Below are 144,179 nucleotides of genomic sequence, written 5' to 3'. Positions count from 1 at the left end.
TTTCTCACTGTAGGACTGAAATGTTCTTTACGGAGAGCCCGAGTCCCTCCTGCTGGCCCTTCACCCCGTTTCTACGTGCTGTCTACTCAGACTAGATGGAAAAGACGCTCATCCCACCTGCCTTGAACACCTGCTCAGCATCTGCTCCACTCTCCCAGCATCCCCCAGATCCTGTTCGTTGCCCGTCCCCTGCCACTGAAGGTCCCAGCACTGACCTAGAAGCCAGGAGCCAATGCTTGCACCAGCCAGCAACGCCAGGGCTCCGAACGCCGCCCAGCCGCGCCGCCCTGTGCACCAGCGCCCTGCCCAAGAGACTGTGGGGGAGGAGGGCAGAGGAGCATCTGGGGACCCTGCCTCCGCCTGCCAGCCGCTCTTCACCCCGAGGCACCACCCCGGGACCAGGCAGCCGCCGACTCGCAGCGGTAGTTTGCCCCACTGCACCTGCCCGCCTCCCCCGGCCCCATCATCCTGGGGTGGGTAGGGGGCAGAGGTCTGATCACTGGCGCCTCGGAGCCCACTCAAGCCCCCAAATGGGAAACAGCAAAAGCAGGTCTGGGATAAATAGTGAGACAGCCTCTCACCATCAGTCATTTAAGGCGGACCTGGGAAGGTCTGGGGAAAAAGAATCTGGAGGATGTAGGAAGATTGTCCCTTCACTGCCCCCACCCCGTCATTCCCCGATGGCCCAGTCTGGCCTACTGGGTTGCTGCTGGGCCTCGGGCCTCCGCAGTGGGTCTCCTGGCTCTGCTCTGAAGATCCAGGATCCTGGACTCTCCTCTGCATACTGAGCCTCCATGGGGGCTTGGCCATCCAGCATCAGGCTCTGGGGAAATAGCTGTCCGTCACTCACCAAGGAGAGAAATCACCACCGACCACAAGAAGTCCCCACTCTCTAACTCCAGCCGGGCCCTCATTGCCACTTGTGAGCCTTTTTTCATCTTGGGGACTCCATGTGTGTTCCCATAGATGCCCCTCGGGCCTCCCTGCTCTCCTGGAGCCCCTAGCCCCACCCACCTTTCTCTCACACAGCCAGTAAGTGTCAGAGCAGAGACCTGAGCCCAGATCGGGCCAACTCCAACGCCCGCACTCTTCACCACCCCCTTGGAAGTGGTGACATGGTGGCATGGAAGACATCCACTGAATCCCTGAACATCCCTCCTCAGATCCTAAGATCCCATCCTTCCTCATTCCCTCCTATCTTGGAGGAAAAACTGCCCCTCCCCTACGAACCATGCATTCATTCACCCAGTAAATAGTATTCAGCCCAAGTGGACAGTGCACGGTGGGGGATACTGTAAGTTCAAGGTAAATTAACATGGACCTCCACAAGCACCGCCTCAAAGAACCTACCTGTGAGTCCTGAAGATAAGTCATTAAACAAAGCAGCACAGGTTCAGTGACAGAAGAGAAGTTCAGTTTAACTAACATTGGAATTCCAAAGGAGAGCTTACTTCTTGTTGGGGAGATCTAGAAAGGCTTCCTGGAAGAGGCAGCCTCTGAGACAGGTCCTCATAGATGAATAGGGTTTGAACTGACATATATGGTCATTGGGTGTTCCAGGAAAGAGGTGTTGAGGAGGCAAAGGAATGGGAGTAAGAAAGCATAGAGTGGGGTAGGTCAGACATTTGCCTAAAATTCATGTGCCATGAAGAAGAGTAATGGAAAGTAAGATCTCGGCAAAAACACTGGACCAGCAGTTCAAAGCTAAGTCTACAGCCTACTATATGAACTTGGTAACTCATCAGCCCTCCAAATTTCAACTTTCTCCTTTACGAAATAAGACTGATAACCCCTGCTGCCCATTGAGTAGTCTCCCCCATCTAGCTTTGTCTCCATTCCTTCTCCACGCCAGAGCAATCTTTCTAAAATGCAAATATTAGCAAGTTAACACCGTCTTTAGAGTATCTAATGATCTTTGTAGCCTTCAGGGTAAATCCAAATCTCCCTTGCATAGCTCACAGCATCCTCTGTGATCTCGCCCCTCCTCGCCTCTTCATCCTCACCTGGCAGCACTAACTCCTCCACGGAGTAACTCAGGGTGATACTAACACACATGCCTGTCCTCAGCATCCTCTCACTCTCACCACGGAGGCGTGGCACCTGCTGTCCCCTTCCCCGCAGGCTGACTCCTATGACCTTGCAAGATTCAGCTTAAGTGTCATTTTTCCAGGAAGCTTTCTTCAACCCAGGTAGCACCTATTGTGACCCTCTATTATGCTCATTTACTTCTCTCTCTCTCTCCTTCCTCTCTGGTCTAGGCATCCCAGAGTCTAGCTCAAGGCCTAGAACAAAGTGGGAATTCAGTTAATGCACACTGAATAAAAGGAAGGAAGGAAGGAAGGAAGGAGGGGAGGGAGGGAGGGAGGAAGAAAACAGATTATGTGGCTGAAAGGGTTTTATAAAGTACAACACAAATATTAAGTATAATAAATAATGTATTAATAAGAAATACATATAAACTATGGGTCCTTTCTTTAATGAACTTACAATCCAGTAAAGTAGAAAGAGTCCCTTAAAGTTGAAGTAAGTCCCGTCTCCCCTGCAGACCACCTTCCCCTGTCAACACAGCCTGGTCTAGAGAGAATTTCAGAGCGTGCTCAGCCTTTCTTCCTGTCTCAGTATCAACGGAGCCTGGCTTGAAGTTCAGCCTCTGAACAGACTGGCCTCACCTTGGGAGCTGCCCCACCTCAACACTCACCTGTCCAAGGCCATGTGGTAACCTGCAAAAATGGTCTTTAATGGTACAGGACTTCTTCGTCCTTTTTTTGAGGAGGAGTTCATGTAATAATGATTCGCTAAGTGCTGCCTACAGGCAAAGTACCTGGCTAGGCATATGGGGGACAAGAGTGGGAAATAAAAGCCACACCTGGGGAAAATCAAACCAGGAGGTTGACCACATGGGTCCCCTCTAGAGCCCCCTCTCCTCTGCACCAGAGCTGCCAGAGGAGATTCCTTCCAAGAGCCTAGAATTCCAAGGGTGGGGTCAGGGGTGGGAGTAGAAAGAAAGAGAGGGCAGAGCAGGGTATGGCCTTACCATATGGGTCCGTGGCACCAATGCAAAACCTCAAGGTCTGCTAGGTAACGTTCTGCTCCTGTTCTTGGATCAGCATTGATTAAATAGCCCGGCCAGCTTGGTTAGAAGGTGAGGGCTCCCTAGCTCACACATGGCTTCTCCCTTCACCGTCCTCCCCACACACACACACACACACCAGAGAGACAATGAACTCTGCTCAGAAACCATGAATAGATCCCTTGTCGCAGGAAAGGGAGTCAAGGGCTAGCCTGGGCTGGGCAGCCCCAGCCCCTCCCATCAGCTAACTGGAAGCTTAGAAGCCGAGAAAAAGGTTAGGAGGAGGAGGGGAAGCCAGCTACTGTTGCTTAGCAACAAGATCCCTTGTGCCAAAAAGTGTGCCCCATACATGCTGGCACAATCCCCCCACTTCCTGCTGACAGGGCTGTATTCAAGAGACTGATATTAGCATTTGTTCAAATGTTTGAGTCCTCTGGACGGTAACTCAGTTCTGTGTGGGTTGGCTTTTCCAGCAGTCTGGGGCTATCACCATGTTGAAATTGGGATGTTGATGAGGGATCTTTGTGACCTGTCTCCTCAGGGCTGCACCACTCACTCCAATGCCAGGGAAATGGGGCCTCCCCACCCCACTGCCCTGGGGACCATTTCCTATAGGAGACCTCAGTGCTATGTTGCTTCAAAGCACAAGGTGGCCCAGCTGAGCCCAGGATGGGCTGAACACACCTGGGAGCCATATCTCTTTAGTCAAGGAGGAAGAAGAGGTCCCAAGGAAGGGAAAGACTGGTGTGGCTCTCCTTCCTCCAAATGCCTCTCATAGATCCCTCAGATGAGACAGTTAGGAACAGGGGCTTTAGAGTCAGGCCTTCATCCAACCCCAGTTCTGCCACTTCCCTTACTCAGCCTTACCTGTAAAGTTATGATAATATTACCTACCTCATAGGGTTTATGCTAGAATTAAATGAGCTATTGAATATAAAATTCTTAGCTTTATAGCTAGTATCTAGCACAGACTCTATTCAGTAAATATTAGCTGCTATTATTATTAACGATTACTGTTGAACCTCACTCACAATGAAGGGACAGAGGTCAGCTATGAGTCATAGAAGCAGGAGGAGAACATGGTGGCTGGAGCTGAGAAGCTCTTGGCTAAGTGCTGAGGTCTCCTAGGACAATACTCTTCAGCCTACAAATCTGTATACTTACGGTGTGTCATGAACTAGCCTGGGCATGGGGAATGAATAAGTCACAGGCTAGGAGCTTGCAGGCTGGGAGGAGAGACAGGAACAGATATAAAGAACTGTTGTTTTTTGTTCTGTAAAAAGTGAAATAACAGAAGCTTGAACACAGAGGTATAGGAGAATAAAGGAATAGCTGACTCTTTTGCTCAGAGGACCCAGAGAAGCCTTCACAATGGAGGAGACATTTGAGCTCAGTTTTGAGAAATGAGAAGGCAATCACATAGAAGGGCATTTCAAATATAGTGCAGAGATGTCAGTGAAAATGGGCAAAGTCCCCCCCAAATTGTCTCCTCCATAGCAATGAGAAAACTGCAAAAAATTTGTCAGAATTAACTTTTTTAGAACTCTGGAAATTAACCAAAGGCTTATAACAATATGGGAAGAGTTTATTAGAGAAAAATGACAGACCACAGCTAACATCATACTCAATTGTGTAAAGCTATAAACTTTTCCTTGAAGATAAGGAACAAGGCAAGGATGCCCACTATTGCCACTTTTATTCAACATAATATTGGAAGTCAAGTCAAGTCAAACTGGGCAAGCAAAAAAAAAATTAAAGGCATCCAACTTGGAAAGGAAGAAGTAAAAACTGTCATTATTTGAAGATGACATGATATTATATCTAGAAAGCTCTAAAGGTTCCATCAAAAAGCTGTTAAAATAAATGAATTCAGTAAAGTTTCAGGATATAAAATCAATAAACAAAAATCTGTTGTGTTTCCATAGACTAATAGCTATCAGAAAGAGAAATTAGGAAAATGATCCCATTTACAATTGCATCAAAAAGAATAAAATGCCTAGGAATAAATTTAACCAAGGAGGTGAAAGACCTGTACACTGAAAACCATAAGACATTGATACAAGAAATTGTAGAAGACACAAATAAATGGAAAGATATTTTGTGCTCATGGATAGGAAGAATTAACATTGTTAAAATGTCCATACGACCCAAAGCAATCTACAGAGTCAACACAATCCCTATCAAAATTCCAATGGTATTTTTCACAGAAATAGAGCAAACAATCCTAAAATTTGTACAGAACTACAAAAGACTCTCAAATAATCAAAGCAATCTTCATAAAGAAGAACGAAACTGGATTTCAAACTATATTACAAAGCTATAGTAATCAAAACAGTATAGCACTGGCATAAAAACAGACACATAGATCAGTGGAACAGAACAGAGAGCCCAGCAATAAACCCATGGTTGATTCATTTGTGACAAAGGAGGCAAGAATATACAATGAGGAAGGGTAGTCTCTTCAATAAATAGTGTTGGGAAAACTGAACAGCTACATGTAAAAGAATGAAATCAGACCTTTATCTTACACCATACAGGAAAATCAACTCAAAATTTATTATAGACTTATATTTAAGACATGATACTGTAAAACTCCTAGAAGAAAACACAGGGAGTGAGCTCCTTGACACTGGTCTTGGCAATGATTTTTTGGATTTGACACCAAAAGTAAAGGCAACAAAAGCAAAAATAAACAAGTGGGACTACAGAAAATTAAAAGGCTCTGCACAGCAAAAGAAACCATCAATAAAATGAAAAGGCAACATGTAGAATGGGAGAAAAATTTGAAAATCATATATTTAATAGGAGGTTAATGTGGAAAATATACAAGAACTCACACAACTCAATGGCCAAGAAAAAAAAAACCCAATTTTAAAGTGGGAAGAGGATCTGAATAGGCATTTTTCCAAAGAAGACATATAGATGGCCAACAGGTACATGAAAATGTGTTCCACATCACTAATCATCAGGGAAATACAAATCAAAACCACAATAAGATATTACCTCACACCTGTTAGAATGGCAGGCATCAAAAAGACAAGAGATAACAAGTGTTGGTGAGGATGTGGAGAAAATGGAACACTTGTGCACTGTTGGTAGAAATGCAAATTGGTGCAGCCATATGGAAAACGGTATGGAGGTTTCTCAAAAAATTGAAAAGAGAACTACCGTATGATCCAGCAGTCCTGCTTTTGGTTATATACCCAAAGGAAATGAAAACAGGATATGGAAGACATGTCTGCACTCCCATGTTCATTGCAGCATTAGTCACAGTAGCCAAGATGTGGAGAAACCTGTGTCCATCAATGGATGAATGGATACTGAAGATGTGGTCTATATATACAATGGAATATTACTCAGCCATGAGAAAGAAGGAAATCCTGACATTTGCAACAACAGGAATGGACCTTGAGGGCATTACGCTAAGTGACATAAGCCAGACAGAGAAAGACAAACACTGCATGGTATCGCTTACATGTGGGATCTAAATAAAAAGTCAAACTCACAGAAACAGAGTAGAAAAGTGATTCCAGTCTCGGGGTGGGAGAAATAGGGAGAGTTTAGTAAAAGTGTACAAAATTTCTGTTATACGATGAATAAGGTCTGAGCATCTTATTCCTCTTATAATTAATGTAAGTTATATCATGGATGACTATAGTTTATAACGATGTAATATATAACTGAAATTGGCTGAGACAATAGAACTTAAATGTTCTCACCAAAAATGAAAAGGTAAATATATGAGGTGATAGATGTATTAATGAACTAGACGGAAGATACAGATAGCAAATCATGAGGTACATTTTAAATATCTTACAATTTTATTGGACAATTATACCTTAATAAGACATTTTTTAAAAGAGTGATTCTAGATTAAACTGAGGTTAGCCTCTTCCTGGCTGTTGTCTCTGCCTGGCTGTCCAAGAAGTCTCTCTTCTTTATCTCTCTGCTACTTCTTCCATCCAAGATGAGCCATTCTGGGTTGCCCTGGCCATTTCCCTGGTTTGGACAGAATATCCACCTCTAGAGTGAGGTAGCAGGAGCCTAGGGTTTGAAATTTAAGGAGGCACTCACTAGCAAATGGACTGTCAGCCCTTGATTACCTTAAGAGTGATGCCTTCTTAAATCATGTGCCCTAGTGTGCCTTATCAGAAACCAGCTGAAGCAGAACCCCTCTGTGTTCTTCCCCTGGTAATTCAGATGCAGTCTCACATTAGTCCTGTCCCTGCTCCCTGGCCTCCTCCCCACTGATACTCCCTGACTCCCTAGTACTGCCTCTACGGATGAGCCTCGACTCCTGAGCCTTGAGACCCTTGCTTTCTCTCCTTCTTCAGCCACTACTCTCAAAAACAAGGGCCATTTGCAACTGCCCTTCAGCTGTGCTCTGACACCTCCAGACAGATAACACTGTGATCTTTCTCCTCCACCCAAATGGAAAGACACACGTGCAATTTATACAGAATTCTCAGACCTATAAAATTCTCTTTTTCTTTAACATCTTTATTGGAGTATAATTGCTTTACAATGGTGTGTTAGTTTCTGCTTTATAACAAAGTGAATCAGTTATACATATACATATGTTCCCATATCTCTTCTCTCTTGCATCTCCCTCCCTCCCACCCTCCTTATCCCCCCCCCCCACCAGGTGGTCACAAAGCACCGAGCTAATCTCCCTGTGCTATGCGGCTGCTTCCCACTAGCTATTTATTTTACGTTTGGTAGTGTATATATGTCCATGCTACTCTCTTACTTTGTCACAGCTTATCCTTTCCCCTCCCCATATCCTCAAATCCCTTCTCTAGTAGTTCCATGTCTTTATTCCCGTCTTACCCCTAGGTTCTTCATGACCTTTTTTTTTTTCTTAGATTCCATATATATGTGTTAGTATATGGTATTTGTTTTTCTCTTTCTGACTTACTTCACTCTGTATGACAGACTCTAGGTCCATCCATCTCATTACAAATATCTCAATTTCGTTTCTTTTTATGGCTGAGTAATATTCCATTGTATATATGTGCCACATCTTCTTTATCCATTCATCTGATGATGGACACTTAGGTTGCTTCCATGTCCTGGCTATTGTAAATAGAGCTGCAATGAACATTGCGGTACATGACTCTTTTTGAATTATGGTTTTCTCAAGGTATATGCCCAGTAGTGGGATTGCTGGGTCGTATGGTAGTTCTATTTTTAGGTTTTTAAGGAACCTCCATACTGTTCTCTATAGTGGCTGTATCAATTTACATTCCCACCAACAGTGCAAGAGGGTTCCCTTTTCTCCACACCCTCTCTAGCATTTATTGTTTCTAGAGTTTTTGATGATGGCCATTCTGATTGGTGTGAGGTGATACCTCATTGTAGTTTTGATCTGCATTTCTCTAATGATTAATGATGCTGAGCATACTTTCATGTGTTTCTTGTTAATCTGTATATCTTCTTTGGAGAAATGTCTATTTAGGTCTTCTGCCCATTTTTGGATTGGGTTTTCTGTTTCTTTGTTATTGAGCTGCATGAGCTGCTTGTAAATCTTGGAGCTTAATCCTTTCTCAGTTGCTTCATTTGAAATATTTTCTCCCATTCTGAGGGTTGTCTTTTGGTCTTGTGTATGGTTTCCTTTGCTGTGCAAAAGCTTTTAAGTTTCAGTAGGTCCCATTTGTTTATTTTTGTTTTTATTTCCATTTCTCTAGGAGGTGGATCAAAAAGGATCTTGCTGTGATTAATGTCATAGAGTGTTCTGCCTATGTTTTCCTCTAAGAGTTTTATAGTGTTTGGCCTTACATTTAGGTCTTTAATCTATTTTGAGTTTATTTTTGTGTATGGTGTTAGGGAGTGTTCTAATTTCATACTTTTACATGTAGTTGTCCAGTTTTCCCATCACCACTTATTGAAGAGGCTGTCTTTTCTCCACTGTATATTCTTGCCTCCTTTATCAAAGATAAGGTGACCCTATGTGTATGGGTTTATCTCTGGGCTTTCTATCCTGTTCCATTGATCTATCTTTCTGTTTTTGTGCCAGTACAATACTGTCTTGATTACTGTAGCTTTGTAGTGTAGTCTGAAGTCAGGGAGCCTGATTCCTCCAGCTCCATTTTTCGTTCTCAAGATTGCTTTGGCTATTTGGGGTCTTTTGTGTTTCCATACAAATTGTGAAATTTTTTGTTCTAGTTCTGTGAAAAATGCCAGTGGTAGTTTGATAGGGGTTGCATTGCCCACTCTCACCACTATTATTCAATATAGTTTTGGAAGTTTTAGCCACAGCAATCAGAGAAGAAAAAGAAATAAAAGGAATCCAAATCGGAAAAGAAGAAGTAAATCTGTAACTGTTTGCAGATGACATGATACTCTACATAGAGAATCCTAAAGATGCTACCAGAAAACTACTAGAGCTAATCAATGAATCTGGTAAAGTAGCAGGATACAAAATTAATGCACAGAAATCTCTGGCATTCCTATGCACTAATGATGAAAAATTTGAAAGTGAAATTAAGAAAACACTCCCATTTACCATTGCAACAAAAAGAATAAAATAAAGGAATAAACTAAAATAAAATAAAATCTAGGAATAAACCTACCTAAGGAGACAAAAGACCTGTATGCAGAAAATTATGACACTGATGAAAGAAATTAAAGATGATACAAACAGATGGAGAGATATACCATGTTCTTGGATTGGACGAATCAACATTGTGAAAATGACTCTATAAAGTTCTTTTAAAGAGACCACTGAATCTACCATCTCTCCTATCAGAGGAGAAAACTGATGCTCTGAAAGGTGAACAAGCCACAGCATATTGGAGGCCATCCAAGCCCAAGTCTCCTGACACCTGATCCAGGGTCTTCCCCACTCCCATACATGCCCCACAAGCCACTTTTTCACTAAGCAGGCAGGCTTAGAGAGAAGAAATTCCGCCTGTGGACCACAGCTCCGGCCAGTGCCTATGGAGTTCCATCGTGATCATGATCTCCCCTTCGTGTCTGCCAGTGAATGACAGCTTCAATCCTTGTTTGTGGATTTAAGCCTGCCCGTGATCCTCTCTGACTGCCTCCCATACGGTTTTCAGACTTGCTTAAACAGCCTCCATAATCACTCTCTCTTTATCCTCTGGAGAGGGAAATGTTAGTGCTCCAGGTGGAAAGCATGCATGATGTAAGATGCAGTCTAGAGATTCTGGAACACTCTGTACATCCCCCTGAGTGCCATCCTACTCCCTTCTTTGGCTTTGTCTACCAACAATACATCCCCCATCTTCATCCAGTCTATCTGTAGCATGTATGCACGGTACCCCTGGATCCCCTCAAACAGCCGCCACCTCCTTCAAGTTCAGTTTGGGTCATCCCACTGAGGTTAGTTCAAGCCACAGACCCTCTAGTGCCATCCCACAGCCTAATGAGGCCCAGGCACATACCCTTTCCATCCAGCCCTCTGGAGAGTGGTTTTCTCAATGAAGAAATGAATGACTCCTAAGTCTAATAAGAGGGAAGCTTTAATGAGTGAAAATTGGGAAAACGCTAGATCCAGTTACCTTATTCCAGACCATTACTGCATATCGATAAGCAGTGAAGAAACCCCAAGTGTCTGTTGCCATATTGCTTGCTTTGGATACAAAGAAATGGATAAAAGTGTATTTAGAAGGAAAAGAAATCTCTGTGCTCTCATATGGTAATCAGCTGCTTACTCATTAGCATACTGTCTCTGAGCACTCTCTTCTGTCTTGTTATTCTGACTGAAGTCTAGAATGGGGATGCCCAAGGAAGTGTGGAGGGCAGCCCCTCAGAAGGGTCCTAAAGGGCCTGGAGGTGACACCTACTCAGTCTTCTCCCCTCACTGCCCCCTTCCCTCTCCAGCAAGACCCCACAGGCAAGAAGTTTGAATTTTTCTTGGCAAGTAGAAATCTGGAATATCTTGGGCTCATCTTTGCCTGCTCCCAACTCCTCACCTTCCATCAGTCATTCAAACTGGTCATCTCTCAAATCTACCCCTCTCCCAGACCCACAGCCCCCTGCATGACCAGCCACCAGGATCTTCCCCAGAATGACTGTAACAGCCACCCAGTTGATCTCCTGCCTCCAGTCTATTCCATTCTAATCAGTCTGTACCTTTACTTCTTTTCAGCCTATCCAGATGCTCAGGTATCAATATGGAAGGATAAACTAAATGAAAATGGACCCTTCTTTTTTCTACCATGCTGCCAAAGTAACATCTCCTAGAGCAAGTCTAAATAGATGAAAAACCTTCCATGGCTCCCCAAGCTCCCATGATAAAAGCATTCATTCATTTACTCATTCATTAATTCAGCAAGTGTTTGTTGGTCCTACCAAGTGCCAGGCACTGTTCTAGATTCTGGAGTTACATTAATGAATGAGTCAGGCAGAGCCCCTGCCCTCAAGGAATTTATAGTCTAGCTCCGTCAAGCCAACAATTAGAGTGCAGTCTCTGATGGGGAAGAACAGGGTGTGGTGGGAGCACCTAACTTGCACCCTGGGTGTCCTTAGCATGGCACGGAGGGTTCTTTCCAAGTTTACCCAAAGTACTTTTCTAGCCTCATCTTTTTCCTCCCCTTAAGCCAATCACTAGTCCTTCTTAGACTAAACCACAGTACCTGTGTTCATGCGGTCCCCTATTCCTGAAATACCCTTCCCCCTTTTACTAATTATTTTAGTCCATCAGTCAGCCAATGTATATTTATTGAGAATGTTCTATGTGCCAGGCACTGTGCAAACACCAAAGATGCAATGCTGAGCAAAACCAGACACGATCCCTGCCTGGCTGGAGTTTGCCGGTTAGTGGGAGGAGACCCACATGAATCAAAGGACCACAGAAAGTGCACAGTTACAGCTCTGAAGAAGTGCTATGAGAGGTACAAGGTGCTAATGAGAGCATGTAACAGACGTATTACTGAGTCTGAAGACTCAGCAAAGACTTCTCCAAGGAAGGGGCGATTGGGCTGGGATCTGGGGGTGGCGAGAGGGCTCCAAGCAAAGGCAACAGGCAAATTCCCTGTGGCAGGAGAGAGTGAGGTGCCCTCAAGGAACTGAAAGAAGCCAGAGTGGGTGAGTGAAGAGAAGAGATGAGCAGAGGCTGGAGCGATGGGTAGGCCAGATTAGGCAGAGCCTTTAGAGCCAAGGTAAAGATCGGTCCTTATCCCCAGAGCAATGGCAATCATTTTTAAAAAGCAGCCCAGGGACATGATCAGCTTGCCACCATCCTTTAAGACCCAAGTCAGATGTCCCAACACCCCAGACAGTCCCCACCCTGGATCACCCCTCTAGCAGCCCATGCACCACGCGCACATGTGACATGTGAGGGTTGCTCAGTGGCAAGTCCTCAACATCAGGGACCCTGTCCTCTTCATCTTTGTCCTCACAGCTGCACACGTGTCTAGCACATGGTAAGTACTCAGTAAAGACTTGTTGCGGCAATCAACCAATTAACATGTGTAGTTGCCAATTTTATTTCCTCCCCTCTACCGTCCTGCCCAGCCAGGAAGGTTCTACCCTACTGCCTTAGTTCAGACTCCTATGATCCCTCACCTAAGCAATCTCCCTGCCTCCCTTCTTTCCCCCTCACAATCCATCCTCCAAGTGGCTACCAGGTTTCCTTCCTAAACAAAGGTCAGACCAGCCCACTCTGCTCCTTGCATAAGCCTTCACTGATTCCCCATTGCCTGCAGGATCAAATTCAAATTCTTTAGGCTAACTATTCAATGCACTTCATGATCTAATCTCAGACTAATCTTTCGGGCCTCATGTTTCATTGCATCCTTCCTTCCCTGGACCCTATATTCCAACTACAATCAAAATCCTAGAATACTGCTTAAGCAGACCTCCACTCCCACCCCCATGTCTCTGCTTAGGCTGTGCTTCCCTCATGTTTTCATAATTGGAAAACTGCTGGTGCTTTAAGATATAGCTCAACTGCTAACCTATCACAAAGCTTCTCCTCTCATCCCCCAAATCCAAAATGAATGGCTTCTTTTTTTGTATAAATATAGTTATTCCTAGCACCAGGCCCAGTAAACAACACATCACAGTCCCATTCTGTCCCTGCTCTGCACTCTCCCTCATCAGCCACTAAGGCAGCCCTGAAGAGTGGGAAGGACAGGAAAGCAGCTCTCTCTCCCCATGTGGGATCCTGCATTCCTAGGAGGAAAGAGAAACAAAGCCACCCTTGTTCAAATCTTCAGACAAAAAAAAAATGACCCAACCCATATTCTAGGAAATGATTTCGAAGTCTACAAAGAACCATCCATTGTTTCTGAACGATTTCTCAAGCTCAGAAATAAAATACCAAGTTTGTAATTTACACACTATAAATAAAAGTGACACCCCCAAATTGCTCATTTTGTTTAGCAAAGACTTCTTTTTCACTTTGTTTAAAAGCCATTTACTTTGGGAGCTGTTCAAATTTATATCTGAAGACCGAAACTAAACCTAAATGCTCAGCTGAATATGGACTGTGAGGAGAATTCCCCACATGGTGAGTCAGTGCTGTCACTATTGGACACAAAGGGCATTTTTCATCTGCTTTAATTAAGACACAAAGGAGTAGCAAAAAATATCAATTATGTGGTTGATTAAAAGTACTTTCCTAAACATCTGCTCCAGGTCAGCAATAACTAACACTTTAAATCAATGTTTAATGACTGACATGACTGTAAAATCTCGTGCAGAGAAAATAAGTCACTCTCTCCATGTGCAACTTTCTTTGATACCCACTTTGGCACCCACTGGTCTTTTCTTCTCCAAGACTGGCTTTCATCAATTATCCAAAGCCCATCAATGGCTGACTGCATGCAATGGGGGTGGGGCGCTGAGCAAAGTTCTCTGCTCTCTTAGAATTCATAGTCCAACGCAGACACGCACATGCAGAACAGAGTCAACAAAATGGCCCCAGTAATATGTCATATTGTACATCTGCAAAATCAGATTTTTCTTTGTTTTTACATCATCGTGTGTGGAGACAGCTCCTTTGAAGTTTATTTTGTTTACATGACCACCCTGGGAGGTAAGTTAAGAAGGGACTTCTATCTCCATTTTTTTTGTTGTTATATTTTTAAGTAATTTTTATTGGAGTATAGTTGATTTACAACGTTGTGTTAGTTTCTACTATACAGCAAAGTGAATCAGCTATCTGTATACACATATCCCCCCCTTCTTTGGTTTTCCTTCCCATTTAGGTCACCGCAGAGCATCGAGTAGAGTTCCCTGCACTATACAGTATGTTCTCATTAATTATCTATTTTATACATAGTGTCAATAATGTATATATGTCAATCCCAATCTCCCAATTCATCTCCCCCTACTTTCCCCCTTGGTATCCATATCTTTGTTCTCTATGTCTGTGTCTCTATTTCTGCTTTGCTAATAAGATCATCTATACCATTTTTCTAGATTCCTCATATATGCGTTAATATACGATATTTGTTTTTCTTTTTCTGACTTACTTCACTCTGTATGACAGTCTCTAGGTTCATCCACGTCTCTACAAATGACCCAATTTCGTTCCTTTTTATGGCTGAGTAATATTCCATTGTATATATGTGACACATCTTCTTTAGACATTCATCTGTCGATGGACACTTAGGTTGCTTCCATGTCCTGGCTATTGTAAATAGTGCTGCAGTGAACTTGTGGTACATGACTCTTTTTGAATTATGATTTTCTCAGGGTATATGCCCAGTAGTGGGATTGCTGGGTCATAGGGTAATTCTATTTTTAGTTTTTTAAGGAACCTCCATACTGTTCTCCATAGTATCTGCATCAATTTACATTCCCACCAACAGTGCAAGAGGGTTCCCTTTTCTCCACACCCTCTCCAGCATTTATTGTTTGTAGATTTTTTTGATTATGGCCATTCTGACCATTTCAAGGTCACGCTGGTGGGCCAAGTGACGGGGGCAATAGGTAAGCCAGAATCTTATGACTTTAGATCCAGAGCTCTCTCCCCCATCTCCAGGGCTGCCTCCCACAGACCTGGAAAGACCACAGAGAGACTGACAACATCAGTGCCCTTGGAGTAAGAGGCAGGTCTAGGGCTGGTGTTTAGGTGGGGGAGACAGGAAGAGGCTTGAAGAACTTGGCCAGCTTGGACAGGCAGGGTGGAAGCAGCTGACAAATCCAGTTGAAGGGGATTTTCAGAAACTTTTTAAATTATGGAAGAGAACGGACTTGCTTTGTGGCAAGATGAGGAAAGAGGCAGATGAAAATGCAGGGCCTTGACTTTGACTGTGGTTCCCGCATACTTTTAAAAGATACATCCAGGGTAGGAAATTCTAAACGCCAGTTCATCTTCCCTCTCTTTTCCTGCAAAGTTCTTAGGGCTTAGGAGCGAAGTTCTTAGGGCTTGGAGCTGCATCAGGGATGCCTGGGATCAACAACGAGCTCTGCCAGTCTCATCTCTGATCTCTGCCAGTTCATGAGCCAGAGTTATGAAGCAGCTGTCCCACTAACTTGGCTAATTAAATTAGAGCCCACTGAATGCTTTATTGACCTCAAGCTCACTCCAGTGAGCAGGCCCACTTGGAAGGTGAGGATGTTCATGGCTGTTGGTTAACAGATTAAATAGAATGGTCACAGACAATAAAGAGTGATGGGAAAAGTCACCTCACTGTAAACAAAGCACCTAAAATGCAGCAGCTATAGTGTGACCTGTAGGTGATTTACCTGATGTTATGGGTTGAATTGTACAACCCCCCCCCCGCAAATAAAAATACTTCAAATGTTGAAATCCTAACCCCAGTGCCTCAGACCGTGACCTTATTTGGAGACAGTGTCTTTATACAGGTAACCAAGTTAAAATAAGGTCATTAGGATGGGCCCTGATCCAATATGACTGGTGTCCGTAAAAGTGGGGGAATCTTGGACAGAGGGAAGACCATATGAGAGACATGGAGAGAAGATGGCCAAGGAGAGAGACCTGGAACAGATCTTTCCCTCAAAGCCCTCAGAAGGCAGCAATGCTGCCAACACCTTGATTTTAGATTTCTTGCCTCCAGAACTATGAGATGATACATTTCTGTTATTTAAGCCACCAAATTTCTGGTGCTTTGTTATAGCAGCCCTCACCAACTAATATATCTGGGGACATATGAGAGGCAGAAAGACCTCTGGGTGAGAAGGAAGCTGCATGAGAACAATGAAAAGAGCATCAGCTCTGGAATCAAACAAACTCGTGTTGGAACCCTGACTTTGTATTACCCACTGTGTGTCCTTGGGCATGACACTTAACCTCTCTGTGCCTTGATTCCTCATCTGTAAAATCAGGACAGTAGTATCTTTCTCAAAGGAGTGTTCTTACGATTAAATGTGAAAACGTAGTCTTTGGCCTCTACAGATCTAGGTCGCACATGGCCCCTCAGCAACTAGGTGCAGTCACCAGCATAAATTCTGACCAGCTAACAACAAAGATGATAATGGACGTGAGTCACTTGTATAAAATAACTACAAAGTGGACAAGAGCCTGATATCACCACACCCTCTACGGGATTCTGTGAACATTATGATGAATGCTTCCCTTCTCTGTTTTTTCTGCCCCACTATATTTATCACACACTTGCTCTTTCTCCCTCTCTCTCTGACTGGAGACTTCAGATTTATGCTCAGAAGTCCCTCTCCTTCTCTTCTCCTGCCAGACTTGGGCCAGAGGAGAGAGTTCATTGAGCAGCCCCCAGGGCCTGCCTCTCACCACTTCACTCTTGAGCTCACTCCTGCAGACAGCCAATAGATTTTGAGAAAAAGAATGCATTTTGATTTGCCTTTTCGGTTGCCTGGTTTTAGAAAAAATAAAAAGCTTGTTACTTAAACCCTTCCACCTCCACCCCAAAATAATAATCATCATAACAAAATCAAATGGAAAACAACTTCCAGTAACAATAAGGTCATATATTAGTAAAGCCCTATTTGTCCAGATTTCTTGGGAGATTGGCTGTTTTGGTTAACTGCCCATTCTATTTAAAAGTTATCCTGGAGAGGGCAGACAGCAGAAACAAGAAGAACTACAATCCTGCAGCCTGTGGAATAAAAACCACATTCACAGAAAGATAGACAAGATGAAAAGGCAGAGGGCTATGTACCAGATGAAGGGACAAGATAAACCCTCAAAAAACAACTAAATGAAGTGGAGATAGGCAACCTTCCAGAAAAAGAATTCAGAATAATGATAATGAAGATGATCCAGGACCTCGGAAAAAGAATGGAGGCAAAGATCGAGAAGATGCAAGAAATGTTTAACAAAGACCTAGAAGAATTAAAGAACAAACAAACAGAGATAAACAATACAATAACTGAAATGAAAATTACACTAGAAGGAATCAATAGCAGAATAACTGAGGCAAAAGAACGGATAAGTGACCTGGAAGACAGAATGGTGGAATTCACTGCTGCTGAACAGAATAAAGAAAAAAGAATGAAAAGAAATGTAGACAGCCTAAGAGACCTCTGGGACAACATTAAACACAACAACATTCGCATTATAGGGGTCCCAGAAGGAGAAGAGAGAGAGAAAGGACCAGAGAAAATATTTGAAGAGATTATAGTCAAAAACTTCCCTAACATGGGAAAGGAAATAGCCACCCAAGTACAGGAAGCACAGAGAGTCCCATACAGGATAAACCCAAGGAGAAACATGCCAAGACGCATAGTAATCAAATTGGCAAAAATTAAAGACAAAGAAAAATTATTAAAAGCAGCAAGGGAAAAACAACAAATAACATACAAGGGAACTCCCATAAGGTTAACAGCTGATTGCTCAGCAGAAACTCTACAAGCCAGAAGGAGTGGCATGATATACTTAAAGTGATGAAAGGGAAGAACCTACAACCAAGATTACTCTACCCGCCAAGGATCTCATTCAGATTTGATGGAGAAATCAAAAGCTTTACAGACAAGCAAAAGCTAAGAGAATTCAGCACCACCAAACCAGCTCTACAACAAATGCTAAAGAAACTTCTCTAAGTGGGAAACACAAGAGAAGAAAAGGACCAACAAAAACAAACCCAAAACAATTAAGAAAATAGTCATAGGAACATACATATTGATAATTACCTTAAATGTAAATGGATTAAATGCTCCACCCAAAAGACACAGGCTTGCTGAATGTATACAAAAACAAGACCCATATATATGCTGTCTACAAGAGACCCACTTCAGACCTAGGGACACATGCAGACTGAAAGTGAGGGGATGGAAAGATATTCCATGCAAAGGGAAATCAAAAGAAAGCTGGAGTAGCAATACTCATATCAGATAAAATAGACTTTAAAATAAAGAATGTTACAGGAGACAAGGAAGGACGGTACATAATGATCAGGGGATCAATCCAAGAAGAAAATATAACAATTATAAATATATATGCACTCAACATAGGAGCACCTCAATACATAAGGCAACTGCTAACAGCTATAAAAGAGGAAATCGACAGTAACACAATAATAGTGGGGAATTTAACACCTCACTTACACCAATGAACAGATCATCTAAAATGAAAATAAATAAGGAAACAGAAGCTTTAAATGACACAATAGACCAGATAGATTTAATTGATATTTATAGGACATTCCATGCAAAAATAGCAGATTACACTTTCTTCTCAAGTGCGCATGGAACATTCTCCAGGATAGATCACATCTTGGGTCACAAATCAAGCCTCAGTAAAGTCAAGAAAATTGAAATCATATCAAGCATCTTTTCTGACCACAATGCTATGAAATTAGAAATCAATTGCAGGGAAAAAAACGTAAAAACACAAACACATCGAGGCTAAACAATACGCTACTAAATAACCAAGAGATCACTGAAGAAATCAAAGAGGAAATCAAAAAATACCTAGAGAAAAATGACAATGAAAACATGATGATCCAAAACCTATGGGATGCAGCAAAAGCAGTTCTAAGAGGGATGTTTATAGCTATACAAGCCTACCTCAAGAAACAAGAAAAATCTCAAATAACCAATCCAACCTTACACCTGAAGGAACTAGAGAAAGAAAAACAAACAAAACCCAAAGTTAGCAGAAGAAAAGAAATCATAAAGATCAGAGCAGAAATAAATGAAATAGAAACAAAGAAAACAATAGCAAAGATTAATAAAACTAAAAGCTGGTTCTTTGAGAAAATAAACAAAATTGACAAACCATTAGCCAGACTCATCAAGAAAAAGAGGGAGAGGACACAAATCAATAAAATTAGAAGTGAAAAAGGAGAAGTTACAACAGACACCGCAGAAATACAAAGCATCCTAAGAGACTACTACAAAAAACTCTATGCCAATAAAATGGACAAGCTGGAAGAAATGGACAAATTCTTAGAAAGGTATAACCTTCCAATACTGAACCAGGAAGAAATAGAAAATATGAACAGACCAATCACAAGGAATGAAATTGAAACTGTGATTAAAAATCTTCCAACAAACAAAAGTCCAGGACCAGATGGCTTCACAGGTGAATTCTATCAAACATTTAGAGAAGAGCTAACACCCATCCTTCTCAAACTCTTCCAAAAAATTGTGGAGGAAGGAACACTCCCAAACTTATTTATGAGGCCACCATCACCCTGATACCAAAACCAGACAAAGATACTACAAAAAAAGAAAATTACAGACCAGTATCACTGATGAATATAAATGCAAAAATCCTCAACAAAATACTAGCAAACAGAATCCAACAACACATTAAAAGGATCATACACCATGATCAAGTGGGATTTATCCCAGGGATGCAAGGATTCTTCAATATACACAAATCAATCAATGTGATACACCATATTAACAAATTGAAGAATAAAAATCATATGATTATCTCAATAGATACAGAGAAAGCTTTTGACAAAATTCAACACCCATTTATGAAAAAACTCTCCAGAAAGTGGGCATAGAGGGAACCTACCTCAAAATAATAAAGGCCATATACAACAAACCCACAGAAAACATCATTCTCAATGGTGAAAAAGTGAAAGCATTTCCTCTAAGATCAGGAAGAAGACAGGATGTCCACTCTCACCACTATTATTCAACATAGTTCTGGAAGTTTTAGCCACAGCAATCAGAGAAGAAAAAGAAATACAAGGAATACAAATTGGAAAAGAAAAAGTAAAACTGTCACTGTTTGCAGATGACATGATACTCTACATAGAGAATCCTAAAGATGCTACCAGAAAACTACTAGAGCTAATCAATGAATTCGGTAAAGTTGCAGGATACAAAATTAATGCACAGAAATCTCTTGCATTCCTATACACTAATGATGAAAAATCTGAAAGATAAATTACGGAAACACTCCCATTTACCATTGCAACAAAAAGAATAAAATACCTAGGAATAAACCTACCTAGGGAGACAAAAGACCTGTATGCAGAAAACTATGACACTGATGAAAGAAATTAAAGATGATACCAACAGATGGAGAGATATACCATGTACTTGGATTGGAAGAATCAATATTGTGAAAATGACTATACTACCCAAAGCAATCTACAGATTCAATGCAATCCCTATCAAATTACCAATGGCATTTTTTGTGGAGCTAGAACAAAAAATCTTAAAATTTGTATGGAGACACAAAAGACCCCGAATAGCCAAAGCAGTCTTGAGGAAAGAAAACGGAGCTGGAGGAATCAGACTCCCTGACTTCAGACTATACTACAAAGCTACAGTAGTCAAGACAATATGGTACTGGCACAAAAACAGAAACATAGATCAATGGAACAAGATAGAAAGCCCAGAGATAAACCCACGCACCTATGGTCAACTAATCAATGACAAAGGAGGCAAGCATATACAATGGAGAAAAGACAGTCTCTTCAATAAGTGGTGCTGGGAAAACTGGATAGCTACATGTAAAAGAATGAAATTAGAACACTCCCTAACACAATACACAAAAATAAACTCAAAATGGATTCGAGACCTAAATGTAAGACCAGACACTAAAAAACCGTTAGAGGAAAACATAGGAAGATCACTCTTTGACATAAATCACAGAAAGATCTTTTTTGATCCACCTCCGAGAGTAATGAAAATAAAAACAAAAATAAACAAATGGGACTTAATGAAACTTCAAAGCTTTTGCACAGCAAAGGAAACCATAAACAAGACAAAAAGACAGCCCTCAGAATGGGAGAAAATATTTGCAAACGAATTAACAAAGGATTAATATCCAAAATATATAAGCAACTCATGCAGCTCAATATTAAAAAAACAAACAACCTAATCAAAACATGGGCAGAACACCTCAATAGATGTTTCTCCAAAGAAGACATACAGATGACCAAGAAGCACATGAAAAGCTTCTCAACATCACTAATTATTAGAGAAATGCAAATCAAAACTACAATGAGGTATCACCTCACACCAGTTAGAATGGGCATCATCAGAAAATCTACAAACAACAAATGCTGGAGAGGGTGTGGAGAAAAGGGAACCCTGTTGCACTGTTGGTGGGAATGTAAATTGATACAGCCACTATGGAGAACAGTATGGAGGTTCCTTAAAAAACTAAAAATAGAACTACCATACAACCCAGCAATTCCACTACTGGGCATATACCCAGAGAAAATCATAATTCAAAAAGACACATGCACCCCAATGTTCATTGCAGCACTATTTGCAATAGCCAGGTCATGGAAGCAACCTAAATGCCCGTCGAGAGACGAATGGATAAAGGAGATGTGGTACACATATACAGTGGAATATTACCCAGCCATAAAAAGGAAAGAAAATGGGTCATTTGTTGAGACGTGGTTGGATCTAGAGTCTGTCATACAGAGTGAAGTAAGTCAGAAAGAGAAAAACAAATATCGTATATTAATGCATATATGTGGAACGTAGAAAAGTGGTACACATTAACCAGTTTGCAGGGCAGAAATAGAGACACAGATGTAGAGAACAAACGTGTGGACACCAAGCAGGGAAAGCGGCGGGGGGTGGGTGTGTGTGTGATGAATTGGGTGATTGGGATTGACATGTATACACGGATGTGTATAAAATTGATGACTAATAAGAACCTGCTGTATAAAAAAATAAATAAAATTAAATTTAAAAAATAATAAAAAAATAAGTTATCCTGTCACAGCTGAAGACCAACTTCCAGAGAATTAGAATGTAAATCAAATATGCTAAATTCCAAGTGCACTGGGATGGTTGGCTCTTTCCTGTTTCAGAAGCCTTGCAGAATTTGGCAGTGTTTTAGGGACACTGTCAGGCCTTCAGTTAGTGCTGAAGAGTCCTGATAACAAGAACTGTATCTCCAGGTGGTATAAATTCTAAGCAAACAGGCTTTTATACATGTACAAAAATACAAATATCCACGCACAGCCAAGGGAAGAAGCTCTCCTGGGACCAAAATCAAACATTTCCAATGTTAGAGATCTCATGGGCTCCTTACAAGGACACTCCAGCTCACGCCACAAAGATGCCCCACTTCTCTCTTCATTTGGGCCACATTGTCACACATTGTGTGGGGCTGAATTCAAACCAATCCATAATTATTGATTAAGTTTACTCTGTCCAAGAAAAGCATTCGACACCATTCCTACCCTCAAAAAGCTGCAATTTAGTTAGAGAACCACGTACATAATTAAACTCTAAATTGAGTGCACTGAGCTTGAAGCACTAGACACTAGAGTTAACATGTTAACACAGATCATTCCTCTGTGCCAGGCCCTATGCTATGTGTTTTACATAAATTATGTCACAGAACTAAGTAAATGTGGACTTGGATATGAATCCCAGGTCTGTGTGACTCCACAGCCCACGCTGGCTCTTCACCCCCCAACCCTGCCTCCTCTGCCCTTCCTCTTATCCAAGTCTCGGTCGACCAGCTGGCTGCCACAAAGATCCTCCAAACAATCAGAGCTCTTCCTTCCCTTCCCTTTTCATCCCCACATACTCACCCATAGCTCCTACTACTCGTTTCCCAGAAAAGCAAAACAAAAAAGCAGAGAACCAAGATTAGGGGCTTCTCAGGAGCCCCTTTCTTATACTCTGAAGCAAACTCCAAGGGGAAATACACTTCAGTGCAAATCAAAAAAGGTTTTTACTGTTTTTGCTTCATGGAAGAATAACATTACTTTCTTAATGAGACCGTGACTTTATAAAAAATTAGTTGTCATATAGGTCTGCTTCTCCTCTAAATGAGCTACCCTTTGCTTCTTACTGATTTGCGGGCAGAAATTAACAAAAAACAAAACCAGAAAGATTTCATTGAGCTCTCAGGGAATCCCAAGTTCAATTCTCATAGGTTAATAAAGTGAATGCTAAACAAGCAGGCACTTGGAGTAAAGAGAAACAGAAAATTAGAAATAATACTCCACGTGCATGCACCATGGCACCACCCAGCCAGATGGAAGAGGTGGCTGATATTTTTTTTTAATAAATAAGGGGTTGACACAGGGATATAGGGGATTTCAGCTTTCCATAAGTCTGTTAGAGGTCCCACTCTGCTAAAAACCAGAATGTCCCATGAGTTTTTTAATTGCCTTGCTAATAATCGCTTTTCAGAAAGCCAAAGAAGCAAAGAGGGGAACTTTTTATCCAAAACATCAGTTAGAGAATGACTGCAAATTTCACAACAGGCGAGGAAGAAATGATTTGGCCTAGGCACAGGCCCTGGCTTTAGGAAAGCATATTTCAAAGAGCACCAAAAAATGCCAGAAATAATCTCACGGCCACAGACTCTAAAAGAAAGACATCATCTAGCACTTATATGTGGAATCTAAAAATATAATAAAATCAACTTATTTACAAAACAGAAACAAACTCACAGACATAGAAAACAAACATACGGTTACCAAAGAGGAAAAGGGAAGGGGAGGGATTAAATTAGGAGTATGGGATTAATAGATACACACCACTATATGTAAAACAGATAAACAACAGGGATTTACTGTATAGCACAGGGAACTAAATTAAATATCTTATAATAACCCATAATGGAAAAGAATCTGAAGCTGTACACCTGAAACAAACACAATATTGTATATCAACTAGAGCTTAATAAATAAAATAAAAATAAAAAGACATCATACTATACGGGCTTCCCTGGTGCCGTAGTGGTTGACAGTTCGCCTGCTGATGCAGGGGACACGGGTTCGTGCCCCGGTCCGGGAAGATCCCACATGCCGCAGAGCGGCTGGACCCGTGAGCCATGGCTGCTGAGCCTGCGCGTCCGGAGCCTGTGCTCCGCAACGGGAGAGGCCACAACAGTGAGAGGCCCGCGTACCGCAAAAAAAAAAAAGACATCATACTATAAATGAAAGAGGAGGGGTGTATTTAAAAACTGAAAATCTGACTATATAATAAATATGACAACACAATTAAAAAAACAGGAGTGTGGCTGCAAATGAAAACAAGTGATGGGTTCAACAAAAACAGGCCCTTCATAAGCAAAAATATAAGAATGGCCTGGACATGAAAAAATAGTGTCAGGAAGATCAAAGCCCAGAATATGATGAAGTTTATGAAAAACATGATCTCAAGGAATTTAGGGGCACAGGGAAAGAGGATGGTCAGTGAAAGAAAAGGAACAAAAAGGATTTGGCTATACTCGAAGTTGACAATGTGATGTTAAAAAAAATGACACAAAGAGAACTGAACAACTCAAACACTATTTTGCTTCCCTGTTCCTATCAAGGAGAATTATCTTCCACCCGGAAAGGCTGGAACAAACATTTGAGAGGAAAATGAAAGCTAAGATAGGTGAAAAGATAGAAAAAGAAAACCTGGATTTTAAATGAGTTCACAGTTCTACACTCAGGGGAATTATATCTCACGGGACTTAGAAACTTCAGATGTAATCACAAATCCAAGTTACATAGTCCTTGAGATGAGCAAGTGTCCCAGTTTTCAAAAAGGGGGCAAAAGACCTACTGCTACTTCAGACCAATGCGATTAAAGTTAATATTACAAAAGAAAAGATTACTAAATTGATAGAGGGTGAACAAGAAGTCCTAATTTTTTAGTTTTGAATAATAATAATGTAGATATGGATATGGCAAACAAACTAGAGTATGCATTTAGGAACAGAACTTAGTACGGAAAGTAAGTGAAATTTGTAACAAAGTTAATCTGACATACTTAATGCTATGCATAATTTTTATCATGCTGCATGGTAATCAAGCATAAATGGAGCCCTTCATGCACATGAAAATAATTAATATTCTTTTGAGGCAGCATTTCTAAAGTCAGAGAGTGGGGTTGGGAAACAGAAGCCAGCCAGCAGCTGCTCCACTCCCGACACCACTCCACCCAGACACCCCTTAGGGAAGGCGGTTGCTCTGCCTTAAACCAAGGCAGTCCCAGACTCCAGCCAACACCCAATAGCTGGCGCTGGGTCGCCATGTCTACTGGGATTCTCTGTGAGAGGAACCCAGGAGAATCTGATTCTAAGGGGGCAGGAGATATCCTTTCTGATGAAACCATCAGTAAGAGGAATCCTTTCCTGGGCAACTTTTTTTTTTTTAAAGAAGATGTTGGGGGTAGTAGTTTAGTAATTTATTTATTTTTGCTGTGTTGGGTCTTCGTTTCTGTGTGAGGGCTTTCTCTAGTTGCAGCGAGCGGGGGCCACTCTTCATCGCGGTGCGCGGGCCTCTGACTATCGCAGCCTCTCTTGTTGCGGAGCACAGGCTCCAGACGCACAGGCTCAGTAGTTGTGGCTCACGGACCTAGTTGCTCTGCGGCATGTGGGATCCCCCCAGACCAGGGCTCGAACCCGTGTCCCCTGCATTGGCAGGCAGATTCTCAACCACTGCGCCACCAGGGAAGCCCCCTGGGCAACTGATGAACACCCAGAAACCATGGGATTGGGTTAGCTGGAGCAAGTGGCTGAGCAGAGGGAAGGAGGATGCAAAGGGGAAGTGGTAGTGAGTCAGCTGTCAACTGCATTTAAGATGTTTGTTATTTGATACCCAGTGTTCAGGGGATGGGAGTGGAGTGGATACAGGCTGAGCCTGAGTGGGGAACTGAGGTTGGGGAAAAAGGGAGGGAGGCGGGCAGCTAGAGGACAACTCCTGCCGGCAGAGGAGAGGGGGGATGACAGGAGCTGAAAGAGAGATGGAAAAAGAGAAAGCTTCGCAAGAAACAACATTCACACTTTTCACAGGAATGAGCCCTGGGTTTAAAATGATATGCTGTCTGGCATTTGCTTCAACAATTCAGTGTGTGTTTGCAGGAGCAATGGGGTGGGGGTGACCGGGGGGCACAGATGAAACAAGATTGGCTGTATGACCACAATTGCTGAAGATGGGTGGTGGGTACCTAGGGGTTCACCACGCTATTTTCTCTTCTTTTATACATTTCCTTTTTTTTTTTTTCTAAGCTACTAGTTTCCCATCTGACTCAGAGTAAAAAAAAACCAAAATCCTTCTAATGGCCTACACAATCTTGCCCCCTCCTCTCCTGTTATATCTCTCACCACCTTTCCTCCTCCTCTCTCCCTCATTCTCTGCTATTCCTTCACCAGACACACTCCTCCCACCTTAGCGCTTTGCAAGGGCTGGTCTCTCTGCTCAGAGTTGTCTGCACCCAGACATCCACATGGCTTACCCACTGTCTCGAGGAGGTGTCCTCTGACCATCCCATTCAGAATGTCAGCTCACTCCCCTTTCCTCCAGCCCTGGAATTCCAGAGGAGTTCAGATTTATCACCCTATGTTTATTTTTTCCATACACTTAAAATCTTCAGACATACTATCTAATTTACTTACTTCATGTTTATTATCTGTCTTTAGCACCAGAATTTAAATCACCAGAGAAAAATAATTTTTGTGGGTTTTTTTTTGGGGGGGGGTGTTGAGTGACTGGAACAATGCCTGGCACTCAGTAAATGTAAGTAGAATAAACGTAGGAAGTTTTAGAACCACTTACAAAGCTGAGACAAGGCAGGGAGAAGGTGTCTTCGGCCCTGGTACTAGTGCCTACTTCAACAGCAGGAGTAGCTAAGACCCATCCACTCCCGCCTCGCTCTCTCGCACTACGCAAGAAATCTGGGGCACCCGATTGCTGAGGAGTGCAGAACTTATACATAGCTCCTCAGAATCATTGCCCTCCTCCCCAGACTTGAGGCAGAGATTTCATAACATGGTTTTGAGACATCTAAGCCTAGCTCCAGTTATGTCACGTGACATCACAAACTTCTCAACCAAACTCCTCATGACAAGGAGAGGAATATCTGTCTAAACCGTATAATTGAAAAACTTCTCAAAATTGGGGCTTTGTAACTTTCAGGAAACTTTAGGCTTTAGCTAAATGCCTATTTTTAGGAGGAAGTTATCACAAAACCAATGTTCAAAATCAGTTCCATGATTAGGAAGAACGTGGGCATCAAAACCCAATTTAAAAAGGCTACTTTGTGCCAAGACTTTTTATATGGGAGGCAATTTCCAAAAGCCTTATTCCTTCCTGAATTTACAGCTACCTCCTTCACTAAGAAGTCACTCCTATACATGCCTTCATTTCTCCGTGGCACAAACTAGCTGTGGAGCTTGGGCAAACTACTCCTTTGGGCCAGTTTTCTGATAACAAAAACACCCCCAGAGGATGTGTGTGTACCTCTCAGAACTTTCAGAAGATAGACATAATCTTCGGAAATCAAATAAACAACAGAATGAAACCCCACAAAAGGCTGGGAGGCGTTGCCTTAAGTGATAGCATGAGTATTGGCAGGCATGGGAAGAGGATTATCCGTATCCTTTTTAACAATGTTATTAATCAAAGAAAATACTGTTTGATCTATTCACAAGTGATTGTTCAGTGATATGTCACCGTTTATAATATAGATGCATGCAGAGCCTGGATGACCCTCCTGGGCTGATCAAGGCCAGAATGTAAGCCCAGGGTAAAATGGACAGGCTCCCTGCTTCCATTTCCACAGACTAGGCCTAGATGCCTTGTGCTGCTCCCAGGCCTGAGGAAAGATGCCATCTGGAGGATCCCCATTTCAGAGAGAAATCCAGTGCAAAACTGACCACGAATGGGTCTCCAACAATTCAGGATCCATAATGTAACAGCAGCCACTATTAAGTCACCTAAGGGATTTAGGTTCTTTTTAACAAAAACTCTCCTTTTTACTAATATCTTGGGGACCCTTTCTGGAATTTCATTTCCCAGTCATTTGTATAGTTCTGGGTGTAATTTGGGAAGAGGTTTCTTTCCGTTGGCCTACAGATCCACTGAATGAGTCAAGCCTCGTAAGTTTCCCTTACTCACATAATCCGCACGCTCTTTCTAGAGGAAGCAGGCTCCCCTCCTGGTCCATCTCAGGTTCCCTATCTGAATAGGTACCTTCAAGGTCCCTGTAAGAGCTGCCAGACCCAACTCCCATGTTGCTAAGCCAGATGGCTCGTCCCTAACCAGAACGAATATCCACTTAACCACCAGCTGTCAATTGCCTTGGCCAGGGAAGAGGATGGAGTCTGCCCACTCTGTGTGCCATGACATACACACTATTCATCAGAGGAAGGAGTCCCGAGGGATGGGGTCTACAGGGCCTCAGAAGAACTATGATGCAGTTTTCTGTGCTAATGGGGGAAGGAAGGGAAGGAGAGAGGAGTGTGCTTTCCAGTTACAAGAGATCCCACCCCCCAATTGCTCTACCTGTCAAGCAACAGGAATAGCTTCTATGAACAAAAGAAATACGCTATGTGTGCAACAGTCCTGCAAGGCATTTAGTTCAGTTCTGTTCTTAGTTCCCCATCCCCTCAATTGCTGAAAAAAGAATGCTAGCTGAAATGGTGTGGATTTTCCAAAACAGGTATTTTCTTCACCTGTGCAAATAGTCCCTTCCCCCTCTCAAGAAAGACAACTACTTTGTTCTCAAAAAACTAAAGTTGGTTCAGGCAAGTCTTTTTTCTGTGCGTTCTCATAGTAGGATATGCTGAGTATAGACAGAGAGGTTGTCACTAACCACAGCTGAGTTCTCTTATAAAAAGAAACCAATCTTCTTTCTAATTCTTTCTTCTATGACCCCTAAATTGGTAAAAGAAAAACTAAGCAACCAGAATGTAGGGGCTGAGCTCAAACTAAGAACAAGAAGGTGAAGGCAGAATGTGTGCCAGGGATCAGGGGTTGAAGCCTAAGGAAGCAGGCTCACTGTACTGAAAACATCCTCCAGACAGCATCTCCTCCAAGGCACACAAAGATCGATCGCACTCTTTACCTCTTTTCACAAGCGGAATTCCACATTTCAGGGTGAAGAGAGACAATCCAGAGTCCTACTGAGAATAATTTTAATAGAATATAAACCTCCAATGGCTGCAAAGAATTAAAAACACAGAAAGTTGAGCTGAAGGATTACCCACATCCACCAAATAAAAGATTAGGCTACCAAACCCAGAGTTAGCATCTCATGGCACATACATACCAAAGGAACACTGAAATTTTAAAGCTCTGCCATTTGATAAGGTACAGAAACAGTGGAATTTGAGAAGACAAAAAAAAAAAAAAACAACCAATAAAATAGAATTTAGTCCGGGAATTCCCTGGCAGTCCAGTGGTTAGGACTCCTTGCTTTCACTGCTGAGGGCCCGGGGTTCAATCCCTGGTAGGAGAACTAAGATCCTGCAAGCCACGTGGCTCAGCCAGAAAAAATATATAATTTAGTAGAAATAGCAAAAAGTGCCAAAACTTTATACTGAAAGAAATGTTAAATTATCAGATAGTGTCATGAAGAAAGACGGTAAGTCATTGAGTCCTCTGTGAGGATCATAAATGTTGATAAAAAAGAATGGCATGAAAGATAGGAAAACTTGATGGTCTCTTTTGTCGAAGTTCCCATGTTATTAAAGACACTCACCCTTAACTCTGAAAAGCATTATTTATTGGAAAGAAATATTGAAGGAAGTCTTCTTAATTCCTGCAAGACCAATTTATGGTTCCCTTGCCCTCCAAAATATATCTCCCATCTCTCACAAATTCTTTATCCTGACTCTTGGAATGACCTGGATTCCTTGATCCAAGGCCAGGGCTTATATTTTCAATGGACACAGTTCCCAGAGGGCCCTGGAAGCAACATGAAACAATGTCACCCTACAGTTTCTTATTAAGGGAGGGTGGCTAAAAAGTCAACAAATTGAGGTGCTTCATTTGACATCTGATCCTAACAACCAGTTCTTCAACAAAGCCTCATACAGGCCAGGAGGTAAGGCGTTCTTAGGTGAAATCAAACTTCCATGATATATCAGTTCACCAAAACCAACGGGTGATTCCAAGAAGTCTTTAAAGACTAATTACGCCAAGAAAGGAATCCACCTGCTCAAGAAATGGCTTTCTCAGGAAGATGGAGCTATTTAATCTTGGCAAGGGCAGCTGCTCTTCTTTCTGTGTTCTGGAACAAGGCACGAATTAAAGCTTTTACTTCACTGGAAGAGAACGCAGCTGCCAAGGGCCCTTTTCCATCTGCCCACCTGCAAAATGAAAAACACAATTTCTATTTCCTATTAAGTATAAGCCAGATTTTTAAATTGCGTATTTGATCCCAAGAGTGTATTTGTTTAAAATGGAAATAAAACAAATTCTGGCATTCTTCCCCTTCTTTACGAATCTACCAGTCAGTATCTTTGACATCTTCTACTTCTTGGCTGCATTTTGGTAACAGCATAGACAGACAAAGAGACCAAGTTAGGAAGATAAAACTGTTCTCCCTCATTCTATACTCACTAAGCCCGTTTGAACTTGACAATTATGACCACATCCTCACATGGTTATACAGAGTAATGGGATCTGTAACTACTTTAAAAAGTGAGCCACAGGCAACACATTTTAACTGACAAAGGATAAGTATAAAAAATACATATGAAATCACAAACAACCCCGTAGAATAAAGGGTAAAAAATATGAATAGCTCAGAGCTACAGAGAACAAACCAGTGGTTACCAGTGGGGAGACGGAAGCGGGGAGGGGGAATTTAGAGGTAGGGGACTAAGAGGTACAAACTATTGTGTATAAAATAAGCCTCAAGGCTATATTGTACAACAGGAAATATAGCCAATAACAACTATAAAGAGAGTATAACCTTGAAAAATTGTGAATCACTATATTGTATACCTGTAACTTAATAATATTGTGCATCAACTATACTTCAAAAAGAAAAACACACAGAGTCCCAATATAAAAAAAATGTAAACAGGCATTTTACAATAGAAGAAAAATGATCACTAAAAAGATGCTCAATGTCATTAGAATTTAGGGAAATACAAATTAAAATGACAACGAGCTACCATTTCATAGCAACTAGACTAGCAAAAATTTTAAAGTCTGATAATACCAAATACTGGTGAAAATGTGAAGCAACAGGATAAACCATGAAATGTGCATCTATAAAATAAATAAGTCACAGGCAGGGATGTAACATACACATGAGGAATATAGTCAATAATATTGTAACAAGTTTGGTGATGGATGGTAACTGATCTTACTGCTGTGATCTTTTCATAATGTATAAAAATATCAAATCACTATGTTGTACACCTGAAACGAATATAATATTGTATGTTAATTATAACTCAGTTTTTTAAAAAACTATGAAATATTTATATAATGGAATATGATACAGCAGTGAAAATGAACTGCAGCTACAGATACCTTCACGAAAGAATTTTCTGAACAAAAGAAGCAAGTTATAGAAGACTCCATTTAGGGATATGTGCAAATGTGGTAAAACTATAAAGAAAAGCAAGGAGATAAATAACACAAAATTCAAGATAGTGGTTACCCCTCTGGCAAGGACGATTTGGAAAAGGGTACATAAGGGTCTTCAAAGGTAGTGGTAATATTTTTAAGCTGAGCAATAGGTACATGAACATTTATTTCACTCTTTCTTTAAACTGTGAATATATGTTATATATACTGTACTCTTTCACATGTATATTTTATAATTTTTAAATGTTTAAACTACACAACTGGAGATAGTTACCTTGGTAAAAAAATTTTCTCAATTAGTTATTATCCTTATATTTACTGAAATCTCTAGGACGAAAAAAAATCTTCCTAGGCAGAAGAAAAGAAGCTGAGACATATCAGTATTGTAATTTTTCTCATAACGAAGAATTAACGATCATTCTTGGGTTGCAAGAAGGCCCTTTAACAGCCGAAAGAAAAATTCTTATCTGCTGCCCTCTGGAGTCTTACCTGAAGACATAACTCACTAAGGACTTGTAAATAACAAATGAATAAATCAAATTTTATACTAAATGTAGTTAGAGGTATTTTGATGTGATTTTTTTTTTCAAGCAAAAAAATCTCATTTACCTTGTTTTAGAATGGATAGTATTTGCTGGGAACAACTCAGACACATCTAGGACAACTAGTCTAATGTAATTGGGCATCTATAATAAACCAAGCCAAAGTAGATAGACAAGTAGCTATAGGGATGGATATGGACCTTAATGCCTACTCAGTGAGTTCCCTATACAAGGTATGCATGCTTGTTAAAAATATACCAAGACAATAATAAAAGCGTCCAAGGATGTATAACTAGCCCACATCTATCCAGTTTTTGCATAGTATTAATGACCTTCACACACTCAGTATGATACGACATAGCATACAATTACAGAGCACAGCAACATTAACTGATGGTATTGAGAGAAAACATCATCTACTATATTTAAGAAAATATGAATCCTTTCTACGTGTGTGGTGCTGAATCTCTAAAACTACTTTACTCCCTGTAGAAAAACTGCTGGTCAATCAAACAATGGTTTGATGCTGAATATTCTTACAGATAAAAGTCACTTCTCTGTTAACATATCAAAGCCAATCTTAAAATGCATCCACTGTTGATTAAAATGGGCAAGAATTTCCATCCAGGTGTCAGATGGTTGTACTCCTTGTAAGTGCAAGAAGTACAAGATCACACGTACAGCATGACAAAACAACATGCTCAAGACCAAAATAATAGAAACAAGAAGTCTTTACGCTATCAAATATGAGAAAATGGTCATGAGATCCACACTATGATAGACCATGCAAAGGCCCCACCTACTGCTACTCAATATGAAACTTTCCTGAGTAATATTAATAAGAAACAGAGAGAAGCACTGCTCTCAATGGCACTAATACTCTTTTATAGCTGTGAAGAGATATATAAATCCTATAGAAGGATTTTACCCACCGATCCCCAATTTCTTGCAGGCTGGCTTGTAACATTATCATCAATTCTTTGAATGGCATCCATTTTGGCACATAGACCGGAACCTCTTCTTGATACTTCTTGTTCTTGTTTTCTTCAGACAGAGGTGCAAATACTTGAGGTCCTTCATCCATCACTGTTTTGCATAAGGAATACAATCTATCACCATCTTCAGTAGAGATGTCCTGATTTTGCACAAAGGGAACACAACAGAACAGAATTGGGCCAGCTTAGCAGTAAGTAAAAAGCAGACCTTTGGTGTATACTATTCAGGGGGTCAGCCACAGCAAGATGTTTTCCAACCAATTTAGCACACCTTACTAGACACTAGATTTCATCAGTTCTGACAATACTCCTAAAGCTAGAATGACACAAAATATGTTTCAACAGATTGTCGGTAATTTAGTTTGCCTGCATGAAAAAATCCATTTCTCCAACAGAATGTGGTGCAGTTTGCTGCAAAGCAGGGAGTGTTATCACAAGGGTTTAGCCTATCTATACTTTAGAGGTATCAGCTGGCAGAGTCCAGGCAACTTTCCTGTAGGATCACACATGTGTGTTGGTAAAGTGGTACCTGCACAAGGCTGCATTTCACTTTACTAAATTATTTAGTTCACGTACATGTTAAGTATATATGACTTCACACTTTACATTTTGGGAGCACTGCCCCATTTCCAACTTCCTCATTCATAATTTACACAGATGCTAGATGGAGAAGCAGCATAACCCTGCTTTCTTATACAGGTATGAAAGATAGAGATTAGCAAGTCTCCAGCAAAACAGAATTAAGATAAAAGTGAAAAAAATAACAGTATAATGAGTTAGACATGACACATGAACAATTTCTTCTACCATCTGTGTTGACTAAAGATGAGACTTCAACATCACTTCCTTAGGAAAGTGACAATCTGGAACAAGAACTGCATCTCAAGTCTGGTGAGGCATCTAATGGCCCTTACCTCTAGGGCAGTGATTCTGCCAATGATCTCAGAAATTGTTGTACTGAGTAAAGTCCCCATAGCCTTGCAATATATGTTCACTGGCAGGACATCCTGCCACACAATTCCAAGTCTCTTTAGTTGGTGCAGTACCTGTCAGAAGAATACAGATATTTACATGGAAGAGAGATTGTTACAACTCACATTTTTCTAGATTTACATTTATTGTGTGTGTGTGTGTGTGTGTGAGAAGAAGTGTTACATGACGGTGAGGTAAAGTAATCAAGAACATGTGCTTCTTGAATACTTCACCCTAGTGATATCTCTGCTAGATGAAAAACTGACTTATTCTGAGGATGGGAAAACTAGTAAAAAGATAAGTCACTTAGGAGAGAGAGGCATTTTTCTGAGATGAAAGCTAGTATTTCAAATTTCCCAAACCTAAGTTCATGGGTTAAATACTTGCTATGACAGACTTATTATTCCCATCACTAGTGGCTTGATGGGAAGATAGCTTCCTGTTGACTTGGTGGGGTAGGGGAAGGGAAAGATCGTACACAAGACTGTAAAAGGTAGCCACATTTTCCAATGGGAGTTCTGGGGAATGAACTGAGCTACCTGTTACATACTCTTTGCTGCTTAAAAAACAAGGTGGGGGAGCATCTAAAGGAAGAGTACAAATTCCAGAGGGAACAACAGCCCCCACCTGTCGGACTGCTTTACTTGCTGCAGAGTAATTGTCCTCATCGTCCATGTTTGAAAAGTTTCTAGCACTTGATAATCTTTCCAGAAGTTCTCCTTTCTGTGCCCGCATTTGGGCCAAAAAACACTCTGTCCCTATAATAAGAAAAGAGAATAAAGAATTCTAAAAGTTGTTCAATTACACAATGCAAAACCAGGGTGGAAGAGGAGAGACAAGCATGAACTGAATATCTGATTCTGCCTATTTGAAAACAACTGCTTGTTAGATAACATCATAAGGTTGCCCTAAGGTTACTAGAAACATCACTGCTAATACATTAGCCGGTCCCTCCAAGCCCACCCTCAGGATAGTAAGTCTTTTCCAACAGTTTGTCCAGAGTCAGATAAGAAAAACTGCTTGTACAGTAGAAGTAACTGCTTATTTTTCTGATATATCTACACCACCTAAGGGAAAAGTCAGGAATTGAAAAGCTAAGCAAATCATATAGATTCTCTGCTTTTCTTAGGCTATCATTATTGACTTACCCCACATTTCTTTTGATTTTTAATAATCAGAAGTAAAGCTAAAGGAGGTAGAAGAGAAGGGAGCTAGTTTGAGGTTTTGCAAAAGAATAAGCACTGTCATTAGTGAGCTCTTACCAACAATGTTAACAGAATTGTCACACTACATCTTAGTATGTGTCACTCTACTGACATAACTCTGATTTGGTGAATTCACTGCACACCAGAAATGCAGTCTGGAACACTAATGTACCATGAAATCACGTCATGAAAAAGTAATGCTTTCAAAAGACTGCATTCACTTTTTAAAACTAAGTAACTGGGAACACCTGCAAATTAAATGCCCTCCCACTTTCCAATACAGCTCAGGACCACCACCTAATTTCTAACTGCTGCATTCGTAAATTACAAAGATACTAGTCTGATAAGCTGCATTATCAATATGCTTCCTAAATTTAAAGCATCAGTTACCAAGTCTCCTGAAGCCAGGTACAAGATCCACAAAAGTAGTAGTGCCATCACACAGAATGGGGGCAAGACGCAATCTGAACTGATGCCCGAGGGTCAGCAAGTGGTGAGCGATATACATACAGTTGTTGAGGTGAATGGCAGCCAACTGGGGCAGTTTTTGAAGGTTCTCCCTAGGTCAGGAGGAAGCGTAGGAAAAGAAAGAAATCTCCTGTTATTGAAGTTGGGGTTGATGAAGTTACTCTTTTAATGTATTTCTAGGTGTTAATCATTGTCTACTGTATAAATGCTGTACCTAACAAGGCATAACCTCAGCACGCCCACTCAGTCACTGAGGTTGTTCTGCCTGCATGGGACCTTATCCTTTAAAACTATCCTAGTGATTAACAAAAAACAACAAGGGAATCAAGATGTTACCTGTGTCAACTCTTTATACTAGAAACCTGGCATAGCTGTACGTAATAATTCCCTTGAAATCTAACACTGATAAGTCTGTGGAAATGTTTGCTTCCCCTTTCTCCAAATCCCCATTTCATTTGTACAATGAAGCACTCAACTATTTTTTAATTCACTAGTTTTCAAAGCTGGCTACAGATTAGGGTCACCTGAGAAATTTTAATATAGAGACGCTTAGACTTCACCCCAAACAAATTAAATCACAACCTCTGAGTGAAGCCAGGGCATTTATATGTTTTAAAATCTTCCCATGTGATTTTAAATTTTCATAAAAGATTGAAAATCACTGCTCTAATTCTTCTGCACATATTGGTCTACCTACCCAGCTTGGGAAGAGATCTTGTCTTATACCTCTGCTACATATCCACTAGCAGCCATTCAATTAATACTTCCTAGTTTGCTGATTCAATGTCAGGCTAGAATATATAAAATTGGAAACTAACAATCTTCAGACAGTTGTCCTCACTTTGGGCTACACATCAGAATCATTGTAGGGCTTTAAAAAACAGAGATATGTTTAATCTTAAACCATACCTATAAATCAAAAATCTCTAGGGGTAGGGCCTAAGCATATATATTCTTCAAGGTCCATAAAAGAGTCTAAACTACTGCCAAAGCTGTGAACGCTAATCTAGAACGGTGGTTCTCAAAGTGTGGTCCCCTGACAAGCAACATCAGCATCACCTGGAAATCTGTTAAAAATTCTAGGCTTTACCCCAGCCCTACTGATCAGACACCTCAGGCATGGGACCCCGCATCTGTAGTTTAACAAGGTTTCCTGGTGATTCTGATACACACTGAAGTTTATAAACCACTGGTCTAGCATAAAGTTCCCAGATCATACAATGCGGAAAAAGAGGCAAATCTAACTCCACACCAGTGTGAAAAATGTTTCTAAGCATGAAAACCCCTAAGCCAACTGTCTCTGAATCCCCAAGGATGTGGCTATTAACTGACCCGAAGATGTTTTTTTTCCTTTACCTAAGTAGAAAGTGAAATAAAAGTTTTAAGCCACAGCAAAGAGAATACAAATAAAAATAATGTTTACAATAAATAAGCTTTTAGAATAAAAACAATAACTGGCCCTACTTAAAAACATCTCAATCTGAACTAAAAAGTACTACAAACAATAAACTGATTTTTTTCTTTGAAACCAGAGTCCTTGACTAAGGAATAGCTTTGTTGACATATTTATTTAAAACATTTGTAAAAGGTATCCAAAACACTTAATTTGGATAACAGAGAGAACTCCTGGAGACTTAAAGTTATGAGTAACTTCTGAGATTAATATTAAGAGAAACCTTAAAAAGCCAAGACATTAGGTAAATACAGCTTAAGATTGCTAAGAGCGGCTGATCGACAGTTAAATAGCAATCTCTTGTGGTATTCAGTCTGCAAAGCTATGAATGCCAAGGGAAAATGTGGGATGTTTACTGGATAGCAATATGGAGTCATGGATGACCTTTTGTTTTGTAACCAAATAAAGTGAGGCAGTTCTGCAAGCACCTACCATCAGTAACAGGGTAAAGTCCTTTTGAGTCTTTAAATCTGTGTCACCTACTATACTGCAAGATTATAGTACCCTTATTAATTTATTAATAAATGACCCATGTCCTTTAAACATGTAATGTAAATGTTTACTGCATTTCATTGTGAATTTTAGTAACCAATTATCTTTGGTGGGAATATAAAATTACTGGTTTTAACCTGACTCACAAACATTTTAGACCTACAATATTACACAGAAGTCAGACACAGTGGCACATACTTGTGATATGTTGGTACAACATCATGGAACAAATGGAAGATATTCCTCACTGAGTAGAAAAGTTGAACAGCACTAAAAGGAAAACACAGTTTCAACAGAAATGCAGAAGGATATATTGGCAATGAGAAAAAAAATTCAAACTCAGTGCACCTGAAGGGAGAGTCAGCAGCAAAAACTACAGCTGGAGAGAACAGATGCCTTGGTCACTGCTGAGAACACCATTCCTCTAGATGGCATAGATTCTCAGCAGTTATTCACTAAATAGACTACAGGTCTAAAAACCTGGACCCATTAATAATATTAAGAATAGCAGCATTCAACCCAAAGCCTCTTTTCCATTTGTCAGTTTGTGTTCTGCCAGTACCCAGAGTACCCCTTCAGTGACAAATGGAGCTAAGCCTCGAGCAAATGTCACCTCCTCACTGACACACTGTGCAAAGGGCAAGGTATCAATAAAGGCACTCACTGGTGCTGTCGGAACCAGCCTGCCTTTCAGCCTCCACCTTCCCTCCTTCTCACCCCAATGCAAGGAGATGAATCAACATTTCTAGGACAGAATCCAACCTCAAGTTTTCTTGCCCTTTAAATCTGGTCTTAGAACACCAAAGATCATTATTAAAAAGCACTTAGGAAGAGCAAATATAAGGTTTGTGTAGCTTACTTCTACATAAGAATATTTTAAATTATGTACCTTGAATACATCACAGGAATTCCACAAATAACTTTTAAAAATTAGTCATGATCACTATACCCCGAAACACTGTTACAACTTGATTACTATGATACCGGACTAGATTATTTCATGTGTTGCTGTTTGAAGTTTGATAATAGGAAAAGTGAGTTGTTGTAATGTAGTTGTGTTTTTGTTTATCCTGTTGAAACTATTTTTTTGGTGGGAAGAATGTCCATAGACATTCAGTATACAAAAATATTGTTTGGTATTCTCTTAGGAAAAATTGCCTTGCATCCCTAACTTCTGGTCTGGTACGTTTCAGGTGAATGCCATGTAATGAAACAGTCACTCCTATATTATTCTGCCAAAGGAGTGCATAATTCCTTTTACATGTATTTTTCTTCCTACTTAGATTTAAAACTGGATGGACTTGTGAATATAATGATTCATTCAAGTCAAGGAAGTATCTTAGTGAACATGTTCTTTCTAGAGCAGAATGAAATAAAGGGGTTAGTTTGTACATGGAGATAAAAACTGAAACTCCAGAAGCCCATCGGAAGACACAATTTAAGTCAAGCCCTAACTGAAACTGTTTTCTATATGAGGATGAAAAGTAAAAATACTACTACACACAGATTCAAACTAAAGAGGCTTTTTAAAATCTGCTCTATAATCAATTTGAGCTACTGGCTACCATTTTCTCCTCAATTTATAAAGTTTAGGAGTATGGGAAGAGCCTACTAAACAAAAAGAGATTCAGTACAAATGTGCAAGTATATGGATTGAGTTTGGGTACCTTGAATACAATATTGATTAGGAGAAAGCTTCTTGAAAGGGAGAAATCAGAACTTTGGTGCATTCCATTCTTTTCCTTCTACCTTTGGCTACCCAATAAACTATTATTGCTTTAAAATTAACATTTAAAATGTAAATTAATTAGGGCCTAGATTTCAAAAGGTAAAATGGATGTTAAGCTAAAGGGCCAGAGCATGCTGAAACAGATGGTACAACTATCACTAAGACCACCACCACCAATACTGATAAACATCTGAGTATCAATTATTTCCCAGGTAGCATTCTAAGTTCTTCACAAGCACTTTCGCATGTAATATCACTGAAGTCAAATAAAGTTAAAAGTAAACAAAAATTAAAGGGCTTTTTGTTAAAAAGTGATTAACAATTTTTAATGTCAAACCCATTTGTCTATCCATACAATGCTTTTATTGCTCATACCCTGTTGTAAGATTGTATGTTATTGTAAATAAAGGTTAATTGTTAATACATACATGTGTACTATACTTTTCTCAAGGGAAAAAAATATTAACTAATAAGATAAGAAAACCCAAAGAATTCCAGTTAATTTTCTTAATAAATGTCTAGTTTAGATATACATTTAACCAAGTCATTGCCATTTCCAGAGGACTCAGAACTCGTACCATTGATCACTGCTAGTTGTTGCCTCCAGTAAAGTCTGATAGGCGAGTTCCATTAATTTCTTCACAGATTCACTGATGCGGCATGTGGGCAAAGAAAAGGAATGTTGGTCCAACGTATTTTCAGGCTCTAAATTCATCACTTCGTTGTACTGGGTTGTGGACACTTTCTGTACTTGTAGTTTGTCACCCTCAGCAGGACTAGGTAAATCTGGCACACTTATCTTAGAAGCAGGAGTAATCTAAGGGTCAAATACAGAAACAAAGAAAATGCACTGTCCTCAGAATAATCCAAATGCAAGCATACAGTGAGGAATAAGATACCAGTTGCTTCCATGATGATTAAGCTGTGGATCTACAGAATAATTAAAAGATTTGAGTAAACATGGCAGTACTTTAATGACTACTCAATCTTGGGTGAAAGCACGTCATAAGAAATAAGCAATCCCTTTACTGTGCCATTCTTCTAGTTCTTCTGTGCACTCTCACTCTTGGTGGAAACAGCAAAGCTGTGAAACTGGCCTAAGATTTTAGGTAAATGAAAGGACCTTCAAAAATCCTCTTTCTCAGATGAGACTATTAGATTAACACACACCAGTATGACTTGTGTTCCACTGTCATTAAACAAATTATTTCCCACCAGAAACACGTGTTGGCTTACTCAAAGAAACAACACATTCAGGCTAGCTTATACTGCTCTTAAAAACAAAATTCCAAACAAAAACCAAAAAAGCTTCCCTAACATTTATACAGAATGAAAATTCCCAGACTTGGTCAAGACTAAAGGAAAGAACACTAGGCTTCTAGTTTGGAAACATCAGTGATATTTTCTACCCTAACTTTTAACAAAGTCATTTAACCTCTCTTGAACTCAATTTTCTCATTGTAATATGAAGAAACTGCACTACAATAATGGTTTTCAAACCTTGCTTCTCGAAGATGCCTCAGGGACCAATAAAAGGAGAGATTAAGCAGGTGGAAGCAGCAGGTTCCTACTGCAAGAAGAGCAGCTCTGCTCTGCACATACTGGACCTCTATGGAAAATTTCTGACAGAAGAAGCTCCAATTCTAATAAAAATGTTTAAGTCATGAGACTTGCCATCTGTAAAATGGTATAATAATGTCTACTTCATAGGGCTGTTAATGACATTTAAATGAGAATACAAACATCACAACTGGGAGAGGTGCTACTGGCATCTAGTGGGTAGAGATTAGGGATGCTACTAAACATCCTACAGGACAGGCCCCCAGAGCAAAGAATTATCTGGCCGCAAATGTCAACAGTGGCACTGCTGAGAAACTCTGATCTAGAGGAAGCTACATCATTAGGATTTGGGTACTTGGGGGGAAAATACAGTCTTATAAAATGTCAGAACTAGTTGAATAGGGAGTTCAGAGATTATCTAGTTCAATTCTGTCATATTACAGAAGAGGAAAATGAGGTCCAACAAGGTTAAAAGATTTAGCCCAGAGCCACAAAGTGATCCAGTAACAATCCTATTTATAACAAGGAGTTATAACAGAGTTAATGGGATATATATTAATTCATTTACCAAATATTTACTAAGTACATAGCAGTATGCACCAGGTATTTTCTTGATGCTACAGATACAACAGTAAACCAAACAGTAAAGAACAAAACAAACAGGAAAAAGAAAAACCAACCCTGCCCTCATAGAGCTTATTTTCTAGAGGGGAAAAACAATAAATAATTCATATAGACTATTTAATGATAATAAGTGGTATGAAGAAAAATAAAGCAAGGAAAGAGTACAGGAGATAGCGGGAAGTCACAATCTTAAAAGAGTGGTCAGGAAAGGGAGCACGTCGGCGGTAATATCCCAAGCAGAGGGAAAAAGAGGTTCAAAAGTCCTGCAGCCGAGTCGGCCTGGCAAATGAGCAGAGTGACTGAAGAGGAATGCAACAGGAGATGGAGTCAGAGAGGCAACAAGGGGACAGTTCACAGGAGGCCGTGCAGGCCACTGCAAGGCTACTGGGTCTTTCTCTGAATGAGACGGGAAGCCACTGGATTCTGTGCACAAGAGCGACATAAGTGATATTCATGTGAAAAACACCTGCAGCCCAGTTCCCGGTACTGAGTGCATTTCGGCTCCCTTAACCACCCAAGATTACATCAAAATGTGCTAAGATCTGTGCACCTCAAATGGCTAATTTAATATTTTACTGAAGTGGACACTATAACAGGGTACCTAGCCCCAGGAAAACGGGGGATGACAGAAAGGACAGAGGGAGGAAGAGCGCAGTCCTCTCAGCGATAACAGATAAATGGCTGAGGAATTTTCTATTAAGGGATTACTTTAGTGTATGTCTTCTTTTAATCTAAGTAACACCTTACATTTGTCAAATATTATTTTATATATGTAAGATGTTAAAAAAAATACACAGAATTATTTAAGGTCAAAGGAGTAAATTACCCTCAATGCAAATTAATTTGTCCACGGATTTTACAGGTAATTGTTTATACTATACAAAGATCACATCTTTTTGTTTGTTTTTATTAACTTCAAAACTAGCACCTCTATTAGCGTAAGCAATAAAGTCAACATTTCACAACAGGATATAATCTCTGGATATAACAATACCTGTCACGAAACTGTGTACTAAAAATTCAAGTGATAAAGTTGAGAAAACTCTATAGGTTGATATACTCTCTGATTTCAACAACAGTAATCTATTACATTCACGTAGACTTTTTAAATTTATACAATGCTTTTATGTGCATTATCTCATCTGGACCCCACAATACCCTATAAAAGACGTAGGAATTAGGACCCCTTTAAAGATGAGAAAACTAATGTTTAAGAAGATTAATAACTCGCCTCAATGAGCTCAGCAACTGTCAGTGCTCTTCCACTCTATCATAATCATCTCAAAAATGAGCTGCTTCCTAATACAAGGTAACACCCTGTAACCCCCAATACCTTCACAGTGTTGTGAATTTCAGAGGTCATTAGGTTTCTAGCTGCCACAATCACATCCTGACACTTCTTGTTAGCAAAATGAGAATTGATGTTACGGGCATATTTCAGCAAATCTGTAGTATTTCCTTTTAGAAACCTCATCTCCTTTAAGGCATTTTCAAATTCTTCAGTGGACTGTATGATCTGAGAAAGAAACGCAAGAGAAAAAAAAGTAAAAGAATCAAATACATATGTTCCTTTCCAATATTAAAATTTCAAATCCAATGTATAGGAAAGAACAAGGACCAGCTGGTCATTTAAGTTTTAGAAAAGACCATCAGTTACTAGGTATAAAAATATTATTCATTTTTTCTAGCCTTAAATTCATTAGGAAGAGCATCTTCATTAGAAGTTTTTGACTCTGCTTAGTAAAGGTGCAAACATTTTTAAATAAATAGACAGTAAGTCCCCCCTTATCCTCGGCTTCAGTTACCCACAGTCAACCATGGTCTGAAAATATTAAATGGAAAATTCTAGAAACAAACAATTCCTAAGTTTTAAACTGTGTGCTGTTCTGAGTAGCATGATGAAATATTGCGCCGTCCCGCTCTGTCTTGCCCAGGATAGGAATCATCCTTTTGTCCAGCATATCCATGCTATATACACTACCTGCCCATTAGTATAGGAAAAAACATAGGACATATGTGGTTCAGTACTATCCACAGGTTCAGGCCTTCGCTGGGGGAACTGGAACGTAGCCCCAGAGATAAAGGGGGACTGCTGTGCTTACTGTAGTGTTTGAGGAAACACTAAAAAGAAGCCAAAAAGTAAAGCGTCACATAGTAGCTACTATAGCTGACACCAATAGAAAAACAATTGTTTTTCAAAAGTATCTTACTAAAGAAAACATACTTAATAACGAAACATACTTCCCCACCCAATCAAAAGGTAGGAAGCCTGAAGAGACATGAAGTCAGAGGGAATTTGCCTCCACACTTCATGAATAATTTTCTTAAAGATGTCACTAAAGAACAAAAGATCTCCAAGGTAAACAAGTGACGCCAACAGGAACCTACGGTCTCTTCAAACCCTCTGTGACACCTCTGCTCTTACCTCCTCATACTGCTGTAACTTGCTGCTATTTGTTGGGATAGAATAAACCAAACAATTTTTAATGAGGCACTCGGACAAGTCCTCCCAGATCACGTCACCAAGCATCTCAGCCAATACGATCTTGCATGTTTTCTCATTTTCTACATCAGCAACAAGAGGCAAATCTGAATTCAAAAGAAAAAGTTTTAAACAAGAAACTCTTCACAGTCTGGACATATTCTCAAATTCCCTAGTTTTCTAGAATTCTTTAATTTTAAGATGACAGGGAAGAAAACAGCACGAATAATTCTATAGCTCTCTCAACAGACTACATGGGAAAAGCATGACACAATTATTATTTTATTTTCACTGCTCAAATGAATCATCTGCACTGTATGACTGCCTGTTCTCTATAACAATAAGGTATTAAGCCACCTACATTATAATCATCTACTGCTAATCTACAGATGTGATTATATGAAGCACTCAGAAGTTCTGCATACCACGTTGAAACTAGTTTAGAATAACAAGTTCTCCAATAATAAATATATTTCTTTCATCTCTGCAAAGGATCTGAGTGTTTATCCTAAGTAAAATATCAATAAACACCTTACATTATAGCATAATATCTAGCCTACCAAACACAATACTTCAGTGTCTCTTCCATGGTATATTTTAGGGTGGCTTTTTCTAACACATTTTGAGGGAGTTATATTCAGAACATACCATTAATTAACTAAACAATATATAAGAACCTTAAAAGAAAGTGACCATATTACCTCGGAGCCTTGAGATATCTTACAATATCTGAAGTCTAGGCCTGCACTGTCCGATATGATAGCAACCAGCCACATTTTGCTACTGAGCACTTGAAATGGGGCTGGTGTGACTGACGAACTCAATTTTTTTTCAATTTTAAGCAATTTCAAATTAAGTTTAAAAATGGAAGCAAGGGTGTGTGGTTATAATGGGTAGCACAAGGGAGCCTTGTGGTGATAGAACAGTTCTATATCTTGACTGTGGTGGTAGTTACATGAATCTACACATGTAACAAAATTGCACAGAACTATTCACACATACAAATGAGTGCAAGTAAAACTGGAGAAATCTGAATAAGCTCTGTGAATCATAACAAAGTCCATTTCCTGGTTCTGATACTATACTATGGTTACACAAGATGCTAACATTGGGGAAAACTGGGTGAAGAGTACATGGGACCTCTGTACGTTTTTTGAATTAAAATTTTAAACTAAAAAAAAAAAAAGAGGAAGTAGCGTAAAATACTTTTCTGTTAAACACAGTTTTGTTGCTTTGAAAAGACTATGCCTCACTTTAACCGTCACATCATATAAGCTATTATGTGTACTGTAGTGCTCACATCAGGCATGTGTATCACTTCTAGTATTTCTTATAAACACACCTTCGATGTAGTCAGTGTAAACAGATTCATTCCACTGGAATGACTTTGTTTTCCTATGCACCAGTGTAACATTGTAATACATTTATTTGAATATTTTTCACATACAGCACAGGTTACAGTGATACCTATAATAAACTGAAAACGGTAGTAAAATTGAAATGCTTATTATTTTCACTATGATATATTTTTCTAGCTTAAAAGAATGATTATAAACAAACTTTTAAATTTAAAACTAAGGTACACTATTGATGCAGAATCAAGTGAAGGTGCAGAAGCTAGAAGAACTGGCAGAACAGTAAAGGAAACTACAGACTGGAAGAAAATATGCCACAAATTTTACAATAAATGGCAGCTGCAGCTTGCTAAAACAGAGCAAAACAAAACTTTTCTTGCTGTGCAAAAAAATTTTTAAGATGATAAAGCAGACAATATTAAGAGAAATTTCAACAAATACATTAGGAATTTGTCAAGTTTCCTCTCAAAGAAGAATTGACAAAATTAGTCACCTGAAATCACAATTAAATGTCCAACCCAAAATCACAATTAAATGTGATTAATTAAAAAATCACAATTAAATGTCCAAGATTTTAAGGGGATCAGAGCTTGTAAATTTAGCTAGTGATAAAATGACTTGGTAAAATCATTCCATACATTTTGGTAGCAAATTTATGCTGGTTTTTAAAAAATTAATTAGGGCACTTATCCATCTTTTTCTATTGACCAAAAGAGCTTGATTATCAAAGGGATTATCTGTAATTTGAAGAGTACCTAGAATGTAGCCACAAACCGTACGTGCCTGATGGTGGCCTTTTTAGCGGAAAATCTTTAACCACCTTCCAAATTTCTTCTACAACTACTTGTATGTTCAGAGTCTCTATTTCTTGGTAAATTTTAGTAGTGTATACCTTCTAGAAAATCATTCATGGCAAAAGCAAAATATGCTTCTTGTGACAAAGTCAACACCACGGAAGTTTACAAAGAGAAAGCCTAATTTTCCCTCTCCATACCCACAAGCTTCTCTCTCTCTCTGTGTCCAAGTAACCAGAGTTAAGAGTTTGGTTTGTATTCTTCCTCCCTTACATTAATAATATACACACGCACACATGCATGCACGCACGCAGACACATGATATAGACTAAACTGTGTCCCCCACAATTCATATGTTGAAGCCCTAGTCCCCAGTGTGACTGTACTCGGAGACAGGGCTCGCCTTTAAATAGGTCATAACGGTGGAGCCCTAATCCACTATGACTAGTGTCCTTTTAAGAAAAGGAGAGACACCAGGGATAAGCAAGCAGAGAAGAAAGGCCATGTGAGGACAGTAAGAAGGCTGTCTGCAAGGCAAGGAGACAGGGCTCAGGAGAAACCAAACCTACTAACACCTTGATCTTGGACTTCCAGCCTCCAAAACTGTGAGAGAATAAATTTCTATTGTTTAAGCCACAGAGCCTGTGGAATTTTGTTATGGAAGCCCTAGCAAACTAATATAACATTCATATAAGGGGCTACTTCCTTTTTTATAAAATGGGTTTATGCTATAGATTTTACATGTAACTTTTTTATCCCTTAAAAATAGATTGTGGCCATCTCTGAGGTCACTATATCTAGCTCCACTTCATTTCTTTTCAATAGCTGCACCATTCTTCAAATGATGCACATTCCAGTATGCAAGTATATACAGTACTCATACATGCAAACATACACACTGTTGATATCACATAGTAAGGAATTAAAAAGTGGGACACCTGGGTCAAAGCGATGTATATTTTAGCATAACTATAGAGCTGCAGATTACTTTCTAAAAAACTCACTAAAGCGATGAAGGAGACTACCTTTGCATTTTCTTACCGAAAGTGTCTTACACAAATCTTTGAATTCTGTCAACCCTAGGGGTGAAAAGTTCTACTTTGATGGTGTGATTTCCATTCCACTATTAGGGAGATTAAGCAATACATATTTTTATGTTTATTAACAACTTGCACCTTTTCTTCCATAAACTGCCTATTCATATTTTTTACTCTTTTTCTGTTATTATGTTCTTTTTTTCTTTGTAAAAAAAATCTTTGTATTAGCTCCTTGTCTGCCAATGTACTGCAAATATTTTCTGCCAGTATAATATTATCTTTTGACTTTGTTTATGGCATTGTTTACCATACAGAATTTAACATTTATATGTAGTCAAATTTATCAATCATTTCCTTTATGCATTCTGAGCTTCCTGAGAATATTTAAGTCTTCTTGTAAATTTTCTTCTAACATTTTTATTGTTTTACCTTTTGCATATAGGGATTTAATTTATCTGGAATGTATCTCTGTATGAAGTACGAAGCAGGAATCTAACTTTGTCTTATTCCATATAGCCAATTTTGCTAGCACCATTTTTTAATAAACTATCTGTCTCACTAAACTGAAATACAACTTTGATCAAATGGTAAATTCTCATTTATTCTTGGCTCTACTTCTGGACGCTTTTTCATTCCACTGATCTTCGTATGTCAAGAACATAGTTTTAATTATAAAATTCTCCAACTAGTGTTTTGCAAATCTTTATTAGCAAGTCTCATATTTTTTGATGTAAGCTCTAGAGTAATTAATTTGTCAAGTAGGAAAAATGTATAACAAGAATCTGATTGGGAATGTTTTAAATTTATGCATTATTTTGGAATGAGCTGACAATTTTTTGAGACTGTCTTCTAATCCACGATAGCCTCCCCTTACTTTACGCCCTCAATAAGTTTTATGCTTTCCCTTACATGTATTCTTCCCATTCTTATTAAATTTATCTTTTAAGAATTTCATAGATTTTATTGCCATTATAAATAAGATATCTATTTTAATTTATAACTGATTGTTACTAGCTTGGAGAGAAACTGATTTCTATAGATTTATACTGTACCTAGACAACTTAGTAAATGTCTTACTAATTATTAAAGTTTTAGGAGCCTTTTGTTTTTTTAGGTATACAATTACATCATTTACAAGTAAAGATAAATACTTCTCCTTATTTTAATATTCATACTTATTTTCTCTTCTTTGCATCAGCCATAACCCCTAAAACAATGTTAACGAATATTAATAATAATGTGCATTCCTGACTTAAAACTGATTTTAATGGAAATAAAGTTTTTAATCCTTTAATAGATGCTTGTTGCTGGCTTTTTAGAAGCAATTAGCTTCAAAATTAATTACTTTAAAAAAAATCAATAAAGTATAACATAATTATGCAAAGTGGTCTATTATACAGTTGTATACTTTACTTCATCATTTCCCTATTCTTCAAGATTTCATGACTTTCCAGTATTTCAATATTATAAGTAACATTATGATGAACATCCTTATACATAAATGGTTTTATATATTTAAGATTATTTCTTCAAGGAAGACTCCTAGAACTTGAAACCTTGGTTTAAAGGATATAAACATTTTAAGGCTTTTTATATATTTTGCCAAAGTATTTCCAAAAGAATTTTTTTTCTCCTCTTTTAAAAGCTCCTTTGCTGCTGGTACAATGATGCTTAGTAATACAGAAAACTTGGGAGAAAAAAATACATATTTAAAAGATGAAAAGAGCATAAAACCAAAGACAAACATAAGACGAAAGGTAAAAATCTTTATGAAGTTTCAGAATAACTAAAATCCAAAGAAAGTAGAGGATTCCAAAAAGAACTAAGGCCACAAAATATGATCCTCAGGTTTTATTTAGGGCAAGAAGATGAAGGAAGGGAATACTGACTGAAAGATAGTAAAGAGATTAGAAGAGCACCTAGCAACAGTGAGTTGTCTTCTGCTCTGAATATCCTAGGTACTAAGAAAACTTACAAATAAAACACTAGGTTGAATACTTAAATGGACCAACGTCAAACTGGAAAGAGGTTTCTACTGGAATTCCCCAGAGCACCCTCTGATCTAGCCCTATCCTAGGTAATAGTACCATCACTGACTCAGATTAAACTGTAAGAAAACATGATTATCAATTATGCATTCGATATGAAATAGAAAGGATATTGTAAAATTTTATCAAGTAAAATTTAACAAAGATTAATGTTAATGCCAAAAAATCAAGTACAAGATGGGAAAGCAGCAGTTTGCACTGAGTATGACATAGGATTTTCACTGACATCAAGCTCAATAAGTTAACTGTGTAAAAATAGCTATACTATATAGCTATACTAACAGAAGCATGAAACTGAGAATGAGGGTGTGAACAATCCCCCCATACTATTCTGAATTGGTTCGGACTATACTTAGAATACTTTGTTCTGTTTTGAACACCCTACTTTAATAAAAGGACTATGGAAGAAATGGAATATATTCACAGAAGATCAGTGAAGATAAGAGGAACTTAAAAAACTATTTCATTAAAAAATAAAACTAAAGATGTTTTATATTGGTGATAAGATGTAGGCAACATAGTAACAGCTACTATAAAGAATCTGAAAGTCCATCATGTGTAATAAGAATTAGATTTCTATATAGCTCCACATACTAGAAACAGCATCAGTAAAGCAGATATTACAGGGCATATATTTTGAACATAGTTTTTAAACAACTACCCTAAAGATTTAGGTTCCAAAATGGTCATTTGGGCAATAGCATTTAAGAAAGAAGATACAATTTTTTTTAAAAACCAACAAACAAAAACTTCATAGTACTCAGAGTTGTCCAGAGGTGGGATGGAATGCCTCAAGAGGAAGTGAGTTCCCTCTCACTAGAAGTGCTCAAGTTTGTTATATGACTAATTGATGGGAGTGTTACAGAGGAGAGTCGAGCATCAGAGATATCTGTATTGCATCACCTTTCTAGTTCCTTCCAATCCTTGGGTACTTTGCTTACAACTCTTTTTTTATATCTAATAAAAATAAGGGTGTATTACCTCCCTAAGTAAAGGAATAAGAAGAAAACTACCTTGGATTTTTGTAATTTATGCAAGTCTTAGAATTTTTTATTCTCTGTTGTCAAAACTAGAAAGAATTCCTTGCTCTACATATAAATTATTTCTATATAAATAAAGAATGCCTGTATGTGTATAACCGAGTCACTTTGCTATACAGCAGAGATTGGCAAAACATTGTAAATCAACTGTACTTCAATTTAAAAAAAAATAAATTTATATATAAATAAAGTATGTTGACTGCCAGGAAGGCATACAAACAATAGCAGCATCTCTTTTTCATTTTCTCCACAGCAAGAATGCTTAATTTGACTATTCAATAAGACAACTGAGAAAAGCAAAAAGAAGGTAAGTCAAATAGACTAAAACCAACAGTATTATAACAAAACACCAGAAGAAATTTTACTTTTAGTAGTGTGACAGCCAAAAAATGATGCAAGCAACATAGAAACTATTTCAAGGGTGAATATATAAAGATCTAACCAGTAGGCCGAGATGGAATGAAATTCATGGCCTATGTTAAACCTATTTTGTTTATATCAACTAGGTTGAAGGGGATTTTCCCATCAAAAGATATAAAACAGCACTTAGTTCATTTCTGCTTCTCCTATAACTAAAGCAAGAGTCCCAAAATGTGATGTTCCTAGAAGTCCCATGAGGGAAATGCATCCCAAAATTCAACTAAATATTACAAACACAGACTCTAGGGCACCACTAAAGACCCTATTTGTCAACACAGGGCAGAGAAGGAATGCAAAATAGAGCAAGAAATAAAAAGGTAACTACTTTGTTCCCATGACATAATTTACTCACGTCTGATCCGCCATTCACTCAGATTGCTGACATTTTTATCCACTTTAAAATAAATATCGACTTCTCTAAAATATAAAAGCGCTGCCTTGGGGATACATACCTAGAAGTTGTTTCTGGACCACTTCCAGTACCAGTCTGATCTTGGCAAAAACTTCAGATGGTGATGGATGTTCCAAGTCAGTCATCACAGATTCAAAACGAATGATAATGATGTTAGGTTGGCTTTCTATCACAGCAAAAAGGGATGGGCAAGATGCCAGAGGCCTAAGGATATACTTCAGCAGCATCTGACCTGAAAGTTTTATGAACACTCATAAAAAATAAATCACGTCAAAAAAAAAAAGATCTTCGAGCCTGACAACAAAAATACATATACCATGACGTTACACAACACCCATTACGCACTGCAGGTTTTCCCACTGAAGTTTCCCAGATTGTCTACAGATTTTTATTTAAATTATTCAAAAAATCAAATAAAATAAATACCAGCAGCTACTTTAAAAAAGAAAAAAGGAAAGGATCTAAGCCCTTAATGAAAAGTGTAATATTTATACAATTCCACTTGATAAATCATGAGGCCAAACCCTATGATCCATCATCAATATTATTCAGAGAATACTGATCATTTTTCTGTCATTCCTTTAACAATGGACCTTCTGAAATTTCATGTAAATGAAACAAAGTATTATGCCTTACCAAATGACTTAAGCTTGGTATGTAGCTCCCCAAGAAGAGAAAATGCCAAGAGGACACAACTGATGGGTGGCACGGGGGTCTTCTCTTCTTTCTGAGATGGTTCAGCGCATAAATGAAGTTCTGTTTGTAGGCAAGATTCCAAGTTGCTGGTATCTAAGAAAAAGGGAAAAAATATCAGCTGTCTCAGCAATACAAGATGTTCCCATTTCTATCCCTGAGAGCCCACCGTCTACTAAGAGTCCTAAGTATGTGGTTTTACTACAATACACTTCTAATGCAATCAAATATGAATTACTACATACACGTCCTTGGCATCACTTTAAAACAGGAAATTACTTCCTTTGGTATGTTCAAAGAATCAAACTGAGTGCCAAAGTAAGATGATGTGCATACAATAACTGCTTACTAAATATGTGTTGAGAATGGATAAACAACAAGGTCCTACTGTATAGCATAGGGAACTATATTCAATATCCTGTGATAAACCATAATGGAACAGAATATAAAAAAGTACGTATTTATATTTATAACTGAATCACTTTGCTGTACAGCAGAAATTAACACAACATTGTAAATCAACCATACTTCAATTTAAAAAAAGAATGTGCTGAATGACAGAATGAAGGCAAAGAATAAAAAGTGAGATCCTAGTTTCAATTAAGGCCTCCTATTCTATGTTCCCTCTTATGAAGTAAAGAGAACAGCCTGCCAAACAAGTTTAACAGGGTGTGTTACAACACAGAATTAACACACCTGCCACCTCCTCTTAATTTTACAGTCTGCTTGGAAATAGAATCTAAAATTTTCTAGATGACTTCCTTGAAAATACCTAATACATACAGGGTGGGGTATGTGTGTGTGAGTGTGTGTATGTGTGTGTGCGCACGCATGCGTGTGTGTACACACATACATATACAATGTATTTGAAGGCCATAGTGGATATGGGAAAGGGAGCAAGGGGAGACTGTGAGGTTTCCCCTGAAACAGACTAAATTTCAAGATTAAATGCTGGAAAATATACCAGGTTTAATGGCATGTCCTTCCCATATACCCTCAGAGGTTTTACTTTGTGTAAACAAGATATCAAAGAGGGCTCACACCCAGAGGTGGGCAGAGGGGCTGAGAGCCAAGTAGTATAAATAAAAGCCAGGGCCAGAGTTATCCTATTTCTTCATCTTGCAAAGCATCCCCCATCTCATGATTTTGTCACCATTTTTCTCCAACAACTGAAAAAAACTGGGCCAAACTCCTATCCCTTTCCTTAGCAAGAGAGAAAGAATGGTTGAACAGCTTCTTTAAGCTTTCTAGAAAAGATAAACTGTTGGGATTAGAGCTTTGGGAACGGGCACATCTTACGATGCAGTGGAAACTGTGTGGTCTTAATGTGCTACCACCTCCTCTACCACAGCCGCGCCACCTGGACCCCTCCCAATCATCTTCTCTCTTCTCTGCTCCTTCCCAGTGAAAGGGACAGAAAGAGAAATGCATGGGAAGTAACAAGCATTTTGGTCCTAACAAGCATTCTGCTTAACATGAGAACTCAATATAGAATTGGGAGATTAATAAATGAAACCTTCCTCTCTCCCAACATAAAATATTTGGAATATATTCAGAGGCCAAACTGGTTCAGGCAGATTAAGCAAAGCAGTCCACCTGAGGTCAGCAGCACCTTTTGATGGCGGGAACTTCCATACAATCAGCTTCTGCCACTCTTCTCCAAGGTGATAAAGTATGTTCTGTTTCTGTATTGTAAGCTCCATGCTGAGAGATTTCAGTATTTTTAAATCAAAGCATTTTCTGGATTTTAATAACTTCAAGCATATCTGTGCCTGGTAGTGAAATGGAATCATTGTTAACATTTCATCTGGACTCTAGGCAATTAGAATATATTTGTATAATGATAAGGAATACATGCAACACAAAATTTACTGAAAACAAGAATAGTACTGGACTTCTCTGGTGGTACAGTGGTTAAGAATCCGCCTGCCAATGCAGGGTACATGGGTTCGAGCCCTGGTCCGGGAAGATGCCACATGCAGTGGAGCAACTAAGCCCGTGCGCTACAACTACTGAGCCTGTGCTCTAGAGCCCGCGTGCCACAACTACTGAAACCCGCGCACCTAGAGCCCGTGCTCCACAGCGAGGGAAGCCACTGCAATGAAAAGTAGGCCCCGCTCGCCACAACTAGAGAAAGCCCGCGCGCAGCAACAAAGACCCAATACAGCCAATAAATAAATTAATTAATTTTTTAAAAAAAGAATAGTACTAATTGCTCATGCTTTAGAGAAAGTGTTTAATACCTCTTCTAGACGCTGAGCAGCAGTAACATACTTCTTCTCTGCCAATGCACAATTATATTCCTCAATAGCAGTAGAAAACTGAAAAGATAAGTATAGTTATCAGGTATTTTATTTTATACGTCCTACTATTTCAAGTCTGTCTGCTTGTTTATTTTTAAACTATGAAAAAATACCACATAGGGGATACCCATTGAATGATAAGACAATTGGAAAAAAAAAATAACTTTCTCACCACCAAAACACTAAAGTTTGATTTGAGTATACTGACCTCGTGTAGCTGTCTAAGTAAACTTAGGACTACCGAGTCTCTTTCCAACTGTTGCTTCAAGTCTGTAAATTCAGCAGTTGATACGTGAAGATCCCGGCGGACCTAAGTCACACACCAAAGACAAGTACTTTTAAGCTATACTATACTTGAGAAATGAAACTTTTACTGTAATCAATAAGCTTTATTAGGTGACTATAATTCATGATGAAATTTAAATGCTGGTTAAGACTGGAATAAAAATCACAGAATGTAGTAGGAAGAGACTTTAAGTGATCCACTTAGCCCAAACCCTTATCCTATGCAGGAATACCCGTTCCCATCAACATAATATCCTCGTGTCACCATGTATTCTTAGTTTAAGCAGTTATCTTTCATCAAAGAACTCATCCACCTGGATTACTGGTATCCCCACTGCCAAGTGATAATTCATTCTTCAGCTGAATAGTTCTAACTAATAGAAAGATTTCTCTACATTGAGTGAGAATCCGCCTCCCATTCTGTCCCACCTTTTCAGGGACTTTGCACTATCAATTATTTCCTCTCTTCTCTATCTTTTACTTCTCCCTAAGTCATGCTCCATTCCAATTATGTGAATACCTATTAGAGCGTGGCTCCTCCCATCAGATTTAAATATGATTTAAAATCTCCCCCAACTCTATGAAAAAGTATCCTCCACCTTAGCAACCACCCTATTTCTCGGTAGCTACTTGATTTCTCTCCTCCCTCTCACAAACAAGCTTCTTGCAAGAGTGATCCATACTCGCTGTCTTTACTTTCTCACCTCTCATTCACTCTATAACTCACGTGATCTGGCTTCTACCCCCGCCATTCCACCAAAGCTGTTCCAAAGCAGTTGGTGCCAAAATACCAAGCAAATCCTTGCTGCTAAATCCAAAGCCTATGTCACCAGTATTACCTTGCATCAGTACACTGCTACTCACCTTCCCTTAGTCTATGACACCCATATCTACTCATTTTCCTCCTGCTTCTTTGGCCATTCCTTTTCATCTTCTTTTGGGAGAGAAATTTCCCCTCTGATCACTTCACACACGCTGATATTCCTTTCTCCCTGGCCCTCTCATTACTCTGAACCAACAGTTCTCAAAAAATAAACGTTTTTTTTACCCCACCCTAATCCAGGGTCGTTTGGCAATGTCTAGAGACATCTGGCGTGCCACGATCGAGGGCGCTCTACTAGCACCTAGTGAGTAGAGGCCAGGGTTAGTACTGAACACCTTCCAGGGTACCGGATAGGCCCCCACAGCAAAGAACGTCCGGCCCCAAATACCAGCTGTGCCTGTACTGAAAAGCCCTCCTCTCCACGCTCTCTCTGGGCAATCTCATTCATTCCCATAGCTTCAACTTCTAAGCGCAGCTACCTCATGTCCACACCATTTTCCTAACATCCAAATATGTATATGGATGGCGTGACATGCCAACTATCCTCTAAAATCCATTCTCCCACTCTCCCACAGTAACAGCGCAAGGCTACGCAGCTAGACTATATGTGCTAGTGCCCTGCACAGTCAGGTGTGACCATGTGTCTAAGATCCCACCAATGCAATATAAGCAGAAGTGATGTGTACCATTACTAAGTCTTAAGAAAACAGATGTGTCTCCTCTATTCCCTCTATTTGACCTTAACCTGCAGCTATAACTGGACATGGGGAGAGACCAACATCAACCATGCAAACAACAAAATCCTAGAGCAGTGTTTCTCAAACTATAACATACATACATACATATTGCTTGGTGAATCTTATTAAAGTGCAGATTCTGATTCAGTAGGTCTGGGATGGGGCCTGAGATCCTCCACGTCTAACAAGCCACCAGGTGTTGCCAATTCCGCTGCCTACAGACCGTTGGAAGACAATTCTTTAGGAGTCTCTCACATTTCTGCACTATCTTGCAAGTGAAGCAATTGACTGTCTTTTGTTCTGGACTATCTTTTCAAAAATGTTTGTGTAGTAAACAGCTTGAAAAACAGAGATGGCGTTTTCCTCCATAGCAAAAAGCCAGCATGCTCACTACCCGTTAGAAAAGGTTCAGGTTCCCTGAACAGAAGTTCTCTTCCATCCATACAGTCCACTGCACACCGCCCTGTAGAAACTGGGGCTTGCAGCACTGTGCAAAAACGTTCATCCTCTGGCTACCGCTGTGAGTAATAAACTGTCCTTCACAGTTCTTGACACAGACTACACTACAGTAGCCAGGCCCTAGGTTGTAGAATCAGCCTGCTAGCCTAGACACTACGATTGAAAAATATGTATCTTGTTTAAGCCACTGCATTTCAAGTTCCCGCCCGGCCCCCAGCTTTCTTTACAACAGTCTAGCCTCCATCTTCACACAATCCAACTGTGCAGCTCCATTTGTAGACCCCACAGGCACCCCATATTTAAACTCAACAAAAACCTACTCCTCCTCTAGATTGTTTCAGTGAATGACACATCAATGACCTAGTTCCCCAGTTATCTTTGACTCCGTAGTCTTTCACCCCCCATATCAACAACTGCCAGAGATTCTATATCTTTTCAAAGTCCCTAGGATTCGTCCACTTTTCTCCACCCCCACTGCCATTGACGATGGAGCACGTTGCATCCTGTCTTGCCCGATTACTTTAACTGCCTCCTAATGCTTTAAGTGCCTTCTCATTTCCCAGTCTCTTTTCCCTCAAGTCCTTTCTTCAGACTGCAAGCAGAATGGGATTCCTAAAACTCAAATCTGACATCACTCTCCTGCTTAAACTCTTCCATGGCTTCCACAGGGCAATCAAGATAACGTCCTTACTACTTAAACTGATACACACAGTCCTTGCTTACCTTTTTAATCTCATCTCATGTCTCCTCCCGCCACACTCTCTAAATATCTGTCATATGGAATACTTGCAGCTCTCCAAAAGTGACACCTCTCCACTACCTCCATGCCTCTACCATGCTGTCCCCTATGCCTGCCTAAACATTCCTCCTTCATCTTTTGCTTAATTACCTGCCACTTCAGATTCTGGTTTGGACACTACTTCCTACAGAAAGCCATCCTTAGCTATATCTGCTCTCTTTAACTGGATTATTCCAATTTTAGTGTATATCACACTATTTTATTCATCTATAACAGGCATAAGATTCACATTTTGAAATAAAACACTGTCTAGTTCACCAACTACCACAGTATCTGGCACCTTGCAGATGCTCAATAAATATATCAAATATATATATAAACAAATATATATATAAACTCAATAAACACCTTTATAACGTCCACCTATTGAATCTAATTCCCCTTCTCTAGCCATAAATTTGAATCTTTCTCCCATACGAAAATACTGGGCTGCAAATATTGGACATGTTTTTCATTGAAGCTAAACACCCTGAGTTTCCTCATTGTTCTTCAGATGGTACAGTGTTCAGGCCTGGACCCTCTCATCGAGACCAGTCACTTTCAAAACGTAACAACCAGAACTGAATAAATTTCACCAGCCATAATCTGGCCAGCAAAACGTACAAAGAGCCCATTACTCTCTGGTTCCAGACACTTCATTTCTAACAGCACAGTCTAAGATTGCACTGTTGACTCATTTGTCTGACAATACACTTTGAAAATATTATTTGAACTGTGCCAGAGTTGTAGAGTAATGGATTTATTTTTATTCAAACCTCTAACCAGAATGACTGGTAAACTCACTGTTAAATAGATTTTCTAGGTAGCTAGTCGTTTCCCCACTTGTGATTCAAGTTTTTATAGAGAATTTTTTAAAATACATCTGTTCTCTTTCCTTCTTTGGTAACTATCACATAGAGAAGAGACTTGGTGTCTTTCCTTTAGGACCTTGAGAATACCTCAACATCCTGATTTTGGATATCAATACACCCTGACTGATAATTTAGAAATTGAGGTACAAGACACCTACTTTATTTAAATCTCTAATATCAGCTTGATTTTTTTCAACTGCTTTTTTTTCCTAAAAGGAAACAGCAAGGGAAAAATCCTAGTGAGATAATATATGTGAAAAATATTTTTTAAATTATTAAATATTTTTAAATTTAAAATGGATATTCCTGTTTCCAGACAGGCTTACTTCTTTGCGATGACAGCGCTCTGGCAAACGTGATGAACATTCTTAAAACCTGCCAGACTTTCCATAAGAAGTATAGCAAGCACTAGCCCCACAAAGTGACACAGTACAAGACGGGCAGGGATTTTCTGCATGTCCAGGGAAAGTGGCTTTATGACAGGAAGTAGAGTGGTTGTGATTGGCGATCTGAGCCAATTTTCCAGAAGAAGGCCGGAAGAAAAGATTGTGCTGCAGCTTTAATATGCTGAGGCCAGCTGCAGATATAAGAGAATGCTGGCCATTAAGAGAGATAAGCATTTTAAAGTAGGAGATAAGGGAAAAGGCCAAATTATACACTTCTATGCTTCATCTGTTTTCGTTTTATTATGAAGACAATAAAATCCTGAGATTATTTTTTAATTTATAAAGTGCTATTAAAATGTAAGACATTATTATTATAGCTTAAAATGTTTTTTTTACCATAAAAAAGAAATTGTTTAAAGTATAGTTTTGGAAAATATTTGTGTTTTAAAACCGGACGTTACCCTAAAATCATCTAATTCAACTTCCATTTACCAATAAGGAAAGCGAGGTCTTTAAAAGTTGTATAAAACTGAATTGTCTTAGAAATCAGGAAGTTGAACTGCCTCCCTACAAACCTACCCTAATAACAAACTATTCTTACCTCACTCTCTATCCTGGATTTCAGCAGGTCAATGTCATCAGATAGCTTATCCACTTGGGTAACCAGGTCCTGTGCACTTTGCATGCTAGGCAGGAATTCACTGTACTTCTTGCTGATCATACTGCATACCTCGCCCTATTATATAGGATGGAAAAATTACAATGAGATGAGTAGGGAACTCTGTTAAAATACATAGCTCATCTTCTATTAGGTATCTTCCAAGTTAGGGCCTTCTTGCCAGTTACCCACACCCATTCGCTTTCCCTCCAAGCCAACGGGTTTCCTCAAAAAGCACATTTCTCCCACCGTTAAGAGTCCCATAACACGACTAGGGTACAAGAAGGCAATGATCACCAAATGCCAACAGTGCCCAAGAGTTGTACAAACACTGAAAAAGAGAAACGAAGAGACAAAAATTCTCATTTTGAACTATTATCAGCTCAGACTATAGCCACTAATTTTAATCACACCTAATAGAAAAAAAAGTAAATGGATAAATTAAACCCATAATCTGTATACCTCAATGGATTTATGAATTTCTATTCTCTTGCTTATAAAATTGTAAGGCCTAATCTTAAAACCCTAAATTTTCTTTTAAGATTTTTTTTGATATGGACCATTTTTAAAGTCTTTATTGAATTTGTTACAATACTGCTTCTGTTTTATATTTTGGTATTTTGGCTGCGAGGCATGTGGGATCTTGGCTCCCCAACCAGGGATTGAACCCGCACCCTCTGCATTGGAAGGCGAAGTCTCAACCACTGGACCGCCATGGAAGTCCCTTAAAAGCCTAAACTGATTTGAGTTCCATTATCTCCTTTAATGCAAACAAATTATTGAATACTTTGCACTGAATTAGTCAATGCTTTGAAAGACACATGAATAAATTATGCTTGCACACAAATAAATTCCTTTTAGGTAGGAAAGACAGTATGCACTTAAGTATTCAGAATACAGAATAGAGAAATGTAATATAGCAACAGAGTTAATGTCCTCCAGGAGCACAACTGGGAAACAGAGCACCTCTGCCTGAGGGAAAATGGGGATATTTTTCATGCAGGGAACTATATCTGAGATGGAACTTGAAAAATGAGTAGAAATACTAATAGGTTAAAGATGGAGAAACGGCAACATAAGTAAAATCTGGGAACTAGGAAAAAAGTGGGCCTGTTTGGAGTATAAAAAGTAATTCTCAACTGTCTGAAGATTCAAGTCAGGGAAAATAAACTAGCGAAAGGAAAGTTAGGTCCAGAACAGGGAGGAGCCTTGAGTGCCATGTTAAAGTAGCTTAATAGCCTGCCCTCTTTCCATCATATAAAAAGTGATGGGGCTTCCCTGGTGGCACAGTGGTTGAGAGTCCGCCTGCCGATGCAGGGGACACGGGTTCATGTCCCGGTCCGGGAAGATCCCACATGCCGCGGAGTGGCTGGGCCCGTGAGCCATGGCCGCTGGGCCTGCGCGTTCCGAGCCTGTGCTCCGCAACGGGAGAGGCCACAACAGTGAGAGGCCCGCGTACCAAAAACATAAAAATTAAAAAGTGATGAAAAATCCTAAAGCCATATTAAAGAAGAGATGCCAGTGACATGAATACTTAACATTTAGGAAATCATTTTGGTAAAATAAAAACATTTTTGTGCCTTTATGGTACAGTGCCAAAATGGCTCCCTTAAATCCAGACCTACACGGTACATATCTTTTTATTTTATTTTTTTAACATCTTTATTGTAGTATAATTGCTTTACAATAACAAAATGACTCAGTTATATATATACATATGTTCCCATATCTCTTCCCTCTTGCATCTCCCTCCCTCCCACCCTCCCTATCCCACCTCTCTAGGTGGTCACAAAGCACTGAGCCGATCTCCCAGTGCTATTCGGCTGCTTCCCACTAGCTATCGATTTTACGTTTGGTAGTGTATATATGTCCATGCCACTCTCTCACTTTGTCCCAGCTAACCCTTCCCCCTCCCCGTGTCCTCAAGTCCATTCTCTACATCTGTGTCTATTCCTGTCCTGCCCCTAAGTTTGTGAGACCCATTTTTTTTTTTTTAGATTCCATATATATGTGCACATCTTTTTAAATGAAAGCAACAAAGATGTGGGCAAATACAAATGTAGGTAAAGATAGCAGTACAAAGTGGAACTGCGTGTGGTTTGTGCCTTTTGTTTTTGTATCAATCTCAAGACAGCAGGGTCCAAAGAAGTGCTATTCACGTGTTTTATAACATCGTAGTCTCAAGGGCCTGGAGGTGGAGAAGAGAGTTTAATAAAATATCGATAGGTTTTAATAAGAAAAATTTCAGGGATGGAGGAGAACGGCACAATCCTCCCAAAGCCATTATATTCATCCACAAATCGGACAGAGGAGGAAATCACACACCGATGAGGGGTGGGCGGGATTGCCCTCATTTCTATCCCGCTCCTATTCTCCCTCCCTAGAAACCTCGTGCTTCCAGTCCCACTTCCCCTGCTCTGCTTGTCTCCTCGGCCTTCTACCTCGACCCCCCAATCCCTCCCCAGCCTAACCCCACTCCCAACGCTGCCCCAGTCACCGCCTCTTCCTCTCCACTGTCCCGCCTCCTTTCCTCCGCAGTCCCCAACCCCGGTCTGGGCTTCCCTCTAAGCCCCCTCCTCGGCCCACATACCTCCCAGCCCTCCCACTCCTCATTCCTCCCACTCGGCTTCCACGCCTGACCGCTGGCATCCACTCTGGCTGCCATGGCTCTACTCCTCCCTCCGTCCCTTTATAGCCAGCCGCCAGCTGCCCCGGCTTCACCTTAATCTCCTCCACCCGCTGGGTCAGGCGGCTGATCCGAGTGCACAGATCCTCCTTTTCCAGCCTCCCCGAGTGTGCCAGGACTTCCGTCACGAACGAGGCCATCGCTACCACAAGAAGCAACCCGGGCAGAGTCACTCTCTTGTAGCCAGCGCGGCAGCTCCAGTCCCGCCGGAGGCCTTGGCGCGCGGCCTGCCGGGAAACGGAGTCTCGCGGGGCCCAGACCTCCGCACGAAAAGCGAGGCTCGTACTACAACTCCCAGTAGGCACCGCGGCTATCCTAGCGTGGACTTTTCACGGTGTCCCGTAGTTGGCAAACTGTGCGGAGACGCGTTTTCTCCTTGCTCATTTTCAAATAGCTTGCCTTTTCCCGCCGGGTTTTCACTAGAAGAAAATGTTTTTATTTAATAACCAGTCACAACTGAATTTTTCTCAGCTTCAAAACGCTTACCTGTGAAATTTATCTAGCCTTGAAGACCTAACGAGCCCATCTTGATCTTTTTTCGTTAAATATTCATTCTCATGGGCCTCAGTGGCCATCAGAGTTTATGTGAATGGTGCCCTCTGCAGTTGTGCAAGGAAGTGGAATCACCTCATTATAAATAAAAGTATGCTCATAATTGCACTCCTTTTATATATAGTATATATATATACATATATAACATCTATTAAATATATTATAAGTTTATATTATTTATATTACCTAGGTATAAATAACATTAGTACTGTATGGACTGGAACATGATACTTAGCACTTTCTATCAGCGATTACAAATCAATTTTATCAAAACTTTAAAAAAATTGTTTCATTATTTAAATGTGTTACATACATACTATAAGATATATGTATGTATGTATACATATATGCATATAAATGCGTTACATACTAAAAGATTTTCACAATATACTATGTACAGTATTAAAAAATAAGTAGATATAGATACATATATAGAGGTAAAGGTAAAGGAAGTACACCAATTTAACTCTCTTAGGGGTGAATTTATGGTATTTATTCTCTTCTTTTCCCTGTTTTTTTCTATTTTTCTACAATAAACATGTACTGCCTTGATTAAAATGCTTTTTAAAATTTTTTTAAAGGTACCTTGTGACGGTGGACCCCCAAGTAGATGCTGACACTAAGGTCCCTGTCAATTTTAAGTGCCTGTGGAACAATCTGCTTATCCTAGTGATGCAGGGGCAGCTTCCTGTGACATGAGCAAAGGGGGTTGAGACGGGAAGCCATAACATCTTGGGAATCGCCTCTCCCTAGAAAACCAACCAAACTTCTGTTTGGTAGACCTGTCAGCCTCTCTTTGAATTCTAAATGCTACTACTAATAAATGCCCAGTGAGAAAGAAGGATGTGCAAATGAAATTCCTGAAAATTTGTATCACATATTTATTGAGCAACTATTATATGATGGACACTGTGCTAGGCTGGGAATCCAAAATATGTGAATAAATAATCTCAGGAAAATATGATCATTACTATCTTTGAGGTAGATGAGGGATTGATCCAGATGTGGTAGGGCCTAAATTTTATATACTTGCCAGGAGGCGGAGGACTCTTTAAGGAAAAAAATATAAAATAACAAATACAAAATTAAGTGCAGGCCTTGGAAGGAGTCTGTGCAAGTAACAGGCCTGGAAGCTTAATCCACCTCTAAGGAGGTACAAAGGGCAGAGGAAATATTGGGGGAGGAGCACCCAGTCACTGATTGAATCAGGGAGGTTCCACAGTAATAAGTAATCTGAACTAAGAATGGAAGGAGGTGTCAGGTTGAGGTTCTGGAATCTTCCTCCAGGAAATTAAGCCATGAATACCCACAAACACAACTGCAGAAGCTCCACCTCTCCCTGAGCACTGGATAAGCTAAGGACTATCCCTCAAGTTTCCAGGAAGAGACAGGGGAGAGCCAGACTTAGGAAGGAGAGAAAAAAGAGCATAGGGAATGGAGTAGGATTGCTACACACAGACAGACAATGCATGCAGGCATGAATGAACACTTGAGTAAATAAAAAGAAATGAACAGCTCTTGGATTAGAAGAATTAATATGGTTAAAATGGCCATACTATCCAAAGCAATCTACAGATTTAATGAGATCACTATCCAATTACCCACAAAATTTTTCACAGAACTAGAACAAATAATGCTAAAGTTTATATGGAACCACAAAAGGCCCAGAATTGCCAAAGCAATCCTGAGGAAAAAGAACAAAGCTGGAGGCCCAACCCTCCCAGACTTCAGACAATACTACAAAGCTAAGGTAATCAAAACAGCATGGTTCTGGCACAGAAAGAGACATATGGATCAATGGAACAGAATAGAGAGCCTAGAAATAAACCCACTCACCTATACAGTCAACTAATCTTTTACAAAGAAGGCAGGAATATACAATGGAGAAAAAAAGTCTCTTCAGCAAGTGGTATTGGGAAAGCTGGACAGCCACATGTAAATCAATGCAGTGAGAACACTCCCTCATACCATACAAAAAATAAACTCAAAATGGCTTAAAGACTTAAATATGAGACATGATGCTATAAAACTCACAGAAGAGAACATAGGCAAAACATTCTCTGACATAAATCATAGCAATATTTTCTTAGGTCAGTCTCCCAAGGCAGCAGAAATAAAAGCAAAAAGAAACAAATGGGACCTAATCAAACTTACAAGTTTTTGCACAGCAAAGTAAACCGTAAACAAAATGAAAAGACAACCTACAGACTCAGAGAAAGTATTTGCAAACAGTGCAACCAACAAGGGCTTAATTTCCAAAGTACACAAAGAGCTCATACAACTCAACAACAAAAACAAAAAAACCCAATCAAAAAATGGGCAGAAGACCTAAATAGACATTTCTCCAAAGAAAACATACAGATGGCCAAAAAGCACATCAAAAGATGTTCAGCAACGCTAATTATTAGAGAAATGCAAATCAAAACTACAATGAGGTGTCACCTCACACTGGTCAGAATGACCATCAACAAAAAGTCTACAAATAACAAATGTTGGAGAGGATGTGGAGAAAAGGGAACCCTCCTTTACATTGGTGGGAATGTAAATTGGTGCAGCCACTATGGAGAACAGTATGGAGGTTCCTTAAAAAACTAAAACTAGAGTTACCATATGATCCAGCAATCCCACTCCTAGGCATATATCTGGAGAAAACACTAATATACGAAAAGATATATGCACTCCAATGTTCGCAGCAGCACTATTTACAATAGTCAAGACATAGAAGCAACCTAAATGCCCACTGACAGATGAACGGATAAAGAAGATGTGAGATAGATAGATAGATATATATATATATATATATATATATATATATACACACACACACACACACACACAGTGGGATTAAAAAGCCATAAAAAGGAATGAAATAATGCCTTTTGCAGCAACATGGATGGACCTAGAGATTATCATACTGAGTGAAGTAAGTCAGACAGAGAAAGACAAATATCATATGATATCAATTATATGTGGAATCTAAAAAAATGTTACAAATGAACTTATTTACAAGAGAGAAACAAACTCACAGAGATAGAAAACAAACTTATGGTTACCAAAGGGGAAAGCTATGGAGGGAAAAATTAGGAGTTTGGGTTTAGCAGATACAAACTGTGTATAAAACAGATAAACAACAAGGACCTACTGTATAGGACAGGGAACTATATTCAATATCTTGTAATAAACTATAATGGAAAAGAATTAATATATATATATATATAGGTAGATATAAACCTGAATCACTTTGCTGTACACCAGAAACTAACACATTGTAAATCAAGTATACTTCAATAAAAAATAAATTAAAATTTAAAAAAAGAAATTAACAAATGAGTGGGTTCTGTTTTCCCTCACTAATCTGACCTCCTTCATATTTCACGCTTATCGTGGTTTGTATCTCTCCTGACTCACAGATTTTCATAAATTACCAAGAAAGGGCTCTGAAGAAAAGTCGAAGAAATAAGGAACAATGTCTGAAAGGATTCCTCCTGACCACATGTCTCACACACATGTGGCATGCCTGGATTCAGGAAGCTAAGTAACAGACACAAATCTGGATGGATATAGTACAAGCAGACACTTTCCAGAGATGCATAATATTTTGTCATCGTTTTGATTAGAACATGCGCTTGTTATAAAAGCAGCAGAAGGAGCCTACAGTTTAAAAGAGCATCCCATTTGCTTCAAGATAGGATTACGGGAGGGAGGGGGAGTGGTGGATGCAGGTATGGGTGAAAACAGATTGGTATGAGTGGATAATTTCTGAAGCTGGGTGATAGTACATCAGATTTCTTTATACCATTTGCTCTACTTTCGTATGTGTTTGAAATTTTCTATAATAAAACATGAAAGAAAAAAGGCATTCCAGAAGTTTCTGCTCACCTCCTTCCACCCCTTCAAGACTGATAAGCTAATCAGGCCGCTTAGTTGTTGAGACGTCATTCGGGTAAAGTCAAGATACTGCTTTTTCAGACGCTTCCTCCTTGCTGACTATCCCATGTCCCTTTTTCACATCGTAGTGTACCACAGGGCAATCAGTAGGTTAAAATATGTACAGGAGAATACATCGGTCAACATCTATGTCTTCAATATAATAAATCTCAATTTTCTTCCATATTTTGCCATAAAGAGGAGCCCATGCCTGCATGCTGTGTCACCAGTGGGCAGGCGCAGCGCAGGAGGCATCTCTGTTCTGGTGCTGGAGACAAGAATAGGAAATGTCACAGTCCGAGCCTCCTGGCTCAGGAGTTGGATCTATTGCTTGCCAGCTGGTGCACCTTGGCAAGTTACCTAACATGTATCTCACAGTGGTGGTGTGAAAATTAAATAAGGATAAAGAATCTAGCCAATTTACATTCCCACCAACAGTGCAAGAGTGTTCCCTTTTCTCCACACCCTCTCCAGCATTTATTGTTTCTATATTTTTTGATGATGGCCATTCTGACCGGTGTGAGATGATATCTCATTGTAGTTTTGATTTGCATTTCCCTAATGATTAATGATGTTGAGCATCCTTTCATGTGTTTGTTGGCAATCTGTAGATCTTCTTTGGAGAAATGTCTGTTTGGGTCTTCTGCCCATTTTTGGATTGGGTTGTTTGTTTTTTTGCTATTGAGCTGCATGAGCTGCTTATAAATGGAGAACAGTATGGAGGTTCCTTAAAAAACTAAAAGTAGAATTACCATACGACCCAGCAATCCCACTACTGGGCACATACCCTGAGAAAACCATAATTCAAAAAGAGTCATTACCACAATGTTCACTGCAGCTCTATTTACAATAGCCAGGACATGGAAGCAACCTAAGTGTCCATCAACAGATGAATGGATAAAGAAGATGTGGCACGTATATACAATGGAATATTACTCAGCCATAAAAAGAAACGAAATTGAGTTATTTGTAGTGAGGTGGACGGACCTAGAGTCTGTCATACAGAGTGAAGTCAGTCAGAAAGAGAAAAACAAATACGGTATGCTAACACATATATATGGAATCTAAGAAAGAAAAAAAAAGGTCACGAAGAACCTAGGGGTAAGGTGGAAATAAAGACATAGACCTACTAGAGAATGGACTTGAGGATATGGGGAGGGGGAAGGATAAGCTGTGACAAGGTGAGAGAGTGGCATGGACATATATACACTACCAAACGTAAAATAGATAGCTAGTGGGAAGCAGCCGCATAGCACAGGGAGATCAGCTCAGTGCTTTGCGACCATCTAGAGGGGTGGGATAGGGAGGGTGGAAGGGAGAGAGACACAAGAGGGAAGAGATATGGGAACATATGTATATGTATAACTGATTCACTTTGTTATAAAGCAGAAATTAACACACCATTGTAAAGCAATTATACTCCAATAAAGATGTTAAAAAAAAAAAAAAAGAATCTGGCCAAAAGTCTGGTATTTAGCCTCACTCAGTAAATGCAAATTATTGCCTTTCCTGTCTGAACCTGCCTCTTGGCAGCAGCAACAAATAGGAATGGAAGCTGGTGTGACTACCATCTATTTATAGCTGTTGTCCCAGCAGCAGCAGGGGACTGGGGAGGAAGGGCTTTCCCTCCTGGTATATTCTGGGTCTGGATAGGTTCCTTGGATTTGGGAATTTTTTTCTTCTGTTTACAAAAATACTAAATGATAAATTTGTAAAAATGTATAAAATACATAGACAAGCACAAGACAAAAACAAAAGAAAATAAGAACTATCCATAATCCTTCCAGTAAAATAACCATGGTTAACATTTTGTGGTATATGATACATACACACACATAGATACAGATATATGCGCTTTTTTGTGAAAGTGAAACTGCATTCTATATACTCTATATACTGTTTGGTCACTGCTTTTCTCACTTAACAACGTATCAATAGCATTTTTTTTTTTTTTTTTTTTTTTTTGCCATACGTGGGCCTGTCACCGCCGTGGCCTCTCCCGTTGCGGAGCACAGGCTCCGGACGCGCAGGCTCAGCGGCCATGGCTCACAGGCCCAGCCGCTCCGCGGCATGTGGGCTCTTCCCGGACCGGGGCACGAACCCGTGTCCCCTGCATCGGCAGGCGGACTCTCAACCACTGCGCCACCAGGGAAGCCTCAAAAGCATTTTTCATGTCATTAAAATTTCTTCTACATCAATTTAAAACAGCTGCCTAAATTGTACATAATAATATACAATTATTAACACTAGTTCAGTGGATATTTTCATAAATATTGGTATATATTCACAGTAAATTAAGGTAAGTTCTTGGACGTAGGGTGCTGGGTCAAAGTATGCAGATATTTAAAAGTGTAAAACATGAAGTCATGTTACCCTCCAGAAAGATTACATCAATGTATATTCCCAGAACATCATTCTCATCTTCTCGGAACTGGGGAGTGATTTAAGTGTATGAATTCACTCATCAAATATGTATTGATGGCTTACTGTCTGGCTTTTTTGCCTCTCATGGGACCCTCCCCCAGAATCCACACCCACATCCAATCTTGGGTACACCCTCTAAACCCAAAGTTTGCCAAGTTCCTGGCACCTGCCTCAGCTGCTGAGTGGACTCCACTCAGCTCCCCAGAAGTCCTGCCTGCTGACCAGTCACCAAGCCGCCTGTCCTCCTTTTCTTTCTGCCTTTCCTTTGTGGTGGGAGCAACCATGGCCTGGAGTTTCCGTGGGAAAGCCCAGCTTGGGGGACTGCTCCTCTCTCTGCTTGGCTGGGTCTGTTCATGTGTCACCACCATCCTGCCCCAATGGAAAACTCTCAGTCTGGAGCTGAACGAAATGGAGACCTGCATCATAGGACTTTGGGAGGTCTGCATAGATCAGGAGGAAGTTGCCACTGTGTGTAAGGCCTTTGAGTCCTTCTCGTCTCTGCCCCTGGAGCTCCAGGCATCCCGCATCCTCATGGTAGCCTCCCGTGGGCTGGGACTACTGGGGCTTCTGCTCTCTGGTTTTGGGGCCCAATGCTTCCAGTTTCAAGGATCAGATGGGTATTCCAGAGGTGGCTTTGCCTCCTGGGAGGGACTTTGGAGGCATCAGCTTTGGCCACTCCCCTCTTTCCAGTCTCCTGGGCGGCCTGCGCCACAATCCAAGACTTCTGGGATGACAGCGTCCCTGAGATTGTGCCTTGGTGGGAGTTTGGAGATGCCCTCTAGCTGGGCTGGGCTGCTGGTGTTTTCCTGGCCCTTGGTGGGTTACTCCTTATCTCCTCGGCCTGCCTGGGAAAAGAAGATGTGCCCTCTGTGCAGATGGCTGTCCCTACAGCAGCCCCACCATCCTGTGCTCCAGCGGAGAAGTTCGATCGCTCGTTCCACCTAATGCCAAGACCTAGGATCCTGTTCATCTAGGACAAGCTTTGCCAAGAAATCTATGGAACAGAGGAATGTCAGGAGAATCCTCTCTCTTCCTTAACCTCCATCACTCTATATTTGCTTGCCTCATTTTAGAGGTGGTAGTCACTGTCTCATTTGTTCAAGAATCTGACTATCTTGGTGATATGGTGATCCTAATTTCAGAATGAAAAATCAAGGCACAGTTTCTAAAGACAAGTTTATCTGATTTAGATTTTATTTACATAAAATACTTTTAAACTCATAACATTAATTATATACTTGATTCTTTTATTACTAGGGAAAACATATTACAAAATAGCGTTCAACCTAGAAAACCTAGTCTACTGGATATGAAGACAGAAAAGCTAAAGATATGCCTTTGCAAATGAAAATGAATTATTGGTGATATTATGTCACCTCAGGACAGGGACCCTCCTTGGGTTCATTTTCAGTCTCGGGTGCATGATTTGAAAGGGAGCTTCACAATACATCAGTCCTTGTGGCTGTACCCAAGGACTGCCCAATGTGGGCGTACATGTGGAGAGAATTATCAGCTACTCGGAAATGTCTTTTACCATATGCAAAATCACATTATAAATCCCTTAAATTTTAACCCAAATGTCAGCAGAACTACCTAGGCTGTGGCAACCAGTAAAGTCCCTTTCACAACAATGACCCAAGTTCCTTTGCTTCCTGACCGCCTGGGCCAGGTCTTCCTCAGGCATTTCTGCAAGTCCTCAAGGAGGAGCCTCCCGCTTGCTCAAAAACCTGCTCATCAGCTGAAACTACCCTGCGTGTCCACCCTGATCCTCTGGCTACCATCTGCCTCCCACTGCCTTAATCAGTTGAGAGTCACTGACCCCGTCGACAATTCCCACAGGAGAACAACTAAGGGTGATGGTTCCCAGTGTCCCCAGATATGTCCCTTTTCCAAGTTCAGAGGCACCTTTTGCTCACAGGACTGAGGAGCTCCCTCCCTCCACACGCTGGTACTGTGCTTTGCCTTGAGGCTGTACTGCTTGTGCTCAGATGCCTCTCCTTCTCAATTAAATAACATTGGCATAGCCCTGGCACCTTGAGGTAGCCACCACAGAATGTGCACGCACCAACACAAGAATAAACAAGTTTGCCGGCACGGCCCAGACCAGTTCCCTTCTTTTTTTTTTCCTGAGGAAATGAGTCTGCTCAGGTGCAACTTCGTCTTCAGCACCTGACTCAGTTACCTTCTCACCCAGAATAGCATCCTCTAGGAGTCACAGTTTCTCCAGAAAGCTCCTTTCCCAGTATGTCCTTTTGTATATGTCCACTTGACATACACAAATCCAAATGACTCTTAGGTAAATAAATTTTTGAGTATAAAAGAGCAGTTTGCATCAAATTTGTATTCCGGCCTTCTCTGGTTCCAATGCCCATTTTATCAACTACCCCTTCTTGATTATGTTTCAAGGATCTTTAGGCCAAGTTTCATTCAGGGGTGAAGCTCAAATATCCAAGAGTGATCCTTGGATTCCGTAGGATCTACAAGAAGGACTCATTTTGTTATTCATCCATCTGGCCGTTTATTCACTCTTTGAACAAATATTTATTGAGCACCTACCATGTGCTAGGCATTGTGCTAGCAACCAGGAATAAAACGGTAGGACAAAATGTATCCCTGCCCCTCATATAGGCAATTAGGGGAGACAAATATTAATGGGAAATCACATCAATGCAAATTGTAGTTGTGACAAACTTTACAAATCCTGAAAGCTACATGATTCTATAAGATCATGCAATAGGAACAATTTAACCTAGTCAGGTTAAATGAGCGGGTACCCTAAGGAAATGATAACTGCCTACAGGCTAAAGGATGGATAGCAACTCTAGGTAGAGAGAGAAAAAAGTAAAAGACAAGGCTGGTGAAGTAGGAAGGAGCATGTTGTCTCCGTTCTCAGAACCAAGGGAAGCCAAGCATGAGGCCAGGAACAGGAGGTCAGCTGACCGAAACAGTAGCCTGCTCCACCTTTCCTAACACCTTGTCCCTGGGCCATGTCCCTACCACACAGTTGTGTAGGGTTTAAGAGATGACAACGCACTTTCACATATCTTGTGTTTTATTTACTGTTATATTGAGGTTTTTTTTTTTTTTTTTGAGATTGGGAGAACAGATATTATTTGTTTTGCTAATGAGAAAATGAAGAATTTAGGCAACATGCCCACGGTGAGTAATTAGCTGGATGAGACTTGAATCCAAGGCTTGGACGCCATGGCAGGCTTTTGTCACCCACCCCATCCTGTTGCTTCATGGGGATGGGTGACTGAGACAATCTACCAGACCAAAGGAAAAACTAGCACCCAAGCAGAAGAAAAAACCAAAGACCTAAAAGAAAAATCTTGTGCTCCGTGCGTTTGTTGAGGTCTAAACAGGATCTTTGTTGCCAGGTGGCTCACCTGGTCCTGCTGGTGACCTGCAGCCCTCATCCTAATCCCACGTGTGCAGGTGCTGATGGCATTTTTCATCAGCATGTCATTATGGCTTCCTCTGCAAGGAAACTGGACACAAACTAAAGATTTATTAAGAAAAAAAATAGCCTGTTTTCCTAACTCTCCTTTATAAAGGACACAAAGGCATTGAAAAAAATTTTTTAAAGGTCTGCATTTTTTTTTTTTTTTTTTTGCGTTACGCGGGCCTCTCACTGCTGTGGCCTCTCCCGTTGTGGAGCACAGGCTCCGGACGCGCAGGCTCACTGGCCATGGCTCACGGGCCCAGCCGCTCCGCGGCATGTGGGATCTTCCCGGACTGGGGCACGAACCCGTGTCCCCTGCATCGGCAGGCGGACTCTCAACCACTGCGCCACCAGGGAAGCCCCCCAAGGTCTGCATTTTTTTTAATATTTACTTATTATTTTGGCTGCGGCAGGTCTTACTTGCGGCACGCAGGATCTTTTAGTTGCAGCATGTGGACTACTTAGTTTCAGCATGCATGTGGGATCTAGTTCCTGGACCAGGGATCGAACCCGAGCCCCCTGCATTGGGAGCTCGGAGTCTTACCCACAGGACCGTCAAGGAAGTCCCCAAAGGCATTTTTTAAAACGATAGGAGTGGGGCAGGGACTGTTGATTGATTCCCAAGCAGTCAATGGCATGTCATCCCCTGAAGGAAAGGTGATCTGCATTCTGGCCAGAATCTACTTTTATAGAAAGAGTCTGAGGAATAAGATGCTTTTCACCAAAAACTGCCACTGTTTTTATCTACCTGCGTTGTAGGGAAAATAATGAGAAATAAAAATAGAACTAATTAAATCTTAGCTTCAGTTCAGCCTTTTCTCATGCATTTGTGGCAAATCAACATCAAAAACATTTCTTTATTGTGGTTACACATGGAGAGGTGTGTTGTCATATGTATTAGGAACAGAAAGGGACATCAATCAATCGATGTTTCAAGGCAAAAGCTTTTATTATGTGCAAAGCATTGTAAGAAAATAACCCGGGGACTCGCCAAACGTGATGCAGTTAGAATTTGATATGTTCAGTGCTGTCTTCTCCACCGGCCTTCCTTTGGGTCTGAACATTTCATCATTAGCAGAGAAGGCATTTCAGAAGGTCCCTATCAAAACATTCATCTGTTACCCTTCTGAGCCTCTGAGACTAGCTCTAAGGGAAAAGTCCCAAGGGTTAGACACATTTTGGGATGGGAGGAAAGTAAGAAATAGTTTTATGGGCTTCTGGAAAGGAGACGTGTCTTAGCAGCCAGGGAGGGTTAGGATAATACAAAACTCAGAGTTAGGGAAATGTTTGCAGTCACTGGCCTCTGATATGGAACTGAAAGAAGCTGGGATCACATTCTACTCTACTAACTGATGGATTTATTTTTTTAAGCCAGTTGTTCTTGCTACCTTGCCACATTTATAGTATGTGTACAGACTGTTTTGTTGTTGTCCAGAATTTTGAATAGTGCCTCAAAGCCAAATCCCATGGGTGATACATGCCCTGGATTCTAAAGACAGGGGCTCACCCCACTGCTGCTAAGAAGTAACCAAACTGGTGGTCAGCCTTCACACCCAACACCTACATAAGAGAAACACCCAGACTCATTAGGGAGGCTTCCCGGAAGGGAATTCGTAACAGTTGGGAGGACTGTGGTGTCTCTACCCTTCCCTGTGAGGAGTGGTGGAGATGGACCTCAGAAGGACCACTCACAGATGGAGCTGTTCCCAGCAGGGAAGATGGGTATCTGAAACACACCCATCACACCTGTGCTGAGCTGCAGAAACTCCTGGGCTATGGAGGCACAGAGGAGGGTGCCTGACTACCACCGGAGCAGCCTGCAGCAGGGGGCTGGCTCGAGTGGGGCAGAGTGGCAGCACCCACCCTTCTGCCTTTTACTGGGGCAAGGATGGTAAGCTTTCTGTAGCCCAGATGGCTGCTGGGGCAGGCAGTCTGGGTGACACTGTCCTAGAGCGCTGCTGGACGGTGTGAATGACTAGAGCAGGAGCTGAGAGGGACTGGAAGAGGCCAGCCAGGAAGTCCAAAAGCCATATCAGGGAATGATCTGGAAGTTTTCTACAGAGCTCTCTGAAGAACCCATAAAATACCCCACCCAAGAGCTAGTAACTGGATTCTTGCCATAACAAAGAACAAGAGTGTATTAGAAACAAAACTATTTCTTTAAAAAGTAAACACTGGGGCTTCCCTGGTGGCGCAGTGGTTGAGAGTCCACCTGCCGATGCAGGGGACACGGGTTCGTGCCCGGGTCCGGGAAGATCCCACATGCCGCGGAGCAGCTGGGCCCGTGAGCCATGGCCGCGCTGAGCCTGCGCGTCCGGAGCATGTGCTCCGCAACGGGAGAGGCCACAGCAGTGAGAGAGGCCCGCGTACCGCAAAAAAAAAAAAAAAAAAAAAAACAGAAAAAAAACCCAACCAAACAAACAAAAAAGTAAACACTGTCCTTTGCCTTCTTCTGCTATAAACTCTCCTCCCCCAGGCTCTAGGGCTGCCAGAGCTGGGGGTTAGGAGGGGAACGGAGCAGGGGAGTAGAAAAACATCCCACGGCTCCTTCCTTACTGCTAGCCCCCGAACTTCAGGCTGAGGCCTGGACTAAGATGAGGGGAGAAGCACTGAAGCAAATGGATGAGAGTGAACTTTTGATCTAGACTGGTCCAGACGCTGTAATACATGAAAATTATCCTTTTCATACTCAAACGGGACAATAAAGTTCTCAGGGAAAGGACAGCCAAAGGATCATACGGGAAGGTAGCCCTGGAAACAAAAAGAAAGCTATTGACTCACTGTTCCCTATCAAGTTTAGGCCATTCAATAAAACGATTAAAGAAAAAATATACCCAAAGCAAGAAAAGAACCCGACAGGAGATACTGTAATTTTTCTATCCAGCATAGGCCCGGATCCCTTCAGCATCTCTCTTCCAGTCAGACTGGCTAAAATATGATCACATCCGCTTGCCAGAGACCTACAGCACCCTGGATGTCTACATTACGTCCCAGTTATTTAGCATCCACCTGTGAGCCCTACATAGGCCAAGGAGAAGCCTTAAAGACCTTGCCCCACAAGACATTTCCACACGAGACCTGCAGCTAACAATACTTTACACCAAGTCATTGCTGCATCTATTGTTTCTTTTAACCCTTAGAACATAACAGCAAGGTTAAGGATTTTTTTGGTTTTATAGACCAGGAAAGTAGGTTTAGCCAGTATTGGAACTCAGTTGTTAGCTAACGATGCCAATATTCTTTCCATGAACTACATCTTCATGAGACACACTGATTCAGCAGTGGTTTATGAATCAGGAAAGCTGTAAAACTGTTCACCTCATGAGTGAGGTCTGGTTATTCCCTAAGTAGAGACGGTCAAGATGACTTAGTGAATGATGATGCTACTCCTGTCATCATTGGGGGTTCCATCCTTACTGTTAAAATCTAAATGCTCATTTGGGAAGACCATCTTTGGCATGAGTGATACCTCTAGCCCACCGTTAGGGCTCTAGATAGAAAACTGGTCATACCTCCATGAACATGATTAATACAAGGACCAGCACACACTCTTGGCAATCCCTCAGTACCTAGGTAGCAGCTTATCAATTCCAAGTGACCTAAATTCTTTTTTTTAATTTACTTTGTCTTTGTCTGCACTGGGTCTTCGCTGCTGTGTGCGGGCTTTCTCTAGTTGTGTCGAGTGGGGGCTGCTCTTCGTCGCCCAAGTCACCTAGATTCTTTAGAAGGTTTCTGTCCCCTTCTCCTACTCAAAGTTAATATTCCTGCTTCATTGCTTAATGTCACAATTTCTTGTCTTCCTCATAGCAGGAACAATCCAGGCTTATCTTATCTGAGAAGGGAGGAGACCAGGTCTCTACCTTGTAAGACCCATTCACTTGTCTGTAAATGGCCAATCAGTTATACACAACAAGGAGGTTGTGGAATCAGGTAAACTAGCCAGCAGCCTATTGGGCAATGCAGCAAACAAGAGGGCTGAAAGGAGGAGGACATGAAAGTGCCCTGAAAATCTCTTAAGGCAGTTCCACTCTGATGTGTAGTAGATTACTATGTCAATTTAGTGTTTAATAGCCTAAGAGAATGTGGATAATTGTTTTAAAGGTTCAGGGAAAAGCAGTGTAATGACTGAATAGCTGAGATGCTGAGCCTGTGAGCGAACTTTAAGGAACTGATGTGTTTATGGTAATTAAAAGAAAGGTTAATTACACAGAAAAAAATATATTTTTCTATATCTCCATCAGAGTTGAGCTTCACAACATGAGGAATACACCAAAGTTATAATACATTAATTCAGAAAGCATAAAAGCCGGTAAACTATCATTGCAGAAGATTCTACAGACTTTATGAAACCACAGAACTCAGTGTGTTGAGGACAATGTAAAAGCCACCTTACTAGTAGGCATGGAAGTTCTATGAAGAAGTAGTTCTAAGCTGTGACTGTATGTTTATCAGAATCACCTGTGATGCTTTCCAAGCATAAAAGCATCTGGGGTCCAGGGAAGTCTAATTAGTCCATACCTGCAGGGTTGAGGCCTTGGCAACCGGGATTTTTAAAGTGACAGCTGATTCTGGATTGGTGACCAGGGTTAGGAATCACTGCTGAAGAGCTCTTAATTAAAAAGGTAGAAAAGGGAATTCCCTGGAGGTCCAGTGGTTACACTCTGTGCTTCCACTACAGGGGGCGCGGGTTCGATCCCTGGTCGGGGAACTAAGATCCCACAAGCCTCATGGCATGGCCAAAAATAAATAAATAAAAAGGCAGGAAAAAACTTACACAAGAGAAAAATAAATAAAAACAAAATAAAGTTGTTTGAAAAGACCAATAAACCTCTGGAAATACTAACCAAAGAGAAAAGAAGATACGTGTCACCCAGTATCAGTAATGAAAAAGGGGACATTACTAAGCTCCTGGAGCCATTAAACACACACACACACACACACACACACACACACACACACACACAAGGCGTTATTATAAACGTTTTGCCAAGTAAATTTTAAATTTTAGACAAAATGGACATATTTCTCTTTTTTTGGACGAATTTCTAATAATTTTCCAAAACTGACACAAGGAGTAACCAAAAGTCTGAAAACCCTAAATGTATAAAAGAAGCTGAATCTATAATTAAAAGCATCTTTTCAAAACACACAAAAAAACAACTCTGGGATCAGATGGCTTCAACAATGAATTCTGCCAGAAATTAAGGAAGAAATAATCCTATCTTATACAAACTCTTTCAGAGCATAGAAATTGAGAGAACATCCCAACTCATGCAATAAGGCCAGAATAATCTACACCAAAACTTTGATAAGAACATTACAAGAAAAGAAAATTAAAGGCCAATCTCTCTCATGAATATACATGCAAAAGTCCTAAATAGAATATGAAAAAATTCCATATGCATATAAAAAATATATCACGATCAAATTCAGTTTCTTCTGGCAACATGGTTGGTTTAAAATTACTAAATGTAATTCACACATGAACAGAGTAAAGGAAAAGACCCATGTAATCATTTCAATAGATAAAGAAAGAGCATTTGATAAATTTCAACACCCATTCATAATTTAAAAAAAACTCAAACTTGGAATAAAAGGAATCTTTCTTTATCTAATAAACGGAATTTATAAAAAGCCTACAGTATGGTGAAATACTGAAAACATTCTCCCTGATATGGGGGGGGGGGATAATGACACCCACTATCACCACTTCTATTCAGCATTATACCAGAGGTCCTAGTGTGACCAGTCAAGAAAAAGAAACGTTGTAAGGACTTGAAATAATAGTCATCATTCACAGATAACATAGTGTATACAGAAGACCTAAAAAAAACCTGATAAACTATTGGAATTAATAAACTTACAGGCTTGATATAAAAACATCCATTTGTTTCCAGATGTCAGCAACAAACAATTAAAAATGGAATTTAAAAAAATCACAGCATTTACAATAGGTTGAAAAACATCAAAGATCCAGGAATAAATCTTATGAAAGAGGTGGAAGACCTTTATACAGGAACTGAGGAAAACCTAAATAAAAAGTATACACAATGTTCATAGATCAGATGTCAATTCTCTTCAAATTATCTATAGTCACTATAAACCACATCAAAATCCCTGGAGATCTGTGTATGCATGTGTGAAATTGACAAACTGATTCTAAAGTTTATATGGAAATATAAAAAAATCAAGAATAGCCAAGATGATATTGAAGATGTCCCAAACTGGACAATTTATTGTACCAGATATCAAGACTTATAAAGCTACACTAATTAGGACAATGTGATATTGGTACAAGCAGACCAACAGGCCGATAGAACAGACAAAAGAACCCAGAAGCAGAACCCTACATAGACACCTTATGACAAAGGCATAGCACTGGGAAACACAAAATGTTTTCAATAAATGGTGAGGGGCAGTCCACTAAATGTGAAGGGTAAAACAGTGAAACTTCTGGAGGATAACACAGAATATCTTTATGACCTTGGAAATAATTTCCTCAATAGGGCACAGTAGCACTAACCATGAAGGAAAAGACTGATAAACTAGACAACCTTAACATTAAAAACTTGTTTTCACCCAAAGACATCAAATGAAAGGCCAAAGTGGGAGAAGATATAGGCAATGCATATAACCAAAAAAGCTTCCATAACTGGACTATATTTTCAAAAAACTCCTATAAATCACTAAGGAAAAGAAAAAAAAAAAGTGGGCAAAAGACTTAAATACGTATTTCAAAAAACAGAATAGCCAAAGGCCACTAAGTATATTAAGAGATGCTGGACATCCTTAGGACACAGATGTGGACAAAGGAATGTTGCCTGCCACCCCAGGAAAAAAAGGAATGTTGCCTACCATCAAGCCATCAGCCACTGCAGCCAGCCCTGATGGTGCACCCTGAGGGGAATTCAGGACAGAGAAAAACAGGATACGGGCCCTAGATAGTTAAGGTACATATCTAAGGAATCATTTCAATGAGGCTCGCATCTTCTCATAGGTAGAAAAGCACTAAAATCATTAACTTGAAATGTCTGGTGTTTTTGAGATTAGTAGCAGTCTTTTAATGTTCAACTACATGTTTTTCCCTCCCTTACCTCTTTGGAACAGTTCCTCAGAGCTATCTGAGAGGATGCCTCCAGGGCCACAGTCCTCAGTAAGGTCCCTAAATAAAACATAACTGGCAACTTGTAGGTTGTGCATTTTTCTTCAGCTGACACAGGGAAGTGCAAATCAAAATGATATCATCACATGTCTACCAGAATGGCTATATTAAAAATACTGACAAAATCAAATCTTGACAAGGATATGGGGCAACTGGAACTCTTATAAACTGCTGGTAGGAGTTTAAATTGGTATAACTGCTTCGGAAAACTGTTTGGTAGAACCTAATAAAGATACATCTACCTATTCCTATGACCCATATATTCTAAGGACCCAGTAATTCCACTCAGAATTACATACCAACAGAAACGCATTCTTGGGCGCATCAAAAGACATGTACATGAACGTTCCTGGTAGCATTATGGGTAGCAACCAAAAACTGGAAACACTCAAATGACAATTAGCATAATAAATTGTAAGGTATATTCACTCAATGAAATATAATAAACCGAGCAAGGAAAATGAGTAAACTACAGCTGCAGTTAATTCTCCCTTCTATCCTACCCCTGCTACATCCCAGCCCTTCATTCAACCCTTGCCTCTTCTTCATTCATTATTTAAATTGTTCTATGTATCCACTTCACACCTCTTTCTTGAAGTGGGTAGGATAACAATGAGTTTATATGCTCCATACTTCTTGAAAGAGCTAATTAACAAATCCAAATGGAAAAGGATTGCCAATTCCAGTTAACCAGGGAAAGGCTAAACCCAGTCTCCAGGGAATTTATGCTGAGGTCAAGTACCCTGCCCAAACTCTTGAAATCACTTCTGGTTAAGGGTCACACTGGTTCTTTCTCCCACCCCACCCCCAACATCCCTTCCCCTCATCCTTCTTTTTCACAACCCTTTAAATAAGTAAAGCCACTCTTAGCTTGAGACAGTTTGCTGACCCTGAAAGAAACTAAGCTGTACCTAAGGCAGCACCAGTACCCGCCATGGTGGTCTGAGTGGATCCAACACTACAGATGTACAGCTGTTCCTTTCTTCACCAACTACAGGTTCTCAAAAGCTCATCAGGAAATAACTAATGTGGAAAGGTACAAAGCAAAAGATTTTACAAGACTCCCAAGGGCAGTCAAGCAGTTGTTAATATAGCACAGGCTATGAAGTGAGACACACCAAGGGTTAGTGTCCTGGCTCCACTACTTAGGACACCTATGACCTTGGACAAACCACAGTCCCCATTTTCATCCCAGGGTTGTTATATAACTGTGCACAGTAATCAGTAATGACAGGTATTTAAAAGCAGAAGGCAAATGGTGCTACTGCCTAGAATTTTAAATAGTAAAAGGTAATCAATGGGTAAGAAAAGTGATTAATTTCCCATGAAACAGATCTTTGCAGTGAGCTTTAAAACACAAAAGCACCCCTGAATATCTGTAAAAGACGGCCTAACCATTAATTTAACCAAAATATAAGAATTTGGTTTCAAGAAAATAATTTTTTTGCCTTCTAAATCAGAAAAATTACAAAGTGGATACACTTACATGCAATACAACTAGCAAATGAGATGAAAAGAGATCAGTCACCACTAGGTGCTGCTCAAGAAGTGACCACTGCCTTTCATCCCCATCAAGCTTCTCAATGCTCTAATCTGCATTTCTCTTTTCAAGAAGAAAAACTGAAACGTGAGAAAGGCTTATTGAGTCCATCCATTTCCAAAACAGAAAATATATATTTAAATAAAGGCCATACTGCATACCAAAGGTAAAACAAATACTTTTATTGCACATTTATAAAATCTGCATTGTTGTAGTAAGTGTTTTTCCCTCCCACGATTCCCTCATTAATCTTAAAATTTGGATACCCAATTTGGAGCCTTTTAAAAATTATCAAGAGGGGATATTTCTCTCTCTACATATACATATATATATAGATTTTTTTTTTCTTTTTACAAACCCACATCCCTTATTTTTTAGAAGCAAAAAAGGGGAGGGGCATCAAAATGTTCTTCTGGGCCAGCAGCAGCCTTAGACATGGGTTTTGACAATTTTCAGACACTAGAAATTTTTACCTAAATGGTTAACTATGAAAACGTGATCTTTAGTCAAGTTTCACAATGTTGTTACTCCGTCTGACGTCCTTAATGCCTTCCTTTCTTTCACTCAGGACTGAGTATGAGGTTTTCTGGTTTATTTAAAAATATAAAGTAAAAGAGAGAGAAGAAAGGAAGGAGAGGCAGCTTTCTTTTGACTTTTGAACATCTTACTGCCACATGCATGACCTTATGTTCTACCCACGTGTGAAAGGGTAGTGGTTCATCAACAACCTATCTTGTCATCTCCTGTCAAGAGCCAGGCAAGGTGTATGCTTCTCCTCTCTTGCAGTTAAGAATTTTTTAATGTCATCTGTATTTGATAAAATAACTAGTAGCTGTTCATATGGTTCAGGTTCTGATGAATCACCCTTCTACTCTGCTGTCAAAAACACTTATGCCTGAAGGATAATTTTAAAAGTGTCAAGAGGCTTAGAAAAGCCCAAGCACGCCTGTAGGTACAAGAGGCATTTCAGGTCTTCTGCCATAAATCAATACCTTAATACACTGGTTCCTGCCTTTTTTAGTGAAATCGCTTTTATGATTCTGTACCTAAAAAGTGCAATTTTATTTTCAATCCTTCTTTACATACACAGTATGGTTGGGGTCTGGATCTGAATCTTACTTTTCCACCTAATCCCCTTCCCAAGGTAAACACTGTGACAACAGACTTCTGTGCAACAGGCAGTCAACCAAAGACCAGGATGGGACTTGAACACGTGGGGGCTTATTTCACTGTCACAGTTGACACCCCTTGAATTGATTCCATGACAGCTGCAAACCTGCTACAAAGGTCATAGGGCGAATTGGGTCGAATAGTCGGAGGCTCCTTTAAGACAATGATTTCTGCAGAAGGATCTAGAAGTCTGGGTAGAAACTCCCCTAAGCACAGCTGCAGATTTTCTGTGGAGGAAAAATGGACGGTTACTATACAGCTAAATAAATCTCTGAGTAAAAACTAAGTCTGCAATGATAGGAGACGGTCTTTCATACAGCCATCACCCAACCTAAAAGGTTAAAGCATTGTTCTGGTCAGCTAATGACAAATGATGATTCCTTCAGGCCAAACCAGTAGCAAAGACCTATTTGCCAAATATACCAAGTTTTAGGTCACTGTTTTAAGCCATGTGACGTGTGGCAGAATAACACTATATATTCACTTCATTATGGACACGTCTTCCAATCAATCACCCTTTAAAATTTGAGAAAGTACCATAAATATAATGTACCGTAAATATACTATTGCCATAAATAAAATGCTGCTCTTTTCCTTCAAGTAATTAAAATATACCAGTGTGTACACGGCATTATGTAAAGCTATATATCACACATGGTCTAAATAAAAACTGAAGACATTAAAACAAAATTCATAGCTACTAATTATTATAGAATTTTTCAATAAATATTATAAACTTGAACACTTTAACAAGTCAATGGAATATCTCTACATCAGTGAGACGCTAACAAAGAGGATTCGTATTAGGATACGTAGCAACTTTCCAAATCTATCAAACTCACCTAAAAATACCTAGTTTTAGGCTCCCTCTCCAAAATGCTTTGGACATGCACAGACGTTCCATTTACTAATTTGTTAACCTTGAAGGCATCATAGTTAATAACATGTTTACGTCTTGCAACTTCAAGTCACAGGAAAATTTGATTACGGCACCAACAGGTAATCAAGCTGCATAAATAGATTTTTATTTTTAAACTATAAAATTAAAGTTCAGATTTCGGCAGATGAAAAAGTAACAGCAGTCCGACATTCCTGGAGAGCAGTGACTTATTTCAAACAGAGCTGGCTGGCTGGCTGTGGAGGTGATCCAGCAGCCACAGAGGAGGTAAGGGGAGGCTAAGAAGGACAGGGGTGCAGGCTCCCATTCCTTGTTTCAATAGAGTAGATGTACTTTTGACTCTTGTATATTCTAGGGGATTCCAGTGCCTTAAAATGGTTTGACAACCGGTACTACAAACTGAGTCCACTGCAACTTCTAGAATTCTCAAGGGCCTTAGAAATTACTGGAAGTGGCAACAACAGCACACCTGCAATATCTTGCCCGAGGTAAGAGCACCAGTGGTTTCTCATGATCTCAATGGCATCCAAGTCATCCTTGGAGATGTCGTTATTAATGATAAGGTGAATGCAGGGAATGATCAACTCATTCATCACATTAATACCCTCTGTTACAGAGTGCTCATCATTTGTTTCAAAGAGAGAAGCCGCTTTGGCATTCAGCTCCTATAGATAAAAAACAGAGTGAACAAAATAAAAGTCTGAAAGAGAAGATAAATATCTATTTTAGAAGCGCCTAAACAAATACTTCCCAAACTTCACTGTACACTGGAAATGCCTGGGGATCTTTAAAAACTACCGATGCCCCAACCCAAGCAAGCTGACTGACTGGTATTTGGGTGACCTGGGCGCTGGGGTTTTTTTTTTTAATGCTCCCAAGGTGACCCAAATGCAGCAAAGTCTCTGACCCAGTGGCCTAAACTTACAAGTCAAGGTCATATTTAACACCCGCTTCTATCAAAAGGCCTATTCAATGGTTCTCGATCTTCACTGAACATCAGAATCACCTGCAGAAGGCAAGCTGGTGCCCAGGCGCCTCCCTAGGAGACTGGTTTAACTGTCTGGGGAGACGCCTGGGTCCCAACCTTCTGAAAGCTCCTTAGGCGATTCTGACGCACACTGGAGGTTGAGAGCCAGAGGTGGAAAGACTCTAAATCCCTAGTACTGTCTCCCTGTGGCAGCTGAGTAGGATGTTCAAAATGTAATCTGTATTTGGTGATTTAAAAAATAAAATCATGTCTTTACTAAAATTTGGGTCCATCAAATCTACAAGGCCCTTTTTTCGGCTTCAAAGTGCCCTGCCATACCTATAACTGATGCAGGAACCCAAGTCTAATCAGAAAATGAAGCTTCTGAGATAAATACATGTCATGACTTAATCTCCTCCACTTGGTATTAACAGAAGCAGTGGGAGAAATGCTGGCCTGACTCCTCCCGTGAAGGGTGATCCTGCCGGGTGTCAGAGAGGCTAAAGGCAAGCACGTGGGTCTGGGAAAGCCGCCTCTGTAGTTTCTGAAGGACAAGCACCTGCAGGAACCCCTGGGGAGGCAGAGGGGACATGGGTCTCCTTCCCACGTGGCGGCCAAATGCAAAATAGGTCAGGATAGATCTCCAGTGGTGTATGACGAGGATATTAACAGAATGGCAGGACCGATCCTGATGGTTCATACCTTTTAAAAAAAAACTGGAATCTCTTTAGAAGTCACTAAAATACTCATCTACTAGCTTAGCAGGGAACACAGGAAAAACACACATTTCTTACATGTTTACTCTGGGCCAGACACCAAGAAAACAGCTGAATAAGAAGAGGATCTGTGCTCAGGAACTCACAATCTAGTAGACAGGCCATGTGATAAAAGCTATCATGCAGTACGTAGAAAGGGCACCGAAATGGGGATAAGTGATTCTCACCTAACTTCTATCAGGGGTGGAAGAAGAATGACATTCACTGAAGTAACTTAAAATAATTTGTTTCCATGTAAAACTACTCTTCAGAGTTTGGAAAAATCTAAAACCTGTTGGAGATTTTTTTTAAGTTGTATTTCTTCACGGCTTCAAGGAGCAGAGGTAAACACAATAGATAATTAAAAAGTCGTAAGGCTTTACAATCAGTACAAACCAGAAGGCATTTTCTTCGGTATAAAGCGATCACCGACTCTTTCACGCCCCGCCGGGGCCCCTTCATCAGCAGAGCGGCATTGCTCTGGTAGGCGTACACCAGGTAGGAAAGCGCCTCTTGGTACCTTAGAAAGTGGTAGATAAAAAACAGCTCAGTGCTCCTTCCCCGAATCCAGGGCTTAGTCCCCACTGTTCCCTAATACAAGAATGCAACTGGCTGAAATGATGGAAAAGTCTTAACGATGGAGGCAGCATGGAGCACTGGGAAAAGCCTGAGGGCCAAAGACCACAGCCAGTCTCAGCTCCTCTGCAAACTGGCCGAGAAACCCAAGGCAAATCATGGAACTTCCCCGGGCTTCTGTTTCTCCCAACTCTAAAACAAAGAAGTGGACGAGAGGCTCACTAAGGTCCACACCAACTCTTAAAATTCACTTTCTGAGTTCATTTTCATTTATCACAAAGAAAACCTGGCCATTGTATCTCTCAACTAAGAAATCTATCATTATGTAAAGGATGAAAAAACATGTGTGACGTTCAGAGCAAAAGTGAAGTGAAACACTGGAAAAAGGTAGAGGCACAGGGTACATGTGAGAAGGGGGGTGAAGGTGCTGTGACCTTCTGAATTCCTGGTAGGCATCAATAAGTAAGTGTCCTGACCAGTAATCTCAGTGACATAAGAGGCCAACTTACTTTCCTTTCTGATAGAGTTCCAGGCCTGTCAGGAGATACACAGACACCTTTCGAAACAAACTGTAATCTTCATGCCACTTCTGAAAAGGAATGACAGCCATTCATGATTATGACCACGACTACTTGTACCCTTTCCGCCACAGTAAACTTCAAACTCAGTACAAATACTCACTGAGCACATGTGGCCAGGCACAAAAACAGGAGACACAAAGGCTTTCAGATAATAAAGTATTCGACATTTAGAATTAACGTCTACCGCCGACCTTAATTTTCCATGTCTTGCTCCTTCCACCAAGGAACAGAAATACTCATTTCATATGAGCTTTAGAATTTAGGATCTTAATTTCCAACACCCACGTCAAAGTCATTCAGTTCTGGTATAAATGAACGGCCTCCCGAGTTCTGACAAAACCGTCCAGATGACGGAAGACGGAGGGACACGGCCATTCCAACCTCACAGAACAACACTAAGCTCAGTGGGGGTGGTGACATACTTTAGGTGGCACAGGACAGTGTCTTTCCTACAACACGATGCCTTTTTTGAAAATCTGTAGTCATGCATGCATTTTAATGTGTAAAAATCTAATTTCAGATATAGAAATGTTAGAGAACTAAATTATTTAAAGCAAACCAAAGCCATGAATTCAAGAATTTTACTGCCCAGAACAGGGCTAAAGTGGGTATTTAAGAGAAATGAAGTGCTGATTCAGCCTAACAGAACAATGGAATAAAGAAACTGGCCATTCTAAGGGTAAGAAAAGATCATTCATTCATTCTCACCCAGCTTTCTTTGGGGGGTGGGCGGCGGGTGGTCAGTCTGTGATAATATAAAATTGTTGGTTTGGCCTTAATGTGTTTGCTTTGTAGACGTAAAGAGAAGACCTCACCTTGTACTCCTCCATATTCATGTCATCTGGACCAATCTCCTTCAATTTCGCTTGAGCCACCTTCATAATACTGATTGACCTGTGAACGAAGTTCAGAAAGCAATGAAAGCTCCCCCTTCAGAGGAGTTAGTCAAGCCAGACCCAGAAGGAAGGGTGGTTCACCGAAGTAGCCCCTCCTCACCTTTCATCATAGCTAAGATTTTTGTCTGCAAATTGTTCCAGAAGGGTCCGCTCTACTACCCTTTTCGGCGCTTCATTCTGGAAGAAGTAGACAAGCACATGCTGAAGTCGAGGATCACTGTGAGAGGTGGGGGTCTCTTTGGCGAGCTGATAGAGCCTGGAGTACTCTTCATGGAATGCCTGTTGAAGACAGAACTGGTGGTTAGAAAAGCGCACACTGTGACCTTCTACACACAGAAACTGACGCCTAAGCGCTACAGAGGTTTTCATCACTCTAAGAAGACTTCTGAGAAGTCCTTACTGAGACATGACAGAGGCAACTATGGAATCTGAAAGTTTCTTTCATTCCATAAGGATAAAACTCCTCTGGCACCAAAGACATACTCACAAGAAACTCATCTTCCTCATCAAGTTCTCAGAAAAACAAATATTTAGTTTTAATTGTTTCAGGCATATCCTTGAGTACCAAGGACCTGAAATTTAAAAACCGACATGAATGCAATTTCTTCAAGTACCTTAAATTTTATTCAAGTACCTTAAAAAGCATGGCCTTCATTCTTATATTATGGCCCCCAAATTACAAAGGCAAGGTCCCATTCACAGCTTTATGAACAGATGGCTCCTAAGAACAACAAGAAGCCCTCCAGGCCAGGTGTAACACAGAACACCAAAGCCGCGTCAGTGCCAAGAGAGGAGAAGCCATCAGTGCTGTGAGATGGCTGGGTCGTTAGCTGGGCAGGAAAGGAAGTTCTATGTTTTACTTCGATGAAAACCTTTTAATCCCATTTTTTAGCATCTAAGGAAATTACTGCCCCGTGTTATGATACCTGTGGCATAAGGATGAGAATTCAAAAAATAGAGATACCTTAATAAGCCCTGCTTCAGACCCATCTCGGTCAAAGGTCTGACGGGCTTTAGCTATGGCCAGGATGACCCCTTGCATGGCAGGGCTCAGCATCACCTACCACAAGAGGGCACAAAACAGAGAGAAAAAGGAGAGAAGAAAGGTTCAAAAGAAGACTGTATGAAGGAAAGGTGAACAGACAGCTGCAGGGAAGCATGGCAGCGTGCTCCGTGGCTGGAACCCACTGCGAGGCAAGGCTCACACACCGGGTCCTACACACATTCACAGCCCTGGCCCTCTGCACAATGTCAAGACTTTGCCTAAGACAAGCTATTCCTACATATTCTAATTTAGCCAATGGATAAAGATGTATGTCTAAAAATACCTGCGCTGTGGCGCTGCTACAGAATCGAGTTAAATTACAACTCTCCGAGGGGAAGGGTCTGAGGCGAGAGTTCCAACTGAGTTCTATAATTTGGGTGTATATCCTAAATACACCAGTACTTTGGAGTTTTACTAGGATGAAGAGCACATTTTAAACAGTCTGGAAACTAGGGGATACACAAATAACACTTTACAAAGTGAAACTCTTACAATGATTAAAAAAACGCCCCACAGGAAAAAACAGAAACCTGAGGACAGGATTCCCGACAGTTAGTGTGTGGTGACAACTGTACAGGCGGCAGACAATGAACAACCTGGGATTCTACAGCTTCTCCCGAAAGCTTCAGAATTAAAAACACCTTCAAGCCACATCTGTTTTTTTGCTCACTGGACAACTGAAAACTTTATATTTGGAGGAGACACAATGGACTAACATGACCAAAGACAAAGACTCCTAAAGGCAATTTCTTTGCTCATGATACCAAACAAAAAACTAAATTCTGCCTTTCTGAGCCATCTGGACTCTGCAGCGGCCCTCATAAGGACAGGTCTGGGTAGATATATACTGGCAGCAGTGTACAGTGGTAACTGAGATAGGCCCTCTCGCCCATTATTTGCGTCAATGAGAAAACAGTAACTATTGCCAAACACCTCACACAACTATATTCAGTCACGTGAGAAGGAAATACAAGACTGACGACAGACAGCTAAACCCTGACTCATCTCTGTACCTCCTCATCATATCCATCTGCATCAGATCTAACCAGAATCCTTCCCACACTGGGAATCTCGACTTCAGAGACCTCAGCATTAGGCTGGGCAGCAGACTCTGCGTCATGAGCCTGTGCGGGCTGCTCGGGCTGCTCTGCAAGGTCTGTTTCCGGGGACATGGGCTTCTGGGGTTCAGCTTCCTTAAGCTGTGGCAGCAGAATGGAGAGAAAGAGTAACAAAAAAACAGAAGAAATAAAGAGGGATTGGTTAAATGCAGCAGGCACAGGATAACAGAAATGCGAGAAACTGTGGTCGTTATTGCCAAGAGCCCACCCCTCTTGCACTTGGGCTTCTAAGCCATTCTCACCTCACTCAACGCTGCTTCCACACCACTCTTCTCGTAGGCGCGTGCCGTGTTTGCAATAGCCTGGGCGGTCTGCTCCTTCACGATCACGGCATGCTCGGAGGACAAGCAGCGAGCCCCGTGGGAAGAGGCGACTGAAGACTCTGATGAAGAACCACACAAAGGAATTAGCATCTGATGAGAAGTAACCTCTAGAACACTCTGTAAACGGCAAGCAGGACTGATACAAAGTTTCATGTGCAAACCTCCTAACAAACCTTTTTAAAAAAACCTATGCAAATTTCCCCTAGAAACTAGTGACTAAAAGAAATGGCTATTTTAGCAAGAAGCCACTGATGATGCTGTAAAGTTTAATGTGCTCCTGATGCTGTCCTATTTCTTTATGCCAAGAAGCCTTCCTACAAACAACCACCTGTTAGGAAGATCACCTGTGGAGAATAGTTTTCATAAAATCTACCTATTAATCCTACGTAGTTTCTCCTGCAACCTGGGAAATAAGCAAAAAACTAAACAGAGTGAAAGTACAGGCAGCTAGTCTTTCTGCTCTTACTTCTGCTCAGCAGAAATGACAGTCTAGAGCCACAGGCTAGGCCGTCAGGTTGTGCAACACCAATTCTATCTGAACTCCAGTGTGCAGACCGTGGCACGGCTCACTCAGGTGAAGTGCACGGGACTGGCTACTGGAGTGCAGCATGAATCCCACCAGATCACCGGCATAGATGCCCTTCTCAGGTACCTTGCGATGAAGAGAAATCCTGTGATGCTGAGCTGGTGGAAGACTCCATTTGAGGGATTTTGCAAGACTGCTCTTCTTCCCACTCCTCTACTTCCTGCTCAAACCTCCAGTTATCTTCCTGAATGTAATGCTTCAGTTCAACAGAGAGGGCTTCCACTTCTCCTGACATCTGATCTAATTCATTCGGGGCCGCCTCTGAGGAAGAACAAAGACAGAGTTTAAACGAAGTTCCACCAAGCAAAAGGTCTCAAGGAATCCAAAGGTCCTTTCTAGAAAGAAAGAAAATAAGACACTTTGTCTTTTTTTCTTACTCCTAATGAAAAATACATACACACGTACATAATCCATCTGAAGTACTGACAATATCAGGCCAACAGTCACAGCACCCCAGTAACAGTGCCTGGCATATTAGTAGGCAGGCACATTGAATATTTGTTAAACGAATCAATCGACGATCATGACTAAGGATTTGGAATAGAGGCCAATCAGTGACAAAGTAGCAAGAACAAACCAAACATTTCTTGGAAATTGAGAAAATCATTAGATCCAATGGATATTTCAAGGTAGATAGTGTTATCAGTGTAACCAATGATCCTATTACTGATAAGAATATCCATCTCAAGACGGTTAGAGATGAATTCCAAGACATTTATACCTCCTTAAGTTTCACACAATCAAGTGCTGTAAGAAAGCAAACTGATACAAAGGTTAGATGGTCAGTAATACCTGGTTCACTAAAGGCTATGATGAAAAATGGCAAGGATAGCAAGGACATATTAAATCTCATCTCTAACCCTGTGACCAAAACAAAACATAAAAACCTACAGCAGAATAGCACATCCATGTACTGGTTGCTATTAACTAGTCTTTTCACTAAGCAAATGACAGTTTCCACTTTTTGTCTGTTTCTGTAATATAAAAATGAGCCATACGTGTAACAACAAGGCCCCTAGATACCACCAACAGCCAGCACAATTATTTGTACAGTAACTCCCACGAGCAGCTGTTCCTGCTTTCACACTGCAAACATGCAATTACGAAGATCAGTTACCATTAAGTGATCATTCTCTCCATCGCTTATCCCTCAAGCACACACTAACAAATCAGAAAGATCATTTGCTGCCCGGACAAAATGCCTTATGTGTTTTCCTACTTATGCAACACAGTGAAGTTTGAACACTAAAAGAAGATGCCTTCCATGATCTCAGATGTGAAAGGAAGAAAGAGAGAGTAATATAAATGGAAAACAGCACAGAACCTGGAATCAGAATATTTCCTGGCTATAAGACTCCAGACAAGTGCAGAACCTCAGCTGGAAAATGTGGGTGATAAGAATTCCTGCCCTGCCTACCTCCCTTTTAGAGTTGTAAGTTATTAGAGAAATAAAGTTTGAAAGTGTGCAATAAGGAGTAAAGTACCAACATAAATGATAATTATGATTGCTCTTAGCCTTAGCAGTAGTATTATGAGAAGTATGAAACTGTTCAGGCAAATCCACCTGTAACATCTAGCTATTCTCCAAAGGGTGTAAAAATATGTGTGCAAGAATGTCACTAAAAGAGAAAAAAAACTAGAGGCAACTTAAAAGTCTGTCAATGGGAGGCTGGTCTAACAGATTATATACATATTCCATGCAATGGAATTATTAGGCAGTTGTTAAAAAGAATAAGTTGGTTCTATTTATAAAAATATACAGATCACTAAGAAAAACAATTAATGAAAAAGAGGCAGAATAGAATGGAAAAATATCCCCTTTGGGGGGAAAAATTGGGTGTGGGAGAGATATCGATAAATAAAATCTAGCCTCTGCATAGAACACTTCTTGAAGACTACACATGAAACCTAAGAATGGATACTCGTTGGGCTCGAGGACGGAAGTAGGAGAGCAAATTTATTTTTCCTTTTTAGTCTCCTTTATACTATTTGTATTTTTTAAATACATTATTACTTTATAATAAATCTGAGTTAAAATTTTTATTTTAATCTACAAGATTGTTCCCTTCCCTGAGCAGTACAGAATTCCCCCACCCCTGGCTTCTGTTAAGGTGTTTTTACCTGCACTGAAGTGGGGTAGCTTGTCGTTAATGTACATCAGGCAGTAAGCACTAACATTTCTCAGGCCCCCATAGGAATCTCTTTCAAGTTCTTCCCAGGAAGACTCGGTAACAGAGATGTCGTTGTACTTGAGCCAGACTTGTCGGGGCTGATTATAGATGTAGGCCCAGTAGTGTCCTGCATTTGCTTGTCCTTCATGAACAAGAACTGCATGCAAACGATAAGGCACCTGCAAATCACAAAGCAATTCCTCCATCAGGTTAAGCAAAATAATCTGACAAGATTTAGGTTACTAAAATTCAAAAGTATACCCAACCATCAGACATCAGAAAACTGCCTGTTTATACATGTGTTTGATGTTAGGTTCACATCAAAACATCTTGTTGATTCAAGATGAACTAACAAAAACACAGCCTTGGAATCTCCTAATTACGTCTTGGTTCCTGAACCTTTAAAATCGGACAATTGAACTAGATGAGCTCGTTGAGGCCTCTTTCAACTCTAAACTCCTATGATTATGCATCTAAAACAAAAGATAACTGAGACCTATTTATCCCCCGAGTTCCAAACTCAGTTTATCTAAAAACAGAATCACCATGACTACACTCATGTTGAGAAGATGTTTACCACCCTTGGTACCTACAACAAGTTTAGCAGCTATCTTGTTCTATGCCTATTTTGTTTGTTAACAAAATCTAAGTTAGCATATTCCATTATTAGTCGGTCTCGTGGTCTCTATATTTCTTCTTGCAAGTTATCATCCACTTACCTGGGGGTGAAGACCCTTTTAACGACATACTTGTTTGTTTCAACATGTGAAAAGCCTTTTTTTCCCCCCAATATGGGCAAAATAGAGCAATGCTTAAGTGCCAAGTAAGTACTGGTGAAAGAAAGTCAGCCATCGAACCAAAGTGAACTTACATTTAATCAGTACCTTGACATGTTTTTACTGGTGGTGAAATTTTTTAAATAATAGAAAAGAGAAAATGGGGAACAGCCAAGATGTACATGATGCATTCCTGCTGTGCAACACAACTGTGCCTCCATGCGACCCTAGAAACAGAGCTCTCCTCCCGCGGCCTATCGTTCACACAGAAGCCACTGGAGGGCGTGCCCCTAACTGGAGCCTCTTTCCCCTCTATGCCCAGAATGTTACTCTAAACAAAAACGTATGTGGAAACTAAAATTTCTGCCCTGCCTACCTCCCTTTTGGAATTACTAGAGATATAAAGCTTGAAAGCACGCTGCTAAACAAAGGATCACTAAGGACCATGGTACTTTGGAAAGGATGGGGAACCAGTCCCTGGTCAGGTTTCCCCCACTGCACTACTTAAATTAACCATTTTATGAGAAATTTTTATTAATATTTAATGACAAACTTTTCAAATACATGAAAAAAATACCATGTGGCAGAATCAAAACAAATATATTTTAGGTTCTGTTGGTGCCAGAAGATACATTGCTTTTTTTTAGCCTAAAATATAGAATAATAGCTATTTCTTTCCTAAAGTTATTTTTATACCTCAGGGAAGTTTCCATTCAGTTTCAAAGAAAACCATCAACTTTTCTTTTTGTATCTACCATTAGCACCATTAGAACATGCCTTGACTACCTTCCCATCAATTTTCATTCTACCTGACGGAGGAGAGGATCACAGTACATCTGCTCAATAGTCTGGGTAGTGCTTGCAATACAGTTCTTTAAATCTGTTAAGAAAAAAAATACTTAGTTAAAATGATTTCATTACACGTCACCCAGGCAGCTTTAGCTCTGCAAAGAGTACTGCTTCTCTGCACCTGGGGTTCTGACCAGTTCAACTTCACTCTATGAACCACGAAGAAGGACGCAGTTTTAAAGTAGGTGGAGCTTTAGGTTACAAAGGCTTTTAGTTTAATATAACTACATTAAGATTTTTAAAAAATCACCTCTTATAATTCACACCAGAATTTCTTAGAGAGAAAACAGTTTCTAGAAAAAGACCTTAATGGGGCACTTGGGTGTAAAATATATATCCCAGGGACAGGACCTGAAAGGAGAAGGCACAGCAAAAGGCAGGGCCAGATTTCTATGAATAAGAACCTGGGAGGAATCTAGATTTGTATTATTTCTTTATTTACTGCTCCCTAGATAAAAGGAGAAAGAAGAGGAGGAGGGGAAGCCTGAGCAACAAGACAACGAGGCCAAAGGATTTTCGGAACAGAATCTGAGCAATACGATTTTACACTGCGCGCATTACTCACGTATTCTTTGCTTCATTAACCTTCAATAAAGCATACTTCATGTAGAAAAGACTTTAAAAGTGGTAATTCAGGAAAACAAAATTCTAAGTCTGGGTCAACTGAAGCCAGAGTTCAGATAAACTATGGGAAAAGAGAATCAGCAGACGCAGAAAATTCTCAGCTAAAGCTAAGTGTCATGAGTGTCCAGGCTACCCAGGATTTCCCAGAAATTCTGAGGAGGGAAGCCAGTGGGGGGGAATCTTTCCATGGTTGTAAAACAGACGTGTGTGACCCAATCTCACAGGGAACAAAAAGTACCAAAGAGGTCACAATCCCCAAAATTCAACAGTATACATGGCAATGGCAGGACATGTACCCAAGGTACCTAACTTCCACATATTCAAACAAGCAGAAAAGGCAAAGAGTAACTGGGAAGTATTGAAAGAGCCAACCTTGTATATCTTGTTCAATCTCGCTCCTCCACCTCTGAAGGCAGGTCTTAACAAAGTTTATCTCCTCATCTGTGACCGTTCGAGGAGCTGGGTGTGAGGGCATTTCCATGGAAGATCGGGAAGGTGTAAGTGGCTGATTCGCCACCTTAGACTTGTGTAGAGAACCTTCAGAAGAAAAGGTACTTTCAGCATCTTGAGACGTGCTCTCTTTACTTGTACTGAAGGAAGATAAAAAACATGCTCAGATGATGATTTCCAAAATACGCCTTGGCCTAAATTAATGCACTTTCTAAAGCAAGCTGCTACGTGGAGAAGTACACCTATAACTTAGTGAGTGTTTACTCTGCAGAGTTACTGAGCCAAACCTTTCCTTTACATGCATCATCTCATTTAACACAACTTGCTCATGAGGCAGGTACTATGACCATCCCTATTTCACCAACTACAAACCTAAGATTTAGAGAAATAAAGCAACGTATCCAAGTTCACCCAGCTAGTAAATGACAGAGACGGATTTACACCCAGATCCGCCTGGGTTTAAGAGTCTATGCCTCCTGCTCTCTAACCACTTGCCTTTTCATGAAGAAAGGATGCGAAGGAACATGGAGAAGAGAAGATTGGGACTGGAATAATCAAGGAATCAACTATAGTGTTTCCAACATGCAAGTGACTAAAGTGAGATGGATAGACAGATGCAGGAACAAAATACACAGAAGAAAAATAGTATCAGCTCAACATCCAACTCACAGGAATGCAAATAGGTGGCCCCCTGGGAGAGCACAGGGTGCAGGACTTAAAGGCAGACAATCTCAGCTCTACCGCCCCTTAGCCAAATACCCGAGGAAAAGTTAGTAGCCTCAGGCGAGTGATCTAATACCGCAGCTATGAAATGTGGGATGTTAACTTCTTTACATCGCTGCTGTAAACCGAGAATAAAGTATGTAAAGTAACTGTTAACTTATCTACTAATTAACTAATGCCAAACAAACTGCACATAGACAAACCAGCAGGAATACAAACTAAGCCTGTGACTGTACTTAGGTTTCTGTTTCACACCAAAACTGAAGAATATAAACTTCCTATCTCTGACTTAAAAGCAACCCTCTCTCCCTTTCCCACCTGCCTTTCTCCCATACACAGAGTAATGGAGAAAACCTCTTTTCCCTAAGGACCCATACATATGGAAAAATAAGCCCAACATAAGCAAACGAGCAGACATCTCAATCTCAGAAAAGATCACATACACACAGAGCACTTTAAAATCTAATATAGGCAGTCCTATTTTATGTTATTACACAGATTAAACCACTTTAAAAAAATTAAAACCATTTGTAGTTTACAAAGGACACAAAAACATTCTACAAAAGCCCAAAGAAATACGCATAGGTAGAGTATAAAAGTAGAAGAACCCCCCACCCCTTGCCTCATGCCATCCCCTGGAGATAATCACTCCTACCATTTGGTATGTTCTATCCACATATGCACTTCTGCACACACATCAATGAATGAGTATTAATACGTGTGTGTGTGGCGGGGGGAGCTGGAAGAATGATTATTTTGTTTTGTTTTTTTAACATCAGAGTCTAACCTTTTCTATACGTTCTAGTGTTTTTGTTACCCAGGACCCACACATCAAATTTGATCCGCGCTGGCCCCAGTGGCTCCTCCAGGCCACAGAGGGCGCTGTACACGGCTGAGCCGCAAGAGAATCAAGGGCTCACGGGACGTGGCCTCCCTGTCTCTTTACTGGATAAACCCCTCTAGGCTGTCCTCTTCGACTTCCAGCCAGCTCTTGTCCATATCTTAATTTTCTATTTGTGAGTAAGTTCCCCTTCCCTTAATGTTTACTTAGTCATGCACACTTCTTCAGCAAACGAGAAAATGAGGTGTTTTAGAAGTTCAGGGGCTGAGGTTTCCTCTGAGGAAGGCCTCTTGTGGCACCTAGCTTATAGCAAGCTCAAAGCAAGCTGGGCCTGCTGGAGAACGAACACTATTCCAAACAGCTCAAAACGCCTCTGAAATAATCCCAACTATCGTGTGGGCAAGACGAAGGCACCGGTGGGAATTATGAAAAATTCACCCAAGTGACAGTTGGCAAAATCCTTCCCTTTAAGACAAAGCGCTCACGGCCTTTGAGCTCTTGCGGGGTGAGTGTTAATCAGGTGGAAAGATGGTGCACAGTTCAAATTAAACCAAAAAACCCATTACATACTATTTTTAAAACTTGTTTGCATTACCTTTCCTTGGATATCAGGTCAGAAGCCGGGCAGTGCTCAGAAGAAAGTGGTAACGTCATGCGTGCATCACTTTGAGATGCAGAGTTTTCTGAGGCAGGTTTTGTACTAGCAAATTCAATAACATATTTCAACATGTCCGGGAGTGGGAACCGAGCTGGGCCCGAGCCGTACTTCACATACCTAGGAGGCAGAGACAATGGTACTCTACTGCCAAGGCTGCCTTGTATTTCCAGGCTCGCTGACAAAAGATCTGTTATTTTCTGAAGAGTCAATGGAAAGGCTTATTCCTAAATGCCACACAATATTTAATACGTTAATCTATAGAGCAAAAAGTTCTCTAACTACAACAGTGAAAACTGACAATAACCTAAATTTTTACACCTGGCAAAAAGCATTTAAAATGGGCTCCTAGTCAAAGCCACGCCAGTGATGCTTCCTCTTGATTCATATCACATTTAGGCTCTTGTCATAAAAGTAAATTCTGTTTCTTAAAGCAAAAGGGATACATTATCATTACTCAAATCTGAAAATAATGCTGGTGAACTAGTATCCAACGGTTTCTTCTCTGCTGCCCTTTAGATCAAGTACTCTGCAATTAGGAAAAATGAGAGAGAGAAATCTGGAAATGGGAAGCAGGTATTGACAAAGGTCAGAGATAAGAAAACGCAAATCTTTCTTCTGCCTGAGTCCTACGTACCCTATTATTCACATACTCATTCAACAGGCCAGGCCAGGAATAAATTACTGAAGATTTCTTTGGGATTAGTAAATAATAAATGTCTTCAATATGTAACCAAAACAACTAATTAATTATTTTCATAATACCCAATGTTCTGCCATTACTAGCACATGCTACACTCAGTAAAGAGATTTACTTCAGTGAATTCTACAGCTCACTGCAGAAGACAGTCTAAATGGTACATAATTAAGCTGACTCATTGGTACAGATAAACTATAATCCTGGGATTCCATTTATAAAAGGATAGAGTCACTTCACATTTCTCTAAAGAAAGTGAAAAAAGAAACAGGCATAAAACTAGGAAGAAGGAAAATTGTCTGTTTCTATATCAAAAAGGACATTAGGAAATAAAAAAAAATATAATGCGACTCAAAATCAACCACGTTAGAGGGTATGCAGCAAAGACACTTCAGCTACTCTAATTGAAAGGAGAATTAGAATGATTTCTCCTGTGGATCTGCCTGCCACAGAGAGTTACAGCTTTCACTGAAAAGGATATTAAATATGTAAAACTAGAAGAACTTTGAAGAACTGTTCCATTCCTTACATTCCTATTTCCTTGGCTTAATTGCAGCTATCAGTTTACCTAAACTCAGCTGGTCTTTCAAGATATACTTTCTCCATGAAGTCTCCCCTCCATATGCCATGCCCCCAAATGCCAAAGGAAGATCTCCCCTCTCTGAACTCCTACAGTACATGAACTAAACCTCTTGTCTATCCCATAGACATGGTTAACATGTCTTCTTAAGCTTTCAGTGTTTGTTGAAAGAAGTTATTAATACAGCACTGGCTTGGACCAAAAGAAACATCTTCTTACTGGCACTGCAGCATTGATAATCTCATAAGATTTTAAGTCATTCTTTTACATCTGTAACTCTTCTCAGGTTTGCTGCATTTCAACGTGATACTTCTACAAAATTTCAGGAAAAAATTTTCTCTAAGAAACTTATCTTCAATTTTATGACAATCATTTTTCTGTTCTTCTTCTGAATTCCTTTAGACCAACTACTTCATACAATGCAGCATTTGTATTAATTTAGTAGAATCAGAGCAAAAGTAGTTTCAAAAAAGATGTCTACACTGTACACAAGAAATCTTATTTTTAATATTAGAGTACCTTATAGAAGAAATGGTGAACATTTTTATTTTTTTAAATAGTAAAAGTAATGCATGCACCTGGTAAGAAAACAATTACAAAAATGTGTAAAACAAACCACAAAAGCCATCCACCCCCATCTCACTTCTACCACCTAATGGTATCCATTAATAGTGTCTTGTATAGATTCCCAGGATTATGTCACACACAGACAAGCAATTTTTAAAAAAATTACCCAAGTAAAATTATCTGAAATTTTAAAAGTCATTTTATTTTAAAAAGAAAGTAGTATCATACTATAGAAAATGCTCCTGTACACTATTTTAAAATCTAAATAAGCCAGAATGCCTTGCTGGTTACTGGAAAATTGAGCATTTTCGAGCTATAATGCATCACGTATATCTGGTTGTATAAACACAGAACTTTCTAATCTTACAAAGTATCACTAAAATCTTAAAAGTAAAATATTGCCACAGGTATAAAGTCCCATAAGTCACTTCCAGGAGTATGTGAGGAATCAATCCCCAGCTTAAGTCTGTATTTAGACAACTAGATGATGGATCATAATACCTCTTGGAAAAGTTCTTCCTAAGTGAGAGAGAGGGAGCTGGAGAGGGGCACCTATAGGTACAGGGTCTTTCTCGGGCTGGTATGGAAGGTTCTGCCTGTCAGGGAAATTACTGAGCTAGCAATGAAGTGGGTAGAGGTGGGGTGGTAGCAGCAAAAATGCGAAGTAGACAAAGGGGAAAAAGCCACTGACAGTGTACTTATGATCTCCTTCCTGCACATTAAATCAATGGGCTCTCTTCTACTAGAGAGAAATGACAATGACTCCTCCTTAGGAAGTCACGTGGCGAGTCCACAGAAACAGTCCTTGCAGAACAGATGAACAAAAAGGGAAAGATCCCTCCACAGGAGAAAGGACTTGGTATGTGTCACAAATACAAGCCTTCAGTTTGAGTCAGCACCACTCTAGAGAGAACACCATTGTTTTACCTTCCCCAGGCACCTCAAAACTGCTTTCCCAAGACAAAGCGATTAGAGTTTTGTGGCAGTCACCTCTCCTGTGTTTGTGAAAAAGATGGCAAGGAGAGCAGAAAAAGTAAAGAGCTGTGAAATCAGAACTTGGGTGCCCTTCAGTACACTGCCAATTGTGTGACTTGGGACACTAATGTTCCCTGGGACTACTACTGCACATCTTAAAGACAGTTTCACACGTAGAAACACATTTTTCTTATCTATTTTATAAAATAACACTAGTTAATACTTAAAACTCTGAATTTTTAGATAAAAGCAAATTATCCGATTTGAATATCCTACTCTATCTTTCACATTTCTAAGTACAAAGCTGTCTATGACTTACCTTTCCAGTTTTTGCTGCAGAACTTTTATTTCCTCTTTCAACTTTCGAATACACTCTCTTTTACTTCGAACAAGCTCTTTGCTCCTGTACATGTACCTAAGCAAATAATAATCCCACAAACACAATTTATATTTAAAAACATTAATGACATAAAGTTTCAGCAAACTTGGGATACAAGGAAACTGCCTTAATCAGACAAAGGATATCTATGAAAACAGAGCTAACATCATATTTAATGGTGAAAGACTGAAAGCTTTCCCCTAGTATCAGGAACAACCCAAGAATGCCCACTCTTGCCTCTTCTATTCAATGTTTTACTGGAGGCATAGCCAGTGCAGTAAGGTAAAAAAAAGAAGTAAAAGTCATACAGATAGAAAAGGAAGAAGTAAAGCTGCCTTTAGTTGCAGATAACATGATCGTCTACATAGGAAAAGTCAAGGAATCTACGAAAATGCATCAGAACTAATAAGTGAATTTCTTAGTAAGGTCAAAAGATGCAAAGTCAATTTAAAAAGAAAGAGGAAAAAAATCTATTGCATTTCTGTATACTTGTAAAGAGCAAACAAAAAGTAAAGTTTTTTAAAAAGCCTTATAATAACATCAAAAGCAATAATTATTTAGGGATAAACAATCGGATATGTTCAAGAACTGTACACAAAAAATTATAAATCACTGTTGAGAGAAATTAGCAAAGACTCAAGTAAATGGAGCTATACCATATTCATAGATTGAAGGACTAAAAATTGTTAAGATGTCAATTTCCCCAAATTGATCTATAGGTTCAACACAGTCCCAATCAAAATCCTAATAGCTATTAGGGGTTTTGACAGGCTGCTTCTAATATTTAGATAGAAATGGATCAGAATAGCCCAAACAATTTTTTAAAAAGAATAGCAAAGTGGGAGGTTTACACTATCTGATGTCAAGATTTACAATAAAATCACAGCAGTCAGGTGGTTTGTGACCACCTAGAAGGGTGGGATAGGGAGGGTGGGAGAGAGGGAGACGCAAGAGGGAAGAGATATGGGAACATATGTATATGTATAACTGATTCACTTTGTTATAAAGCAGAAACTAACACATCATTGTAAAGCAATTATATTCCAATAAAGATGTTAAAAAAAAAATCACAGTAGTCAAGACAATGTAGCACTGGCATAAGATTATACAATAGACAGAATAAAACCTCCAGAAAAAGGCCTACAAATACAAGTTCAACTAATTTTTGAAAAAAGTACCAAGGTAATTCAATGGGGGAAAAGAGAGTCTTTTCAGCAAATGATGCTGGAATAATTGGACATCCGCATGCCGCCTTACGCACCCTGCAAAAAAAATCCCCTTACCTCATACCATATATGAAAATGAACTCTAAATGGGTCATAGACATAAACATAAGAGTTAAAATTACAAAATTTCTGGAAAAATATCGAAGAAAACCTTTGTGACCTTGGGTTGGCGGACTTCTTAATTAGAACACAAAAAACCACAAACTATAAAAGGGCACTTGATACATTAGACTTCATCAAAACCAAAAATCCCTACTCTTCTAAAAATACCAGTAAAGAAATGGAAGAGACAAGTAGAGTTAGAAAATATTTGGATTAGTATCTAAAATATATAAAGAACTCTTACAACTCAGTATGAACACAACCAACCAAATTAAAAAGTGGACAAAAGATATGAACAGACACTTTACCTAAGAAAATATACAAATGACCATTAATTAAGCACATGAAAATATGGTCAACATTGTTAGTTATCAGGGAACTATAAATCAAAAGAAAAATAAAATCCTGCAAACCCAAGAGAATGGCTAAAACTTAAAAGACCGATAATTCCAAGTATTGTTGAGGATTTGGAGCAAATGTAACTCTCATACACTGCTGATAGGAACGCAAAACCGTACAGCCACTTTAGAAAACGGTTTGGTAATTTCTTATAAAGTTAAAAATATACTTTTCATACAACAGCAATCTCACTCCCAGGTATTTTACCCAGAAGCACTGAAAACCACACCAAGACTTCTATGTGAAAGTTCACAGCAGCTTTATTCATAATAGCCTAAAACTGGATACATCTGAAATGTCCATCAACTAGTTGATGGAAAAAATATTGTGGTACCTCCATACAATGTAATGCTTACTCAATAACATTAAGAAAGAAATCACTGATATATGCAACAACATGGATGAATTCCAAAGACATTATTCTAAGTGAAAGATGACGGCCACAAGAGGGCTCATACTGAATATTAATGTCCCTAATTATGACATTCTAAAAATGACAAAAGTACAGGGCCAGAAAACAAGTGGTTGCCTGAAGGTGGAGGGAAGGGACTGACTGCAAAGGGGCACAAGGGAACCTTCTGGGTGATGGAAATGTTCTATATCTATATCACCTTCCGGGTGATGGTGGCATTACTTGGCTGTATACATTCGTTGAAATTCATCAGCTGTACACCTAAGAATGGTAACATTTCTTTGTATGTAAACTATATGTCAATAAAACAGACTTTAAGAAGATTAAAATTCTATAATGTAAGTCTGTCTAGGATTTTTTTCTTTTTTCAGGAATACAAACAGTATTAAATGAGAAAGAAATACACAGCAGCTACTCCAGATACTGTTCACCAGACAGCAGGGCTTTCACCTGAAGCCTAGCTACTCAAATTGTGGTCCAGAGATCAGAAGCATCAAACAGCATTGCCCTGAGAGCTTCTTAGAAATGCAAACTCTTAGGTCGCAACCTAGATCCACTGAATCCAAATATGTATATTATCAAGAGCTCCAGGTGAGTCCTATGTACAATACACTTAGTATATGCTCACTTCTACTGCTACAACACATTAAGAAGACAATCAACCACAGAACTCACCTGTCCATATAAATGATCTGAGGAAATTCCAGTTTGTTGTGAATTTTCTCTGGCTGACCAAGGGACTGATTGAACTCAAATCTTGAGAGTTCAAAGGTCAACACTGGAGGTAGTTTTGTAAACCAACGCTATGTCAGGCGTAGAAATGCGGGAGAGAAAAGTTAATTTTAGGAAATAGCAACAGCCAGATTTAAACTATCCCTCACCAGACTTTCTTCCTTTGGTAATCAAACTCATACTAGAGTTCTTTTTTTTTTTACTCCAAACAGTAAAATGACCACTTAGAATCATGCCTTCTTAGAGAATATGGTTAAACACTTCTCAAGACTCCAAATTTACAAGCCAGTGAACAACATTTTAACTCAACTATCATCCTCAGATATGACGACCCTTAAATATGTGAACTTCACCAAGAATCTACACATCATTCACTGCACCATCAGTATTCAAGAGGTTTAAAACCTGGAGAAAATGGCTAGCCTAACCAAAGAATTAGAAATTGTCCAGAAAGATTAATATGTGTACATATACTATATACTATTTATTTACAGTCTATTAACCATAATTTGAATCCCCTTTATTTCTAAAAAGGAAACTTGAAATAGCTTCATGATTATGAGTTCTGAAGTTTCTGAGAAAATCTCTGGATTCCAAGAATTTACAGATCTCACAAAGGACTTAGTCAAATCAACCTATAACGTTGCCTTGAGTTTCAAGAACAGAAAGCACTAAAATATAAAGAAGATCTCAACTGTCACTGATAGATGAGGAAGAAGCTAAACCCGGAAAGGCATTTCTGTTCAATTCACCTGTATGCCAGAGGTCTGTATGAACAGCTTTAAAATGTTCCCTTTACCAAAGATGCAAATAGCTGTATTCCCTCCACATACCCTTGTCAGCATGAGGTGAATCCAGACAGCCTGTCTGGCCACCTCAGAGCTATACCTAAATATGCACAATTTTCTTTTTTTTTTTTTTTTTTTTTAATAGAGAGGTCCCATTCTTGAATAGAGGTCTCCAGAGGTCTAAGTCGCTAATGAACACTCCTTGCCTTTTGTAAGAGCAAGCATCAGCTCTGCACAGATGGCACAGATGATATGCCTCCCAATCAGGAATTAATACTTTCCTTGGAAAGCTAGGGAGGCAGTAGCTCTCTCCCAGTTGCAACACTGCTCTACAGCTAATACACTTTTAACAAGGCTCAAGTCAGGCTCCCTATTTAATTCAAGAAAGATTTTCTTTCTCTTATAAGTAATTACTGAGTTGGACTCATATAAGGCACAATTCTGTTCAAAATGTATGATGAAAGGAGAATAATGCAAGCTGTGTGGTGTTGGCAATTATGCTACAATGTAACTAATTCTTAACGGGAACTTTGAGATATTAATTACCCTTGCTTGTAATTCCCCCTTTCTTTCCAACCCACAAAAATAAATAAATGAATCTTACATTTAAAAAATTTTAAAGCAAAGGCAGAATTTACAACTGAGAAAAGTAAACACTATAATAGGGAAAATATTCTAAATGGCATACCATAGGAGTTAATCACTGTACTTTTACCCTCCGAAAATATGGAGGCAGTGGTTCTCCCTACTCAGGTACAGGTAGGCTTCAACAGAAAGAGAGAAACTTGATCATACTTAAAACGTCAGAAGCAGCATACAACCTTTATACGATTAACTCAAATTCATACAAGAATTTATTCATCAAACACTAAGACTCACTAACTCTTATCAACTCATGAGAGACTTCAGACTAGTTCAAGTCCTGTTAGTGTAAAGTTATTTAATATGTGATGTGAAAACAGTTTGCCCAAAAGCTCAGTCCTATTTAACTGGCTTTGTCTTGGCAAAGCAAATAAAAATATCCAACTCACCTCTTGTCCATATTTCACTGAATGATCGGAAGGAAGCAGCTCAATGTCACCCTCCACCATGGCCCCTTCCAAACATTCGTCTAAGTTGCGATAACCATTTACCTGAAGGGGATACTGGCCGAAGGTCTCATTGTTACAAAAGGGCTTCCCTAGGCAAAGAAACAGATTGCTTTTTAAAAGACATCACTACTGCTATCGAAAGCTTTTTTCCTGGCACCACACAGACAGTATCTTCTTAATTCAGCAACTTGCTGAGAACTGGTTACAAGTATACTTAGCCGGGATGGCTACCTCTAATGAACCAGCGGATCCAGGCATAGATCATTAACAACTGCTAACATCACAAAAAGAAAGACAACCAACTATGCTTCCTGGTCAAAGACTGTCCCACCACCTGTGAGTTAGTCTTGACTAATTAAAAAGCCTTACCTGAATCTGGTCAAACTCTAGATCCAACTATCAAGTTACAAAAAGAGGAGCAAAGAGGAACATGTTAAACTATATCACAGATACGCAAGCAGCAAAATTTTAGACTGTAGAGAATATAAGAGAACAAACAACCTAATTTCTTAAAAAATGTATTTCAAGGAAGAAAGAATGGAGGGAAGGGACAGTCTGCAGATTTTGAAAAGAACTTAAAAGACCAATCATAAATGAACCACATTTGCATCCTGATTAAAACAAACTGTAAAAAAGTATACATATGGGGAAGTGTATTTATTTTTACATATGTAAAATTATATATTTATATACACATGAAATTGTAAAACAAATTGGGCGTTTGAACACTTGACTGTTATATGATATCAAGAAATGCTGTTTTTTGGGAGTGACGGTGGATTGGATTTTTTTTTTTTTTTTGGCTACACAGCATGGCATGCAGAATCTTAGTTCCCTGACCAGGGATTGAACCGATGCCCCCTGCAGTGGAAGCACAGAGTCTTAACCTCTGGACCACCAGGGAAGTCCCTGGATTAGACTGTTTTACAAAGCCTATCAGAAGGGTAAAAGAAGACAGGTGTTAGATGGAGAATGATTGGCCATGTGTCCAACATGCAGCTGAGATAAGCCCCTAGAGTAGACACACTTTTGGCAGCCTGACTCAATGAAACCTTGAGATTAGATAAAACAACAGAGAAAACTGATTAACATCAGTGTGTGTCTGACATTAATACCAGATTTAGGCTGTGCAAATATTACACAATTCAATATAGCAACTCTGAGACGAACACTGTGCCCGTTTTACAGATGAAGAGACTGAGGATCCAGGATCTCATGTAATTTGTCCACGATCACACACATACTAAGAGGCAGAACCAGTATTCAGACCTGCATTTGTCTGACTCTCAAGCCATTTCACAGTAATACAGATGTGGTCACAAGTCTAGAATTAACATTTAGAGCAGAGAATTTACCTTCATGAATCCCTTCAGTGAGGAAAGTACCGTAGAATAGCTGCACCATTGGATTTTCAGATTTGTTCCTGGGATTGCTGCTTTTAAAACAAGGAAACAATTCTGTATCATTTGGATCAGATAAGCAATACATTAAGCCAAACCAGCATTCAAAAGCAAAAATAATACATTTTCATCAACCCTCAAAGATCTAAGTATGCTCTAAAATAAGTAACGGATTAGTTCAGTTCAAAAACTCATTGAATAGCCAGGGCATGGAAGCAACCTAAGTTTCCATCGACAGATGAATGGATAAAGAAGATGTGACACATATATACAACGGAATATTACTCACCCATAAAAAGAAATGAAATTGAGTTATTTGTAGTGAGGTGGATGGACCTAGAGTCTGTCATACAGTGAAGCAAGTCAGAAAGAGAAAAACAAATACCATATGGTAGCACATTATGTATGGAATCTAAAGAAAAAAATAAAATGGTTCTGAAGAACCGAGGGGCAGGACAGGAATAAAGATGCAGATGTAGAGAATGGACTTGAGGACACGGGGAGGGGGAAGGGTAAGATGGGACGAAGTGACAGAGTGGCATGGACTTATATATACTACCAAAATAGATAGCTAGTGGGAAGCAGCCGCATAGCACAGGGAGATCAGCTCGGTGCTTTGTGACCACCTAGAGGGGTGGGATAGGGAAGGTGGGAGGGAGACGCAAGAGGGAGGCGATATGGGGATATATGTATATGTATAGCTGATTCACTTTGTTATAAAGCAGAAACTAACACACCATTGTAAAGCCATTATACTCCAATAAAGATGTTAAAGAAAATTAAAAAACAAAAAAACCCCTCATTAAACAAGTATATACCCAGCACTGTACCAAATTCTGGAGACACAAAGGCAATACAGGCATGATCCCTGGCCTTACAGAACTGCAAGTCTAACAGGGGAGTCATACATGCAAATACATGTGTGTGTGTACATTCAATATATACATCTATATCCAGTGACAGAAATATATAAGGTATAGAAGTCATATAAAGGTAAGAATGAACCCTCTTGTTCAGTTTTCCAAATGAATATGAAAATGTTTTCCTGGTGGCACAATAGAGATGGAATGAAAACAGTCTATTTCTATAAGCCTATCTTAAATTAACTATGTAAGATGCTATTTGGAAAGCTGTTTTATGAGTTTAAAAAAAAAACTTAGGAAGCAAGTATCTCTGCATCTGTATTTGGCAAGGGCTATTTATATTCTTTGCTTTGAATTTTACTTCTGTCAGTGACTGAAATAATTAAATTCAATGTATTCATATTATACCTCCGTTCTCACATCAAGGATTGATTTCTATCTTTCAATACTTTTACAGCACAGGTGATGACTTTTAAAAAGTTAATAGTTACGACCCTTTTAGAAAAAAAGTTACAGATTAATATGATTATCTATAGGGGGAAAACCAAGGGCAAGGGGGATAAACAATGACAAATATGAGTGGTTACCCCACAGGGTTTGATAAAAATCAGCAATTTCTACTTGAGAAGAATAATTTCCCCCCAAATCATAATTCTCACTGGCCCGCTGTGAGTAGGAAGGATGTACAAACAAATCCTCAACACTCACTTAACATTAACAGCTAGCTGGAATGCGTCCTCTAGCCAATCCAGGAGCTTGTGTGTGAATTCACTCACATCTTGCTGTAACAGACGCACAAATTGCATGAGTTAGACCCAACAGTATACTTAGGGAAATGAAAATATGCCCTTATCCCACCAACGATTAAGATTCTATTTCTACAAAGGACTTCTTTTTCAGGTCCAAATATCGTGAAGATACAAGGAACATTGGAACCCAGCTGCTGCAGACAACACACAAGACCCATTGGGCGATTTCTGATTAGAAGGAAATGGGAACACTACCCCTTCCAGCCACATCTATTTGTAACAAACTAACAAAATCTTCCAGTTAGGCCTTGAAAAAAAGGTCCAAAGAACAGACTGAAGTTCTCTAGAACAATATGAGATCTGAATGGAGAAAGGAAACCTTTATGAAATGTTTTGAGAATTTTGTAGAACTGCAGGACCTTTAGACAAATAGATAAAAAACGTAATTTTATGAAGAAGCAGCTGCTCTAATAGTGATAGCTTTGATCTGAATAAGAGGTAGGGAAAGGAACGTACTAGAGTCTAGAAGAGAAAGACTGCTCAGAAAAGCTACTGAACTCAGGTTTAGATCGTTTTAAAAATAGAATTTCTATTTGGGCCATCCCAAGACAAAGGTGCAGACAAAGGACAGACTTTCCTTTTCTCGGTGACCCTCTGCCATGATTTACTGAGATATTTTCCAATCTCCTCCTTTCTACTTCAACAGCCCCTGGAAAATTCTATTCTCTCTACTATTTTTTCTTCTTTCCTTTAAAACAGCCAGCCTCCCCCACACAACACGTACATGCACACACTTTTTTTTACTTGTTCCTTAGGCATTACAAAGGGCAAAAGCAGGCACCCAGAGTCCTGCATAGTCACGTTCGTAGCTTATTACACAGCTGAAACAAGGCAACATCACAGTAGTAGTAACTAGGCATCATTGCAAACTCCAGAGTCGAGGGAAAGAACGAGGACTATGGGCTTCCTGTACCTGCTGCTCCTCAGGCGATCGGAATGCTCCCTTTAAGAGGTCCAGGGCTGCTGAAGGGTCTACAAACTTGCGATTTGATCCCATCATCAGAGCAAACAAATACTGAAGCTCCTGCATAAACACGATATTTCTCTTTTCCTGCAGGAAAGATAGCGATGTGTACTCTTATAACCTCATATTTGGAAAATTTGAACACATAAAGAAAAAAGTGGTCAACAATCTCTAATTTATATTTACAAAGTTCTAGATTGGAATCAGGTCTCAAACTGTTATAGGTACTCTGATAAAGTCTGTGTAGGAGACTGCCCTAAACTCGAGAATATCTATGTAGAAGCCAGAGAGAGAATAATGTCAGAAAGCAAAAGTGTTTATTTTCTAAAACCGCTGCCATTCCTCCTTTTGGGAAAGGCATCACCAAGGGAAATCCTGGGAAGGGTTAGATCTCAGCAGGAGGCTATATCCTTTGGCAAGAATGGACTAAAGACTTCTAAGAAGGCCCAGGCCTCCCGGCATCATGTCATCCACTCTGCATCCCTCAGCGCAAGCGACTAAAGGAGCCTGAAGAAGGCGCAGACAGACAGGGATTTCTAAATCTCCCACCCAGAGGCAGAAAAGCTGAGGCCATCAGGGTGACCTGCCCCTTTCTTAGAACTGTTTTCCTAATTTTATTCCTGCTTAACTTTACATTATTTCTTGTCACAAAGAAAGAAAAAGAGCCATTTGGAAATGAAAACAGATGTTGCACAAGCCAAAGAGCATCACAGGAACCAGCTTTAACCAAAATTAAAAGGCCTTTGGGAAGAATGGGACTAAACAACAGTGAAGATTCCTTGACACCAATTTACCGTGTGACTTGGACAATTTTCAAGTACGTTCTGTGGTAGGCTATAGCTGAGGACAAGTCTTCGGAATTCAGGCAATTGAAACAGAGACTGAAATAAAGAAATGGATTAATAGCCTTTCTTTCAAAATAACTGCAGCAAAAAAGTATTTTTTACCTTAAAAGTATGTATAACTGTCAACCTAGTAATTCTACTATGTCTAAGGAAATAATAATGGCTACACATAAAAATTTCGCCAAAAGAATGTTAATCCTTTTTAGAAAAAAACTAGAAAAAACCTAATGGCTAGCAGGAAAAGATTAAATAAACTATAGTACATCTGTATAACGGATTATTATATAGTCATTAAAATAATACCATAGAAACAATGTTTTCATAAAAAGACAACTACACAGTAAAAATGAGTGATCAAGAGCTACATGTATCAACACAGATGTATCTCAGAAATATTCTGTGTGAGAAAAAGGTGTAGAAAGATAGAGTATTACATTGTTCATAAGAAGTTTAATCATATAAAACAACATGATACACTGTTTAGGGTTACATACACCTGTGGTTGTATCTGTGTGAAGGGGGTGGTATGACGGGCGATGGGTACAATGGGGACTTAATAGTACAGGGATTTGAAACATTTCTTTCTAAAGCTTTACTATTCTCCACTCTTTGCCTTAAATACTGTATTTTAAGAAATTTTAACAGATATCTCTGGCTGGCAGGATCAGGGAAAGGAATTCCTTTTTACTGTTTGTAAATCATACATTTTTCCAACTACGAATATCTTTTGAAAGTTAATGTTTTAAAAAATCTCTTGTATGGGCTTCCCTGGTGGCGCAGTGGTTGGGAGTCCCCCTGCCGATGCAGGGGACGCGGGTGTGTGCCCCGGTCCGGGAAGATCCCACATGACGCAGAGCAGCTGGGCCCGTGAGCCATGGCCGCTGAGCCTGCGCGTCCGGAGCCTGTGCTCCGCAACGGGAGAGGCCACAACGGTGAGAGGCCCGCGTACAGCAAATAAAAAAAAAAAAAAAAACCTCTTGTATGAATATAACTCCTCATCCCAACATAATCCTCAGATGAAAAGCCCTCCAGCCCACAGACTGGAACTCTTGAAGCAGCATCCTGGGTGGACTATAAGCCTCCGACTTCCCCCACTCCACGACAAGCTCTACCGGGATTCAGCCGATAGGAGGAACGTACACCTGGACTGGGAACTTAAGTCGGGTTAGGATGTGATACCAAAGTTCTATCTGCAGCCGGGGCTGGGATGCTCAGCTCTACAAGCAGCCCCATCTCTTCTCTTCCCACCTCCCATGTCTACCTAGCGCATTTCCATTCCTCCTGGTTTCATCCCTACTCGGCTGACTATCCCGTAACATGTTCCAGCACTTCTGTTCTACCTTGAGAAAAATGGCCTTACGTTCTCAAGTTCCTTCACTCCACTTCCTCACCTTCACCAAAATCTGGCTTTTCCCAAAGATGCTATTATTCTTAAAAACTACAACAGTATGAGCTGATGTTACTCATTTCCCAAACCAATATCAACTTGATCCTCCAACATCTGCTTCTTCTCCTGTAGTCTCTGTATCACTAATTACATCCTCCTCCTCCAGGCATCAAAGTTTAGAACTTCAGAATAATCGTTGACTCCTTTCCCTTTATCAACCATTTACATCCAGTAAGACGTCCCTTGCACTCTGCCTCTGGGGTGCTATTTTATTCATAACCACCTCCTCTCTATCAGTTCCTATCACCTGCTCTAATCAAACTCCCATCACTGCTCACCTGGATCACGGCACATCGTCTCCCTGGCTCTAGAACCTCCTCTGTATCAGCCCACTCTCCACACAGCTCCTTCTAACTATCTTTCTAATGTAACCAAAATAAAGCACCGGATTCACTGAAGACTGTCATATGGTGAGAGCTCTGCCATCCTTACTCGGTGACTTTGGTCAGTACCCAACCCACAGGACATCCCGTCAGCTCTGCCTTGGGAATAAATCAAGATTCCAAGCTCTTCTCTATTTCCACGGCTACCAGCCTGGTCCAGGGCAGCACGGCCTCTCAGTGATGACTGCAGCGGCCCCCTTCATAGGTCTCTCCACTTGTATCCGCGCCCCTCCATTCTGCTCTCCTCACAGTGGCCCGAGGGAGCCTTTTAAAACTCGAGTCAGAGTCCATTACTCCTCTGCTCAGAACCCTCATGACTCCCCATCTCGCTCAGAGCAAAAGACAAGTTACCTCTCCAGCCCCACCTCCAGTGATCCTTGCTTCCGCTCCTAGCATTCCTGCCACTCGGGACTCTGATGTCCTGTGAACACGCCAAGCTCACTCCCACCTTGTGGCCATTGTTTGGTGCTTCCCCTTCTATATGGAATGCTCTCCCCCGACAGTCGCCTGGCTCACTCCCTCGCCTGCTGCGTCCAGGGCAACTGCTCCAATCTCATCCCCTCACGCGGCCTAACCTAACATCGTAGTTTATGTTGGAACCTGCTCCCGTCCCTCCTGCGGCAATTCCAATCTCCCATACCCTGCTCTCTTTTCTATCACACTGACCAGAGTTTAACATACTATATAAACATCTATGTAGTTAACTAGTTAGTTTTTCAACTATTTATTGATTCCTATTTCAACTATTTATTGTTCCTTGTCTGTCTTGCCTCACAAGAATCTAAATCCCTAAGGGCAAGTCTCTGTCTTGGTTTGGTTCACTCCTATATCTCAAGGGCTTAGAATAGTGCTAGGCACACAGCAGGAGTCCAATTCACATTTTCTGAGGGAACACAGGTACTTTTTGTTCAGCCGAGGGACCCCCCCGGCTCCCATGAGCATCTTACGTCTCATGACCTATTCCTCCACTCCATCTCTACATACCCAGGATATGTCAATACTGGAAACACTGCTGCTTCTCAGATCACAAATTCAGAAAAACCTCCTCTTGAACCATAACCTGTCTTCTGGCTCATTTGTTCAATGACCCACAGGACACCTGTGCTTTGACGTCATCAGGAACCCAAGCAAACAGACCTCTTTCCTGTCCTCCCTTTCTGTCTTCATTTCTCCCTCTCCCCAGCTTTGATTCCGTGGTCTCTACCCATCTTTCATTAAATTCTCAAACTGCTCTTTTTTTTTGAAACAATCTCTTAGTTTTTATTTATTTATTTATTTATTTGGTTGCACTAGGTCTTAGTTGCAGCATGTAGGCTCCTTAGCTATGGTATGCGAACTCCTAGTTGCAGCATGCATGTGGGATCTAGTTCCCCAGACCAGGGATTGAACCCGGACCCCCTGCTTTGGGAGCGCGGAGTCTCATCCACTGCGCTGTGCCACCAGGGAAGTCCCTCAAACTGCTCTTTTGTCCTTTCACCATACCCAGCAAATCCTCCAACTTAAATGAATTTAATTTTCCACTTAAGCGTTTTGGAGAACTGCTAAGAGAAGAAGTCCCGATCAAACAGGACATGTGGGTACCACTATACATTTAAGGTCTACAACCTCAAGTAGACCTTCACATTTTCAGAAATCCTACCACTGTATTCTGGCGCCAACTGGTTTCCCGCTGTTTACAACAACCATTTAAACTTCCACTCCCTTTAAAACCTGATTCTGTCACTCTTGCACTCTGCCTCAAAAAATGGCTGCTTATTTCAGAGGAAAAAACGACTACTAGGAACTATTTCCACTTTAACTGGCAGTCATCATTTCCTCCTTGTCCTCTCCCCTGTTACCCTCTTGCCCTCTTGCTGTCGGAGGCCAAGCCCTCCCCACACGCCCTGCTCTCTGTCCTGTCCTCCCATGCTTTCTCAGAAGCCTTTCTCAGTCATCCCCTCCATAGGCTCGCTCCTTTCACCATCTCTCACAGGAGGGAAGTGAATCCAGGGAAGGGTCTCGGTCTCAATCTCAATCTCTCCCTCTCCCTCAAAAGGAAAGAACTGACTCGTGTCCCTCATTCCCCAAGACCTTCCTACATCCTATTCTTAATGCAGAGGCCAGTGAGCCTCTTAAAATGGAAGTAGGATCGCAGCACTTGTCTGCTCCAAACCTTCCAATACTTTCCCACCTCACGTGATTCCTGAACCCTCATCGTGACTCCACGCTCCCCCTCCCCCGCCCCGCCTCCACCACCTCCCTGCACTCACAGCTGTCTGTTCCCCCTCCTCGGTCACTCAATTCCAGCCTTCTCCCTATTTCTCAGCTCCTGACCTGAGTCTCTGAACTTGCTGTTCCCTGTCTGCAGTGTCCTCTATATAATTATATGAAACATTCTTCATGGAACTACATGGCTCACTCCCTCGCCTAAGTCAGGCCTCTACTCAGATGCCCGCCTTAGCAGAAAGGCCATATGTAACCCCCCTATATAAACAGCACCCCTTCCCTCTCTAGCTGAACCCGTTCTAGCCCCTCTTGCCCCCATTCATTCATCTTTATAGCACTTACTGCCATCTGATATATATTTTGTTTCCTGTCGGTCCCACTCTTTTCCAAGTAAACTCCATGGGAGTGAGGGCTTTGTTTTATCCACTGCTGTTTCCCCAGTGCTAAAACAGTCCAGGCACAGAGTAAGCTGAAGGAACCCATGGACTTTATGTGTGTAAACGGAGGGTTCCATTTTTGGCTAAGCAGCTGGGTCGGTGTCAAGTACTGTGAAGGAGAAGCCGGCAGGGCAGGATCAAGTGCTACACTGCAGCCACGTTAAGTTTAAGAGGCAACACGCTCCCCAGGGGAATTCATCCTCTAGCTTGGGTTTATCACCATCTACATGCTACTGATTCCCAGAACTATATCTGCAGCCCAGATCTTTTTACTGAACAACAGATTCACATAGATAACTGCCTACACGGTATCTCCACGTGGACCCTCAAACTCAGCATGTATAAAACGAACTGAAACCCCGCGTTTAACACTCACGCAAATTATTCCTCCTCCAGTGTTAAATGGCACTATCGTCCACCCGGTACCTCAAGCTAGAAACCTTGCAGTCTTTCTCAGCCCCTCCTGCACATATCCCTACCCGGTTGTTTATCAGATCCTATAGATCTGATCTCCTAAATACCTCATGAATGCTTTGACTCCTCCCTTCCATGGCTTATGCCACTTCTCTGTTCCAGGCCACCATCATTTCCTTCCTGCCTGGTCATTTATGATAGCCTCCCAAAGACTGATTTCTCCTTATTAGCTCTTGCTCTGCTGTAATACAGCATTCACCAAAACACCTCCTCAACCTATTTATAACCACAGAAGATTCTGTTTTCAGTACTGACCAAGTTAGACACAAGAGCATCTAGGTCGAAAACACAAGAAAGCAACCAAAACACAATAATGCCATGGGGAAAACCCTCCAGTTTTATTTATCTGTTTCCTTTTTTTTAAAGCTATGTTTCTCACATTTCAGTTTAATAAATTACAAAATCGTTTCCAGAAGACACAGTTGTCTCTTAATACCATACCTGAATAACAGCACTAAACCAACATGTATTGCCAACATTTTTCAGCCCAACAGGCCAACCATCAACTCGCCTCCAGTCATTGGGATTGGGATTTTCTCCCCAGACTTCACAGCGTTTTCTCTTTGAGCGTTTAGTTTCTGCAGAGGTTGCCTCGTGCATCCTATATTGTGCCAACATATCACACATCAAAAAAGAAAAGAGTTAAACAACAATCTACTATATGGAGGATGTAGGTAAGCTTTCACAGGTAACTCAAAATGCCAGATAAACTATTTACTGGGTAACCACTGGCTATATAATAACTATAAGGTTGCAACATAAGTGAAAAGGTTTAAACATCGAGTTGTTAATCCTGCCATAACAGAGATTATTACTAACAAGGGCCCTGATGGAACTGAGTTGAGACTCAAGACTATTTATGGCTACCATATTAAAAGTTTTACATTTCAACAATAGTGCCTTATCTCAGACCTTGCCATTGAAAGAGGCAAGAGAGACACTCTGCTAAAGATAAGAGCCTCGAAATTGCTTAGCACACAAACCATGGCCCTATGTTTCCCTGAAAGAAACAACCTGGCAGTATGAGGGGATAAACGTGTCTGGAAACTGATTGGGCACCAATGGAACTGGATATCTGTGAACAATACCAGACAAGCACCAAATCAGTACCAATTCAAAACATATATCCTCCTAGTCCTAGGGGAGCTGAGTGATAACTTTCATTTTCAATAGCCAACAACAAAACATTCAAAGTTTACAAAGGCTCAAAGTTAATAAAGAGAATACATATTTATCGGATATTTGCCCTAGGCAGTTTTTTCCCACGAGCAAATGTGAACTACAAAACCTTGCAGGCTTCTACTCAAAGACCACAGGCTGCAATAAGACCCTTATCATATTTAGCTTCTTCAAAAGTGAACCAAAGAGTAAGTAAGCAAATGTGAATTTAAATTTTCTCATAAAAGAAATTTCATTTAGGTGCAATTAAAGAAGCTTGGCAGAACTGTTTCACAGAGATACTGCCTTTGACCTACACACTAATGTGCAGAGCAAAGACTATAAATTAAATCAATAACCTGTTAAGATCTCTTCCATCAGCTTGAATTTTGGGGGACTCCAGCAGACTCAAAGCAATGGCGGCCTGAAGATCATCTTTGTTATCATGAGTAAGGTCTATTACTTCTGTAAGATAAATAGAAATTTAATTAGTCTACATGCAGGAAACATTGCCTTTCTGTTTGTATTGTAGGAAAAAAGGTAAAAGCATTCACAAAATTAGATACACTCCCTAACTCTCAATACAATGGCTCTTCTGTGTAAAAACAACTTTATTACTCTATGCTAGAATCAAATGAATAACTTACAGCTACACTGTAACCTTATGATTAGCTAACAGTACAGTAATAACAAGCTGCTAAAATGCAATGAGTCAAATACCCCCTTTTGCAGCCTTACTTCACAGAGTCAGAAATATATCCCGTACCTGTAGGTTAAACAGTCTCTTTACTTACCATTGTAAACTATCAGCTAAAAGTTGAACATTCAAAGAATGGATACTTTCAATCTCACACAAACTATTCTAGAGAACAGAGGATATACTCCTCAACTCATTTTACGAAGTCAGCATAACACCTTGGTATATCACAAACCAATCAAGAACAGTAAGAGAGAGAGGAAAAATGACAAACTCACGCATGATCACAGATGCAAAGAGCCTGAACAAAAGCAAACAGAATCCTGCTAACACACCCAAAAAGATTATATATTAAGACCAAGCTGAATTCACTGTAGGAAGGAAATACTGAGTTAATGTTAGAAAATAGACCAGTAAAATCCACTATCTTAACAGTTGAAGGAAAAAATGATCATCTCAATAGATACAGAAAAAGTATTTTATAACATTCAACCTCCATTAAGGAATAAAAACTCCAAGCCAAGTAGGAAGAGAAAAGAATATTTTTAGACTAAGAAAGAATATCCATGGAAAGCCCACAGCAAAGTTTACACTTAATCGTGAAATGTTACATGCATTTCCTTTAAAACCAAGACTAAGACAAAGATGTCTGTTGTTGAGGGCTTTTATTCACCATGGTTCTGAAAGTTCCAGGCAGTGTGATAACAAAATAAAATAAATTTTAAAAAATAATAAAGATTGCAAAATAAGAAACAAATCTGTCATAATTCACAGATAATGATCACCTACAAGGGAAACCCAAAATAATCTATAGAAAACAGTTATAATTAATAAGAGATGGTTAACACCATTGTAAAGCAATTATACTCCAATAAAGATGTAAAAAAAAATAAGAGATGGTTAGATAAAAGATCAATGAACAAAAGTTGAATGAATTTCTATATATGAGCAATGAAATAATTTATAAAGAAAAAAACCACAAAGAACACAAAACAAAAAATCAAGACCTTGTGCTACTGGCATAAGAACTAACATATGGATCGATGGAACAGAATGAGTGGGACTGAACTGACAGTCCAGGAATAAACCTCACAGTTATAGTCAACTGATTTTCAACACAGGTACCAAGACAATTCAATAGGGAAAGAGTGGCTTTTAACCCCTCCTTCACATCATTTACAAAAATGAACTCAAAAGTGGATCAAGCCCTCAAGATAAGAGCTAAAACTACAAAACTCTTAGAAGTAAACAGGTATAACTTCATGACCTTGGATTAGACAATGGCATCTTCGAGATGACAATCAAAGCACAAGCAGTGAAAGAAAAGATTGGTAAATCTGACATCGTCAAATAAAAATCTTTGGGCTTCAAAGGACACCATCAGGATAGTGAAAAGACAGCCCACAGAATGAAAGAAAAATTTTGCAAATCATGTATCTAGTAAGGAACCTATATACAGACTACATAAACTCCTGCAACTGAATAATAAAAAGACAAACAGCCCAACTTTAAAAATAGGAAAAGAATTTCATTAGACATTTCTCCAAAGAAGATACACAAATGGCCAATAAGCACATGAAAAGATGCTCCACATCATTAGCCATTAAGGAAATGCAAATCAAAGCCACAATGAGATTATCATTTCACACCCACTTGGATGGCTAAATAACAAATGCTGGTGAAGACGTAGAGAAGTTAGAACCCTGCGTAGCGGTGGTGGGAATGTAAAATGGCGCAGCTGTTGTGGAAGTTAGAAGAATGGAGGCTGGCAGTTCTTCAAAAAGTTAAACATAAAAAGTTTCATGACATTGATTTCTTGGATATGACATCAAAAGCACCAACAAACAAAAACAAAAATCAACAAATGGGACTAAATCAAACTTAAAAACTTTAAAGCATGAAAGGACACAATCAACAGAGTCAAAAGGCAACCTACGGAATAGGGGAAAATAATTGCCAATCATGTATCTGATAAAGGGTTAATATCCAGAGTATATAAACAACAACAAAAAATCAACTAATCTGATTTTAAAATGGGCACAAGGCTTGAAGAGACATTTCTCCAAAGATGATATAATATGGATAACAGACATATGAAAACATGCTCAATGTCACTAATCATCAGAGAAAATGCAAATTAAAACCACTATGTGATACTGCCTCACATCCATTAGAATGGCTATCAAAAAACAAAAACCAGAAAATAACAAGTATTGGCGAGGATGTGGAGAAATTGGAACCCTTTTGCACTGTTGGCAGGATTATAAAATAGTGCAAATGCTACGGGAAACAGTGTGGAGGTTCCCACACTTTTTAAAAAATTAAAAGTAGAACTACCATATCATCGAGCAATCTCACTTCAGGGGACATATCCAAAATGAAAAACCAGGGTCTCAAAGAGCTTTTTGCACATCCATGTTCAAATGGCACTATTCACAAAAGCCAAGAGGTGGAAGCAACCCAAATATCCACTGATGGATAAATGGATAAACAAAATTTGGTATATACATACAATGGAATATTATTCAACCTTAAAGAGGAAGGAAATTCTAACGTGCTACAATCTGAATGAACTTTGAAGACATTATGCTAAGTGAAATAAGCCAGCTACTAAAGAACAAATACTGTATGATTCCACTTATATAAGGTACTTAGAGTAGTCAAAATCATAGAAAACAGAAAGTAGAATGGTGGTTGCTAGGAGCGGGGGACGGGGTAATGGGGAGTTACTGTTTAATGGGTAGAGAGTTTCAGTCCTGCAAGACAAAAAAAGAGTTCTGGAGATGAATGGTGGTGATGGTTGCACAATGACATGAATGTACATAATACCACTGAACTTAAAGATGGTTATGACAGTAACTTTTATGTGATGTGTATTTTACCATAATTAAAAAAATTGAAAAGAAAAAAAAAGGAAATCCTGTCACATGCCATTGCATGGATGAACATTGAGGACATTATGTTAGGTGAAATAAGCTAGTCACAAAAAAATAAATCCTGTATGATTCCACTTATATGAGGTCCCTAAGGTAGTCAGATTCACAGAAACAGAAAGTAGAAGGCTGTTACTGGGGGCGGGGAGGGAGAAAAGGGTTGTTTAATGGGAATAAAGTTTCAGATTTATAAGATGAAAAAGTTCTAGAGATCTTTTATACAATAATGTGAATATACTTAACACTACTGAACTGTACACTTAAAAATGGTTAAAATGTGGGACTTCCCTAGCGGTCCAGTGGTTAAGACTCTGCTTCCACTGAAGCGGGCAGGGTTCAATCCCTGCTCAGGGAACTAAGACCCAGCATGACACGTGGTGTGGCCAATAAATAAATTAATTAATGAATTAAAATTGATGCCCCCCCAAAAATATCCATGATGAAAAAATTTTTTTAAAGATTAAAATGTAAATTTTATATTAATGTGTTTTTTAACTACAATTAAAAAAAAAGAATTCCAACTAATAAATTATTAAGTAATGATAGATAAAATACTACCATTTTGAAATCTCCAATAAAATAAAGAATCTAAGCAATAATCACCAATGGTGGCTGGAAATACTAGGTGGGGAATTTTATGATAAATTAATCAAACTAACAATCTGAACACACTAACAATTTTAACAACACAAAAAGACGGGGACCAGACATTATTTACTTCTTGATACAACAAAATAGAAGAAATACACACAACACTACCTATGACTTTGTCATGCCAGATAAGCATCTAAATTAATAGGAAAGACAGAGGACATAAAAATCCACTAAAGGATACCACAGGAATGCAATCATGTGGTATCATGCAAATCCTGTCAAATAAAATCCTGAAACAAAGGACTTTATTTATTCAAACATTAAACTGCAAGAAAAAAAGAGAGGGGGACTATATAGATAAAAGGGATCTTAAAAAACATTTCAAACATACTTTAATGTTTTCATTTTATGTGGATCATTATTCTCACAAACCAATTACAAACATATTGTTAGTGAGACAATCAGGGAAATTTCTACACTGGTATTTGATGAGATTAAGAAATTGTTATTAATTTTTAGGTGTGATAATATTGTTGCAGTTATGAAAAAGGAGTCCTGTTTTAGAATTTTTTTTTTAAGTTAAACACAGAATTGTTATATGACCTAGCAATTCCACTCCTAGGTATATATCCCAAAGAATTAAAAACAGATACTCAATGAAATAGAATGGAAAATATGAAAATCTGATATAACACAGAGCTAATACTGTAAATCAGTGGGTAAGTATAGCCTTTTCAATAAAAGGTCCTGAACCAACTGAATAGCTGGAGGAAGTGAGGGGGTGGATCGAACTATGTTTCTATCTTATGCCTTATCAAGATAATCCATTTCAGATGAATTAAAGATTTAAATGTGAAAAGCAAAACATTACAATTTTAGAAGAAAATATAACAGAATATCCTATAACTTCACAGTATAGGAGTTCTTAAACAAAAAACACAAACCATAGCAGAAGATTAATAAATGAAAGCTATTTGTTAGTTCGTCACCATAGTGTAAAAACACAAGTCATCAATAAGGAGACGATATCTGCAACACCGAAGTCCAGAAAAATGGGTTAATATCAAGAATATAAGGTCATTATCGATAAGAATATCAAGAATCAATAAAAAGAGGCAAACAAACAGACAAACCGGCAGAAGACACGAAAAGAAACTTCACATGAGGAAACATGAATAGTCAAAAGGGAAAAGATGTTCAATCTCATTATTTAATTTTTAAAAATTCTAATTAAAAACAAGATTATCATTTCATATCAAAAAGACAGGCAACAATTTTACAATCTAACAAATTTGAGAGCAAGAGTTACTCTCAAACCCTGTTAGTGGGAGTATAAATATGTAAAAAAATCACTTTGGGGACTTCCCTGGTGGCACAGTGGCTAAGGCTCCGCACTCCCAATGCAGGGGGCCCAGGTTCGATCCCCGGCCAGGGAAACAGATCCCACATGCATGCCGCAACTAAGAGGTTGCGTGCCACAACTAAGGAGCCCGCCTGCCGCAACTAAAGGAGCCCACGGGCTGCAACTAAGGAGCCTACATGCCGCGACTGAGACACGGCACAACCAAATAAATATTTTTTTAAATAATCACTTTGGAAAATAATGTCACTAATAATAGCTACTAAGTTGAAGATAAGCACATCTTAATACTCACCAATTACACTGCTAGGCATATACACTAAAGAAACTCTTGCATACATGCACAAGGAACATAAATCAAAAAAGCTCACAGCAGCCTTGTTTACAACAGCAAAAAAAATTCAAAACAACCCCAAAGTCAATCAACAAATATATCAATTCTGTTGTATATTCTGACCAAGAAATACTACACATCAGTCAAAAGAAATAACTACAGGTACAACCAACATGGATGCGTCTAGAAAAGAAAAATGTGGATTGAAAAAGTCACTACGTGCACCGAAAGACATACACAAGAATATTCACAGCAGCATTATTCAGAATAGTTCAAAATTGCCAACAGCTCAAATATCCATTAACACCACCTTGCGCAGCTGATAGATCCCTCCTCCTGGAAGCCTCTTTGGCCTCCATAGCACCACTCTCCTGGTCTTCCTCCTACTCCCCTGCCCCCCGCCCAGACATCTCAACACTGGAAGATCTACTGCTGAGTCACTGAACCTTTCCTGTTTTCTATACCCACTCCCTTGGAGAGCTCATCCCTTCTCATAATTTTAAGTACCATTTATAGGTTTATGATTCCAGGTTTTATCCACCTCCAGCCCAGATCTCTCCCTTGAACTGCACAATTGGACCTCCACTGCCTTTTTGATATTCCACCTGGATGTCTAACAGGCATCTCAAACTTAATATTGCCAAAACCGATCTCCTCATTTTCCACCCCAAATCTGCTCCATCTGCAATTATTCCCACGTCAGTTAAGTGCAGCTCCATCCTTTCAGCTCCTTAGGAAACAAACGTGGAGTCATCTTTAACCCCTCTCTCTTTCACAACTCTCAGATCCTTTGTAAGCAAATCCTGTAGAGCAAGCACTTGTCACCCTTCTACTACTGCATCCTGGCCCACACCGCCTTCATCTGCAATAGCTTCCTGAGTCGTCCTGGGCTCCCTGCTCTGCCCCATGCTCGCTACTCCCTCCCACACATTCTGTTCTCAACAGAGCAGCCAGAATGATCTTTAGCCAAAGGAAACCCGTTTACAGCATTCCTCTGCCCCAAACTCTCCAATGGCTAGTCCTCTTAAGTCAGAGTAAATGCCAAGCAGCTATGAAGGCTCTGCAAGATCTGCCTCCCATTTGTTCCCTCAATGGCCTCATCTCTCACAGGGCAGCAATTCCTGTTTCTTTTGTTCATCTCCAGTGCCTAAAAGAGTGCTTGGCACATAATAGGGGTTCATTAAATAAGTGCTGAATGAATGGAACCATTTAAGCGCTGAGAATTGTGCCTGGCGCCTAGTAATGGCCCAGTAATTAGTCATTATTACTACTATTTCCGAAGGGTTGATGTGATGGAAAGGACACTCACGTAAACTCATCTCTTACTCTCCGCTAGTTCAGAGCGGGACCAAGCCAGGATATACCTACTTGCTAATTCTTCTTTGTTGTCAGCACTGCCCGCTACTTCAGATGGTTCTGTAGCAGCAGTCTCCTGGCTGGGCTCTTTAACTCTTTCATCAGTGAGAAGGCTGACTGCCTGGGTGATGTCACCATTACTGGCCTGAGGGGAGGAAAAAAATAGAAATTTCAGAAGTAAAGCATCACAGCATTTAAAATAAGCAGCAAGTTAGTCTGGGGGTTATAACTCTTACTACCCTGGTGACATACTGAATAAGTCTAGGCATAATTCTAGGGTATAAAGGAGGAAACAGAGTACAGTGGAGGATAGTAGGTCTATTATGCTTAAAGCACTGCCATTAAACTCCTAGTTACAGGAAGGGAGTTGCCATGCTCTGATTTCCCACAACATGCAAACGAGAATGAAATCTCACTGCTTTGGATACTGTGCCGCCTGATTTCACAGAATTACGGCATGATGTATCAAGAAGGGGGCTGGCGATTAACACAGAGATTCTAAGTGAAGTCAGCCCCTACGGTAAAGGTGCCAAACAGTTATCATATTCTATAGTGATGAAGTGATGACCACACTTCTATTTCATCTTAACTTTTTAAACTTTTCTTAGGAAAAAATTCTAACATACACAACAGGAGAGGGAATGTATAATTGAACCCCATGTGCCCATCACTCAGCTTCGATAATTACCGAGCCCTGGTCAGTCTTATTTTACCTATTCTGCCTCTCCTCCCCCAGATACTCTGAAGCAAACTCTAAGTGTCTTATCATCTCATCAGTCAACATTTCAGAATGTATCTTTTTAAAAAAATATAACCCATAATGCTATCCTCACACAAATAACCAGTTCAAATTTCCCTGACTCAAATACTTTTTAGTTTGAATCAGGATCCACAAAAGGTCCATACGGTGCAGTTAGTTGACAGGTACCTTAAATCTCTGTAGGTTTCCCCCCACACACTGAGTCTCTCCCCTCCTCAACTTTTTCCTGCTCTTATAATTTACATGTTGAAGATACTGGGTCATTTGACCTTTAGAACTTCCGTCCTATACGTATGCACATTCATCTTGGCATAAATATAGCTTGAACTGACATAACTATGATATGAACAACAGCTTTAAAACCTGTTGAATAGAGGCCTTGAGACTAACCTTCAGAGCTTCGTGAAGAAAAGAAGGGTCCTGAATGCCTGTGATCTCCCTCAGCTGATTTAACAGCATTTGGCAGCTCTGTATTTGAGAAACAGAAAGAACACACACACGTGTCAATCGGAAAGTAAACCTGGACACGTTTAAAGAATAGACACCGGCATCTTGGGTAAACAGGCTTGAGACTTGCATTGTTTACTTTAAAAAACCAACACACTCCAAGGAACAAGGTACTTGACTGTCAGACACATTCTGAAATGCCAAATGTATTGCTCTTTTAAAAGCTTAATCATGGAAAATGCTTTTGGCATTTGTGGACGAAACATGAGTAAATAGCAAAACTACAAATACATAAAACATTTAAATGTAATATTCCAGCTTTAATGGATGCTTCAAGTGCCTCAGGTTTCTCTCTGTGAGCAGTACGTAAGTAGGTCATTATGAGGAGTCCAGGGAATTTGCATGGATGTGAAGATGTGCTATTTTAAGCTTCACTGCACATGCCATTTGTGTGTGTCATTTTTCACTGACATTAAGTTTCCAATCATGTAATTAACAAACGATACCACCAATGTTACATTTGAAACTTTAGGTTTGATTGCTTAAAAAAATGTATAGATAAAGCTAGAATTTTCTGAATTATAAATACAATTGCAGAGGGAATAAAGTATGGAATGTTTTCTCTTCATTAATCTGAATCATGGAAAAACCTTTCTTATTAACTTCCAGCTACAAGATCAGTTTATAACCCTTTTCAGCCTTAAAGTCTTCAACAGACAAGTTAACACAAAACACCTATTTACAAGTAAGCTTTTCAACAATTTAAACAATTGGCTGGCCCAAGTGAAGACACAGTGATCTTACAGATGAATACTGAAAACGAAATAGCTCAAATTTAATCCAGCGAGAAGAAATCTAATTTATTCTTAACATTGTACTAGAATGAAGCCCCAATTCAATACTTGATGCTTGACCATTAACTGTCTTTCAGTTAGTACTATGTCTCCAAGAGGCAGTAGGCAGTCTAGTTCACTGCCAGCTGTAACAGAAACAGTATCCTCTGTTCTTCAACAGCTGAGGGCCCAATGCAACACTCAAGCAGCACACCACTAGAAATAACGAACTGAAACACCCCTGTACAGTCCTTGGAAAAGCATCAACAGTCTTTCTGTTCTAGTCACAGGTCATCGTCATAGGCTAGAAATGGAACCCTACCCTGCTGAGCCCAGCAGCCCTGGAGGCTGTGAGTCTGTCAAAGGCAGTCACCGCCTGGGCACTGCTAGAGTGACTCTCACACTAAGAGGTATCCAGATTTAACCTTGGAAAACACTGAAAACACAGCATATGATTTTTAGAAAAATAAAGTATTAAAAAGTTTGTTTCCAAACAAATTCTAATTCCACTAATCGTATTGTGTAAGTGTGTGAATCTATATAGGTCAATCATAACCAATTTTCTAAAAAATCCAAATCAATGTACCCAAAAAAGGGTGGAATAAAAGGAAGAGGAAATGGGTAGCATATCAGCCCTGCACTGGAACCAAGAAGGTAAGAGTGGGATAGACAATCACATCTTCACCTCAAATTACTCTGTGTACCAACTGATGCAGGAGTCACAGAAGACAATCCCAGTTAAAATAATAGCTCACACCCACTGCTTACTTTTAGCCAGGTGCTGTTCAAAACACTTCATATGTATTAACTCATTTAACCCTCATAACAAACCTGTGAGATAGACACTGCGCCCATTTGACAGAAAACTGAGGCATAGAGATGTTAAGTAACTTACACAAAGTTATTGCTAGTAAGGGGTGGAGCTGGGATTTGACCCCAGGCTGCCTGACTCCAGAGTCTGCACTCTAACCTCTATGCCATGCTGTATCTGAGAAAACAAAGAAAACAGGCAAGAATACCTATTTAATGCAAAACAATGCAAACATTTTATTCTTATATTTTGACCTTGATCTCTGCATCTTAACAAGTTTCCTATTTTAGCTGCCCTTATATAATCACAATTTTGATTACTTAGTAGTACAATCAGTTCCAAATAAGCTATCATCAGGAAGTAGAGAGGTAAACACTATAATGGACAGAATCTAAGGTGCCATCAGTTATAAAAAGCACCATTATTTTATGCACCACCAAAGACAAAAACGGCTGCCACTTAAATGCCTTCATGACAGTGAAGTGTAACGAAGTCCTTCATGACAATCCTAGGAGACACATGAACTGGTCACATCAGCTTCTTGTAGCTCCAAAATGTCTCATTTATGTTGAGAAATAGAGCAATTCACCCTACTTCCAGGGGCACTGCCTGGCATGCAATAGATAATTCTTTGGCATATTTCTCAGCAAAAACAAAAAAAAGCTTAAAACACCTATAGTATCTTCCTTTCTGAGGTCCCATAATGCACTTGATCGTAGCTTTGCAAGAAAATTTGAAACTGCAATCATTCCTCCAATGACAAATATTTTACTTCACATGAAATCAAATCTGTACCCTGCTGTTCTATTTCTATGCCTTTCTTCATAGTTTTTTCGATCTTTTTAAAGCCCTTTCAAATGGCAAGTAAACTAACCGTGCGGTACCAAGAGTGCATATAACCCAACTGCCATGACGGCAGGAACAGCTATGACTAAGCCCACACATGTGCAGACTATGGTAACTACACCACATGTGCTGCTTGGGTGATAGTAAATGTAAGGACCATCTCAATTTCAGAGATCTCAGAATGCCAAATAAATGCTAATCAATGAAATACGGTATGGAAATGATGAATAATTTACTAACCATTACATTTGGCTGTGGGTTAAAGTCCCACTCCTCTGTCTCCACTTTGTAACAGGTAGCAGTGGACATTAACACATCTAGAATAATACACTCAGGAAAGGAAAATAAACTCTTCGTTTCCCTTTTTTAAAAGCTATTGGGCAGAGATGACAGCTACATAAAATCATTTTGTACAGTGTCAAGAACGACATTATATTCATCTTACCTCCTTCAAGAACTCTGGTCCCTCACTATCCTCTCCCCCTCCCATGTTGAGGGAACGAATGAGCCTGCAAAGGAATAGGACTTACTGGCTTTACCTGGTATTTCTCACCATGTGGTTTCCTAACTGTTTTAAGTGAAATTCCTGCCTCTGTAAAGGCAAGAATCACACAACACACTAGCTGATTTGAATTAGCCATAGGACAGTGCTATTAACAACTGTAACTAACACTTACTGAACGCCTTTCTGTCAGGAACCTTAGATGCCTCACACACACATGAAATCCTTGGAACAACCCTAAAAAAGTTAAGAATCATTATCTTCATTGTGCAAATTAGAAAACTAAGGTTTACAAAACCTATTTTGTCATCAAGTGTCTTGAATTAAAAGATTAATCAAAAATAACTTAAGAGTCTGAATAACGAGTTTCACAAGGATTAAGCTATGCTAGTGATACACATGAACCACTGCTATGACATGACTCAGTCTTATAAATATTTAGGTAAACCTAAATTCTCACACAGACAATGCAATCAGTACTATATATGACATGTTAATTTTACCACAACAGACAAGCTAAGCTCATTAGGATCCTACGGTATTACTCACTCACAGTTTCTTCTGGAACTTCACAGGAAGCTGATTTAAATATTAACTTCACCCTAACTATGATGCTACACATAAAGTACACACCCAACATGAGACAAGACAAAGCCTGTGCTCCAGTCATAATGAGGTCAAATAACTGGCAAGAGCCAGCATGCCTGCACTTCCCTATAGCTAAATACACATTATTTTCATAAAACAAAGAGTGCGCTCTTTCCTTGCCCAGAGGCAGTGAAAAAAGACAGGCACACAGAAATCTCTAGAAAGAAGGAACTCAAGCTTTCCGATCTCAACTACTCCGTGGCTTTGGTGCAAAACTTCTCAGGACTGAGGTTTTCTTAAAGCAAAGACAATAACTCACCTTCTAGTAAGCAATAAACAGGATTAGTCACCCAGTGAAACATTAAACTATGAAGTTTTATAGTCCTAATCCTACTGCAACTAAACTAAAACTCTTTGATCAGCAAATTAGTGAGATTACTAATCTCACAATCTTCAAATACCCAGTTTAGCACTGTGATGCTATAGTTATTTCTTATTATAATTTCTAGATTATTCCATTCCTTCAAACAGGGATGCTATTTTCATCATTCTCAAGCACACATTTCCTGATCTCAACTGTCTCTTTTTACAAAGCCATTTCTAAATTTAAAACTAAGTACATAATTGATAAATGTTACTTTACTCCAAAGAACTACCAAGGTGTGCCTAATAAAATTCCCTCCAAAGTCAAAGATCTGGTTTTCTAATTTTAAAATAAAACTTAAATACCCAAGGAAAGCAAAGGAATAACTTTAGGAGTCAAAGAAAATACACAGCAGCAACTCCAGAAACCCAACTTATACAACAGGGTCTTAACAACACAGTCTGAGACTGTCACTAACCTTTCCAACTTCCACGAAACAAGGAACAAGTCCACAAAAGCCCTGGTATTTTTTCAGTTTTTCTCCCAGCAACAACTCCATGTTGGTCCAATTTACTCATAACGTAGAAATCTAAAGTGCCTTATGACTCTACAATTGACAAATAGCATTTCTTTAGTGGATGAAACTAAATCTCCCGAAATGGGCTACTTGATAACTTATTTTAATGGTGCAAAAAATTAGGTACATGTTGAAAATCACTGTTTCAGTTCATCAACTGGCTTAAAGTTTTTAAAAAGCATTAAAAGTTTTTAAAAGTTAGCTAATTCTAAATGGTATAGTGGGGTTTAAACTAAAATTAAAAGCAAGAAAAAAAAGAACTGATCATTATTTACTCAAATTTTTTCATCTTTTTTTTCACGTTCACTGAGTAGGAAATTCTAACAGCACAAAAAGATATAAAATGAAAGGGAAATTTCCCTCTTCCTCCCATCCAGTCCCATTTCCCAGGAGTAATCACTATTAATAGTTTCTGACATATCTTTCCAGAAATGGTCTATGCACACAAATATATTCTTTCATACTATACATCATGTCTTGCACCTTGCTTTTTTCTTACTTTTGAATACATTAAGACAATATTTTTTTCACTTCTTTAAATACATATGTGCCCCAACTAAATACAAGAAACGAGGCCAGGAAACTGTTACAATAAGGTCTTATGAAATGTATCTTCAAAAATTAAAGAAAATGCCATTCAGCAATCTACTGCTAAGGTTTATTGAGAAACTAAGAAAATATGGGAAAAGATATAAGAAATCAAGTTTACATGGTTATAGTTTTAGAAATCTAACAGTAAAATTTTAAGTTATTATTAGATGGGCCTCAGTGTGTAGTTTCCATTTAAGGTAAATAACAGGGACCAGAGAGGTGATGTGGAATTGGATTATGAAGGGTTCTAAATGTCAGGATGAGTTTAGACTTGATCTAATGAACAATAAAAAATTATTACAGGTTCCTCAGCAGGGAAGAAATATGAGGGGTAAAAAAGGTACTTTAAGGGGATTCATCTAGCACGTGTCAACAACTAGTTTAAAGTGGGATGAGACTAGGGAAAGAAAGCTTAACCATGAGTTATAGGGGTACTGAATAAACCAAGTGTGATGACAGAGGTAGGAAGCTGGCAGGAGAAATGGAAAGGTAGAGTATACTCTGCACATCTCAAAGAATGAAGAGATAAAGCTTAGCCAAATACTTGAAAATGGATGCCTAAGAAAACATGATTGATGAAGACATGAAAGGAAACCAGTAAAAACCAACCAATGTAATATGCCACACTAACAGAATGAAGCGGATAAAAACACAGTTATCTTGGTCAATGCAGAAAAAATCCAACACCCTTTGATGATAAAAACAATCAGGAAACTAGGAAGAGAAGGTCATTTCCTCAACGTGATAAAGAGCCTTTATTTAAAAAAAACTCGCAGTTAACATCATTCACAATGGTGAAAGACTGAAAGAGTTCCCCCTAAAATCAGTATGAATACAAAGAAGCCCACTTTCACCAATGTTATTCAACATTATACTAGAGGTTCTAGCCAGAGCAATTAGGCAAGAAAAGTAAATAAAAGACACCCATACTGGAAAGGAGAAAGTAAAACCATCTCTATTCACAGATGACATGATATGTAAAATCCCAGAGAATCCACAAAAAAGTCACTAGAGCTAATAAATAAATTCAGCAAAGTTGCAGAGTACAGGATCAACAGGCAAAAATCAGTTGTGTTTCTATACAGCAGCAATGAACAATCTGAAAAGGAAATTTAGAAAACAATTACACTTACAATAATATCCAAAAGCATAAAATACCTAGGAATAAATTTAACCAAGAAGGTGAAAGACTTGTACACTAAAAACTACATAACACTGAGAAAGAACTTAAAGGAAACCTTAATAAATGGAAAAACATCCAAGTTCATGGATTGGAAGACTGTATCAGTCAGAGTTCTCCAGAAAAACAGAACCAATAGGGCACATGTGTGTGCAAGCACATGAGGAGACCCTGTATTCCTAGTTTCCTGTGCGTGTGAATTAAGAAATTTATTATTAGAAATTGGCTCTTGGGATTATGGAAGCTGAGAAGTCCCAAGATCTGCAGTTGGCAAGTTGGAGAACCAGCCAAGGGTGTCATTCCAGTCAGATCTGGAAAGCCTGAAAACCAGGAGAGCTGATGATATAAGTTCCAGTCTGAGGGCAGGAGAAGACCTGCACCCAGTCAGGTGGGTAAAGTTTCCTCTTACTCAGCCTTTTTGTTCTATTCAGGTTTTCAACTGAAGGGGTAAGGCCCACAGACACTAGGGAGGGCAATCAGCTTTACTCAGCCTACCAATTCAAATGCTGATGTCATCCAGAAGCACCCTCGAAGACATACCCAGAATAATGTTTGACTAAATGTCTGGGCACCTTCTGGTCTAGTCAAGCTGACACATAAAACTAATCACTACAAAGATTTAATACTGTTAAGATATCAATACTACCCAAAGTGATCTACAAATTCAGTGTAATCCCTATCAAAATTCCAATGACCTTTTTTGCAGAAATGGAAAAGCTGATCCTCAAATTCATATGGAATTTCAATGGACCCTGAAGAGCCAAAACAATACTGAAAAAGAACAAAGTTAGAGGACTCACACTTTAAGATTTCAAAACCTACTACAAAACTACAGTAATCGTGACAGTGTAGTACTGGCATAAGGACAGGCATATGGACAAATGAATAAGAAGTGGGAGTCCAGAAAAAAACTATACATCTATGGTCAACTGATTCTTGACAAGGGTGTCAAAACCATTTGATGGGGAAAAAATATTCTCTTCAAAAAATGGTACTGGGGGTGCTGTAGGGATAAGATTGATGGTGTTTAAGAGCACAAACTTGTAACAAGTACTAAAATAGTCACAGAGATTTAATGTACAGTTTATTGAATGTAGACAATAATATTTTACTATAAGTATGTTATATGATAAATATCATTACAGGAGCAAACATATGATAATATACAAATTTTCCAAAGTAACATGATGTACACCTTAAATTTACACACACCACAAACAAAAATGGTGCTAGGACAACTAGATATCCATTTCCAAAAGAGTAAAGTTTGACCGCTATTTCACACAATATTCAAAAACTTACTCAAAATGGATTAACAACCTAAATATAAGAGCTAAAACTATAAAACTCTTAGAAGAAAGTTAAAGGTAAATCTTCATTATCTTGAATTTGGCAATGGATTCTTTTTATATTATACCAAAAGCACAAGCAACAGAAGAAAAAACAGGTAAGTGGCACTTCATCAAAATTAAAAACTTTTGTGCATCCAAGGACGTTATCAAGAAAGTGAAATGACAACCTACAGGATGGGAGAAAATATTTTCAAATCATAAATCTGATAAGGGTCTAGCATCCAGATTATATTAAAATTCTTACAATTGAAACCACCAAAGACAAACAAACCCAATTCAAAAAGGAGCAGAGGACCTGAACAGCCATTTCTCCAAAGAAGAGATACAAATGGCCAATAAGCATAAGAAAAGATGCTTAACAACATTAGCCATTAGGAAAATGCAAATCAAAACTAAATGAGGAAGTGAGAGAGCGGCATGGACTTATATATACTACCAAATGTAAAACAGATAGCTAGTGGGAAGCAGCCACATAGCACAGGGAGATCAGCTCAGTGCTTTGTGACCACCTAGAGGGGTGGGGGTAGGGAGGGTGGGAGGGAGACACAAGAGGGAGGAGATATAGGGATATATGTATATGTACAGAGCTGATTCACTTTGTTATAAAGCAGAAGCTAACACACCATTGTAAAGCAATTATACTCCAATAAAGATGTTAAAAAAAAAAGCAAAAAATGTACAATAACAAGTGTTTGGGGAGGATGTGGAGAAACTGGAACCCTTGTGCATTGCTGGTGGGAATGTAAAACGGTACAGCTGCTGTGGAAAAGTGTGGCAGTTCCTCAAAACATTAAACATAGAATTACCCTATGATCCAGCAATTCTACTTTTAGGTATATATCCAAAATAATTGGAAGCAGGTACTCAAAATATTCGTACGTGAATGTTCACAGAAGGACTATTCATAAAAAACAAAAGGTAGGAACAACTCAAATGTCCACCAATGGGAAAACAGACAAGATGTAATAGATACATAGAGTTGAATATTAGCCATTATTGAAAGGAATGAAGTACTGATACATGCTATAACTTGGATGAACCTCGAAAACATTAAACTAAGTGAAGAAAGCCAGACACAAAAGGTCACATACTATACAATTCCATTTACATGAAACATCCAGAACAGGTAAATGCAGAGACAGAAAGCAGACTGGTGTTGCCAGGGGGAGCGGGAATAGGGAGTGACAGCTTAGTGGGTTTTCTTTTGGGGTGTTAAAAATATTTTGGAACTAGACAGAAGTGGTGGTTGTGCAATACTGTGAATATACTAAATGTACACTTTAAAAGTTAGTTTTATATGAATTTATTCAACTGAATAAAAAGGGAAAGCTTTGCACAATCGCGTGCACGCACGTACACACACACACACACACACACACACACACACACACACGAAGAAAAAAGACAGCAGGAAAGTACTAACTTGGGCTGGAATACTGAAAAAGGACATATTTGTTTAGGGCATCTCAAGTCTAACCTGACTACCAACCATCACGCAGCAGCTGCCAGCACCTATTCACACAGATCTTTAATTTGCCTTTGAATGTCTGGTATTTTGACCTCCCTTTTTATTATAAAGCCTTGATGGTGGAAATAGCACTAAGTAGCCCAGATTCTTAGCACACATTAGCCTCTAGGCAAATTTCAACTTTCTTGAGCATCAATTTCCTCACCTGGAAAATAAAGTATACCATAAGCCTTGACAGCACTGGTGTGACTATGAAGTGAAGTAATGCATACAGTAATTGTTACTAAAGTGAAAAAATGATTTTTAAATGTAAACTGTTGTGACCTGCCCAGCTAACAAAACTCATCTAGAGGTTGTAGTAAAAATACTGATATCCTAGGAGAAAACTGCCTGTGCCAGGGTTTTGGTTTTAGCACTTACTAGCTGTGTCACTTTGCAAATTCTACTTCCTAGTCGCACTAAGTTTTACTTCATAGGGTTGCTACATGGAGTCAATGAGAATAAATGTTAAAGTGCTTCATAAACTGTCAAAAAAGTCTGGAAGCAGGACAAGTACAAGGTGGCTACAGCACACCCAAAATTTCTACATTTCTAACAAACTCCTAGGTGATGTGGATGCTGCTGGTCCATGGACCATGTTCTGAGTCGCAAGGGAGCAGAAGTCAGTGAAGGTGCCTGGGGGTTAGGTTCGGATAAGGAAGATGTAAGAAAACTTAGGCATGTGAGGAGAGACATCTAAATCAGGGTTTCTTAAGCTCAAAATTATTGACATTTTGGGCCAGACAGCTTTTTGTTTAGGGGGGACTCTCCTGTACACTGTAGGATGTTTAGCAGCATCCCGGGCTTCTACTGGAGCATTCTCCCGCAGTAGTCACAGTCAAAAAGGTCTCTAGACACCAGTGATTTAGATTCATCTCTAAGAAATGAAGGGAGAAGGGAAGGGTATCTCTTCCACTGAGAGAAAAAGGGATGCTGAAGAGGGGGGAAAAAAAACCCAAATATGAGACAGAGAGCTCTTAAGGTATCAGCAAGCTCAGTTAAGTAGAAAGGAAGGTTATCTATTTAGAAAGAGTGCAGGGAGGACTGAAAGTTTAAAACATCAGGAAGAGAGTTCTAGAGAGTAATAGAAAGGATCTGACCCAAAACAATGGGTCCACTGACTAAGAAGTAGGATCAGGGATTTCCTGGGCTCCGTGGAGTCAGAAGTGCCTGGGTTCAATCCTGGCTGTACCATTGACTAGCTTGGTGACCTTCGGCAAATTATTTAACAAGAAAATTTCCTGGAGTTGTCATAAGTACTAAGATAATATATGTTAAATTCGTAGCACAGAGTGTGGCATACAGTACATGATCAATTAATGTTATCTACTACTATTATCAGCGTCATTATTTTCCTTGAAAAATGTTTCACTTGGCTATTGCTTTAAATTTCTTGGATGAAACAAAATACATGGAAGATCTTGCCTGGTGAGGTGTTACTTGTCAATGTGTTTTATAAATTTACTAAAAGTACTGTGTGAATAGGAACTGTTTGTAGCTGGAGGCATGAGAGTTGTGGAAGCCAACCAAGCACTGACTTACTGATGTTCCAAAAATCACAATTAATGAGACAAGGTAAAAGAGGGTGTAAAGGGCTTCCCTGGTGGCGCAGTGGTTGAGAGTCGGCCTGCCGACGCAAGGGACACGGGTTCGTGCCCCGGTCCGGGTGGATCCCACATGCCGCGGAGCGGCTGGGCCCGTGAGCCACGGCCGCTGAGCCTGCGCGTCCGGAGCCTGTGCTCCGCAACGGGAGAGGCCACAACAGTGAGAGGCCCGCGTACCGCAAAAAAAAAAATAAAAAAAAAAAAGAGGGTGTAAAGCCAAAAAATCAAAAGAAAGCATTAAATTTTCACGGAAACTGACAGGTTTTCACAGGGCTTCAGTTAGCAGAACGTGTGATGAGCCCTAGTTTAGCTGCCAAGGACCACAGGTTTCTAAGAGCCAACCTGACCTCAAGTTGTAAACTACAATAACAGTAAACATTGCTGCTGGCTTTCATCTAAGTCAAGAATTGATTGAAATAGTACCCTCTTTTAGACTCGAGTACGTACTGAGAACATATTTCAAGAGTACTACGTTTTTCTTGCACTCGAATCTTGGACGGCTATAATGGGTTCTGCCTGTTCCATGTACAAATGACCAATAATGGAAGGGAAGCATTCTAGGTTTTAAATAGATTTAGTGTCAGGGGAGGAGAGCTCCCCTCAATTACAGCAATGAAAGATCCTTTAAGGGCAATGTAGAATGCTTCAGAGAATTCAAAATAGAGTCCACTCTAACATGAAACTTATGAAGATTAGGAAGAAGATATTAAAATCTTTCCTCTGAGATGTGAAAGGTAATTTCCTCATATAAGACTCCTTCAGCCTAGCCTGCTAACTTCAAGCATTTTACATTAGCAAAAACAAAAAGGGCAAACATTATCAAGCATTCCAAGCTTATCATCTGTCTGTATGGGGCGAATCACTGAAAAGAACAGTAAATGTCATCACTCTGCAGGTTGCCAGGAATCAGGGTCCTCCAGCTAGCCACAGCCACTGGAGTTCCAAATCTTTCCAAAAATAGCTATGACTTATATACAAGTGTTCATCAAACACCTCACATACGAACTCTTAAACAGAGAGTGCTGAGACAATGGTCACCTATCAAACTGCGGCAGAGGTAAATGCAGTTGCTGCTGACCAAAAGGCACATGGTGTCAACCAACGAATTTAAATGACTTGCTCTCCCTTAAAATAGTCTCTTCTCCAAATCAGCATGACTGTCTCAAAGCTAAGATTTTCCCACCTGTTTTTAACTCACTGTCCTAAAAACAAATAGAACTGATCTCTGAAACCAAAGAAAATCCTGACTCAGGTTCCAACAGGCATTGGTAAACACCTAACAATTTTTCTATTACAAATCAGCACATGAAACACCATCTGCCTACTTTCATTTTTGAGTCCACGACCCAGAGGTATCTTTTACTACAGGAGTTTAAAAAGTAAGTGCGGTCACTTTACACACTATTGGTCTCCCGAGTGCCTGAAGAGGAAAAACAAAAAGGCAAAGAAGGTTTCTCACGTGGAAGTATCTGACAGCTCTGTACTGTAAATATTTTATGAAATTCCTCACTTCCAAACTCGCATTTAAATACTTGGTACAGGATTCCAATTCTGTCTTGAAACAGCTTAGCACTTGACGGGTGACGGGTAGTCTTAAGTTATAACATTCCAAAGTAACATTAGAAGACTTTCTCAAATTGCCCACTTCCCAAGTTTTTTTTTCGCACAGACATTAGCCGTTTGATTTTCTCTCAAACCAGTATTCTTTTACTCTCACCACCTTAGCCCAGAAATCCTCGTATTGATTTCAATCTTCTTAGATAACAGAAAAGGGAAAGCATTATCAGCATACCTTGTATTCATCGCGCTGTTCTGTTCCTCCCCCTTCCTTAAAAATCTAGAGTGATGAATGCAGTAATTGGGAAGGCTGCTTTCTGCTTAAAAAAATAGGGGTGTGTGTGGAAGGCATGAAGTGGTAACAAGGACCCCTGGTCTTTCACACGGTGTAGATAGATCCTGGCTTTAACTTAGGTAACTTCGGTCTGCTTTAGACTCTTAGAACAGCACTGCCCTAAAACGGATTCGAAAACAAAAACAAAAAACAAAAACCACCAAAGCTGCCCCTTTCGGAAGTTTCTCACCCTTGGTCGGGCGCCAGGAGCGCTCTTCTTAGAGATCCCTGATGCAGACAGCCCACGTCCAGCCCTTTATATTTGATTTTCCAAATTAGCTAATCTCCCTCGAACTTCAGCCCGTCCCCGAACCCGAAGTGAGTCCTCAATCTCTGCGACCGAGCCTTGCACAGACTTCACCCTCCTCCTCGAGCCCCGGGGCTCACCCCGGCCGGCGCGCCGCCCTCTCCCCAGCCGGGCCCGGGAGCCCTCCGCAGCCCCCTCCCGCCTGGCCCCGCGCCGGAGCCCCGCAGGCCCGCCCGCCCGCGCCCCGCGCCGCTCCCGCCCCGGCCCCGCACCCCCACTCCCGCGGGACCCGGAGCCAGCCCCCCCGGCTCCCGCCCGCCGCCGCGGGGCCCACCGAGCCGTGGCGGTCGGCTGCTCCGGCCGCGTCGTCCTGCTGCAGCTCCGCAGTCATGGCCGAGGCGCCCCGCCGCAGGTCACCCGCCTCCCGCCGCCGCGGCCAGCCCAGCCTCGCCGGAGGAGGAGGAGGAGGAGGAGGAAGAGAAGAAGGAGGAGGAGGTGGAGGAGGTGGTCCTGCCTCCGCCCTCCACCCCGCTAGGGCCCCGCCTCCACCCCGCCGCGCGCCGGCGGCTCAGCCCACACGCTCCGCCCCCGGCCTGCGCGCGCACGCCAAGCGCGCGGCCGAGGGCCGAGCCGCTCTTTACGTGCTCCCGCATACGCCGGCATATGACCCGGCGCCGGTCACGTGACCCAGGCCCCGCCCGCGCCTAACGGTCAGCGTCTGCCCCCGAGCGGTGTGTTCTGGGCGGTTGACGCCCAGGAAGTGGTGGTGTGGGTTGCGGACACTGTTTTCGCAAGTCTCCTTCTCTGCCGTCGTTCCTCAAACCTGCTCATTTCTAGGACTCACCACCGGCTCAAGACTCCTCACAGACGAGTTCAGGCTGCTCCCCATTTGGGGAACCTGTCTAGGGACCGCGTAATAGAGGGTTTTCCACCTGGCGGTGGAGCCATTTCCAAGTCCAGTGACACGAAAAATTTATCATCCTTGAGAAAAGGAAAGGCAGAGGCTGAATGGAGTGGTCTGACGGGTAAAGCTAACCAAACGGACCAGAGCCTGGATTCACTGGTGCTCAGGGAAGTGCCCTAACACCGACCTGGGCATGGGGAGCAAGAATTGCCCAGTTTTCCCATTTTAGATTTTATGGCGTTCAAACTAAAATTTTATAGGGTTTTAAGTTTGAGCCAGATGCTTATGATGGCACATTAAGAGCTAAGGTGTCCTCAATTGGGTCGTGTTTTCAACAATTTGATGGAAATTGTAACTGCTAAACCCTGTCTCACGTTTATTCACATGTATCGCAATGACGATCCACTTGGCACACTTTGGTCCAAATCTGTGTGGAGGCTGGGTAGGGAAGGGCCTCTTTTAGAGGGTAGTGCTTATCTGGTTGCCCTGGTCTAGCCCTTGGGCAGCACCTTCAGTGTGAATTTTATGTGGATGGTGGTCTTTCCAGTGCTCATGTGATTGTGATGTTTCACCTGCAGGCGTTTCTAGTCTGCATGGAAGCACAGCTTGAGGCATAAGGAAACAGGTACAGAGCAGGTGCAGCTCCCATGGGAGACCTGATTATTCTCAGGAGTCTAGACCACGACTGCTGCTACTTCCTTCACCTGGAGATTCAGGGGGCCTCTTTTCCCTGGCAGGTAAACTGGCAGCGTGATCATAATCTTCCACGTTCAGCAGGCTATGTGTTTATGTCTGATGGTTGTAGGACTCCTTATGCTTGTGGCTTTGACTTTTTTTTTTTTTTCCTCCTGGGCAATCAAAACGTGTATTCCTGGCCTCAACCTGGGGGTCATAGCAAAATAAGTTGATTTCTCAGTCCACTTTCTTTGCAGCATTGCATACTTCTACATTGCCAGAAAGCTCTATTTCCGTGTGTCTTTACCATGTCTCTGGAGCAACTCGTTTGCCTTTGCACATTCATTGTAGGAAATTGCTTATTTAATGTGTTTAAATGCGGTGGAAACCTATAACTCTTGTTTATGAAAATTTCCTTAAAAGACCTCCAGAGACCTTCTACACCCATATATCTGAAAGAGGTATGCATAGCCATTTTGTAAATACAGGCCCCTGAGTTTTGATTAAGTGTCTTTCTGCTATATGGTTCTAAACAGGGCTCCAGATCTAATAAATTTGTTATAATCTGAGAGCCGTAGATCTGGTAAATCCTCTTAGCCCCCTTGGGTTTAACTACCACTTGGTCCTGGATGTGGTAATCAGCTAGAGACCCCCTGTCCAACCAGAGTATTTAAGGAATACTCTATGTCATTGCTTGGCCATCAGTTGGCAATCTTCATGGTGATCAAATATAAAAAGTAGCTATCATGGAATGTCACTACAGAAAACCCCTTCTCATTTGTCCTTAAAACCATACTTGAAGGCTCCAGAATAATTGCGTTGTTAGTTGATAATCATTTGAAGACTATTCAGGAAAAAAAGAAAGAATAACAAGCAGTAGCAAATAATTGACTTGTTTAAAAAAGGAATTGTTTCCAGAGTATTTTCCCAAAGAGAAAATTTCCTCTCCTGGAAATCTTCTTGTCCCAATGCTAAATTATTTTCTGAGTCAATGAATTTATATTTCTACCTCTGATTTACCTCAATTCCAAAGTATAGTTTGTTTTAATGAAATGATCCCATTTCAATGTTATTGAATACTGGTGTGGAGCTTGTGTGGGCTAAATGACAATGAAGGGGAAATGTTAGGAAAGGAAAAAAGGGAAAAGAAAGCAATGTGTACTTACATTTCTTCTCTGCTTCACTCCGTAAATAGTTTTGCCACTGGCTTCAGAGCAACTGGATTTGAAAGCTGATGGCTGAGGCTGACTAACAGGTGTGACTGTTGTTGGAGCTATGGATTCCTTTCCAGGAATGATCTAGGCAGGAATGTCCTTAGAGCCAGCTTCTCAGCAGTTAGGAAAATGGCCTTTCTTACTATGTAGGAAAGAATATGGGTATTTCTGTTATAACCCCTAGATGAAAAAGTTAGATGATGTGTAAGGTTAAATATAGGTGTTAAAAAGGTTTCAGAAAAGGCTCTCTTTTGCTGGTTGAAAAACAAATGTGTTTCCAACCTTTCTGAAATGTGTACTATAGGCAATGTATTTTGTGGAGAATTGAAACAACTTTCAGTAAAGTTAATGAGTTCATTTTAATTTGAGTATTGGGCACTGGTATTCAAAATAACATCAGGTTTCCTTCCTTTTGTTTCTCTAGAAAATATTGAGAAACACTAAAAAAACAAAAAAACCTACTGAAATCTGTTTTCATGAAATACATGAAAACCATAAACTCTTGGGATTCAATTTTCCTTTTATAAAAAAGTGAAAACAACCTTAGCTTCCAGATGGAAAGGTAAAAATAGACAATTAGAAATAAGTCCATTTTTGTAAACTTGATTTTTGACAACATTGTAACCCAGTGGGGATAAGATGGACTTTTAATAAACGGTCCTCAGTTCTTCATATAAAAATTAGTTTAAAATTAGTATAAAATTAGTATAAAAATTAGTTCATTACAAATGTAATGAAAGGCTTAAATGTAAAAAAGCAAGATTTATAACTTTTGAGACACTTCATTGGGGCGTCTCCTTAGGGCAGAGGGGAGCTTTCTTAAATCAGACAAAAGCACAGTCCATAAAAGAAAAGGTTGATAACTTAAATTACATTAAAATTAAGAATTTCTCTTCATCAAAAGGTACTACAGGAAAAATGAAAATATTAACAGAGAGAAAATATTTACAATACATATAACTGGTAACAAATTAGTATCTAGGACAAACCTCCGGTTTCATTTGGCATGATTAACATATTGGGCCCAATAATTCTTTGTTGTAGAGGCTCAACTTATTAGATGCCAGTAGCTCTCCCCTGCCAAGTTGTAGGACCATTAAAAATGTCTCCAGACATTGTCAAATGTTTCCTAAGGAGCAAACTCTCCTCCAGCTGAGAATCACATATCTAAACTAAGTGAAAAATGAAATAAGTCAGACAAAGACAGATACTGTACGTCAGGGGTCCCCAACCGGTCGCGGCCTGTTAGGAACCCGGCTACAGCAGGAGGTGAGTGGCGGGCAAGCGAGCGAAGCTTCATCTGCCGCTCCCCATCGCGCCCCATCGCTCGTATTACCGCCTGAACCAGCCCCACCCCCATCTGTGGAAAAATTGTCTTCCATGAAACTGGTCCCCAGTGCCAAAAAGGTTGGGGACCAGTGCTCTACATTATCACTTATATGTGGAATCTAAAAAATAAAACAAATGAATATAACAAAACAGAAACAGATTCAGATATAGAGAACAAACTAGTGGTTACTAGTGGGGAGAGTGAAGAGAAGAGGGGCAAAAAAGGGGATTAAGAGATACAAACTACTATGTATAAAATAAATAAGCAACAAGGATATATTGTACAGCACAGGGAAACATAGCCATTATTTAGTAATAACTTTAAATGGAGTACAATCCATTGAATCACTATGTTGTAAACCTAAAACTAACACAGCATTGTAAATCAACTCTACTTTAGTTAAAAATAAAGACATCTCAAGATGATTTTAGTCCTTTTCTAGGTATGGAAAGATGCAAGTCTGGGCTCACTGAAATTATTCCTCTGATACGCATCTTAACTATCTAGGGCCAGTACCCTGTTTTCCTCCATCCTGAATTCCCCTGAGGGCACACCAGCGGGGGGCTACAGTGGCTGATGGCTTTATGGCTGCAACATCCTTTGTTTACTGAAATGGCAGGTGGGGCCTTCTTTTCCACATGTGTCAAAGCTGGGGCCTTGCTACAGAAACCAAAGACATGACTTAGGATAAAAATCAGAAAGCCACCCAGGAAAAGCAAATAGAAACTTGTATAATGTAGCAAATACTGGGACATAAATTGGGACTCCAGGTGACTTAATTTTTTTTTTCACTCAGGACCACCACTGAAGGAAAATATCCTCCTCAAAATATTAGGATTTGAAAGAATAGATGAGGCAAAAGTAACTTATACAATTTTGCCTTTAGAAATGCAAATTTTTTAGTGATCTGATACTTGACTCTGGTAGGAAAAAAAAATATTTTTAGAGGAAGTGATAGCTAACAGTACTGAGCACTTACAGCCTAGGTGGTGTTCTGAGTGCTTTGCATATATGAACTCATTTTGTCCTCACAAGTAAGTACTATTATTATTTACTACCTGCTTCACAGATAAGAAAACCACCACAGAAAGGTTAATTTGCCCAAAGTCTATCTACTAATAAAGGTAGAGCCAGGATTCTAAGCGAAAGCAATCTAGCTCTCTTTCTGTAGCCTGGGTAAAAGTTAAGAAGATTCTGGCTTAGAGAAACCCAGTCTGGGAAAGATGAATAATTAGAGAAGAAACAGCCTCTAAAGACTTCTCTGAGGAGGTGCTATTTGAATTGAGAAAGACAGGGGAGGCTGCGAGAAAGACAATGGGAGTTCAGGCACTCAGAAGACCAGTTATAGTTGGGGTAAGCACAGGTCCCAGTTTGCCTGGTGCAATTCTGATTTACCCCTATTTTCCCCACATGATTATTAGTAGCTCCACCCTCCTCAAACTTCCAGGTTTGGATGATAAATTACGTGTTCACCCTCCTTATGGAGCATTTTATCCTGAACTTAATTTAAGCAGTGATCCTAGAGAATTTTACCATAGTTATTTCCCAAAGTGTTTCAGACTAGCTAAGTCTGATAAGCATGCCTCATTCACAAGAATTTGTTTCATTTCTAAAGAACACAGCCAGAGGGAATGGAGGGTACCCTAGAGTGAGTGAATTCCCCGCCTTGAGTCCCATGCCCTTAAGGGACTGTAGCTTTTTCACTTTTGTAAGCCAACCTCTACTGGCACTTAAGGCCTAGGTGCCTCAAGGCCATCCCCGAAGATATGGAGCTTTGTGGAGTTGTGGGGAGTGGGGGGGGGGCAGGTAATAATTGATGATCTCTGCCTGAGGGGTAAAAGCTAAGGGCAGAAGTTGAATGGGGCTTTACTTCCGTCTGGTTGGAGGAAGAGTTTAGAATTTCAGACCTGAGGAATCAAAGGTAGGAACTCTGAAGCTCTGAAACAATTGTATTTATTGTCTCTTACACTTCTCCAGAGTAATCCATAGCAAGCAACTTAAAACCAAAAGAATGGGGTGCTGAATAGACTGTCTGGAATCCAACCATTTTTTGTGAGGAGCTGCAGCCCTGTAGAATGGGTGACAGTGTCTTTAGGGAGTACAGGTTAAGTATTGCATTACTGGGGCCAGCAGATTAGAGAGCTGGTTTCTGCAAATCAAGGAGCTCTAGTACCAAGGAGTTAAAAAGCTTTAGGAAAGTATTTCAGCTTAAAATTGTTAGTCATGTTATTTGAAGTAGAGGATTCTCAAGTTTTGTTCCTTCAGCTTTATGAAAAGATGAGCAGTGATCCCAATGACTGTTATTTTATGCTAAATCTCATTATTTCATTGGCAAGACAAAGAGAATGGGCTGAGGGCAAACCAACACTCTGACTTGTATCTGAATGAGCTGGTTCTGAGCTCATCTGATGAACATGAAAATATTGTGACATTATGAACTGACACTTGAATGTTCTGATTTTTACAAATGCTAAATATGCATTGCTCAAACTGGATAGGGTAGTTAAAGAGCCCTTATTCCATCAGCCTGTGGACATTACCAAGTAAGCCTACACCTTCAGAGCAAATTCTAGAGATTGCTTGAGAGATATTTCTTGAAGCAAAAGTTTGTTAAAGTGACATTTTTGTTTCCTTTCTTGGTTAGCAGTATTTAGCCATACTAGAGGGGGAGGGATAAATTGGGAGTTTGGGATTGACA

The 144,179-nt window shown here is 40.0% G+C and overlaps 4 protein-coding genes and 1 pseudogene across 17 annotated transcripts in view; 2 read left to right on the top strand and 3 right to left on the bottom strand.

Moving 5' to 3' along the window:
• The window catches only part of TMPRSS5 (transmembrane serine protease 5), a gene marked incomplete at its 5' end in the record, with an annotated part of 15,898 nt that extends 15,036 nt beyond the window's left edge, over positions 1 to 862 (bottom strand). Inside the window, 2 exons of the mRNA XM_027082275.1 lie at positions 216 to 314; positions 700 to 862. Coding sequence (XP_026938076.1) covers positions 216 to 314; positions 700 to 862 — 262 coding nt within the window. The remainder of the gene's footprint in view (positions 1 to 215; positions 315 to 699) is intronic.
• Positions 863 to 29,847: 28,985 nt separating this feature from the next.
• ZW10 (zw10 kinetochore protein) lies at positions 29,848 to 62,231 on the bottom strand. Its single transcript, XM_027082273.1, has 16 exons — positions 62,033 to 62,231; positions 59,255 to 59,389; positions 54,522 to 54,623; positions 54,254 to 54,331; positions 53,623 to 53,782; positions 51,954 to 52,106; positions 51,358 to 51,549; positions 44,155 to 44,318; positions 43,063 to 43,245; positions 40,124 to 40,362; positions 38,015 to 38,086; positions 35,794 to 35,963; positions 34,826 to 34,956; positions 34,141 to 34,272; positions 33,164 to 33,366; positions 29,848 to 30,455 (listed from the first exon to the last, which is right to left on the bottom strand). Exons 1-16 carry the CDS (start codon positions 62,135 to 62,137, stop codon positions 30,335 to 30,337), a joined length of 2,340 nt encoding a protein of 779 aa, XP_026938074.1. The 5' UTR covers positions 62,138 to 62,231; the 3' UTR covers positions 29,848 to 30,334.
• On the top strand, positions 58,626 to 59,246 carry LOC113607148 (60S ribosomal protein L36a-like; annotated as a pseudogene).
• A 6,951-nt stretch (positions 62,232 to 69,182) lies between the features above and the next one.
• On the top strand, positions 69,183 to 69,874 carry CLDN25 (claudin 25). The gene is given in 2 exon segments (XM_027081874.1): positions 69,183 to 69,501; positions 69,504 to 69,874. Coding segments are annotated over 2 exon segments (690 nt in total).
• An 11,333-nt stretch (positions 69,875 to 81,207) lies between these two features.
• Positions 81,208 to 137,880, bottom strand: USP28 (ubiquitin specific peptidase 28). Of its 14 annotated transcripts, XM_027082260.1 has the most exons (29): positions 137,693 to 137,799; positions 137,013 to 137,231; positions 128,888 to 129,016; positions 127,633 to 127,694; positions 127,401 to 127,464; positions 126,194 to 126,286; positions 124,409 to 124,486; positions 123,271 to 123,403; positions 116,344 to 116,449; positions 115,268 to 115,427; positions 109,830 to 109,916; positions 108,985 to 109,122; positions 107,971 to 108,044; positions 106,355 to 106,434; positions 104,940 to 105,088; positions 103,064 to 103,191; positions 100,190 to 100,285; positions 96,992 to 97,171; positions 94,755 to 94,972; positions 93,719 to 93,789; positions 92,084 to 92,312; positions 90,029 to 90,223; positions 89,296 to 89,435; positions 86,991 to 87,169; positions 86,810 to 86,888; positions 85,923 to 86,002; positions 85,234 to 85,357; positions 83,585 to 83,780; positions 81,208 to 82,444 (listed from the first exon to the last, which is right to left on the bottom strand). In XM_027082260.1, the coding sequence occupies exons 7-29, from the start codon at positions 124,475 to 124,477 to the stop codon at positions 82,269 to 82,271; spliced, it is 3,087 nt and encodes a 1,028-aa protein (XP_026938061.1). In that variant the 5' UTR covers positions 124,478 to 124,486; positions 126,194 to 126,286; positions 127,401 to 127,464; positions 127,633 to 127,694; positions 128,888 to 129,016; positions 137,013 to 137,231; positions 137,693 to 137,799; the 3' UTR covers positions 81,208 to 82,268. The 14 variants fall into 14 exon arrangements, with proteins under 14 accessions (XP_026938061.1, XP_026938063.1, XP_026938062.1 ...); XM_027082262.1 differs by lacking the exons at positions 127,401 to 127,464; positions 127,633 to 127,694; positions 128,888 to 129,016; XM_027082261.1 differs by lacking the exons at positions 127,401 to 127,464; positions 127,633 to 127,694; positions 128,888 to 129,016; positions 137,013 to 137,231 and having other exon boundaries at positions 137,693 to 137,823.
• Positions 137,881 to 144,179: the final 6,299 nt, after the last annotated feature.

The sequence above is a fragment of the Aethalodelphis obliquidens genome, unplaced genomic scaffold (genome assembly GCF_003676395.1).
Source record: "Aethalodelphis obliquidens isolate GAN/ISIS:26980383/991018 unplaced genomic scaffold, ASM367639v1 scaffold46, whole genome shotgun sequence".
Taxonomy (NCBI): domain Eukaryota; kingdom Metazoa; phylum Chordata; class Mammalia; order Artiodactyla; family Delphinidae; genus Aethalodelphis; species Aethalodelphis obliquidens.
The sequence above is the reverse complement of the archived record's forward strand: the minus strand, read 5'-3'. Positions and strand labels throughout refer to the sequence as shown.

Excerpts from the sequence above, each read along its gene's own strand:
- ZW10 (XM_027082273.1), bottom strand. The coding sequence starts at position 62,137 with ATGGCCTCGTTCGTGACGGAAGTCCTGGCACACTCGGGGAGGCTGGAA. Across the intron at positions 54,332-54,521 it reads TACTTAGACAGCTACACGAG|TTTTCTACTGCTATTGAGGA; the intron begins GTCAGTATACTC and ends TTATCTTTTCAG. Across the intron at positions 51,550-51,953 it reads TACCAAGCTTAAGTCATTTG|GTCAGATGCTGCTGAAGTAT; the intron begins GTAAGGCATAAT and ends TAAAACTTTCAG.
- USP28 (XM_027082272.1), bottom strand. The coding sequence starts at position 124,477 with ATGCTGTTAAATCAGCTGAGGGAGATCACAGGCATTCAGGACCCTTCT. Across the intron at positions 93,790-94,754 it reads GATTGAACAAGATATACAAG|ATTTAAAGAACTGTATTGCA; the intron begins GTTGGCTCTTTC and ends TTTTCTTAACAG. Across the intron at positions 89,436-90,028 it reads GGATTTCTCTTCATCGCAAG|AGTCTTCAGTCGCCTCTTCC; the intron begins GTACCTGAGAAG and ends GTTCTTCATCAG.